Raw genomic sequence first — 115,647 nt, forward strand, 5'->3', positions numbered from 1 at the left:
CAAAGAAATTTCAGAAATAGACTGGAAAGAGAAGTGGCTGAATTGCAACTAATCACCAAACTTAAAACCATGGAGAAACCTGGTTTGAACAAAGACATTGGATTCTTATCTCATTATACATAACAAAGCCATCTTTAGCCATCTCACCCCTTCCCTGCAAGACTAATTGCAGCCGTTTAGAGTCGTCAACAGGTTTTCCACACTTATCAGCCTATCACCCATTCCCACCACCCTTCTGAGTAATACCCCTCCCCACTCCCCCACTATATTTAAGGATCTGGTGACTTCTGTTTCAGTGTATCTGAAGAAGTGTGCATGCACACGAAAGCTCATACCAGGAACAAACTCAGTTGGTCTCTAAGGTGCTACTAGAAAGAATTTTCGATTTTGTTGTGAGATTCACAGATCTTTCCACATAATTTAGCAAGAAAAATACCAGATGGAGAGGAATTTCATACCGTCATTAGTATTTATTTGGCTTTTGAGTTTCCTCAAGCGTTGGTCAAATTAGAATCCCACCACATGTGAAAGAAGTCTCCACTTTGTTTTTGACACTTGCATCATACAGATGGATCATTCTTATTAATTTTATGTATCATGACTGGGGGGGCGTACTGTGTATTCATAATTTTGAACTTGAATCTCTGATTGCCAGGTATATTTGTGATTGGTTTATTACTCTCTGTTGTACAACAATAATGTAAATAACATGTTAAAATTTTAATCAGCTCAGTTTTATTGTAAAATGTTTGATTGCATATCACTGAGAGTTTTTGCATTACTGTATACTGTTGTTCCTGACTCTTACATTGTTTCATAGTTTTGTTTGGTCAGGGATTATTCCCCTTTGTTGTCTTGGTTACTGCTGCAGCAAAAACAAGAGTTCTGCATGTGATGTTTCTATGCAAAGCTCAAATGTATACAAGATGAACCCAGTGACCTGATCATTCACAGCAACCATTAACTGGTGATCACAACAGCTTTTTTCTAGATTTGTCATCTATTGGTTCTAATAATTCGTATTACCTGTAAGTACACCCTTTCTCCAATGAGCCCCAAACATTGCATACATTTTATCCTCACAACCCTGTGAGATAAGTGAGGCTGAGAAACAGTGACTGGCCCAAGGCCACTCAGCAAGTTTCATGGTTGAGCGTGGATTTGAACCCTGTCCTCTGAGCTCCTAGGCCAACAACTCTTAATCATTAAACTATACTAGCCCTATTGGTCCATACAACTTCCTTCTCTGCTTGGCTATTGGGACAGGTATATCAGTTTTTTGTTTTTGCATTGTCATAGACATATGCAATTACCCCTGCAGAGTTAGCCATCTACCAACCAAGGAGAAGCCAGTACCACTCCCTGAAGAATGCTTCTAGAGCAAGGATAGTGAATATGGTGCCATCCAGGTTCTGTTGGACTTCAACTGCCATCAGCCTCAGCTAGCATAGCCTATGGTCAAGGATGGTGAGAGTTGTATAGTCCAGCAACATCTGGAGGGCACCACATTGACCAACCCTGTTCTGGAGTGTCTTGTATCAAGGTGTGTCGTACTGTGGTATATATTTTGTAATGTTAGCATCAAGGATCATTGCACCAGCACTTCCCAAACGTGTTTCTATTTTAAATTAAAATTAGAGGCACACTTCACACTTTCGCCTCCAACAGTTTGCTTCCTCTGAGTAAAAGTGTAACAATCCTCAGAGGAGCCTCCCCTCTACCTCCCAACACCATTTCTGTATGAATTTCAGAGGAGTAGCTACTGTATGTTACTATGCTGCAGTGGGGAGAAGTATGGGAGTGAGGTCAGAGAAATACTGTGCAATAAGAACAAGGCAGTGACGATTACTTACAAGCAAAATAATCACAGTGAGCGATTAACAAGGCACTATTGTAAGCATATTTATAGGTCCCTATAGGTTTAGAGCAGGCTTCCTCAACCTCGGCCCTCCAGATGTTTTGAGACTACAATTCCCATCATCCCTGACCACTTGTCCTGCTAGCTAAGGATCGTGGGAGTTGTAGGCCAAAAACATCTGGAGGGCCAAGGTTGAGGAAGCCTAGTTTAGAGCTTCCCTATAGGTGCTACTTTAAAGCATTTGTGGCCGCCATGGGATAAAGTGGTGTGCTTTTTCAGTGGGTGGCAGGATTCTGTGTTCAGGTAGGTAAAAAGCAAATAAATGTACAGGACTAGAACTGTGTAAGAGACTCAGTGCATGCATGTTTCTGGGCTTGTTTGAAAAAGAGATGGGCAGAACAAAGGCTGGAAGTAGGAAGTGTGATAGCACTTAGCAGATCTAAGTCTGTGTACCTAAGTATATGCATGCACATTTGATTACATTTACCCTTTATTGCCCTTTTCTTCTTCCCTTCCATTTGCTGTCTTTCCCGACCACAGTTAAAATGCAGGTTGTAAATTACTGAGTCAGTAGAAACCTGTTCATTATTTGCTTTCATTCCAATCATGTGCATAGGCCTGCATAAATAAATAAATGCAGCAGGAGAATGATTAGGCCTACTCACTCAGTGAAGAAGGGAGAGAGTAATTGAGCCAAATGCACAGCATAATAGAAAGGCAATATTTTTATTTCAAGAACATGACTTCTAATTTACAAATGTGTGGATCTGATTCTACTCTCAGGTAGATAACTCATTAGTGCTGGGGTCCCCAAGGTGGCAATGGTGGGACCATGGCAAACCATTCAGCTTTTGGAGACCCAAAACTGGAACGCATGTCTTCCAGGATGCGTTCCCAGGTGAGTCACATGATCTGCCCCTCACTCTCCCCTCCCTCCCTCCCAAAAAAGCACTTTTTCAGGCTGAGTGCACAGTGCAAGATCGCAACACCCAAATGGCTGCCATGATCTTGCACGAAAAAACAGGGTGTCCTGTTTTTTCTGGGGCACTTGGCAGGTATGCCATGGCACTCCCAGACACCCTCCTAGGTGCCCATCAATGAGGGTTTATTGTTCACTTGGTTGTTTGGGGATGGTGACTGTGGCGGTTCGCTCAACCTGCACAGGTCCCCCAGACGTTTAACGGTCCGTTGATACCTGCACTCACCACTTTATTAATTAACCGCTGCCACCAACCAGTTTGTCTGGTATTTACTTCACTCAGTTCAGTCAAGGAGAATATTGGAACAAAACTGTTTTATTTGAAGTTTAGTACATAAGCATGTGGTTTCTGAATAAACAGTACTTTCTTGGTTGTGTTCTTGTTAACAACGGTGCCCAACGATTTCTCCCACCCTTGTTCCTACTCCTTCCCTTGCCACCCTTCTTCCCACCGCTCAATATCCACAACAAGCCCCAAAAGACTCAAGACTAAAGAACCAAAAGACTAACGAGCCCCAGACCAAAGAACCCAAGACCTAAAGAACCCCTTTCCTTCCCCGGGAGGGGTTTATATAGCCCACATAACTCCGCCCCCTCAAGGTTCTTACTGGTTTTTCCCTTTTAACACCTTCTATGCCAATCCGAAGTTTGGTGAACGCCACAGTGACCTGCTTTTTTCTTATCTGTATTTTGTTTTAGGGTCTGCATAGGTGTGTTCCCTGTTGTTGTTGTTGTTGTTGTTGTTGGTTGGGGATGGTGACCTACTTTTTTCTTTTCTGTATTTTGTTTTAGGGTCTGCATAGGTGTGTTCCCTGTTGTTGTTGTGTGAAGATGGGTACTGAGCATTGCCACCTTTTCTTCAGTGAGATGGCTATTTTGTGGTACACATTACAATTTCTTAATGTGCTCCCAGGTCCAAAATGATTGGGGATCCCTGCCCCATTACTACAATCCAACGTGTACCTATTCAGAAGTATCTTCCATTGTGTTCAATGGGGCTTTGTTCCCTGGAAAGTGTGTATAGAATTGCAGGCTAATCATCATTTATACTCCACTGAAAAAGACAGCAAGGTTGAGAAGCATCTAGCAACTAGAACCACTACTCACTATTTGGCAAAAAGAACCAAATAGGCAAAATGAACAACGCAGATGTAGTGTTTCTTATTGTGGGGGGTAGAATAATAAAGGAGGTACAAAATAGTGTGGTTTGTTGGCAGTTTGTAATACTATGCACAGCATGCTGAAGCAGTGCAGCTGAAGCAGCATGGGAAAAAACCACCAGAGCAACTCTTTAAGTTAATCATGTCAAAAATTCTAGGGACTTCCTTGTCGACCTTTCAGTGCTCACTTGTGGTTTCCCCCAAAAGACAAACTGAAACCACATCTGTTCACCAGCTTTGCCGGAACCTGCCTGTCCCTGCCTGTCCTATGCACCATCATCAGTCATCTGTGAACAGTAAACAGGTTTCACAAGAGTTTATTTTAAGCATTCACAAGAATTAGGTACAAGCACCTCATACAGTGAGGTTAAAAACTTAGATGACAAAAGCTACAAAGCAGCCATGAACATGTTTAGTCCTAGGGCACACTCCAGAATGGCTGCACCTTTCATTTGACAAATTGGGCCCCGCAAAGGCTCAAGCCACAGTGGATGTGTAGATCTTCATGGTCCTGAAGGTAGGGCTGTCACTTATGCACCCCCATCCTCAAAAAAGGGGTGGGGGGAATGGAGAAGGGAAAAGCAAGCACAAACTTGCATAAAAACTGCACACTATTGTTGCTAGAATTTAAAAGGAAACACATCTCGCCATAGTGTGGAAGATCTTCGTGCCTCCTTAGTCTGCTGTCCAGGTATAAACTGCTGACAGATAACTTCAAGGTCCCTTCTGTTCTCTCTTCTGATGTTTCTTTAATCTTTAAATTGGACATGGACTACTAGGCATCCCTTCAAACAGAGAATGCCTTCAGATAAAGGGCTGTTATCTGACAGTTCCTCAAACTGAGGCATGTCATCTGTAAAACAGGGGTGACGCCCACCCTAATACAGGACTTATACGCCCTGCAACAGACTAATAAGGCTTCCCTTCTAGATCCCCCCCTACAGCAATTGTGACATCAACAAAAACAAAAATGCCAGTGTGTTCAATACAAAATTGGATAAATGTGTGTATTTTTATAACTATTTTTGTTATTATTTATTATTAAAGCACTGACATCCTTTGTGAGCCTAAAACACCATCCAAAACCGTTAAAAAAGGAAATAATTGAAAAACAGACTAGACTAGATGACAAATGTGTAACCAAATTTCTTTAGTTTTTCAACTTCCTGTTAAAATGCTAATTTTTATTCATTCATTTATTTTTAATGCTTTTAGTCTGTCCCTCAAAGCAAGGCTAGATACACTAACTCAATTTAAAAATAACACCAGTCAGCATTATAATATAAAACAATAGCAGATAAATGCAAAATGAAAATAACATCTTAAAAGCTCTATTACAGTACTTCTTGCTACCCAATATCAACAGTTAAAATCCTGCCCAAGTCTACACTGAGCTCTGTGCGAGGCTGCCTTTGAAAGAACTGGAAAATTTATGCTGGTACAAAATGCAGCAGCAAAAGTGCCAGTTAGAATCTGGCAGAGCAATCACATAACACTAACGTTGCATCAGTTTAATTGACTGGTCCCCTATTTGCTTTTGGGCCCAATTCAAATGGTAATGATTTTTTAAAAGCCTAGGACCAAACCACCATCTTCAATTGGAGCCAGCCTCCTATCTCAGGTCTTTACAGTGGTAATCCTGTTATAAATCCCTAAGGTTAGAGATCTAGTGGGCAGGTATGCTTTTGACCCTTTCCCCCCGCTCTTCTATCTCCCTGCTTTTACCCTTTTTGTCCATGGCTTCCCCAAACAATTTTGTTTCCAAAGTACACACCTTCACTCAGTGGGGTCACTTTGAAAAGGGCTTTCAAATACGGCAGGTGTAGGTACAGTCAGTGGCGTAGCGGGGTGGAGGGGTGGGGATAAGGGCAGTTGCCCTGGGTGCAAAATTGTTAGGGGCGCAAAGTTTCAACACCCGGTGCTGCCTCAATACAGCTGTGCACTTCCACCACTGGGTACCGTTGAAAACCATTTCTCCATGTGAACCAGGAAATGACCTCTCCAGACAACGGAACAACTTTCCTTTTCTCATCTCTGCAGCTGTGATCTCCTAGGTGACACAATGCCGTTAGGCAGTTGAATGTGCATGCAGGCTCCAGGAATGGCCGTAGCTGCTGAGCAAGTCATAGTTGGTAAAAGACACTTCTAGCCGCTGAGGCCACTTGATCCTCCAGTGACAGAGCTAGATTCAGAAGCATCCCCAAACTGCAAACCTGCTCCTTCACGGGGAGTACACCCCCATCCAATTACACGAAACTCATCCTTAGATCTAACTGCTGTTTGTAATTCTGGTTTGTAAAGCATGCTCAAACCAGTTCCATCGTTCAGAAACTGTAATTAAACTGTAGTTTAACAAACCTGAAAGTCTGAAGTTTATTTGAGTTTACAAGGGAAGTAAGAAAGCAAAGGAATCATAGGGAGTATACCGCAATGTGATTCATTCCTGATCATAATTTGCTGGACCGCAATGTGATTCATTCCTGATCATAATTTGCTGGACCAAGGATGCGAAGTATGAACATGGTTTTTGTATTATTTGTTTGTTTGATTTGTATTCCTGACATTTGTGGGGGGGGGGGGTCTCATCTTAATTCTTGAAAATGAAGAACAAATCTAGAAAATTGGATATTAACATTTAGCAGAGAAAAACTCAGAAAAAGCTTTTAATAATTTGAACTAATCTGAAGTTTAGTTTTATTCAAATGCCTTATGTTAAACATCAGAAACAAACTACTATGTGGGTAACAGAGCTGGAATTAATCAAGCTTGACATTTTTAGAGCTTACTTAAATTTTAACTACTACTTTTTGTGTTGTTGAATATGCAGCATAAAACCTAAGTCAAATACCTCATTGTACATTTGTGTACAGAGATTAGTTCAAACCTGTTCATCTAGTATCATGGCAGGTGATATTTACAGAATGTTGCCAGTGCCTTCAGTATCTTAGAGTCTTTTCTTCTATATGAACTCATGTAAAACTTGTTTTGGATCTAAGACAGCATTAACACAGTTATAGGAGTTCCATTTTAAGCTTCCCTACCTATTGCAGACAGGAATGCCACCTGTTTTTCAGACAGGGGTCATGTGCCTCATTTAAATTGGAACCAGTGGTGGTGATGAATGCCCTATGTAATTGTTTGGAGGTGATTGGAGGGTGGATGGCTGTTAATGGATTGAGGTTGAATCCTGACAAGACAGAAGTACTGTTTTGGGGAAAGAGGGCGGGCAGGTAGGGGGACTCCCTGGTCTTGAATGGGCTAACTGTGCCCCTAAAGGACCAGGTGCACAGCCTGAGGGTCATTTTGGACTCACAGCTGTCCATGGAGGTACAGGTCAAGTCTGTGTCCAGGATGGCTGTTTACCAGTTCCAGCTAGTACGCAGGCTGAGATCCTACCTGCCCACAGACTGTCTCACCAGAGTGGTGCATGCTCTAGTTATCTCCCATTTGCACTACTGCAATGCGCTCTACGTGGGGCTACTTTTGAAGGTGACTTGGAAATTACAATTAATCCAGAAAGTGGCTGCTAAACCGGTGACTGGGAGTGGCAGCTGGGACAGCATAATACCAGCCCTAAAAGACCTACATTGGCTCCTAGTACGTTTCCAAGCATGATTCAAAGTGCTGGTGCTGACCTTTAAAACCCTAAACGGCTTCACCCTGTATACATTGTGGAGGAGCATCTCCACACCACTGTTCAGCCTAGACACCGAGGCCATTCTTCTTGCGGTTCCCTCACTGCAAGACAATAAGTTAGTCAACCAGGCCTTATCGGTAGCAGTACTTCCCATCAGATGTCAGAGATAAACATCATCATCATCATCATCATTATTATTACTAGGAGTCTCTTGCTCTACCAGCTGAGCTATCCCAAATTTACAAGTTACAGTTGTAAATTTCTTAGGGATAGTTTTAGCTTTTTTGTAAACTGCTTTGGGGTCCCCCCCCCTGCAAACAAGCAGTATATGTATAACAATCTATCAACCAATCAGTCAGTCTGTTCCAGATGAGACTAGGAGAGACACACACACCCAGACCCTGGAGAGCTGCTGCTGCCAGTCAGTGCAGGCAATCATGAGCTATGGCCTTAAGGCAGGCTTGCTGTTCCTAACTGAACTCCGCACATGCTCAAGGGAGGCAGGAGCATCAACCTGATTTTGTGTGCCTCTCTGGCAGGTCCTGCCCACCCTTGCAAAGGCAAGGTGAGGAGACCACCTCAGGCGTCAGGACCCGCAGGGGCAGGAGATCCTGATGTAGACCTTTAGTCCCTTCCTGGTCACTGGTGTAGCTGTTCGTCACTCACCCTTTCTTGCCTGGTAGGATGGGGGCGCCATTTTGTGGCGCCAAAATGCCTTGGGCCGGCCCTGCTGTCTGTCTGGCATTCATAACCTGAACTGAACCCTAGAGGTGTTGTTGGTAAGGGCAGGTAGTGGGCGGGGGAAAAAAAAACTCTTTATGTGTGTCAGAGATGAGCCGCCTTCGCAGCCCTTGAATCCCTGGCCACGCCCGGCAGCGTCTGTTACTAGGATTGCTGTTTTTCGCCTCAGCCGCCCTCCTCGCTGCCTCGCACACCGGGCGGGCCGGTCCCAGAAGAGACCGCTGGGCGGAGCCAGCCCTGCAGGAGAGCAACAGGCTGGCCCGGCGGCCACTGAAGCCCGGACTGGCGGAGGAGCAGGAGGCAGGCAGCAGCATGGAGAACAGCCCGCCGGTTTTCGACAAGCCCAAGGTGAGAGAGCTGGGCGTCCCAAAGCTCGCAGTTAGCTCAGGAGGCTGAGGGGGCAACCGACCGCCGCCGGGCTCGCCCTCCCCAGGCACCTTCGCGGACCTGCCGGCTTCACCAGGGGCGCTTGCTCGGGAGGAAGCACCACACAATGCCTCAGCGCGACTTACTACTCCCAGGCAAGCGCGCCCGGCGGCAGGATCCCTCCGCGTGCTTCCCTCTCCTGCCCTTCTCGCTCTGCCCGTTCAACCCCTCCCCACCTTCATTTCCCCCTCAACGTTATGTATTTCTGCTTTCGTTGCCTCTTTAACGCCTCGGAGAAGCTGCCCGCTTCCCGTTCCCAGAAACGGGGTCCCTGAAGCAGATGACCCAACTCCCCCCCCCAAAAAAAACAGATGGTATTTTGTTGTTTCCTTACTATTTGCTGCTTTATAAAGGTAGGTGGGCTTCCCCGCCCTGCCTTATCTGGGGAAACCCCAGCCAGATGGGCGGGTATAAATAAAATAATAATTTTATTATCATCATCATCATCATCATCATCTGCCCCCTTCGATTACCTCTGTATAACCACCTTTTTATTTCGTCTTTCCCAACTTTATTTGCACCCCACTCCCAAGACCCCAGTTCCCTTTCAATTCCTGCCTCCTCACCACCCCATTACCTTTAATGTTACCTGCCTTACAGCTCCTGCCTGATATACCTAGGCTCCCCTGGGAAAACAGCAGAATAGAAATTTATATATAGGTAAAGGTAACCCTGACTGTTAGGCCCAGTCGCAGACAATTCGGGTTGCGCACTCATATCGCTGTATAGGCCGAGGGAGCTGTGTTTGTCCGCAGACAGCTTCCAGATCATGTGGCCGGCATGACTAAACCGCTTCTGGTGAACCAGAGCAGCGCACGGAAACACCGTTTACCTTCCCGCCGGAGCAGTACCTATTTATCTATTTGCACTTTGACGTGCTTTCAAACTGCTAGGTTGGCAGGAGCTGGGACCGAGCAAAGGGAGCTCACCCCATCACGGGGATTCGAACCGCCGACCTGATCAGCAAGCCCTAGGCTCTGTGGTTTAGATCACAGCACCACCTGTGTCCCATATATATATATACAGTGGTACCTCGGGTTACAGACGCTTCAGGTTACAGACTCCGTTAACCCAGAAATAGTACCTCAGGTTAAGAACTTTGCTTCAGGATGAGAACAGAAATTGGGGGTGGCGGCACGGCGGCAGCAGGAGGCCCCATTAGCTAAAGTGGTGCTTCAGGTTAAGAACAGTTTCAGGTTAAAAACGACCTCCAGAACGAATTAAGTTCTTAACCCGAGGTACCACTGTATGTATATATATATATATATATACACACACACACAGTATAGCAAATAACTGCCTATTCTCTCCCACTTGCTTCCTATCTCTTGCATTTTATCTACTGTAGCACATGTTCCTGCTGCACCTTGCCTGTTCCTGGCCTAAGTGTCCTCTTGCCTTATCCATCAAATGATAACATTAGCGTTGCTACTCCTATGACCTTTAACCCTGCTTTGGGCATCCTGTTTGTAGGTCTGCCCAGTTTCTATCGCCAAGCGTTACACAGAAAACAAGATTTTGCTTATTGATTATGGCATTTATTTTCTGCCAAGGAGCTCAAGGATGCATGGGGTTGTCTTCCCTCCTCATTTTAACATTCCAACAACCCTGTGGGGTAGGTTAGAATGAGAGATAGTGACTTGCCCAATAACACCCAGTGAAACTTGTGGCTGAGTTACTCAGCATTCAGAGCTTCCTGATACTGTACTTCTGTCTTGCTCATAGATAAGTGCTGTTTTGGCCACGTAAGGATAGGCACTCAGATTTCAGTACTGATACACAGAGTGAACAAACAGTATCTGTTTCATCAAAGTGTTTTTATAGTGCAGTTTCTGCTTTTGTCAGTAATTCAACGAATGCAGTGTGAATCTGATTGCAAGCCAGTCAAGTGTGACCTAACTTTTTTTTTTTTACTACCCTTTGGGTAGTAACATGATCTGAATAAAACAAAATAAAAAAATAAAAAATTCCTTCCAGTAGCACCTTAGAGACCAACTAAGTTTGTTCTTGGTATGAGCTTTCGTGTGCATGCACACTTCTTCAGATATTTCTTCAGATGATCTGAATGTATGTTAAGACATTCATGAGGACTGTCTCCATATGGATGCATACATCCACATTTGATAACGGGAAGTCAATGGGTGAAAACTTTGCTAAATTGCGGTAAGCTTTTTTTGGTGTATTTTAGCAGCTCCTGCAACCTGAACTGCACACACCAACTTCAAGCATATAACTTTGCATGAATTGTTCAGTAAAACAGCACTTTATTCTTTATTTATATCCCACCTTTTTCTTCAAGAAGTTCAAGGTGGCATACATGGCTCTCCCTCTCCTCATTTGATCACCACAACAACCCTCTGAGGTAGTTTAGACTGAGAGGCACTGACTGGCCCAAGATCACCCAGTGAGCCTCATGGCAGAGTGGGGATTTGAACCCTAGCCTCTGAGCTCCTAGTCCAACAGTCTTAACAACTAATATAGATCTAATCCATTCAGCACTGATGAACTTGCATCCATTGCTGATGTTCGCTACAACTTTTTGCTGGAACCAGCTTATTTATCTTCAACAAGGCTTAGCAGAAACAAGTAGGAGTGTTTAGCAAACAAAAAACCCCTTGAAACTACTTCAATCTAAGCAGTAATCATATGGGTTGCATCTCTGACACTCTCCTTGTTTAACATTCAGTGACAGCACATTCTGCTAGTCAGTAAAGTTCCAAACAGCAGGGAAGTTCCAAATGATGAGGAAGTTAAATATGCAATGCTGAATTGGGAGAATAAGACATGTAGTAAGCTTAAAAATAGCTGTTCTTTTATGATTCATTGTTGTTTTTGCAGAAAGATTTTACATATTTACGAAATAAGTGGTGCCATTAGTCATTACTCAGTGGGAGTAGTTAAACTTCGATCCAGATATTATGGTTAAAATGAGTTGAGGTAGTTCTGTGTTGTGCCAACTCATTTCATCCTTTCGTGGGTTTCTTCACTCCTCAAACTCAATTCAATTCATTAAATAATAAAGTTCACACAAATTCAGTGAAACACAACCAACCTCTATAAAAAACAATGGTAGCAGAGATATTACTGCATCCCTAAAAACAACATTTATTTTATTTTATTTATTAGATTTATATACGTACTGCCCTTCATCACAAGATCTCAGGGTGGTTCACAAGATAAAAACACAGGTTAAAAACACAAATAAATACAGGGTTAAAATAAAAGCAACAAAACAATAACCCCCTCCCACAAACACATTTCAAACAGGTGCCAGGTGAACCTCCCTAGGGAGAACATCCCAGAAACGGGGAGCCATTACAGAAAAGGCCCATTTTTGTGTTGCCACCCTCCAGACCTCCTGTGAAGGAAGCACATGAGCATCTGGTAATCTTTTGTAACACTTTTGAAATAAACATTGGCAACCCTTAGGAAACTGATTTTTACTGCTATGGAGCAATTGTCTGGACTGCCTTTCTCTGATGCCATAGGTTTGTCAGCCCTAGTTCTAAATCATAAGATAAACATTATTGTATGAGATCAAAGGTCCATGTAGTTCAGCATCTTGGTTTATGTTAGTGACCAGCCAGATGCTTTGGGGAAATCCAGAAGCAGGGACTACAGTATTCTCTAAGCAGTCTATTATAATAAAAATGTTGACCATAGTTTCTTAAAAGCACTTTGCCTTCCCTAAGTAGTCTCATTGACGTCACAAACTGAGGAGGAGACATCTGCTTTCTTCTGATAAGTGGCATCAGCTGGAAGACTTTTGGTGGTTAAGTTCAGTACGCATACTGAAGAATTTGCAGTATCAGACTTCAGTGCTCCTTGTTTTATTTATATATAACATCTAAGTGAGTTCTTGGTCTTTGGCTCTGAATTTGTTTATAAAAAGATAAACAACAGAGGCATAATAATCATATGGTGAGGCTTTCAGACTTGTACTGAAGATAGACAATTGTTTGGTTACAGCTAGGAGAATTTTAACAATATTGCTCTTGATCCTCTTCAGAATTGGATATGTTGAATGGAACGCAGCTTGTGAAATTTTATTTCGGGAATGCATCATCTAGAAACAAGCAAAAGTTTATTCTTGCTTCAGGAGTATTTTTTTTTACCCATAAATAAATTTAATTGGTGGATTTATTAACTACCCAGCTGCATTTCTAACCCCACTTACCGGGGAGTAGAATTCTGTATGACTTATTCTCAGTTGCCATGGTTAGCATTACACTGCAAGATTTTTTAATTGGATGACAGCCATCATGCTTACATTTTTATTGTTAGAAAATACTATGACAGCATGTCATAGATTTGCAGCGCAACAAGCTAAATTTTATTAATGAAATAATTTTAAAAGCAAAGCAATGTCATCTAGAATAATTCCACCATCAGCAGCATAGGAAAAAAATATGTTTAGTCTGAAAAAGTTATGAAACAACATTTTGGGATCAAACCTAAAATCATATGCATGTTCCCAAGTGCCTGATAAGAATAAGTTATTAAAATTTATTGTAGCAAATTAGATAGTAAATAATAAACATGTAATTAATAAATTAGATAAAATAATAAACTGAGATGTATTTCATTTTTCTCCCAATTTTTAACCATCCATTTATTCCAGAGAGATATGTGGTAGCTGGGACAGTGCCATTCATTTGCCATTTTCTTCCTGCTGAGATGTGTTGATAGTGGTTCCAGAAAGTAATGTCTGAACAGGCTCCATTTCATTGGGTGGAGGGCATTTTTTCAAGCTTTGCAGTGTTCCTTTATGTCATTGAGACACACAGTCATTATATCCATGTAAGTATGTGGTACTATGAGTCAGTGAGCCTGGTTGTTAACAGCTGTGAGCAGGATTCCTGCATTGCAGGGTGTTGGAATAGATGACCCTCAGGTTCCCTTCCAACTCTACAATTTTAAGGTTCTACCAGGTCATTTACAATGCGCTGCTCTTCCCAGTGCTAAAAGGTTTGAAAACAGCCTGTATGTATTTGTCAAGCTGTAATTAATGGAACTGGTTGAGTGGGAAGAAGTATTCTAGAGTAATGATAGTGTTGTGGACTTACTGTGAAATTGTTCATCTACTAAAACCCTTGAGGCATTTTAACAGCTTGTTGAACACTAGCATTGCTATGATTTCACTTGGTTGCATGAGTGTCTTGAGATCACTCTGATCCTTTCCCAGGGAGTGTAGTACAATTTTATCCATGCTGTACCGTACCTCAGCTTGCACCAGTTTCTTTTGTTAGGAAGGGAAATGAGGATAATGACTATGTTTATGTTTCATAAATTAGAGGTTTTCTCTGCAACTAATCTGAAAATACACTTATTAGTGAGAGGCAATTCAGTACAATAGATGTCAGGGAATCAGAGTAGTCCCCCATTGGGCAGAAACATATTAGAGAAGTCAATAATTGGTTTAACCTATTTTAACCTACTTTATATAATTAGGTTTTAACAATAAAGTTACTAGTAATAAAACAGTTTAATAACATGAAATTAAAACTCATCTAAAATTTGTACAAATTTTTACAAGGAACTATAAGAAAATAAATTTTTAATGTGACATAGAAATCTTATTCATGTACTGCGCAATCCTAATGATTCGTCAGAACTCTCACAATGTGCAGCTTGGTTTGTACTGTATGAGGTTTGAGCAGTTTTCTTTTTTGTGCATAGCAGTTGAAACATTGCATTGTGGACTTATCAGATCTAGACCAGATCAGGCAACCTGATAGATTATACCTTCCATCTCTAGCAGCTTTTGCTATGTCAAAAAAAGGCACTGGAATTTTTAATACAGTACTGTATACTGTATCTTAATATGAGCCTTCTGCAGACTCATTGACTTACAGACAGGGTTATTGTCATGTACATAAGGAGCCACTCTGGGTTCTTTCAGGAGGAAGGGTGGGATAGAAATTTCAGAAATAATATGCTGGAAACAAAGTCTGCCGCTTGTTGCTGAAGTATACCACTACAGTGGTACCTCGGGTTAAGAACTTAATGTGTTCTGGAGGTCCGTTCTTAACCTGAAACTGTTCTTAAACTGAAGCACCACTTTAGCTAATGGGGCCTCCCGCTGCCACTGCACCACCAGAGCACAATTTCTGTTCGTATCCTGAAGCAAAGTTCTTAACCTGAAGCGTTATTTCTGGGTTAGTGGAGTATGTAACCTGAAGCGTATGTAACCTGAGGTACCACTGTATTCTTAAACTAGCTGAATACATTCTATTTTCAGTTTACAACCCTGGGCTGCTTGGATTGGGCATGTTATAGTGAATAGTGTTCTGTTCTCTCCACTTCTCTGAGTTGTGAGAAGTTCCAGCATATGTTAGGTTTAGTTTTCTTTGGAAAGGGGTCACTGGAAGTGTATGGTGTTCTGTAATATTTGAATGTATTTACAAATATATAGGTTGGGTGTAGGGGAAGGCAGGGCTTAAACGTTCCAAGATCAACTGCTCTCACATCAGATTTCCAGAGGGAGAATGCCAGCAATCCAAAATGCTGTTAGCTTGCAAAACCCAAAACTCACAGACATCTCTTTACCACAAAAGGAAATTACTAGTGCACTCATGATGAGCTATGCTGCTTTTTTACAAACAGGTTCAAAAGAGCGTCCATAATAGGCATTTTCATTGGGAGCAGGCAAATGAAGCAAATCTTGGAATTTGATGTTTGTGGCTTCTTCATAAGAAGCTGCTACGCAACCATCAGCCAAATTACTATCCTCATTTTATTTGTTTAGATTGTGTTGTGTAAGCAGGCATTATGCAGAGTGAGACCAGAGAGTAAGAATTTTGACACTGAGAAGTTGTAATTGCAGAAGAAACCAGAGGCTTTGGCTAGTGAGTTTCTTTTACAATTAAGAAAGCTTATCCTTTCCCTTTGCTGCCCTAGAAGCTAGTTTTAAATGTTACCAACTTTCAGGTTGCTTGTATTTTGGAGGATGGGGAGAGAGAGCTGCTGTGCTAAACTAAAAACTCCGACTGCATGCACATATCTGTCAGAAAATGTAATTTTTCACTCTTAGGTCACAAGGGCTTTAATGCATATTACTATTTACATTCTTTCAACTGTTTTGCAGGTAGAACTTCATGTCCACCTAGATGGAGCCATTAAACCAGAAACCATTTTATACTTTGGCAAGTGAGTGAGTGGTTTTGGGTTTGGGTGGTATTTTTCCTTTTTATTTTTACAAAAGCTCATGCTTAGTATCAATTGTTTGCAAAATGTTCCTCGGTTGTTAATGTCTCCAGTAAAAAAGCAAATGAAATATCATAACCTTTGATCAGGCTTCATTACTTGCATTTTGTTAGTTTAATACAATTTTAGAGAGTAAGATTCCACCTAATTGTTATAGAACAACTAGTGTGCTTTGGTAAGGGAAATATACCAAAAGCACAGTTCTGTGCATGTGTATATCCCACTGTATTCAATGGAGCTTATCCCTCTGCCCTCTGCAACTATTTTGAAATCCATCCCCAGTCAGGAAGGTGGGGGAATCTGGGAGTCAGAGACAGAAAAGAGTGAAGCAAGCTAAGAAGTGTGAGAGAGCCTGGTCCTCTGCAGAGAACTAAAAAAATCTATTCAGAATCAAGGCTATCACTGACTGGTATTGTTGTTTTAAAACTTTTTCCAAATGTGAAAATCTATTTATAAGTTCAAAGATTTTCATAAACAATAACCAATTATAAATACTGTATACTTCAAACCTAACTATTACAGCAAAATGGGAAGGTCATATAAGGTTACTGCGTTAGGAATTCAGATTTCCAAAGTGGACTGCTTAAGGCCAAAGGCAGATGCTTTTGTTTACAGAGATACCAGTTTCTATGAAAAAAGGAAATTTGACAGAAGAACCAGAAGTAAGGGCCATGAAACATCTGGAATACAAGAATTAGCTTACCAGCAATTGTACTCCAAAAAGGGAATTTGCTACTTCATTAGCCAGCACTCAGTTTAGTTTGGCTTTTAGCTGAGGATGGAGATTCTATACAAACATTTCCTGATTTATTTAATCAGAAAGCCAAAATTCTACATATGTGTGCTTCATTTACATTATTTGTTCAATTGGTTTAAAAGAATTGTCCAGAGGCTGTCAACTTTGCCTCCTTCAAGATAAGAACAAGACATTCTATAATATAAAAATAAATACATAATTCCATTAATCACATAGAGTCACTTTATATGTTGTTACATATGTTACAATGTATATTTTTATAGTCTTCCAGAGCATAAGAGAGGAATTATAGACACAGAAAGCGCCATCAGATTAATCAGTGACTACATGAAAAATATCTAGGGCTTTCTGACCATCAGTTTTCTTCATTGACGTACTAAAAGGGTTTAGTTCAGAACTTACACAAGCCTACAGCAGTTGATACATGTATTTTGTTTAACATCTAGGAAAAGGAGAAAACAGCTTCCTGCAGATACAGTAGAAGGCCTTCTACAATATGTTAGCTACAGCGAACCTATCAGTCTCACAGAGTTCCTAGAAAAATTTACTGTCTACATGCCAGCAATTGCGTGAGTAAAGTAACTTGCTCCATCTTTACTGTTGTCCAACGTCCCTTCTATCCCTTAGAGTTGCTTTTGATGTATGTTGCATAGTATATGACCACCAAGCAAAACTTGCTTTGTTTTTGCCCTGAATATGTTTTCTAAAGCATTAGATCAAAATAGTACAAACCTTTAATTTGTGAGATTGCTTAGAGATCAGTGCCGTTATTCCCGCTGAGAAAGAAGCAGCCTGGTATATGTGACTTGCTGGTGCATGGTGACCCTGTGCCCTATCAGTAGTTAATGAGTGGAACAGGTTCATAATCTGTCTTATTCCTTGAAGCCCTGTGTGGGCAGTTCTAGAACTGCTGTCAGCAGGATTGGATTCATTGGGACCAGCACAATATGCTTTCATCATAGCAAAATGATCACCAGACTACTGAACTGGTTGCAGAGCTTACTGATTTTGACACATTGGAGAAATCACTTCCAGTACATAGAATTTTTGCATTCTGATTGTTGGAATAAATTCTGGTCCACATTGACCTTCTAAATCTTAACCGAACACAGGGTTAATTGCATTGCTGACAGGCCACACTTAGGAAAAGCACAACTACTGCTAACTTGAGAAATAGGGCTTTTGGGGGATTTTGATTTGCTCAGTACTCTAATAGCAAAAAGGGGAGCTTTTACTTCCCTTCCAACTAGGATCCTAATTTGCAGGGTCGGGGGGGAGGGAAATATAGGATCAAGTTCACAGGACAACAAACTTGACATTCCTTTTCCTTGAACCCTTTAAACTTTTAGTGGGTCACTTAGGGATGATTCAAAATAGAGAGCATACTACTTCCTGAAATCCAAATTAACATCCATTCAGTTGTGAAAGTAGCAACACTCTTAAATCCTTAAATAATCCTTGCTTAGTATGGCATTGGCAGATTTAGGGAAGCGCAACCCATTCGCCCACACTGGGTGCTGAGCAATGACAAACAGTGGAAGGCCAGAAATGGGGAGGCACTGAATTTTCATGTTGCACAGGCTGCTGTTGAAATTTTAAAGTCTGCCAGTGATATGTGCCATCAGGTACACATTTTGGATGAAAAGGCAAACTGGGTTGCTAATAGTGGCGATTAAGAAATCAAGAGGAGACAGAGAGATAGTGTGTGAGTTTGAATCTCATGCAACCTCAAACAGTAGTTTGTATTACATCTGAACTAGCATAGTGTGTGAATGCTAGTAACTGACCAGGCAAGCCAGAGTGTCTAAAAACTGAGAAGAACTGGGATGTTTCTTTTGGAACCTACAGGCTTCTTTGGCATCCTTGAAATCTGGCTGCTTAAGAAATGACAGTGTTGGCTCATATTGTTGTTTTTTCAGATCGTGAGTTAGAACTGACTCATAACTTATGGACACTACCTTAAAATTTAGGCAGATATGTCAAATTTTGATGGCTGGTAGGAGGACCTTGGCAAGTAGAGAAAGTGCTGGTTCCAAAACAGAATAAGTAGACAGCCCATATCCATTGAATCCAAAGAAGACTTTGCTTTTTATCTGTTTGGCACACCTAGAACTACAACCACTTACTTCAGTTCCTTATCTGCAACTCTGTGTGAGAGTTAAACTGAGTGCCTTGCCACTTGGAATGCAAAAAGGATCGAAGAGATTCTTTGCTGCAGCTAATTGGCTACTTAAGTATCCTGAATTTTCCAATTAGCCAATGCTCAAATAGGAAAAATGTTTTTCCTGCATTAATGTGACAAACATAGCTTAGCTGCTTCATAATATTTTGGGTTTTAGAATTGGATGAGACCATATTGGCTCCTTTTATATGATTTTAATTATTGTGAGCCATTTTAAATTTCTTTGGCGAAACAGGATATAAATGTACCAAATAAAATTTTATTGAACTGTGATCAGATCAGGCTTGCAAATTCACAAGGGTTTGAACAGTGTGTTGCTGAGGCATATAATTTGGGTCTGCTGAGAAGCATTAACTCCCACAGAAACTGCATATCCATGTTTTGTAGAAGAAGTTCTTCTACATGTTTATCTGAAGAAGTGTGCATGCACACGAAAGCTCATACCAAGAACAAACTTAGTTGGTCTCTAATGTGATACTGGAAGGATTTTTTAAAATCATGTTTTGTAGAGTTTAGATTGTTGATTGACTACAGCAGTTATAGAAATAAAAAATTTTTACATTCACAGAGGGGACCGTGAGGCTGTGGAAAGAATTGCTTATGAATTTGTAGAAATGAAAGCAAAGGAAGGTGTAATCTATGTTGAAGCCCGGTACAGCCCTCACCTCCTAGCCAACTGCAAAGTGCATCCTATCCCTTGGAACCAAGAAGAGTGAGTACCTTCTTAAAGGTGTAAGATGACACAATATAAAGTAACCTTCTTAAGATAGGTAAATAGCTGGTGGCATACTACTAACTGGCATCATGCAGTTAAAGAAAATATGTTAAAAATAAGTACATCTTCAAGGGCAATGTGAAATTCCCTCACATGCCTCTTTGCACTCCACCCTACACCAGGGATCAGTGCAATACAGTGGAACCCCAGGTTGCGCACACCCTGGGTTGCGGACGTTCAAGTTAAGAACGCCCGTAACCCGGAAGCGTTTCTGGAGCACACGCGACCCCCGGATGTGCAGAACGCTTCTGCGCACTTCGCGCATGCGCAGATGCGCTCAAATCGCGCTACTTCCGGGTTTGGGGGGGCGTTCACGTTACGCACGCCCATGTTACGTAGTGCGATCCAGAACGGATCGAGTGCGTAACACGGGGTGCCACTGTATACCCAACCAGCATACTAGAGTCTAAATAATAAAACTTACCAGTCTCTTAAAGTATGCTTCCCATGCATTTCTGATACTTCTGGTTCAACAATGGATATCTAATTGACTTTCTTTGCGTATACTATTGTTGTATTTTTCTCAGAGAATGAGAGAAAAGTATGAAAGTGCAGTGTTGCTAAAGTTAGCATTTTAGGCTACGTTCACTTTCCTGGGAGTAAAACCTGTTGAACTCAGTGTGGATTAGTTCCAAGTAAGCATGCATAAGCTTGCAGCATTAAAGTCCAATTGGTGTAATGGACAGGGATTAGGAACTGTTTAACTTTCCATTTGAAATCAGTGATACTCCGAAATATCATTCCCTAGTTAAAATTCATTCCCTTCCATGTTTTTGGATCATCCTCACAAGCATTCACTCTCTTAATGGAGCAGCATGGGATGGGGAAAGAGTATTTAGATTTTTCAAATCACATAAAACTCTTTACTGAGCACAACAGAAAAATAATGAAACTTTCAATTATAAAACAGAAAAGGGATATTTAGAAAATTAGCCGTTGTTTGAGGTAGACATTGAACAGATAGTAAAATTCTGTACCTCAAATATGACATAACATAGTTGAATATTAGGTTGAATGTCAGGAGACAAAGATCTCTAGCCACCCTTATGTAGTTGTCACGACTTGCGTGCCCACACACACCCAGATTTAAAATAGGTTACAATGGGTTGCAAATAAAAGGCAGCACGTGTAGGATGAATAAAATAAGTATTTGTGATGCGCCCACAATTAACAGAATTGTTGAGGCTTGCTTTGTGTTTCTACTTTTTTGACAAGAAAATAACCTTAGTTTTAGAATATGAAATCCACAGCTTTTATATTTACAGAGCACATGAAGTCCATCTACCTTTAGCTTTCTGTTTTAGAAAGCAGAGCTGGTGATTTATCAAGCCTGTCGTATTTTTTCCTCCATCCCTCCTTTTCTCTGAGAATGCTGCCACGTTAGTGAGACCTCCTGCCCTGAGTACTTCATCCATCTTGCCTATGTGAAGCAGCTGTAAGAGTTCTTGGCAGAAGTTACTCTTAGCTGAAGAAAAGAACCAGAGCTCAAACACAAGCATTTTTCTTCCACAGCTCTTATTTAAAAATTAAAAATAAAATCCTCACAGTTTTGACTGTTACAGCTACTGGTTTGAAACCCTGCAGGTGATCTTTCTAGCTCTTAATTTGTTTAGAAGAAACCAGAGCTTTGTTTGACAATACATTGCTAATTTGTATAAGGGAGTTTCGGGAGCGAGAATAGAGAAGGGAGGAAAGTTTGCTGCTATTGCCTGCAATTCCTGCCAGGGGAGACTGAAGCTGTGCATGTTAATAAAGAACAGAGAGGATGCTATTCCAGCTGGAAAAACCCATTTCCTTACAGAAATACTCAATGATCTACCATAGTCATTACCAATATGGACGTAAAATTCATTTGCTTTAATACCAAGAATAGCATCTAGACTTTTCTGGTATGTTCATAGTGCTTAAAAATTGTTTTGGGAACTGATGAATCTGAACAGAGGAGACATCCCTAGCCTGTTTTGGACTCCTGATCCCTTGAGGACCAATATTGTCTACTGTTGCCAAATCTGCTATCTGAGGGCTCATCCACACTTCTGCTTGCCCTGTCACTTTCTCCCCGGGAAAACCCATTCTTTACCACTGAATTGGAGCTGATGTCAGTCAGGTTTTCTGTGAACTGATGTTTGTTCCAATTCAGCGCTAAAGAGCGGGTTTTCTCGGGGAAAGTGGCAGGGCAAACGGAAAACTGCTCAGATCCAAACAGAAAACCTCTCATACTTTGCAAGTGTGGATAAGCCCTAAGATCCTTTCAAATGGAAGGCCTCTGGTTTCTTACTAAAAGTAATTTTCATTACTTTTTTGAGTTCATTGTAAATCTCCTCCCAGAAAGCCTTAACCCTTGGGCATGTCCACCACATATAAAAGGTACCTTCCACATTTTTACATTTCCAACACATATTACTTGTAGCAGTGTTTTTCAACCACTGTTCCGCGGCACACTAGTGTGCCGCGAGATGTTGCCTGGTGTGCCGTGGGAAAAATTGAAAAATTACTTTATATATAGTCAATATAGGCACAGAGTTAAATTTTTTAACATTTTTTAACATTTTCTACTGGTGGTGTGCCTCGTGATTTTTTTCATGAAACAAGTGTGCCTTTGCCCAAAAAAGGTTGAAAAACACTGACTTGTAGCATGATATATCTTAGCTAACTTCACTGGTGTCAGATACCATCTATATATCATTTTCATAATATTCTCTCTCAGTGCATTACAGGCTGTAAATTTTATACCTTCCTTCCACAACCTTTCCCAGTCATCCATCATAATATTATGTCCAACATCTTTTGCCCAATTAGGTTTTATCTGGCAGATTTGTTTGCTATTTGTACCGAGATGTTGGTTGTACTGAGTCCTTTGTAATTCAGCCTGAGATGCAAGCAGCTTGGTGATATGATTATGAGCACTTCCTTGAGCACTGACAATAGGAAACAACAATGCCCTAACTGATCTCTTCATATTTTTCTTTGTACAGGGGAGATCTAACTCCAGATGAAGTGGTTAGCCTTGTTAATCGGGGGTTAAAGGCTGGAGAGAAGGCTTTCAACATCAAAGCCAGGTCTATTCTATGCTGCATGCGTCACATGCCAAGTAATGTATTATAGGTCATCTGTGGCTCTGATTCTTACTTTACCAAATCTGTCTTGCTTACCTCTCTGCCACCCCACCCCTTCCCACACACTGAGGTCAAATCCTTTTGCAATATATCAATAAGTAATTCATTGTGTTTAGATGCTCGATCACAACATAACCTCGTTAACTATTCTCACTTAAGTGTAGGTTCAGGGATAGAAACAGAGGAACAAATAGAGACAGGAGGAAGATATATTCATATAACAATAGCTAAGAAAACGTGAACAGGTTGCTAACCATTCAGGCATGAGAGATTAGGCTAATTTTGTAGTAATTATTTGGGAACTTTTGACAAGTATGAATTAACAGTGCAATTGTTGTGGCTGGTATTGGTAATCTTAGACTTCTTCCACAGTTGTTCTTTTCTATCTATTTGCCATCCTTCATTCATTTACTTTCTGCACATGATTCTAATGACACAATTAACAAATTATTACATCCTAGTATTTTCTACGTTGGCCTTCTATTCCCCGCCCCCCCAGATATTAATTTCACATATATGCTATTTATATAGCTCCCTCTCTGCAATCTGTTGACTCAGACCTACTGCTTATGTACATATGTTAACTTAACCTAGCCTACCTCACAGCACTGTTGCAAAATTAAAAGGGGAGAGGGGAGGAAATCCTACACAATCTTGAGTTCCTGGGTAGAAAAGAAAGATACAAATGTGTGCCACACAGTGTATAATTCAGCTATGGAATGCACTCCCATGGGAAGCAGTGATGACCTCCAACTTGGATGGCTTTAAAAAGAGGATTAGACAAATTCATGAAGGGTAAGGCTATCAGTGACTACTAGTGACAATGACTATGCTCTGCCTCCATGGTTAGAGGCAGTCTGTTTCTGAATACTAGCTGCTTGGAATATAGGAAGGGAGAGTGCTATTGCCCTCGGGTCCTGCCTGCTGGCAACTTCTCAGCCACTGAGAACAATATGCTGATCTAATTCTTAACAATATCCTTAAGCCAAATGAGATGCAATCCCACCCCCACCCCTTTTAACATTTATTTTATCCATGCAAGAAGTCTCAGTCATACTTAATGCTTGTGCGTTCATTTGAGTAGACAGTCATTTTAATGTTTGCTTTGTATTGCTTTTAGAAGTTGTCACCACCCTGATGTTTTGCAAGACAGAATGTAAACATTTTTATGTATTTATGCAAATGCAGTATGTAAATAAATACCGTATTTTTTGCTCCATAAGATGCACTTTTTTCCTCCTAAAAATTAAGGGGAAATATCTGTGCGTTTTATGGAACGAATGGTGGTCCCTGGAGCCGAATTGCCCAGGGGCCAAAAGCAGATAGTGCTTTTTATTTTACAAAGAGAAAAAGGGGTGTTGAAAGGACCCTGCTCGGCAGCTGATCAGCAAGAGATCGGGAGAGAGATAAGAGTCCTGGCTCCCTTTCAGCCCCGCCCTCCATTGTTGAATGTGCTGCAGAGGTTGTTTGTTTCCCCAGCAACATGTGACTAGCTGATTAGATTATCTGTCTGGAAACTGTAGAAATGGCTCCCTTTCCTTCAGAAGCTGCAGAAATGTGAGTTGAACCCCATAAAAATTCCTCTTTGCTTTTCCCCCTTTGCAAAAGGAGCTTTGCTTTTCTCCCTTTGCAAAAAAGCTGCAAAACTTTTAGCTGATCCTCAAAAAAACCAGGGCTTTTCCCTTTGCAAAAAAGCTGCAAAACTTTTAGCTGATCCTCAAAAAAACCGGGGCTTTTCCCTTTGCAAAAAAGCTGCAAAACTTTTAGCTGATCCTCAAAAAACAGGGCTTTTAGAGGAGGAAAACCAGGAAAAAAAATTCTTGTTTTCTCCTCTAAAAACGAGGTGCGCCCTATGGTCCAGTGCACCCTATGGAGCGAAAAATACGGTACATTTCTTAATAAACATCTAAAACTTCATCTCCTGGGGCTATTAAATTGTGGGCATGTGGGTATATAATACAGAAATGCTTCTACACTATTTTAGGCAGATGTGGTTCTTTGAGTTTGTAATGCTTAATTTCAAATAGAGTTTATAGTTCACAAGCTAGCAGCAGTGGAACATGTGGCATGTAGAGTGGCAACTGTGCCCTCCCAGTGATGGCAGAGCTGTATTCACCAGGATGGGCACGGTGAGGCAGTGCTGGATCATAGAGTTGTAGAGTTGGAAGAGACCTCAGTGTCATCTGGTGCAACCCCCTGCAGTGCAGGAATCCTGCCCACAACTGTCCTTGGGTGGACTCGGCTCATGTTCTGCTTTCTGGACTAAAAATATTTTGATCTTAGAAAATGTTTGTTGCCAGAATTTTTGGAGAAAATGGCAGGTTGGATATTAACATCTGCTAACTGTAGCTGAAGCGTCTGAAATGATTACAATGAGGTTTGATCTTTATTAAATGATGAAACAAATTGCCTTAGTGTGTCAGAACACTACCCAGTAGGTAGTTAATTGTTAACAACGTGCTATCTTATCTCTGAAGTATGGTTATGTAATAAATTAAGAGTCTGCATACCATCTTAATCACAGATTGCCAATCTAATGAGAATTTTCTGTCTTGAGTTTTGTGAAAGCAGCAGTCAATTAAAGTTAGTGTCAGTGAAGCTTTGCCTATGCCTTGAAACTTTGGCAGGTATTAAAGATCTTGCTAGGCTGATTTCAAAATATTGCCTGGAACTTAGAACAGCCTCTTTACAGCCCAGTCCTATATATGTAGGTGCACCTAAATCCTTTCATTTGAGTGGACTATGGCATACCAAACTTTGCATAGAATTGGACTGCAAGTTGAAAGGAAGCTGCAAACAGGCAGAAGTTCAGATCAGTCAAGCCTCTTGGTATAAGCTGCTGCTGTCTATACTATCATCTTTAGCAAACATCTGTTTTTTAAAATAATATTGTAATCGGAATACGCAAAAACAGGTGCTTTGCTGTGTGGAGTACAAACAGCTGTTCTTAATAAGGAGCCATCATTATATCTATTTAGGCACCAGGCAAAAACATTCCTCTATAACCAAGCCAACTATCTGTGGCTTTTTAGAAGTGGGTGGGATGTTTTTAATGTCTTTCTCTTTCCTATTGGTTTCAATGTATCTATGTGGAGTCATTGTCAGTTTGGTTGTAAGTTGCTTTGGGCAAGATAAAGTGACTGGCAACTTTAATAAATTAATAAAAAATGTAAATTGCCATATTTTCCCTGTATAAGACGCCCCTGTGTATAAGACGACCCCTATTTTTTGAGCCAAAATTAAGAAAAAAAGTTATTTATATATTTAATTGCAGCATTCCATGTATAAGAAGACCCCCAATTTTAAACTTAAAAAAATTAGGGGGAAATGTAGTCTTATACACGGAAAAATACAGTAAGTGGAGTGCACCATAGTACCTACTCTATTTCTGTTTTCCCCAACCTGGTCCCCTCCTAATGTTACATTACATCTCCCATTATCCTTGAAACATTGGCCCTGTTGGCTGAGGCTGATGGGAGTTGTAGTCCAACAACATCAGGAGGGCACCAGAATGGGTAGGACTGCCCTGTTTCTCCTTTTCATTTGAACCAGGTGCAACCTCCGTAATGGGTGATGGATGGCTATGGATGAATAAATTTGAATCTCAGTTTAGACAAAGCAAATATGATGATGGAAGGTTCCGTTGATGAGATATTTGTGGAATTGACTGTTCCTGATAGCAGGATTGTTTTAGATGGCAGAGCCAGCCAGAAACCCAGGCAACCTCCTCAGGATCACTGGCAGGGCTGGATCTGCTGGAGGGTGATCTTCCCTCTGCTCTTCCATGTCCAAACCTCGAGTATGGGCAGGATTGAACCCTGAAGTGTTTTGGCTGTTTCACCAGATGCTGCTTCTTCTTCTTTGGTGATCACTTGCAGCTGAGTAGGATTGTCTTCCATGAATATGGTCTTAACAGTGTGTCCATAAGTGACTGTTGAGACCAATTCTGTATCCGCACATCCTTCCATAGTGGGGACATAGGTTTCTGGGTGGGAGTTGATCACAGTGAGGATTTGCCAAAGGTACCTTCCTGTTAGCTTCCGGCTGCACCACAGCTGGAAGACACAGAATTGGCTGCTATGGTTATTGTTTAAGTGATTTCCATATTAAGCTTCTGAAAATGTATTGGAATTTATACTGAGACTTGTCAGGACAGAGTTAATCCACTGCTTTATAAAGAAAGGGTCATACTTTCCTGTTAGTGTGTGGAAAACTGACAGCTCTGATATTAAGATTGGCATTGTGGTTGGAATGACTCAAGTTCAGGGCCAAGATAAGTTCAGTACAGATATAGTCACTTGCATAACTAACTCCATTGTGACTTCTGTGCTAACCCTGTGCTTACTCAGAAACTGTAGTTGAGCAATGAGCAATAATACAGCTTTCAAGCCAGCTATGGAATTATGTGGTAACAAGCATGTCTAGAGGAAATTGACTAACAAATGTAAATAATAAATAATAGGAAGCAGTTGTGAGTATCATCTTCTAGAGGAGGTCTTCTCCAATAAAGTCTAACCTAGGCACATCCAAAGTCCATTTCAGGGGCCTAATCCGGCCCGCTGGTTGGTTAAATCTGGCCCCATGGCAGTCAAATCCTAAAAAAACCTCAACAACTTAAATCCTAAAAAAAAAAAAGCTCAACAATTTTGGTCGGCCCTCACAGCCCTTCACTTCATCAAATCTGGCCCTCTTTGAAAAAAGTTTGGACACCAAGTCTCAATCGTAAGTTAACTATTGCCTGAAGAAAATATTTGAACTCACTGCTCCTTTATTTTCCTTGCGGTTCGCCCAGGGCAATAATGAAAAGAACCTTTGCAATTACAGATTAGATAATGAGATATCCTTCCCCTTGTTCTTTCAAACACTCTGATATACATGACCTTAATGCAGGTTAGCTCTTCAGCGTAAGAAAGCATGGAAGCTGTTTACATTAGGCAACTGCAGACATATTTCGCTGTATGGACACGAAAGCTCATACCAAGAACAAACTTAGTTGGTCTCTAAGGTGCTACTGGAAGGATTTTTTTTATTTTTTTATTTTGTTTTGTAGTTGATGTTTAAGATGGAAGACCATCTTGTTAACTGTCCTCTATGGCTAAGTTTAAATAGCATGCAAAGAGGTGTTCTTGTTGGATTAAAAGGCTATAAACCTCCCGTTGCCTTAAAGTCTGTCTAAACTTGAGCGATGCAATACCTACCTGTTTCAGCTGGTATCCAATAACCAAATAACGAAGGCCAAAAGGATCTAGAGTGACTGTCACCTATACAGTGGTACCTCGGTTTAAGAACAGTTCGGTTTAAGAACGATTTGGTTTACAAACTCCGCAAAACTGGAAATAGTGTCTTGGTTTGAGAACTTTACCTTGGTCTAAGAATGGAATCCGAACGGTGGAAGGGCACTGGTGGTGGGAGGCCTCATTAAGGAAAGCGCGCCTCGGTTTAAGAACAATTTTGGTTTAAGAACAAACTTCCCGAACGGATTAAGTTCATAGACCAAGGTACCACTGTGCTGTTTTTTTTATTAGCTGATTGGTTTTAATGGTTTGCTATCCTTGAACAGTTGCCTATCCAGACCACTTAGGAAGTGGTAAAATAAAAAGCAAAATATTTAAATAAAACTACGTTTGATTCACTAATATAGCAATTACTTGGACCTCTTCAGTTGTAAAAAAAGAAAGTAAGTTTGTTGGTGTTGCTTTTTGAAGTTTTTGCTCATTCATGACAAAGGGGAAGCTTGTTGGTTTGCCCCCAACGTAATAAAGGCCATTTAAGATTAAACTCCCTAATGTGTAGCATTTTGACCTGCAAGGAGCCAAAGATCTGGAAGCAAAGTGCCAGATTTCTCTGAGATAAGCCATAATCCTTTTCTTTCAAACATTAACTTGGTCTGCTTTGAGAAGGAATGGTTTTCCCCCCTGGCTGTATTCTGAATTTTTAGAGCTCTGCATTCAGTGACTGCACTACGGTTGGACTGTGCTAACTCAGCTGGGATGTATAAGGCAGGACCAGTAAGAAAGTGAAATGCAGTAGTTCCACTGAGAAAAGAATTGCACTGTCCAACTCTCCTAGTCATGGCCAAGTGGTCAAGACATATTTTCATAATTATTCAAGTCTGTGACAGCTGCAGGTTGTTGTTGGCTTGGTCTTATGAAAGACACTGTTGCCATGTGCTCAGAAGGCTTCTGTTGAATAGGCTATGTGTTAATGACAATATATTAAGGCAATAGAACAGAAGAAGCAAGGGCAGACTCTTACCTTTCCAGTAAGCCAAATGCAAAAAATAAGGAGAAAATGGTGATCTGACAAAGTTCCTGGACTAAATATAATTCATTTTTATTAAAAATTAGGAATCTGCATTTGACTTTTGAAGGGTGTACAGATGTTGTGTAAGAAAGAACTCCCTAAGAAGGTACAGATAGCTGCTCAAATTATAAGCCTGCATGTCTCCCTACCACCTCCCAAGGAGTTTCTTGATTGACTTAAGAAGCAGAATGCATAAGTATTTATACAGATCAGTAGAATGTCCTCTTCTCATCAGTTTTGCAATAATTGTTCATTTGTGATTTATATACCACTGGAGGCTTTTAAAGCTGACCGCCAGTCCTTCTGCTTTCGTTTGCATGACCTTGGCTGAGGCCAAGAATGTCCAAAGCCGTTTGAAACACCTGCCTTACACTTTGGGAGGCTTCTGCAATATTTGCTTTGTTTTTTCAGTGGATTTGACATAGTTTGAGAAGTTCTGCATTAGATGATACCTAGAAAATACGGGATACTGTCATAGTATCTGATTTCTGACCTTCCTCTAACAAATCTTTTAGGAGCTAGTAAACTCCCTATACCGAGGGACCCAGCTGGCGCTGTGGGTTAAACCACAGAGCCTAGGGCTTGCTGATCAGAAGGTCGGCGGTTCAGATCCCCACGACGGGGTGAGCTCCCGTTGCTCGGTCCCTGCTCCTGCCAACCTAGCAGTTCAAAAGCACGTCAAAGTGCATGTAGATAAATAGGTACCGCTCTGGCAGGAAGGTAAACGACATTTCCGTGTGCTGCTCTGGTTCGCCAGAAGCGGCTTGTCATGCTGGCCACATGACCCAGAAACTGTACACCAGCTCCCTCGGCCATTAACGCAAGATGAGCGCCGCAACCCCAGATTCGGACATGACTGGACCTAATGGTCAGGGGTCCCTTTACCTTTAAACTCCCCATAATCTTACATTGCTTATAAAATAAAAAGATTCTCTGAATTGGTTCTAGCAGACATTACCCAGTGCAATAAAGTCCAGGACAGAGGGCTCACAATTGAAAGATATTTGGTATGAAGGTTAGGCAAAAGTTGGTGGTTCAAGCCAGAAGAGCGCCACACCCTAGTGCCAACTTTTAATGAAAATGCTGTGTTTGTTACAAATGCAGGTTAGTAGCACTCATTTCAAGTGACTGTAGTTTATATTAGTGATTCCTAAACTTTGTTCCTCACAGACAACTTGAAAATTGTGGAGGTACTTCGTGAACCACTGGCCAAAGCAGTGAGTAGAGTAATGCAATAATTGATGAGATTCTAGATTATTTTTTAAAAAAATCATGGTGCATCCAGAGTGGTTTAGTCATGCTGGTCACATGACCCGGAAAGCTGTCTGTGGGCAAATGCCGGCTCCCTCAGCCTGAAAGTGAGATGAGCGCTGCAACCCCATAGTCGCCTTTGACTGGACTTAACCGTCCAGGGGTCCTTTACCTTACCAACAATTGCCTGATCTTCTCAGAAGGCCTTGTCAAAGGAGGGAAACTCTAGAAAATAAAGTGATGTTTCTATGTGACAAATATTTTCCTATACATGTGTGTGTGTGTGTGTGTGTGTGTGTGTGTGTATTCGTGTGTGTCTGTATGTGTGTCATCGGCAGCTGCAGAAACTCAGCTGCATCCTTACAAGATTCTTCTGCTTTTCTTTCCAGGTTGGTCACTGGAAGTGGTGGAACTGTGTAAGAAGTATCAGAATGATACAGTGGTTGCTATAGACTTAGCTGGTGATGAGTTGTTAAATGCTGAGACCTACCCAGATCATCGGAAGGCTTATGAGGTTTGTTCAGATGATATGAGTAAGGAGCCAAAAGAACAGGATTGGATTGGGGGGAGCTGGGTAGTTCAAAACCTTCAGTGCTTGCCTTACATGTAATCTGAGAAGAACAACATGTAAGACTCCCATTCCAGTGTTTTATTATCATGCACTCATGTAAAACTTGCTGCATCTTTTTATTAAAATGGGACTGGTCTACGGGTTGTTGTTGTTGTTCAGTCGTTCAGTCGTGTCCGACTCTTCGTGACCCCATGGACCAGAGCACACCAGGCATGCCTATCTTTCACTGCCTCCCGCAGTTTGGCCAAACTCATGCTAGTCGCTTCGAGAAGACTGTCCAAGCATCTCGTCCTCTGTCGCCCCATTCTCCTTGTGCCCTCCATCTTTCCCAACATCAGGGTCTTTTCTAGGGAGTCTTCTCTTCTCATGAGGTAGCCAAAGTACTGGAGCCTCAGCTTCAGGATCTGTCCTGCTAGCAAACCTTCAGTCACAGACTGAGACTAGAGATAAGAAATGTCTGGCTAAAGCTTTCCAAATAGAAGATTGGTGTAGTTATTCCTCTCTGTAGATTCACTCATGTATAAATCAATATACTTTTGCTGGATTTTTTTTATCAACCATGTGACAGTTACACATGGGGTAGAGTTTTGCAGGTGCTCCACCAGTTTTAGCCAATGACTCTTGGGTGCTACCGACTGATGCTAGGCTCTTCTGTGAAAGATTGAAGACTCTTGAGGGTGAGGGAAATACATTTTCCTACAGACTAAAAGCTTGTCCACGCTTACCTTTTGCCCCAATCTTTCTAGGCACAGATCCATGCTTATAACCTCTTTGTTGGAGCATTTCCTACTGCCCCCCAACTCGCATTTGAAGACATGCCCGTGAACTCTCAACCGGTCTCCTGTTTTAATCTCCAAGGGGATTTATTGCATAGTTTAATTCCACATGTTTTTGTTTTAATGGAATTGTTTTATTGTGTATTTTAACAATGCTGTGTAATTGTGTTTTTTATATTTTGTAAACAACTTTGAAGCCTATTTTGGCATTAAGTGGTATTTTACTACACATTTTATCATGATTGTTGTGAAGCAAAAAATGACAATTTTTAGTTTTGCATGTATTTTAATAAAGTAACAAATTTTCCTCTTCGGGAGAAATACCAATTTTAAGCAGCTTTTGTGCATATTCCAGTTTTTAGCAGCTCTGCTTGGACTACAGCCAAAGAATGATAAGGTAGCAAATGCTACCTTAAGAAATTCTATGGATTTCTAGCATTTGCCAGTCAGTTTTTGTTCTCTTCCTTGTGTTCCCTTTCATTCAGGAAGCTGAAAGATGTGGCATTCATCGAACTGTTCATGCTGGTGAGGTTGGGCCACCCCAGGTTGTCAAGGAGGTAAGAGGTTGTACTGCAAAACAACAAAAAAGGATGTTGTGTCATTGGAAAAGCTGACAATTGGCGCTGAATATACAGCAAACTGTAGAATGTACGATCTGAACGATGGGGGAGAGGGAGGGAGGAGAGCTCTGTTGTGACTGATAGGTCAAGTTTGTAATCAGAGGGAACAATTTTACCTAGATTCTCCATTTCCAGCGTCTTTAGGGTGGAAAGTGAATCTTATTTAGTTCTTTCTCCCTTCCATTCAACTTTAAAGGCGCCCAGTTCAAAAATTGCTAGACCAATTTCTGTGCAATTTTGATACTTTTACCTAGGGCCACCTCTCATATCTGCAATTTTCAGACCACAGGATGCTAAGGGAGATTCCTCTCTTTTTATTTTTACACACACCCCAAACTGTAAGGGCTGCCTTTGCAAGAAGGCTGCTGCACTGCTGCAGCTACCCTTCTGAAATTTGGTGGGATTCGTCTCCTCACAAGGGGCAAACGTGCATGTATGTTTCATTTAATTCTTACAAAAATCAAAACAGTTATAAACTGTTCCTTTAAAAAAAAGCCACCATAGTGTGTAATTTCACAGGAGTAATCCCCTTAGGAGAGGCAAACAGAGCTGCATCCAGTTCTGTAAAAAGGTGGGGGGGGGAGTTATACCAGTTGTTTTATTTCTGTCTTCTACTCATCTCTCTAATTTGATTGTGATTTGACTGCAAGCTTAGTTTTTCAGGTAAGAAAACTATTGCTACTTGCAAAAGACAGTGCATCGGAGATCATAAAGAGAGGAAGGAACGTGTGAGCCCAATGCCTGTTCATTTAATGACAAACTAAACCATACAGCACTCTCCTACTTTTTTTTTGTATTACAATTCAAGGGTTTTGGGGGTCTCCAGGTCTGTGCCATTCATAGTATGGCTGTGTTTCTAAATAAGCTTCTAGCAGAATGTGATAAGTATATCTTATATAACAGGAGTAATAGTTCAAAACAATTTATAGAGCTGCTCTCACTTTAATGCTGTGTGCTGTAGTTATCGTGGACTGTGTAATAGAGAGTAACCTAATTAGCAAAAAGCTGATTCTACGTTCCCACCCTCACACCCTGTCTTTCATTACAGGCAGTCAACATCCTAAAGGCAGAGCGAATTGGCCATGGCTACCATGTCTTGGAAGATGAAAGTCTATATAAACAGCTGTTGAAAGAAAATATGCATTTTGAGGTAATAGAATGTCTTTCAAGTCTCTATCTCTGTTACTGTATATTCTGGCATATAAGACTACTTTTTAATCCAGGAAAATCTTCTTATACGCCGGGTGGAGAATCTGTGGTCGAGTATATCTCAAACTCTATATTTTAACTGGAAAAGTTGGGGGTCGTCTTATACACCCAGTCATCTTATACGCCGGAAAATACGGTACTTGAACCAGATAATAGCTGCAGTTGATAATAACAGAGGAAGCTGCCTTGTATCAAGGCAGTCCATTAGTCCATCTAGTTCAGTATTGTCTCCCTTCACTGACAGCCACTGCCCAGCATTTCTAAATTATGAACATAAGCATTTTAAAGGGGATGTGTACTGATTCTGTTTTGTTTTGTTTTGTTTTATATAAATATACAGATCTGCCCTTGGTCTAGTCACCTCACTAGTGCATGGCAAACCAGTTTCTGTAATCATCCATTAGTAAGGTAAGGATTTGGGTTGGGGTTTTTTTTAACTTCTGAGTAATCATGCTACATTTCATTTAATTATTCTGACATTACTTCTCACTTACTAGATCAAAATCACTACCCAGTTATCAGCGCAAATCCTAATATAGAGGCGAGCCATGAGGTTTAATCCTCCCAGTTTGCATTATTATTATTATTATTATTATTATTATTATTATTATTATTATTTTATTTTATTTATACCCCACCCATCTGGCTGGGTTTTCCCAGCTGCTCTGGGTGGCTTATAGCATATATAGCAACATAATACCATGCTTTGATGGTGTTTCCTGCTTGGCAGGGGGTTGGACTAGATGGCCCTTGTGGTCTCTTCCAACTCTATGATTCTAATAAAACATCAAGCATTTAAAACTTCCTGATACAGGGCTACTTTCAAAAGTCTTCTAAAAGTTGTGCAGTTCTTTATCTCCTTGACATCTGAAGGAAGGGTGTTCCACAGGGAGGGCGCCACAACTGAGAAGGCCTCCTGCCTTCAGGAGCATTCAATTAGCACTTTTATCTAGTTTGTCTTTTCTATAACAAAGAAAAGTAATGTGACAAGAAAATATTCAACAATATACATTGGATCTTATATTATTCTTAAGATCTGAGAAAACTTAATATGATTTGGTGTATAATAAAGCATTTATTAGTGATTTCACCCCCTGTGATATTTTATGCTGATTACTTGAAATGTGTTGTATCATGTCACATTATTGTACAGTGAAAAATAAATACCATAAAAAGTATATTTGGTGTTCGGACTGTAGTTTAATGGAAATTTTCTATGAGGTTCAATACAACTGGGAGAGAAAACAGGCTTCACTATATTTTTTCCCATGAGGAAAATGCAAATTATACGCTTTAAAAAAACAACCTGGTGTTCTTTCAATTCTGTTTTTTTCAGGTTTATGAAAGATGAAGCAAATTATTCCTTGAACACGGATGATCCACTCATTTTCAACTCCACAATTCACACGGACTACAAAATAGCTCACAATTGCATGGGCTTCACTGAGGAAGAATTCAAGAGGCTGGTAAATTGGTTTCGGTTTTTCGCATTGGTTGTGCTTGATCCTAAACCTCTTTGCTTTGAAAGAATAGCTTACTTCCAAGTAAGCTGTGCTTCAATCTGCAGCCAAAGTAAATCTTCTCAGAGTTACTTCTCCAAAACAGAGATGGCCTTATGGGAACTCACCATGGTGGGCACATCTACAGCCTGTCCATTTCTGTGAATTGTACCCCACATCTGCACCAAATCACAACTCTAGATTGTAGAGGTATGGTGAGATCCTTCTGCCATATAGACAGGCACAGTAGATAGTCAGCTCGCCACATAATTATAAGACCATTGCAGAAAGGTTACTGCTTTGTAAATGGACATATTAATTCACAATCCGTATCTGCATATGCTCACAAACTTTGTCATTGTGTAAGGCACTGATGCACTTCAACCCATGCTCTGACTGATAGATTTATGTCCTTACCTCAGATAATAAAATAACCAGGAAGTGGAGTACTTAACTCATTAAGGAGTTGTTGAGAAGAGTAATATATAAACTCATTCGAGTGCTTATTACAGGACACAGTGTCCTTTATTGCAGCCACTGTCGTCCTCCCCACTACATAGCCGAAGTGTTTCCTCACCCATTTTTAAAACCATTTTAAGCTGAATTTCTACTTACCCACCCATTCAGCCCTTTCGTCCTTCTTCTCCAGAACTGTTGGTTCTTTGCTTAGTCATTTTTTAAAAAAATGGGTACATAACTGCCGATTCACCCCAAAAACCTTGTTGATTTAGTATGTGGGAGCATGGATATAATTGTTTATTTAAAACACTGTGCCCATAAAAAGAAAAGAAAAAAACCATGTAGGAAGAAAGCATGTGGATATGCAGAAAATATATTAGGGCTTGACCTAAATGAAAACAAAGGCACAAGACATACTAATGGAGACAAGTGCTCAGTTTCACTACAAGCCAGGAAAAACAATCTCCATTTACAATCTCTGGAGAAATGTTGACTCATCCTGGCAGGCACATTACATGTCAGGAAGAAAGAGAGTGCCGAGTCACCAGATCTTTTAGCCAACAAGCCAGCATCTGACATGTTATTTATGTAGCAGCACTACCAACATATATGGCACTTTACAAAAAATGAGGTGATAGGTTCTTGCTTCCAGAGATCAGCAGTTAAACTGCTTCTGGAAGTCAAAACACAGAACCATGTATTGCTTGCATTGCTGCGCTCTCAGAGCAGTATTTTAGTTTCGAACAATAGGCCCACAAGGCTCCTACTTTTGTGCATCACCATGGTTTGCTGCCAGTGGTTCACACCAGCCTGAAAGGTAAGGAGTTTGGGGGGAAGAAGGCCACTAACATAGGGCAGCTCATAGTGTAGTCTGCTTCTCTCACCTATGGAGACTAACCAGGAGATGTGGCAGGTATCACCCAGCCCTTTAAAGAGGTTGAAACATGAGCCCTTAACACTAAGGGTCCCCCCATGAGGACAGGTTGGGAGTCCACTTGTTCCTGTCTGATCAGAAGTCATTTTGACACAAACAGTAAGAGAAGTATAAACAAAAGGGAAGTATAAACCTTTGTAGCTGTAATGAGGAGGGTAAAAAACCCGGAACTAGGAACTGAGACATAGCCCATAGCAAAGGAATGACCAGCAAAGGCATAAAATTGGTCAGGCAAGGAAAACATTTGTTTGATTTTTAATGGGTCTTTAATTTATAAGCCAATGCATTTTGCCCATCCCATCAGGGAGCAGGGCTGTACTGCTTTGTCGCACAGCTTTCCCCTGCCGCAGCCCCGACATCCGTATATTAGGCATGGACAACTGAAGGGAGAGAACCATGTGGATCTCTGCACACTTAGGTTTCCCTGGGAACTGGAGCCCTCTTTTGGTGGCAGTGATGGTGGGCCACTGGAATGAGAAGTGAGCCAAGTGATTAAAATTTTGATTTCCCCACCAAGAACCTCTCTGATTTCTAATACTCCATGCCTTGAGTGTGATTGTGATTAAGGAAGCATTGTAGTAGCGGTAGAAAAATCTGGTAATAATAATTTGCATGCTGGAGGTCCCAGCTTTAATCCCTGGAATCTCTACTTAAAAGTTCTGTGGTAGGAGCAACACTGGGGAAATGCTGCCTTTGATTCCATAGAGCCTGTGTGTGCATCTTAAAGTGCTCCACTTTGCATGTCTAATCAGGAGTAGGGACTTAATCCCAGCTAAGTGATCAAAGCCTAAAGACTGTTTTTAAAAGGCTGTCATTTTCCCACTTAACGAAAAGCTGAAAACGTAGGGTTGGAAACTACACCCATAACTTTCACTTAGACTGGGCTGGTAATGCATACTAAGACACTAGCAGAATATTATACTTGCTGAGCTTCACTTCTGTGTTTGTTCCATTTTTTGCAGAACATAAATGCTGCCAAGTCTAGCTTCTTGCCAGAGAAAGAAAAAAAGGAGCTTCTCTACAAGCTGTATGAAGCCTATGGGATGGTACAAAGCACAGAGTTCTGATCCATATGATGCCCTCTTTTCCTGACAACTCATTTTCCTGACAACTCATGACCTCTTTTCCTGACAACTTCATGGTAGTCGGAGACCTCCATTTTGTTTCTTTGAAGACAACGCACAAACTTAGTACTGTGTTACTATCTTGTTTACTATTACCATCCACAGAGTGGGGCATGCAGTATATATAAAGAACAGTATTCCTACAATGTTTGTGTTATATCTGCCTAGAGCACCCAGATCCCATAAATAAGATTGGTGCTATTAGTTTACATGTTTGTTTTTTTAGGCTGGAGATAATAATCTTTTCAGAGACTGGAAAGTTTGGAGGAGGTGTTGCTTCTTGTAATGGCTGAATTTACCTCTGTTTACCAAAGTGGAAGCAGGTTTTAGTGACTGGATTATTTCAAGAACCTAGTTGACCAGAAGCAACAGAGAGACAAAATAATGTTATATACAATGGGAAGCAAAGCATCTCTCAAACCATTTCCCTCTCTCTCTTGAAAGCTATAACTCATCTCTGGCCTTACTGAGATTTCTCTGTAATTTGTGTTCTGTATGCCCACACACTTGAAACAGAGAGAATCACAACTGAGTTTTTTCAGATGTTTAACATCTTTTAGTGGGGAATCTCTGATAGAAATGAGTATTTCACTTTATCCCTGGTTGTCTGATTGTTTGACACAGTCATAGGCTGGGTTTATTCCTTCCTTGATTCTGCTTGGCCTTAATACCAACTTAATACTTATTTAAATGTCATCAAATGCTTTGGAGTTAATACTTAAAGAATAGTGGTTCTGATCCAAGGATTGTTGAGTGCACCTGGAAGATAACAGTTCCTACCTATATTTCAAGGATGCTAGGAGCGTGCATCACTATCCAGAAGTCAATGGTGATCACCTTGAATGACTTCTGAGTCATATGCATCTGATCTGTGCAATATAGCAAGGGATTGCTGCCAAATTGGGGCAAATTACTGTAGTCCAGATTCAGCATCTTGCCTTTTCCCAAATCAGACTTGTCCAAGATGTCTTAAGCTGTGTATGTTCAAAGAACAACACAGCACTTTAAAAAAGATTGATTTGCAAAAGACGCAAACTCCTTTATTCCAGTACACTTGCTGAGACAGCTGCTTTGTCTGCTACCTGCACTATTGGAACTGCTGCCCTTTTTAATTGGCAGTTTTGACTAAGCTGTGTTTTATATAGCATAATGGTTTTTTTTTTCTTGTCTGTTACCAACAGTAAGGAAAATTTAGCTAATGGTGCTAAGTTATCTGGTAGGTTCTCAACTGCCTGGTACACAAACCAGTTAGGCTGAACTTCTGGTCTTTTGATTCATGCCCCCCCCTACCAATCCATGGGACTGATTTGACTTATGCAAATACTTTGGTTTAACCAAGTTATGATCAGTCTGTAAGCAAATACCTTAAAAACCACATGTCAGTGGTCTTTTGCAGAAATAAAAAATCTAGTATCCAAATCAAAGTAATACTGCATCAGCACCATGCCTGGAGGCCTCATCTCACATACATTTGTGGGATTTCTTCTAGTGATTATAATGTTCTATTTTGCATCTTTTAGAAATACTCATCATTTGTTGGAGAATCTTTTAAAAATATCCACAAAGTTTGCATGTATCTGAGCAGATCCTTTTGTCCTTGTATTTCATTATAAGGAACCTGGAAGTCTTGTACTACAAAATTTGTCTCCTACACTCACAGAAATCTTCCATTCTGGAACTTGAAACTTCCCAATACATGCGCTTTGATCTGAACTTCTATTCTTTCCATGAATAGAACAGAGTTCAAAGAACACTTATTTCCCTTTGCATATCTGCTCCTAGGGACTGGGGAGCCTTGGATGTGTTGTGAGATACGTTGTGGGGCTGCAGATGGAGGAAGGAGTTGGCAAGATTTGCTCCCCTCTTATATGAACAGAGCAGCATTTTAAGTGGATCATTTAAATTATGTAATTTTATCAGATTACTAGGAAAGTGACCAGCATTTGTGAACCTATACAGATGCCTCAAGGTGCTTTCAGTAGTAGAGCATGAATAGTTTGTGCAGTGGCTCAACATATGTTAAAACACCCAGGTTTTATTTATTTTACCTTTGTGCTTCATTCATAAGGAATAGTTGTTGAAGCCACAAACAGATACTCTAGCAAAAGTGCATCTGCTTCAACCACATGTTTAGCTCCCCTTCCATAATGTTTAACAGAACTTATTGATTTCATCACGACACACCATGTTTCTGCCTCCTTCCAAGTGGCAGCCAACAATATGAAGTGGCGTTGTGGCATCAGAATGCAGGTGAGTTCTTCTAGATGTCATGGACAGGAGAGTGGTGCCTAAAACCTCAGTTACCATTTTCAGTAACAGCTGTGCACTTGATATAAATCTGGCTTGGTCCAGAGACACACATCTTCAACCACACAAAAGTGAATTCACACAATCGTTTTTTTCTACCAGCAGAGCAGGATTTCTTATCTTAGTTTAACATTTCTAGACTGAAGTACTTGTGAACATGGCTGGCACACAATCTGAATGTGTATTAAACTGTTCACAACAAATGGAGGTTTATTGTAGGCTTCTACCCTGAGCTGAAAATGAGACAGGCCCTTTATTTTTTTATGCTTTTTTTCAGTGAAAAGAATCTATATTGAGGAGCTGGGCTTTCTTTAAACACTGTTTCTTTGTGAACAGAAAGCTCTTCACAGAGCCCTTTGTCTGTTCGAGCTTATCACCAAGTAGCTCTTGACATTGCTGGGACTAGTGGTCCTTTTTGTCTTAAGTGTGGTTGTGAAGTGTTAGTTTTGTAGGACATAGAAATGACACACATCTTTGCTTTCATCACAATGCAAGCAGGGCTTATTTCTATCAGGTGTATCTAGCACCAGAGATAACAAGTGGTACAGGCGAACCTGAGTCTGCATGACCCAAAGCCTGTATCACTGTATTTCTGATGCTGTACTACTAATTCTTCTATATAAGAGTGATATTAGCTTAGGTTTACAATGTTTCTAAAAGTTCATAAACACAGCTGAGGAAATCATACAATGCCATATTTCAGTGGTTATATAGGCTGGTATTACAAAGCTTCAGACACCAAACATATGCCTCTGATGAATGGCTTTGACATCGCTGGGTCACATGTGAAAAAGAGACTGAGACTTGAATAGCGCTTGTCTCCAAAAATAAGTTCTGAATGTAAACTGTAATGTCTTATGTATAACCAGGAATATATATATAGGAATTATATTGTTATTTTTATAATGTCAATGAAAAGTTATCCTTATAATTTTTTCTTATGTTGTTCACATCCTGAAGAACAAAGGAGAATTTTTATTTTGGTTTAATGAAATAAATTGCATTTTAACTATATGCATATGTCACTGTTGTTGCGTCGGAAAAGATTTGAAGCCCAAGTCTGCAAGATGTGATTCAATTTTTTAAAAAAACAAAACTAGAAATGTGGTTTTATCTCAAAGGCAGGTAGTGTCACTTGGTGGAACAAGGGGATGGAGGGTGTCCAGTTGGGTTCTACGTGGACTGCAGTAGCTATGGAACCTGTTAGGGCAGCTGGATGGGTAAAATTAACTGTAATGAAGGAGCTGTGGGCTAGACATCCACTTAGAGTGCCAACACGTGGCTAAATAACACAGAAGAAACCAAAACTTGTGCTACTATTCTTCATGCTTCTCAAGGCCAAATTAGATGTGACACCCAATTGCATGCCTCTTCCCCAGCATCTGGCTGTTGCAGCTGCTTCTTTTTTTAAAAAGAAATTAAAAGCTGCCTCAAGTGGCTGTGAGTTTGAGTATAGGAAAGCAACTGGGGGAGGGAAGAAAGAAAAGGGTTAAGCAGCACTGCACACGCTGTTTCCATGTCACTGCTCCACAACTACAGACTCTTGGGCATTCTTTTTACTTAGAAAGAAGCCATGGGTGGATAGCCCTGGCATTTCCAGTGAAAAGGGGGGTAATGGGGAAGATCCTTCATTGCCAGAGGTCCTAATGAGAGCCGCCATTTCTCTCCCCACACCCCAAAAGAATGATCCTGGGAAGATGCTACATCATGATGTGGTATCATTTTTCCTGGGGCATAAACCCCAAATGGAAATGCCAGGCTGTTGGCTGCCAAGCCACTGCTTGAAGCAACGTTGAAGCTTTGCTTTTTGTTTCTTAAAAAAAATAACAATGGGCCATCTCATCTTTAAAGTAAGCTCAGTCCTGCCTTAAAGTGTGTGTGTGTGTGTTTTGCCTACCCCACTCCCCAATCACTGATACCATCTAACTTTCACCAGATAGCGAAGGGTCCTATGAAAGATGTGCAGGATATTTGGTCCAGCCTTTGTATAAGGCAACTTCCTTTGTTCCTATCCAGATTGGCCTGAAATAATCCAATCAGTTTTGGAATTTGCTTTGAATCTTTTGTCCAAAAAGGACATCAGTCAAAGGGAAACATCTTGCAAGGGGGACCAAGTGGTTGCCAGTAGATAGAGCAGATAAAACTTGTAAGAGTTTGAATGGTCACTGCATCACCAAATATTCCAGCAGGTAACACAGTGCTTTGGAAAGCCAATGTAATGCAGGCCAACTGACAAGCACAGGACTGCCTTGGAAGGTGGTGGAGTCTCCATTGGAGGCTTTTAAGCAGAGGCTGGATGGTCATCCTTCATGTATGTATTGCAGGGAATTGGACTAGATAACCCTCAAGGTCCTTTCCCGCTCTACATAGAATCTCTGATTCTATGAAGTCTGAAACTGAATATTCACATCTTTCTGTACAGCTACATATGCAAGATCCACCAGCTTTTGGTTGCCAGGCTATATAGTAAGGAACTAGGAAATACTATATAACCCGGATATAATAAATGGCTGCATGTCATTCAGTGGGAAATGCCTTTGGAAAACAGGATGTTACATGATTTAAAGGAGCATGATATTTCAGTACCATTGGCAAATGATATTCGTATGTTAACTCCCCACTAAAACTTCATGCTGAAGTAGCTTGGAACCAGCTCACAGGGGATTTGGCTAAATATAATACTTAACCCAGGCATACTTAACAGGCTAGAAGCACTATGTTTAGCATATCTCCTGTGATATCACAGTTACTAGTGAATAACCTACTGTCCCTCTTGTTCCCCATTTTGGGTTTGCATAGGAGACTGAAACAGGAAAACTCATTTTGCTGAACAGGGTAATTGCTGTTGGTTATGATCCAGAAAGCTCTTCTTTATTGACACCACCCTCTTAACTCTTCACCCCAATTAAAGGGCAAGGAGAAAGGGCAGAGACTGTTTTCTTACTGAAAGAGGCAACACAAAGCCTCTTGGCTTTCTGGAAGGGGAAGGAGTGACTGGCATGTTACCGAGAGAGATTGGATTGAATAGACAGTTGTATTAGATGATCTAATAGTCCCACTCCAACGCTTGAGTCTGATTTACCATGGAAGAATTGAGGTAGATCAGGCATAGGCAAACTTGGCCCTCCAGATGTTTTGGGACTACAGCTCCCATCATCCCTAGCTAACAGGACCAGTGGTCAGGGATGATGGGGATTGTTGTCCCAAAACATCTGGAGGGCCGAGTTTGCCTATGCCTGAGGTAGTAGATAGCCTGAACTGACTTCTGCAGGAAGTAGTAGGTCTGAAGAGCTGACGCAAATAGTGTTGGCAATAGATGAAGTTAAATGAATTACTGGTCAATTAAAAATTAACACATCGCTGGTATCCACCCAAGTGTTTTTAAAGCATATGTGGATTGCTGATCTTATAACAGAAATGTGTCATTTGGCCTAATGTACTAGAGGACTGGACAGCTGCCAATGTTAACACCAATTTTACAGTGGATCTGGAGGTTGGTGGAGTGTGTGTCTGTGTGTAAGATTACATACCCAGTAGCTTAATGTCTATTCTGGGTAAATTACTGGAAGATATGAAAGACAAAAATGATATCAAGCATTTAGAAGAACATGCCTTGCTGAAGAAGAATCAGCAAGGCTTCCGCAATGGTAAGTCCAGTCTCAGTAAACCTTTAGAATTATTTGAGTAGGTCCTTCATATGGATAGGAGTAAGCCAGTAGACAGTGTGTATTTGACACTGTGTACAGTTTTCTCAAAATAATATAGAAATAATTTCTTAAATTCATAACTGTAAACATCTCCTTTTATCCCATCACATCCCTTAACAACAGTCATATTTGTCAGTTTTTCTGCGTTTTCTTATATAGTGTTAATGAATGTTGTCTTGTTGACCCCCCTTTCCCATTTTTTCTCTTCTACTCCCTTTATCCCCACCCCAACCCTGTTCCTGTGTTACATAGGGCAATGGTGCTTTCTTTGAGAACTGTAAATTTGAAAACTTAATATATATTTCTAGAAAGAAAGAATGTAGAACTGGAACAGAGCAGTCAAAATGATCAGCAACTCTCTTAGGAGGAAATATTACAATGTTCAGAGCTGCTTAGTTTAGAAGTGTATGGACAGACACGACAGACAGTTGTATAAAATTAATGCATGGTGTGGAGAAAATATAGAAATAATTTTTGTGCTCTCCCTGATAATAACTAGAATCCAGGGTTATCCAGTGAAGCTGAATGGGGATAGATTCAGGACACACAACAGGAAGAACTTCCTACAGCACAGAGTTAATCTGTGGTATTCACTTCTACAGACTGTAGTGGAGATGGCCGACAATTTAAGATGGCTTTAAAATGAGATTAGACAAATTGATGGAGAACAAGATATTCAATGGCTAGTACTAGTATATAATCAAGGCAGTATGTCTCTGAATACCAGCAACAGGAGAGGGCTATGGCTATCATGTCGTGCTCATTGCTGGGCAAAACAATGCTGGGCTATAGCCTTGGATTTGATCCAACAAAGTTCTTTTGTTCTTAGATTGCCACACTCAATGCAGCTAAAATCGTGTTGCTGTGAGGGGGCAGCCAGCTACCATTTCCACCCCACCCTGCTTGAGGTGTGCGCACATAGACCAGTGTTTTAATGCCCCCAGAGGCCAGTTTGAGAATCCTGCCATATTCCATGGATAGACATGGCTGTCTGTACTCCGATCGTAAATATCTGTCCCTGCAGCACTGCAGCAGTAACTTATATTGTCATAGGAATTGGGGTGCTCCAATTAACACAAACGTTTCCTGGCACACTCATAGTTCAGATTGGGTTATAAGTGGTGCTTTTTTCTGGGGGTACGCAGGGGTACGGGTATGCAGGGGTACGCATACCCCTAAACATTTTGTGAATCTAAGTTTGGCCTCATTGAGGGGCAGTATTTCCATATGAGTAGGAAAATGAGAGTACCCCTAAACATTTCTTTTAAGAAAAAAAAGCACTGGTTATAAGACCAGATGAAATCCCTGCGGGATTTGGCATCTTTCCGCAGGGCCTGCAAGATGGAGCTGTTCCACCTGGCCTTTGGGTTGGTTCCTGTTTGATACTTATGCTTCATTTTTTTATTGGTGGGCTATTTGAAAATGAGACTGCAGTTTTAATTTTGAATTTTTAAATTTGTATTTTAATCTGTATTTTAAATTGATTGTTTTTATGTTTTTGCTGTGATTTTAATTAGTGTTAGCCGCCCTGAGCCCGGTTTTTGGCTAGGAAGGGCGGGGTATAAATAAAAATTGATTATTATTATTATTATTAGTCTGGGACATAAAGTGCTAGAAAAGAGCAAAACACATGAATGAAGAACTCATTTAGTTTTAATTGCTGGGGGGGCAACAGGTTTATGGATCTGCATACAAGTTTCACCACAAGATACAACTCTTTAACAGGATGCAACAATTTAACAGGAGGCATTGGAACTTGGTAATGAGTTAGCTCAAAGTAGCGCTGCCTTCTCTTTTTAGCACACACAAACCAGTTTTTGAATCCACTGGTTTGTGCCTCTGAAATCCTTTTCTGCATACCAGAAAGAAGAAGTGATGTAAGCAGAAGTGGTATGTCATTGGTGCCTCTTTCATGGAGAACACTTCCTGTGGAATTGTCATTGAACTGAATTAGTGTTGTGCAAGGCTGCACCTGCCCTTATGCAACAAAAGAACCAAACTTCATTGGTTTCAGTGGTGTTCATGTTGGAGAAGTGGCTGGCAGATTATTTCCTATACTTCTCTTCACCAATGTTCACAGCCCAAAAAATAACAGCACTTCTGAGATGCGGCATGTGCACAAGTGAGATATATACCATGTCACCTAACAATCTACAGGGAGATAGAAATAAATAATAGTTTGTCGTGTGAGCAAAATGTACCTTGTACGATAAAATCTGAAGTCTATATATTATTACTGAAATTGTGTTGTCCTATACAGGAAAATAGTTGCCAAAAGGCTCTCTGAGTGGCTCAAGTCACTAAACATATCTTGGTGTGTAGTGTTGCAGAGTGAGAGAGAGACAGTTCTCTGAAGGTACCAGCTGCCACAGAAAGTGACTGTGAAAGCCAGATGGCCATGGCAGAAACCTTTAAGTGGGGACTCCTTATTGCAATTTTGTTTCTTAACAGATGGAAGAGCTGTAGTTGTTGTCGTCCACCCTTCCGCAGCCTAAATCAGAGCTCTCACAAGGTTGGGCTGCCGTCTTGGCTCTCAGGAGTCAGCTCAGATTCCTTCTCGGTAGCATCGGCCGAATCTTGGTTTTCTGTAAAAATAAAGGATCAAACGGAGAGTTGTGTGAATTGAATCCGAGGGAAATTGATTTATTTAGCAAATAAAGCTAGTGTGGCTATTGCCAATGGTTCAGTGGCACTAGCAGAATACTGGCTCTTCATCAATGTGTTAAGAAGTGTGGGAAGTTGGATGTTAGTAGCATATACCTATGTCCCATCTGCATTACATGATGCAGCTGGTATACACTGTGGGTGATTTAGATAAGCCCTGCCTGTGTGTTTTGCAGAGAACATGTTCATCTGAGCTTCCTGATTAGATCAGCTGCCTGAGAAGCAGCTCAGGTTGGACTAGCAAAGAGGGACTCACCATCCCCTGCAATAGCGATATCCTCCATGGTGCTTGCCAGTTTCTCCAGTTTGAGAGCAGCTGCATCTCCTTGAAGGTCGGGTATTGCGTTTCTCCGGCCGCTCCGGTCACAGCTGATGAAGTCAGAATAAGCAGGCTCGGTCTCCATCATCTCATTCACATTGTATGAGGCAGGATCCCTGTGTAAGGGAGATGTGCACGGTTGGGTAAACGTCAAGGGGCACGAGGTCCATTTTCATTGAACAATTCATAAGTATGTGAAGCCACTGTAACTAGCCAATGTAATTAAGGAGCCATTTTGAAATTATGCCTTTCCACTTCCTCCATATAGTTCAGGAGCTGCAAGCCAGACCCACTGCTTTTAAGAGGAGATTCCTACTGGCAGACCACGTGTCCATCTAGCTCGGTAGGAAGTGCCAGATACAATTTGGAAAACAGAAAGCCTCTTAGGATGCCAGTACAGTAAACCCAGTCCTGTATATTGGGGCCAGGGCTTGGGCACTCCATTGCTATGATTCTTCCTCCTTCCTTTTTTGGGGGGGGGTATGAAAAGTACCCACAAAAGGCTAAAAGCAGGAGTGGAGGGCTGGCAGGGGAAGAGGCTACTTTCACTTCCATTGCCTTCCATTTTCACGAAAATGGGAAGTAGGAATGGGTGGCTCTGTCAATGTTGGTTTCTCTTTTTTCTATTCTTAAGCTGAGTTCTCCACATATCCACAACAGGTGGCAATTCTTAAAAGTCCTCATGAAACTTCTTCAGTTTAGTACAAATCTCTCCTAATATGCACATTTCTTTAAAATATACAACTTTGCCTAATAAACACATATTTGCAAAGCAATGTTCCCTAATACAGTGCCTTTTTGTTTGCTGTTTTCACCAACAGACATGCATATTCTTGGCTGGAGAATTGTACTGCAAAATTCAGAAAAGTGCAGCTTTCAAAAGATGGCAATGCTTTGCTTCATGTATTGTTTCAGAAGGCATAAATTAGGTCGATTCACCTTTAAAGGTGAACTGAACCAAATTTCTCTCCTAGTCCTGCACATCACCTGCTTTTGGGGAAGGAAGGGAACAGCCCATCTCTGCACTCCAGCCAGGCTGCCACTCCTGATTTCAGTCTCTCATGGCTGCTGTGAATTTTTAAGAGCAGATTGAGGGAGAATCGTGAAAGTGCCTGGCTCTCTCAATGTTCTTTGGTGTCCTGCTTCCTGCAGCCCCAAAGATTAGGGCACAGGGCTGGGCTGGCACAGTGGCATCACCATCGTACCTCACACCTATGAGAACATGCAACACAGAAACCAAAAAAGCTGGCCACCATTGGGATTAATGTTCAATATACAGGTTATCCTAATATGTATCCTAATATCTGTTGGAAGCCGCCCAGTGTGGCTGGGGAAACCCAGCCAGATGGGTGGGGTACAAATAAGTTGTTATTATTATTATTATTATTATTATTATTATTATTATTATTATTATTGGCCCTGCCACCCTACTAAGCTCAGCAGATTTAGTACAAAAATACTGCCAGGCATAAACATCATTTCTCCCCTGTCCTCCACCCAAAGCGCAGCTGTAAAGTCCATGATTGATGAGGAGCTAAAGGAACACAGAGCTAAAAACTGATTACCCTTGAGAAATGTATTCACCTTCAGCATTATAAAGATACCCTTTCTCCAACCGGGGCATTCTGCCACCTCAAGAAATATTATCTGTCTGCAGTCCAAAATGGAAAGACCTGAACTGAACTCCTGAAGTCCGTAGTATTCACACTGTCTTTCCTCTTGTCCAGATCTGGATTTATCTTTTTTCAGGATCTGAGAATACACGCCTACATTCTGAGTTGTGGTGTTGTCCTTTTGGAGCTACTCCCTGAAAGAAGCATGCTATAATCTCTGACAAACCCAACTGATCAGGTTGCTACATTGGTATGAGAAGGTGACACAGAGTTGACCTAACAGCTGTATTCAAGAACAGCAATCAGGGACCAGTGAGATGGAAGCTTTCAGAAAAGGGCAGGGCACATGTACCTAGCATTAAAAGACACCCTCAGGACCCAAATTAAAAACAAATAACTGTCAAAGCTGCAACAATCCCACCATAAAGCCTGCAATGAATTGCAAAAATGAGGGAAGTTGTCAGGAGAGGACTAAAGAGAACATGTGTTTTCTCATCTCATTGCAAGCTTTCACAGCAGCTACTACAGATACTAGTCATTTGCTGGTAGTATTTCTGGCAACATATATTGAGAATGTTGCGTTGGTGCCAATAACTTAGAAATGCACCATGAAGCAGCTTTCCCCCATCGCTACATAACAAGCTGCACTTGTTCTCTTCTTGTAGACGTTTAAAGATGTCCTTTCTTTGCATCTAGACACCCTATTGCCTCAGTTCTCAAAATATTCATTAGGGCACTTGAAAAATGCTGGAGGTCTCAACAAACCACTTACTAAACTTTTGTTTTGTTTTGTTTTGCACATCAACCACACTCTCTTCATCTGACACTCTGGGTGCCTCCATACCACAGCAGCTCACTGTGGTCTTGGTGCTGCTCATGCAAGCATGTTTTGCACCGTGTTTTCCACATGGCAATGTCCTCATCAAAGTGATGTCCCATATTATTTTCCTGTTTAATCTGGATTCATCATATCTGTGGAAAATACATGTGGAAGTGGTAAGTCTGGGTTGCGGGGTGTGTGTGTGTGTGGCATTTTGATGACAACATTGTGTGCACAGTGTGAAAGTCTTGCAGCACTGTGTCCACAATAAACTGTGAAAAGCTTCTCTGACTCCTTCCATTTTTAACTAGATTGTCCTCTACCCACCATGGCTTTCGCAATGAAGTACCATAGCTAATGAAGTCATCCATAGGAGGGGCTGGGACCATCTCACCCCCTCCCAGAATTCATGCACTATTTTCTATCACTGGTTTTTGTTTAGTATTTGATATGTGTTAAATAACCTTGATTTTGATAAGAAAAAAGGCATGGTAAATAACTTATAAATATATTTGTTGGAAAACATAAAAGTCCTCTCGGGAGATTACTATTTTAAGTAGTTCCAGAGGAACAGAGTCCAATGGCACCTTATAGAATGATAAATTTCTTGTAAGATACACTTTTGTGGGCTGCGTCCTATTTTGCTAGATAGATTTTGACAGGACTCATTGCTCATGGAATATCTTTGGAGATGAAATATTAGCATTCTAGTTAGGAAATACTGGGGCTCCAGTTAAGAAAGAGAAGAGGCAAGTCTGGTGTGCTGGACTGAGTACATTGTATGGCCAGCAGATGGAGTCTTTGGGTTATGTTTAACTCCCATTACAGTAAAACATGGGATCTTGACAAGGTTCACATGTTCTGCAGCAGGTTGTGGTCGCTCTCAACAAGCGGCATGTCGATTGGCTCAACTATATGGGAAGCTGCTTTAAACAAACAGGTTCTCACATGAAATGGTGCTTATTTGTTTTTGGTTTTCAAGCAGCAAGACTGAGGTCCAAAGATACATGATGCATCCATCTTGCTGGAGCTAAGCCTGAGAGTAAGGCCATCAGAATCTGATGGAAGAAATGTAGGACACCAACTAGAAAGAAAATGTTTTTTTGTACTGTGAGGAGGGAAAGTGGCAATGTATCTCACTCTAATTCATCTGATGTTTCAGTTGATGATCTCCAAAAGCTCTGGAGCGATAGCTATAACTGAGTTTTGCTTTGTTTTCCCCTGGAGCCAGAGGTGGTGGTACAATGGAGATCAAGGTGTGGGGTTTTTTCCACGGAGGATTCACATGCTGGCAAATGAAAGCTGATTTGGAGCTCTTGGGCAACAAACCTACTTCCTCAAGAGATCTAATGTTTTGTGATATGGAATGTTAGGAGCAAATGCAATGGAAAGGGTAAGATATCACTTGCTTCGATGCAACATTGTCTAGCCTCCCTGTGAGCAAATCAGGATCAATGCACAATAAACAGATCATCTGGAAGCACCCATAATGGTAAGTTGGTACTAGAGAATAAAAGGTGTGAAGCAAGCACAAGGAGGTCTTTCATTGGCTTCACTTCTGAAATTTCAAAATTTGTCAATAGAAGCAGATGCATATAAGAAGAAAATTGGCCACGGAGGTGTACTAGATCTGATCTGATCAGTTTTGCAATCTCATTTCACCTACTTGGCACTATCTTGGTAACACAAGCCCAGAACTTTATCTGCAGGATATAAAGGTGTGATCAGTTCTTTCGTGAATATTTAACTGAGTGAAAAGTCACAGCCACAGTCATTTGAAACTGAGGTGGCATTGAATATTTAAATTTTGAGGACTGGTGTCAGTATCTGCATATAGAGATGTAGGGACACGGGTGGCACTGTAGTCTAAACCACTGAGCCTCTTGGCCTTGCTGATAGGAAGGTCTGAAGTTTGAATCCGTGTGACAGAGTGAGCTCCCATTGCTCTGTCCCAGCTCCTGCCAACCTAGCAGTTTGAAAGCACACCAGTGCAAGTAGTTAAATAGGTACCACTGCAGCGGGAAGGTAAATGGTGTTTCCATGTGCTCTGGCACTCATCACAGTGTCCCATTGCACCAGAAGTGGTTTAGTCATGCTAGCCACATGACCCGGAAAGCTGTTTGCGGACAAATGCCGGCTCCCTCAACCTGAAAAGCGAGATGAGCACCGCATACCATAATCGCCTTTGACTGGACTTAACTGTCCTGGGGGCCTTTACCTTTTAACTTATATAGAGATGTGGTGCGTATTTGATCATAAATAGAAAATGATGTAAAACAATGCTACTGCTGCATTTTTTAAAATGAAAGTTAGAAATAAAATTCCAACCAAGTTTGATTTTTTTTTGTTTAAAAGTGAATTTTGCCAGCAGACTACAGTAGTGATCTTGGGATTTGGGTAAAGAAGCTAAGAGACTACAGCTTAGAATATGGAAAGGGTTCAGGAAAGGGAAGCATTTACAAGTTTGTTAGTTCAGACAAAAGACAAGAAAGGGAGGCCATGATAGAGGTGTGTGGTGTGGAGTTAGATGGGAGTTTTTCTCCTTCTCTCATAATATCCAGTGTCATCCAGTGAATCTGAATATTCAAAGATTCTGGACAGACAGAACAAAGTACTTCCTCACATAGCAACTAACTTGGGATGGCTTTAAGAACGTCTTGGGGGATGAGGGTATCGATGGCTACAAGCCATGATGGCTGAGTATTACTCTCAGGCATTGAGTAATACTCTAGTTGCTGTGAAGCACAAGTGGGGAGAGGGCTGTTGTGCTCATGCCCTGCTTGTGGACTTCCCATTGGCATCTGGCTGGCCATTGGGAGAAGAGGGTGCTAGATGAAATGGACCTTTGATCTCATGCAGAAGTGCTCTGCTGATGCTCATGCTACCCAGCTAAGTCACAGGGTCTTTGAATGAATGCTCTAGCTTCCTCTTTTCTCTCTTAAACCCAACCCCAGCCAGACTTAACAAGAACTAAATCAGACCAAAGATCCATCCAGTCCAGCATTCTCTTCCCCATATCGGCCAACCAAGTTGTTATAGGAAGTATATAAGCAGGGCCTGTTTTTCCCCTCCCCATTTCCCCCTCCCCATGCCCCTGAGCGTGGAAGCTTTGTCTAGTTAACATAGGTAAAGGTACCCCTGATGATTAGGTCCAGTCGCGGACGACTCTAGGGTTGCACGCTCATCTCGCTCTATAGGCCGAGGGAGCTGGCGTTTGTCCGCAGACAGCTTCCAGGTCATGTGGCCAGCATGACTAAGCCACTTCTGGCAAACCAGAGCAGCGCATGAAAACGCCGTTTACCTTCCCACCGGAGTGGTACCTATTTATCTACTTGCACTTTGACGTGCTTTCAAACTGCTAGGTTGGCAGGAGCTGGGACCGAGCAAAGGGAGCTCACCCCGTCACGTGGATTCGAACCGCCGACCTTCTGATCAGCAAGCCCCAGGCTCTGTGGTTTAGATCACAGCACCACCTGTGTCCCATATACAGTGGTACCTCGGGTTACAGACGCTTCAAGTTACAGATTCCGCTAACCCAGAAATAGTACCTCTTTCAAACTGCTAGGTGGGCAGGAGCTGGTACCAAACAACAGGAGCTCGCCCCGTCGCAGGGATTCGAACCGCTGGCCTTCTGATCAGTAAGCCCTAGGCTCTGTGGTTTAGACCACAGTGCCATCCGTGTCCCATAGTTAACATAGTTAACATTAGTTAACATAGCTAATAGCTATTCATAGATCCATTAGATCCATTCTCCAACGGCGTGCCTAATTAGTTTTTTTTAAGCCATCTAGTTGGTGAGTTCTATAAATTAATCCAAACCTTGCTGTTCTACCCTGCCTTACCTCTTGCCTTTCTGATTCTTTTGCTGCTCCTCAGCTTTGCAGCGAAGACATGTGCCCTGTGCATCTAACATGTCTCCATTCATGTCGATGAGGCATTTCTGACATTGTTTGAGTAAGGTTACCTTTTTATTCTCGGCCATTCCAAATGTTAAACTGGCAGGCTCAGCAGTCCTGGACTTACTGCAGCGAAGGGGAATTGGGAAAAGCATTAACAACGTAACAGTAGGTTTGCAGCAACCCTGTAATTCAGCCTAACCACCTATTCTCCTTTTTAGAATCAGGAGCTACTGCCTAGCACATGCCCACTGAAATCCCATTGCTAGGGGCAACTGGAGTGTATGGAGATATACTTAAGGGAGCTTCTGTTTTCTTGATAAGCACTCCTGCTCTCTTCAGCTGTTCGGTGACTCCGACCACCTGGACTGTCTACTCCTTGCTTGCTTTCTCCCTTCACTTCAGGTTCTGGCACGCTCAGTGGATGTGAGTCAGACGCTCTACATCTTGTGCCACGACAGCCATTGGCCAGTGGCCATTTTTAGTTCAGAGAAGGGTGGCAGCTTAAACTAGGCTTTAAACTTGGCCTATAAATGGCCTAATGGGGAATGAATGTGTGAAGCTGCTCCCCTTCGTTCCCATGCGTACCCCTCCCCTGTTCTCTTAATTCCAGAGACTTCCTTCCCCCAATACTCATGCCACATACCCGCTTTTTAAATGACCTGACAGTTAAGATCCAACAGCCTCAACTGTGAAACAGACATGTGCAATTCTTTCTGCCCTGCAAGTTCTGAATGGAATCCTTCGCCCCATTCAGCCTTGTCAGAGCAGAGGACATGGCGGGATGGATTAAGAATGGGATTACATTGCCACCCCCCAAAGCAAGAGAAGGGCTGTGGTGGTACGAGCTGTAAAAAGCTATTCTCAACTCTCTCTTTTTCGACCTCTTTCCCCAAGGGAGGCACATGTGGACTGGCATGCATGCACACCAACCATTTAAAGCAGTGGTTCCCAGTTAGCTAAGTACTGCGTACCCCCTGTTTTTCAAAAGCTAAGCCATGGACCCCCTACTTTTGAAAATGTTATCTCTCTGGTAGTCTTGTGAATGGTGCCACCATACCCTCCAACACAGCCTCGGCACAAAACCGGGATGCACATCTTCCAGGCCACGCTCCCTCCCGCATGAGTCATGTGACTTGCATGAGAGCACGGCCCCCCAAAATGAGATGTCCCAGACAGTTGATGGGTATCTACCACAGACCCCGTTGGTCGGTGACCACCAATTGGGAGCCACTGATTTAAAGCATCGAAAGGTTGGAAGGCTCACAAGAGAAAGGCTTAAGCACCCCCTTCTCTTCCAACATTTCCAGTCCTACCTGCCTTTTCAGGTTTAAAAAGGATGCTGAAGGGGTGGAAGGTTTGCAGGCTATCAAGGACATGCTCACAAATTTATTGACTACACCAATTATGGTAGCTAGGTGTCAGGTTTAGCGCTTCTCCCACACAAGACACGGAACGCTGGCAGTTTAAGTAGCTGAGGTTTATTTCTCAATAACAGGCTTACAGCATTCCAAGCTTCCACAACTCATCCTTTGCCGTCAGAGTCAGTTGACTCAACTGACTTCTGACCCATCCCAAAGCCAGATATATGCCACGTCCTCCCCCGCCTCTGCTTTAATCACTTGCTCCGCCTCCTACTTCTTGGTGACTCAGGTGCAGCCAATTCCTCCTCCTCTGGAGATTCCTCTCTTCTGGGCATGTCCCTGACACTAGGAATTGGAAGGGGCAAGCAGAATATAAAATGGAAGAATGGTATAAAGAGGTGTGGGATATAGCTATTCAGAATAAATTAACATGTGCCATTAAGGTAAGACGGGGAATACGCAGGAGAAATGATTTCGAGGAGATATGGACAATGTTTGTAGAATTTGTACTGTTAAAACGGAAAGGGGCAGGGCAATACGTCTGGCAACAGCTTGGCTTCAGGAGTTGCTGGAAGGAGATGCCCAAGGCGCAATCCAACCGTCTTGGGGACTCCACTCCAGATCCGTGTAGGTGTTACATCCCACATGGTCACGGAGGTTGAGGATCAGAGTTTTCCTTCTCCTAGATGGACTACCTCTCACTTCCTTCTACAGCACATGCACATGCAGAAACTTCCTTTTTGACCATTGGACCCACTGTTGGTCTTGTCCACTCAATCCGCTGCAGGGGAAATCCCTAACTCACCAAGGGTTTGAGATCTATTAGCTATCCTCAGCTGGTTTAGCCAGCCAGTTGACCCAGGGTGTGGCTGCTCTTCATGCGGACAGCTTCTAGGAGCTTTAGGTGAGATCCTAGTGCAGGGTGGCAACCAAAGGTGGACAAGCATTCTGGAGAATTGAGTGCTGGTCGAGTCATCAGTGCTGCTCCTTCAACATAATGCATTAGGCAACTCGGCCATCTTTTTAATTTTTAAAAGTGCCGCGTGAATATTCTTGTGTTGCTGTTGGTTTGTGGCCTTATCCGCTTTTCTTCAAAAGGAAACTTTTTAAAGTTCATAAACATTCTGGGGATTGTGGAGAAGCTTAGGATAGCATCCTTCTCCCTGTGTGATCTTCCAGAATTCTGCAGAATTTGCAACTTTCCAACAGCACATTTATTTTGCATAGGAGATGAGTTTTAAAGCATTGGTAAGAAAAGAATTTTTTTAAAAAAAGTTTTCAGCTTTTATAAATATTTTAACAAGAAAAACGAAATCTTTACAAATCTAATTTACCTTCCCCCTTGACTTCCCTCCCCTCCCTTCTGTGGATATTTATTTCATATCTTTTTATTACTGTATATGCAATTCAAATATATTTATAATTTTCCCTTTATATTCCCCTTAATTGTCTCTTACTGCATGTGTTTTTATTAGTCCCGCTAATATTTTTAATTTGTTTCCAATGTGTCTTCAAGTAGTCAATAGATTTCCTCCATTCTACTTTTAAAAGTCTCTCTTCTTGATTTCTTATTCTTCCATTAATTTTAATTGCCAATCTTCCATTGTCAGAACTGTTTCTTGCTTCCATCTTTGGGCATAAATCATTCAAGAAGCTGAGGTAGCATACATAAACTCCACACCCCACCCCACCCCGGTTTGGTAGGTACTTCTCCATCAATTATTCCTAAAAGAAAAACTTCTGGTTTCCCCCACAAAAGAAATATGAATCATCTGTAGAAAGCAGAAAACTTCGTTCTCTCTGCAGCTCTCAGGAAGCAGAAATAAAGTAGGACCCAAGAGGGTGTCGCTATGGAATGAAGTTATGCTGAGTTGCAGCAGGGAGCTTTCTCCTCTCCCGAGATGCTGTTGTTTGTTTTCCTTCATCTTGGTTTTTTGTTTTTGTTTTAAAACAATGCTTTCATTTTGTCTGAGCTCCTTTGAAGGAGCTGGAAAATTCCTGATTTTATCAGGGATGTACAATAAATGCTGCATGTCCAAAAAAAAGAGTGTAGTGTTCCTCAATGAAGCAAGGATGGGTTAGTGTAAATTCCAGCAGTCTTGCCGTACTACACACAGTGAACTATTCATAAGGCAGAGAATTCAGGACTATATTTAGATCCCTTGCTTCAGTCCTAGTGCAGTGCTGCAAATGAGTGGGACAGATGATTTGACTTGGCAAGAACTGTCTGATGCAGCATACAGAATGAATAAGATAGGCATGCTTTGTAGCACTCACCACATCGCTAGTGCTGGGTTTTTACTCCCGTGTTCACATGATATTATTCAAAATGCATATTCCTTTGTGGTTGGTTGTGGTGATCTTTGGTTTTCTGTGTGAGTGGGGTGGGTGGGTGTTTTGGATCAAGTTAGCCATATTGATTTGTATGCTGTTGCGCCAAAGAAACACAAGCGAACAGAGAACCAACACAAACGATGCTGACACCTAACCCTACATATACCAAGGAAAATAGAAACATCGCCTCCCTACCCCACCCTCCCCCCCCATCCCACCCACCTCCTCCCCCCCTTTCTGCCTAATGTCTCAACAACCAAAATTGATCTGTAAAAATGTTACATGGAAAAATGCGAGAGACATTGTACACACTTTTGTAAACCAAGAAAATCTTTAATAAAAAAAGTAAAAAAAAAAAGTGCATAATGTCTCTTGTACTTTGCTATAAAATACTACTGTTCAATGCAGTTTCTCAAACCAACTTCACACCAAGTGGAGTCCTTAAACCAGAGGTTTTCAACCTTTTTGAGTCCACGGCTCCCTTGACCAGCTACATTCTTTCTGCGGCACCCCTGTGGGGCTCAGGAGCCCAGTTATGCCACCCCTTGCCTGCAGAGCTGGCAGCCTCTCACCCTTTTTCGAACACCCTCCCTCAGTCTCCTCTCCCCTCTCCTTGGGAATCCTCCAGGCAGCAGCTGTCGTTGCCTCTGAGCTGCTGAGAGGTGCCTCCCCACACTGACTCCTCTCAGGGGCACAGAGGATGCCCCCGGCCTTTGTGACCCAACGGAGAATGGCCAAAGGGATTTGGCTGTCCGAAACAGTGTCCGGGCTTCATATTTTTTTCTGTTTTCGCACAAAAAAAGCTCAACAGTTTTTGTGTCTGGATGTCACACAGCAAGCACAAGAAAGGCTAGCGCAGCACCTGGCTGGCTGCCCGCCCGCCTGGCCCCCCACTTCTTTGAGCATTTGCAATAGCAAGGGCTGGTGAAATGGCTGGCTGAAATCCGCTTGCTTGCTCCAAGGCCACCATCATATGGTGCTTTTGTTTTGTTTTAAAGACAGTTCTTATGGGCCTTGACAATGTTTCATTTCCTAAAAGGAGTCAGTTTTTACACATCCAGTTGCTTCAAACTGCGAAATATGAATATCTGCAATAGTACAGCGCTTGCACATGCATACAGCCAACAACTTGTGTGTGTGTGTGTGTGTGTGTGTGTGTGTGTGTGTGTGTTGGGAACATACCTTACTTAATTCATTTTCCTTCTGCTGAGGACAGACATCTAGCTCCATGCACCAGAAGGCACCAAGTAGTTCTGGAGAGGAAGTAGAAAGGAAAGGAGGATAAATGTGGTCCTTAATCATTAGCAAACACTTATTCTGGACCCTTTTGAGGACTCTGTGACCACAAGTGCGAAGGGAAAGCAAGACTTGAAGGGGAACTGGAAGGGAAATGAAAACTTAAAATCATCTACATCATGGTTGTATCCAGCACTGCATGAGTTGACTTCCACCTGCACAACAGAATCTCCCCTTCCTCTCCTCATGCTTCAGCTCCCTAAAATCTGCTCTGGTTAGGATATTGTAGTATTGTTGCTGGGTCAGGGTGGATAAGATACTGTGCAATTGCTGCTACTAGGGCCATATCTGCTTTAGAAAGTTATACTAATTTTATATCATCTTAGCATCCCCTAAGAAATCCCAGGAATAATAGTTTGGCAAGATACTGAGAACACTCATGACAATATATACCCATCTTCCAATTCCAAAGAATGATGGTTATATCAGCTAAAGTCCATAATGTAGAGATTCTGTATATCTAATCATGTGGCAAGATGGTGTAGGAAAACTTTCCCACTAATGTCTTCTCCTTATTTTTACTTCTGGCTTGGAAAAAATGGGCTATATATTCACTGATTCGTTTTATATTATTGCCCCCTGGGTTCCTTGCGAAGTATGCAAATAAGCCTGTATCCAGCTGAGTTTTCATTCTGGAATTTCCCTAGTAGATGGACCGAGAACCGGAAATGTCTTTGGTAAGTTAGCTGAAAATCCACACAGTGAAGTTAATAGAAAAATCCCCCCCTCCACGGTTTTAATGATTTTGGCTTGTATCCAGCACTTTAAAACTTCTCTGGGTTTCCTTGTTTGCAGCTGCTTGTTCCTAATGTTCAGTCAATATATTTTCTTTGGTTTCTGACAAGTACTAGTGTATTGCAGTCTTCCGAGCTGAAAAACGTCACCAATAAGAAAACATGAGCTGGTCTGCCTTCCAGAGCAAGGATGTAATCGTCGCCACTTTGTTTGTTTGTTTTAATCAAACTTTCATCTCCAGAATCAAAAGAAAGCAATTGATGCAGGTACTAAAAAGCTGGATATAATCCTTCACATTTCAAAATTTAACAAAGTTGCCCTAGAAAGGACAAATTGGTTTTAGGTGAGCAGGTATCAGAAGTACAACTATATCTGGTTACAAAACAGTGCCAGTTCCATAGGTATAGAATAGATGGAGGATGTAACTGTTGTTATCTGAATTTCTACGATGGAACAAATGACCTCAGTACAGATGCTCCAGAAGTACAGCTGTCCAACAAATGCTACGTAGACTAGTTTTTGTTCCAAAGAGGAAATCCTTTAAAGATATAAGTCATGGTGATGGCAAGATCTGAAGGTCATCATGACGTCTCCTGTTTCACGGAATAAACATTGGAGGAGGTGCAGGCCAGGTCATTAATCTGTTTTGCTATTTCTTTCTCTGTTGTTGTTGTTCAGTCATTCAGTCGTGTCTGACTCTTCGTGACCCCATGGACCAGAGCACGCCAGGCACGCCTATCCTTCACTGCCTCCCGCAGTTTGGCCAAACTCATGTTAGTAGCTTCGAGAACACTGTCCAACCATCTCATCCTCTGTCGTCCCCTTCTCCTTGTGCCCTCCATCGTTCCCAACATCAGGGTCTTTTCTAGGGAGTCTTCTCTTCTCATGAGGTGGCCAAAGTACTGGAGTCTCAACTTCAGGATCTGTCCTTCTAGTGAGCACTCAGGGCTGATTTCTTTGAGAATGGATAGGTTTGATCTTCTTGCAGTCCATGGGACTCTCAAGAGTCTCCTCCAGCACCATAATTCGAAAGCATCAATTCTTCGGCGATCAGCCTTCTTTATGGTCCAGCTCTCACTTCCGTACATTACTACTGGGAAAACCATAGCTTTAACTATACGGACCTTTGTTGGCAAGGTGATGTCTTTGCTTTTTAAGATGCTGTCTAGGTTTGTCATTGCTTTTCTCCCAAGAAGCAGGCGTCTTCTAATTTCGTGACTGCTGTCACCATCTGCAGTGATCATGGAACCCAAGAAAGTGAAATCTCTCACTGCCTCTAGTGGGAGGCATCAATACTTGACGCTTCAGAGAAAAGGTGTATCTATCTATACCACCACATACTTTAACAGTCAGGCCTATTCCCTAGGAAAGCATTGGAAACTGGGAATTGGGAGCTCTAAAAAAGAATCCTCAGGTGCTTCATGGAACTACAATTCCCAGCATTCTTTGAGGGAAACTGCAACGGTTAAAAGTGGGAGGAGATATGGAAGGTGTTTGTAGAATTTGTACTGTTAAAACGGAAAGGGATCAAACCATCGCAAGAGGTGTTGAAATTTTGGGAGGTTGGATAGTTACAATGGAATGGGCTCAGGGTTGGGGTGCACATTTTTATTCTTATTTATTCTTATTGCTTGGTCAAAAAAATAGTGGGACAGAAGCAATATAAGTGTGGGTATTCCTAAAGAGAATATAAAAATCCTTCAGAGGCTCATGAAAGAATATTGATTTTATATATTTATATCCCACCTGTCCTCCAGCTCAAGGTGGCATATATCATTCTCCTCCTCATCCTATCCTCACAACAGCCCTGTGAGGCGGGTTAAGCTGAAAAATGGAGACTGGCCCAAAGTCATCTCGTGAGCTCCATGGCTGAGTGGAGGCTTGAATCTAGATCTGCCCACTTCTAGGGCTCCTCACTATTTCCGTCCGTCACATGATCTCTAGGCACGGAGTCCAAGAGGTCCCACCATTTCCCCGGGAAACCCCACAGTTTACTACTGAATAGGAACAAACATCAATTGGGTTTTCTGCAGATTGATTCAGCAGTAAATAGTGGCTTCCCCCAGGGAAATGGCAGAACAAAATAAAAACCTTTCAGACCCATGCCTGGAAACCAGGGCCGGATTTAGGTTTGATGAGGCCCTAAGCTACTGAAGGTAATGGATCCCTTTATATGTCCAGCTGTCCTTTGTCAACAACAAATTGTCACTGTTTTTTTGTGTTGAATATATGCTATAAGGTAATTTTGGACATTTGCCATGCAACCAGTCCATGTGGGCACCCTATATATAGAAATGAGCAAACCAGTGATATTTTAGGGAGCATGCTAGCAGGCAGGGCCCATTACTTACATCATAGGAGCCTACACAACACAAAACATTGTTGCACTATGTAGGTTTTATTTTATTTGTTTTTTATCTTATATTTTGGAAATGTACATCCAGTGGCGAACGAAGCCGCTTGGCTGCCCGGAGCAGCAAACCGGGGGGCACCCCCCCCGGGGCGGGGTGTCGCTCCGAAGTCCGCTTGTGTTGTATGAAGTGGCGCATGCACACGCGTGCTCTGTGGTGGTGCATGCACGCTCCGCAGCGGCAACCCCCTGAGAAAGCTGCGGAGCGAGGCAGCCTCGCTCGCTCCACAACTTGCTCGCAAACCTGCTCGGCGCCGAGCAGGTTTACGAGCAAGCTGTGAAGCGAGGCTGCCTCGCTCCGCAACTTGCTCGTTGGGTTTGCTGAGCCGCCACTCCGTAGCGCACATGCGCGCTGCGGAGCAGGCGGGGGCAAGGGGTAGGCCAGGGCTCCCTGGCCTGCCCCTCGCCTCCGCCCCAGCCAGAAAAAGGAAAGCGTGCGCCGAGCAGGTTTGTGAGGAAGCCATTGGCGTGCGTTTTTTCCGAGCGGTGAGGCTCGTCTTGGGCGTTGCAGGGGGGGCACGTGCCAAGTGTCACCCCCACTCCAGGGTGGCAACCGGGGCGGCCCACACCCAACGCACCCACCTTGCTCCACCCCTGTGTACATCTAGGTTGTTTTTTTCCTTTTCTTTTTGATTGTCACGTGCTTGCAATACCATCCACAGGGATTCAGCATAAAGGGTACTAAGGTGCTTTTCTAATCACAGGAATTATTGAGGGGGCCTAAACTTCAAGGCCAAAGGACCCATTACTTTTTCCTACAGACATTAAGATGGATATAGAGAAGAGATAAAACTGTTGAAGAGACTCAAGTAGGTGAAACACTGGACTGGTCAGACCTGGGTCTAATTTGCACAGTCAACAGATCTCTGTAGGGAAGAGCCATGGTTCAGTGACTGAGCCCATGATCTGGTGGTCTGTATGAGGAGGGTTCCAAGTTCAGTATCTGGAAAGTCAGTTAAGAGCATCTCAGATAGCAGAGTTGGGGAAGGAGGACTTCTGCATGAAATTTTGGAGAGCTACTGCAAGTCAGAGTTGGCACCACTAGGTTTGACAAATCAAATATCTAAGTAAGCAGCAATTTATATTCATACATAAGAACTGTATGTAAGAACTTATAAGACCTGTAACTTGTTGAATTAATGCTTGAGCTTGCTTTTTCCTCCTCCCTCCCATTCCTGTTTCCTTGTGTGCCATGTCTTTTTAGATTGTGAATTTTGAAGGCAGGGACTGCCTCAGTATGAACTTTTGTAAGCTACTACTCTGAGAGTCTTTTTGGCAAAGGGGCAGGAATTGAATGTTATAAATAATAAATTATGATATATAAGACATATTTGCGAGCTTGCTAGCTACCAGGAAGAATAGAGTTTTTCAGTTTGGACCTGCCTTTTAGGCCCAACTTTTTGCCTTCATTCCATTGTGAACACCACAATGTTCTTTCTCTTCTCAATCACTCGTTAATTGGTGGTGACAGTTGTTAACATTCACAACAGGTGAAGCAGTTTGACAATCAATAGTGTCAATATTCTTAACCATAAAATTGAAAAATTCCTCATTGTCCAACTCTTTCATTGGCAGAATATGATGGTCATTCTGTACCATGTAAAATACAATTATTTCCAGAGTCAAAAAAAAACCAACAACTCTCATGCACACACACAAATACAATACATGCACAAAACTAGTAGATTTAATAATAGTTAAATTTCAGTTTTGTAAAAACTTCGCTTTATTTTCTCACCCTTCATTTCACCGTTGCTCCCTTCATTTAATCTTTGATAAATCACTAGAACATTGCTTTCCCCCCACAGCTGTTATACATTTCATGGTGAACACAATTCTGCCACACACTGAAAAGTTCATGCGGAAAAAGAGATATTTTAAACAAATGTGTTCTAGGGAGAACCCCAGCCAACCACTCAACTCAGACACTGGACAAAGTGATTATTGCTCAGGGTCCTCCCACAAAGAGATTTTACTTGTCCTTCACTACATAACACCATACGTTTTGTGGCATAAAAGCGACGGTCTCCACGCGGTGGCTGCCTACCATTGTTCAGAATGCAAAGTTATACTTACAGAAGATGGCTCCAAGCTCCAACAGCTCTCAGTGTGGCGGGTTAGGAACCCCAAATGTTAAAACTCAAGGCTCTAGTGCGGCTCGGTCACCCACACATTCCCCCAAGCGTGAGTGTGCTTGGAATGTCAAAGGGCCAGAGCAGACAGCTTAGTCACAGTTTCAGACTTACAGTTTCCTTGCACTAATAGCTGCTAAACTGCAGTCGCACTTCTAGGGCTCAGGAGGCGTTTCCTCACTCCCTTCCCTTGCCAAGTAAGTCCCTGTTTGTTGTAATCCAATGCTCAGCCTCGGTGATGTCAACCAAGCAGCTACTTGCTTGGCTCCGATCTCCCTGCACACAGGAGGGATCTGTTTCCTTTGCTTTTGTTCAACTTCGCATTGTAACCTCATCTCCCAGCAGCTGTGCGCTGAAACATCCTTCCTCCTGTTTTCTGTTTGTCAAAAGAGGCTTCCTACTTTAATACACCCACTGGCTTTTGTTTAGGTGTAGACAAACATTTATTCGCAAGGACGGGCGAAAATCCAATGCATATTGTGGGTGGAATGCATCTCAGACATTTGCCAACTAAATAATTGCTCAGAGTCCTAACACTGGGAAATTGGGTCCCAGTTCCCATATTACCTACCCATTTTGCATTAAGGCCCTTCAACTCATTTATACTTTGAGCCTCGAAGGATAAATACCCCCCATCTATTATGCAGTGGTCTGAGGACCTCACTGCCCTGGCTATATTTTAACATACTTATAAACATCAATTTCATGCAAATACCTGTTTGGACATCTGGAGAGCTTGCATTAACTTATATGTTTACTTTAAGATGCATGTACTGGCGGTTACTGCATCCATAATGTGAAATGGTGGGTTTTTGTTGCTGTTGTTTAGCTACTATTAATATTATGTCTTGCTGGTCTTTGACTGTATTAAAGATTTATTTATTATTAATATTATGCACATATCATTTCCCTTTTCGTTACTAGTTACCCCTTTACATTCCTTTGTTGCAACTCAAAAATTATTATTTTTTAAATCAATGCAACAAATGTGGTGATGTCACCTGATGACATCTGATCACCTGAATTAGTGGAAATTCCATCAAGGATCTGCCTAATTTACACTTCCTGAAACAATATGTGAACTGAAGCACAGCCCTCCTTCAAAATTTTCACTTCTCTGAATTTTGCAGTGCTATTCTCCAAGCAAAACAGGTGTCCAATAATGCCTATTTTAGGGGTAAATGTTAAAAAGGCATAAAAATAGTATGCATATTAGGGGAAATATCTTGCAAAAAGTGTATATATTAGGGGAAATAAGTATCCATTTTTGTGAGGACTTTTTCAATGCACTATTTTACAAAAATGCAAACTGATGCAGAAATGTGATCAACTGAACTTAATATTAAAATGAGAAACTGAAATGGCCTGATTTGTACATCCCTAGTTCTCAAACTAGCCTATTGCCCCCCTGGACAGAAAGCTCCCTGCTCTCCAGAGTCATCTGCTTTTCTTTCCAGAGAAGTGGCAGCTTTTCCAGAGAAGTGGCTGCTTGAAACCTGTCATGAAATGGAAACTAAACCCTGGATTGCTTTCCAAGCCTAGCAAACATGCTGTGTTAAGTGTTGGCTGCACTCCAACTGTATAATTGGCTTCATACACAGCTAGGATCCAGAGGTAGTGAGATATCGTTTTACACTTAATTGCTCTCAGCTTTTGTGGAGTTAGCTGGTATATTGTAGTGATTATGCGTTACAAAGATGTCTGCAAGTGTAGCATGAAGGCTGGCAACATCAACCCTGCCATGTGGGAATCCCATGCAGACGACTGCAGCGCCTGGCAACAGACAGTCAGGTCATGCATCCACAGCAGTGACCAGAGGAGAAATGACCGCTGGGAGGAGCGCAGAGAGAAGAAAGGCAATGTTGCACCTGCATCAGCAAAACCAGACGCTTTCATCTGCCCCAGCTGCAGCAAAACATGTCTCTCCCTTATTGGTCTCTACAGCCACAGCAGGTGCTGTAACTCTCCAACTGTTTCACCCCTGAAAAGTGCACTTCTCCATTGTCTCCCAAAACAGACAGATGCCAACTCAACTCAATGTGAACTGGGCGGCTGCTGTTTAAACCTTCCCCTGAGCAATAGGTGGCTCTTGAGATAGGTTATCTATCATCTCTGCTGTGTGGGATGATATTAATACTGGCTGCTTTGCGGAGCTGTTGTGTGAAGGTCATTACATTATTATATTGTTACACACACCCCAATTCCATGAGTGGTGAGCAGGGCTTAATTGGAATCCATTTCCTTTGGAATGAGGGAACAGGAAGCTATTGCATTTGGTAATAGCTGTATTTATTTATAAATACAGGCAGCCCCACCCACCCTGTTAATGCAGGGATTATGTTCCAAGGCACCACGCACATTGGTGAAATCACATATAACTGAAACTCACTGAAAAAGTCTGCAAACACCCCCTTCTGCCCCCACCCAGCTCCCATTCTGCCCTTTTAGTGACTTTTCACTTGAGGAGTCATGTTGTTGTTGTTGTTTAGTCGTTCAGTCGTGTCCGACTCTTCGTGGCCCCATGGACCAGAGCACGCCAGGCACTCCTGTCTTCAGTTCACCATAATAAATTGATTCAGGGGGTGCAGTTTACAGGTTACTATAGGGATAATTATTGTGACGGAGATAAATATTAGTAAATATGAAGTCATTAATAGTGCAATGCTCCATTCTACACCATTGCTCTGACGGTCCCTGATGCCCTACCCCCCCCCAAAAAAAACCTCCTGTCACCAACTGGAGTGTCACAGATCTGTCTTCTTCTGGCAGAGAGTGGGGGCAGAGAAAACATTTGTTTCAGCTCAGTCTGTTCTGTTCTTCTGCTCTGCAGAAAGGAATGGACTGTGATAATCTAATACAGACCTCCGTTTAGCCATAGAAATTCTCAGCCAATGCAAGCAGGAAAAGATAACGTTAATCAGATTAATAAGTAAAAACGTTGCCAGGAAAACTCCCAACGGAGAAACAGAATTTCCCCACAAGTGTGGTATTTCCACCCAAACGCGGGATAATGATATTTTAAAATTAACAATACAGGAGACGACTCAAGTCATTTTTTGTGCTTGGGTCAAACAAATCTCAGTGTCACACACACACACACCGGTGGCAACTAACAACAGGTTACCTCTTAATGGTATCCCACAATCTGCCCTACCCTGTGCTAAGCCTGGCCCTACACAGTACAATTATGGAACAATATCCTTTAAGATGTATTCATTTAAAACACTTATGAGCCACTCTTCAGGGAAAGAGTGCAGGAACTGAGCTCCTGCAAGTACCATGTGATGTTCACTCCACATCTGGTCAGAGTCAAAGGTTTGAGTGTGGCAGCACCTGTGCTCTGGGACTATTTCAAACTCCTGCTACCCAGACACGTAAGCAAGTTGTGTACAGTGGTTTTAATTTTTTGCTTATTTGTATCTTGGTAATTGTTTTGCAAGAATTTCTGTACCCCACTTTGATTAAGCAATGTGACATAGAGGTTCCCAGGTGTCTTAAGAAGGAAAGAAACTAATGGTACAAAAGTGCCTTAAGAAACACATCCTATCCATCTTGGGTTTGTTAATTTTTGTCACCAGGGAAGTGTGGACGTGCAAAGAGAAAAGATGGTCACTTTTGAAGCTGCACTAAGGAAGACTCCAAAGAGCTCCCTGCTCCCGCCCCAATGTTTACTCTGTCAAATAGCTATTTATAGCTCTAATAATCTGTGTGGAGATAAAACATTTGTGGGCCCAAATGCTTTCCATCTCTGGGGAATTTCATTCCACAACTATATCCCAGCTACTTCCCAAAGAAAACTCCCTCCCACACTGCTTAACCAGATTTGTTTTAAAATGTGTGTCTCAGACCATTATTATTATTATTATTATTATTATTATTATTATTATTATTATTATTATTATTATTATGTCACCTAATACAAGCAGTCTCTAGGCAACTTATTATTACCAATAGTATTATTAATTTGATTTTGAAGACTATAAAGGAGAGAACTTTTAAAATTTATCTGCCACAAAACATATTTCTCAAATTTCAGTGTTCATCATTCATATCTGGAAGATAGGACACTGAATTGTGTTCTGAAAAATTGTTCTACAGTACTTGCTTTCACTTCACACTTTAAAATCAAAGACCCCACAAAACACATTGGTATAACATTTGCTGTAATAGCAAGACTGTAAGGCGGTATATGTTTTATGTGCTATTTTTGTGTTTTGTCTTAATACCTCATCCAATGGTGTTGAGCACTGGGTGCTTTTAAAATAAAATATGAAATAATAATTCTGAAATAGACACCCTTCTGTATTGATAGAGTCACAGAATTGTGGAGTTAGAAGGGATCCAACCCTCTGCAATGCAGGCTCACTGTACATTTTACTATTCAATGCTACTAGTTCACTTGTACGATGGTCTTCTGCTTGTGCAATGGAAATGCCCTCTCCTCTTCACCCACCTCCAGTCTCCGACCCGTGCACGATCAAAATCAGCTTCAGAACGTGAGGAAAAGAGAGGAGAGGAAGGGAACAACCTGTTGTACAAACGGAACTCCATTTGCACAGCATTGAATACAACCCCAAGGTTCTAAGGTTAGCAGGAAGCCTTCAGTACAGAAGGCTCCAAGCTTCGGATGGTCACCTTCCAAAGTTGGAAGACTGCCTAATCAGTGCAGGGGCAGAGCTAGGATACAGTGGTGCCCTCCCCGTGGAACGCCCTCCCATCAGATGTCAAAGAAATAAACTATCTGACTTTTAGAAGACATCTGAAGGCAGCCCTGTTTAGGGAAGTCTTGTATTTTAATCTTTTGTTGGAAGCCGCCCACAGTGGCTGGGGAAACCCAGCTAGATGGGCGGGTTATAAATAATAATAATAATAATAATAATAATAATAAGTAGTAGTAGTAGTAGTAGTAGTACCGTGTTTCCCCGAAAATAAGACATACCCATAAAATAAGCCGTAGCAGGATTTCTATGCATTTGGGCAATATGCCATACCCCGAAAATAAGCCATAGTGATGCGGCGCCTCACTTAAGACGGCCTGGATAGGCGTGGCTATGCAGCGTACCAACGCGGAGCGGTTAAAATAAGACATCCCCCGAAAATAAGCCATAGTATGTTTTCTTGAGGGGAAAAAAATAAGGCAGTGTCTTATTTTCGGATAGTAGTTGTTGTTGTTGTTGTCGTTTCTCTTCCCAGTCTTCCCTTTCTGTGTGACGTAAACATGTGGCTGGGGAGACCCAGCCAGATGGGCGGGGTACAAATAATAAATTATTATTAAATTATTATTATTAACATGCTTTCAAAAGCCTGATCAGGGCTTAAAGTAATATGACTTATTGGATGTCCCCCCCCCCATTTACTATGACGTTGAGTCTATGAAAATTTGATCAACATTAACCAGTCGGATACTGCGATTAAGCAGTTGGTTCACATTCCTTGCAAGATTTCCTCCAAGGAAAGAAGCACACATTTTATCTCCGTATCAGCCTTTTCAGGTAGGTGAAGCTGAATGACTGGCCCAAGTGAGAACACAATGACATATAAGTCCTGCAGGACCAGATCAAATACCTACCGTATCTGGTTCAGTGTCCTGTTCTTGCAGTGGCCAAACAGGTGTCTATGGGAAGCCCAGAAGAAGGACCAGCAGCACTCTCCCACTGTTGTTCCCAGAGTGCCTCGCAATCGTTTTTTCTTTTCACTACCCTGAACAGTTTGGTGTTATCAGCAAACTTGGGACTCAGCTATACAGCTGCAAATAAAATGTTTTATGTGTGTTTTAAGTGCAATATACAATGTGACCCTAGATGGCGATGGTGAGCCTTATGGAAAATTCAATGTATTTAAAAAAAAACACTTTAAAAAAAAGCATTTGCAGAACGGTTATTATATATGTGTGTAGATTCCACCTATGTCATCTCATTATTCATTTCTAACTCCATTCAACATGAACAAGTTAAAAAAAACACATGCCCAAATACAGAGCTTTGAGTCTGAGTGGGGATTTGAATCCTTTCACTGACCACCACGTGGAATTGGCAAGTAGTGACAATGACAAGATACATAAAACAGATCTACAAGCTGAAATGCAGACATGAGACAGTCGTCTGAATTTTTCTGCGGTCCACTTAGAAGCATTTCTGGAACTTTTGCCTTGGAACCAAGCCAGTTTTGAGTAAACAAGCCCAACTGCAAGAGAAATAATTCATGTTGATATTGTGGTCAGGAGTGTTTGACTGCTAAATTGTCCTGGATTTAGGTTTTGATTTTAATTACTAAGAGGGATGAGAGATTAGAGGGCGAGGAATGAAAGAGTAACCCAGTTCAGTTACCGGTAAATGATTCCCCCTCATCTTAACAAAATTAACAAATTTAGCAAAAGACATAGGAAGAGATGGTTACAGGTGGGTAGCCGTGTTGGTCTGCCATAGTCAAAACAAAATCGAAAATTCTTTCTAGTAGCACCTTAGAGACCAACTGAGTTGGGAAGAGATGTGACTCCCAAGCAGATCATGTGAAACTATTTCATAAGGGGAGGAGCATCCTTTTTGCAAAAATGTAAACAACTCAAAGAAGTGCAACATATTAAGTGCTTCCAAATATTCCTTCAAAATTCTGGAATCTAAAATGTCAGCTGTGATGCCAAGGACAACATACATGATTAAATTACTTACAGGGGCAATGTGACTATTAACTGTTTAATTGGTTCTGTTTGGAAAGATTAGAGTGATCTGAAAAGCAAATTAAAGACCAGCATTGTAAAAGATAAAATGGACATTGTAGTTATTTAAAACCCAATGCTAGATCTCTGGTAGTTCTATGTTTGTTGTAAACTGGCATATGTGCAGCCCATGTCATGTATTGCCTCTACACAGAAAACTCTACACATACATGTTACGTAAGTGGAGAATTGCATTGCAAAATTTGGAGAATTTTGAAAGATGGCTTTGTTTTAGTTTTTCTATTGGTTCTTCCCTTCATTCTACAATTGACTGTGGATTGGAGCTCATTTCATTCTGTCAAATAGGAATTCCTGTCTGACAAGCTATTTATCACAGGCTTCGTAGATTGGGATAACCTTCTGGCATATTCTGGTTCTTTTCCCACAACAGTCAGAAAGCTGATTTCATCCTTATCTCTTTTTAAACACGTGCAGCTGGAGATGATGCAGAACAGAAGCAGGATGCCTGGTGTTGTTGGGAAAGAGCCACTAGAAGGTTCTCTGATGATGTTATCTTTGGAGGCTTTTCCCTATAGCCATTTCCTCCAAGCATTTGACAGAACAGCTCTTTCACCTTTCCAAGCATGCTGTTCATCACGACTAAGGTGGAAATCTTATGCACACTTCTCTGGAAGTAAGCTCCATTGAACACATTAATATTTACTTCTGCTCTGTAATTTGATAACCATAGTATCTACCATTTAGCTAGGGCATGAGTGAACTTCATATCAAATCATATCTGATTGCATTTATTAAACCATTTGGAATTTTTCTTTTTCTTTTTGAATCCATGTCACTTTGTTGTGGAAATGCCAGCCCATACTTCTTCTTTTTTACATTTAATTTGGATTTTTCCCTTACTACAGAAAATGCAGCAAGTAAAAATAACCCATTTTATATCAGTAGTCACTGCTGGGTGGGAGCTCTTTAGTGCTTTGTGAATGTCCATACTTTTTAACATGTCAGTGTGTGGCCTCTTAACACCATTCGTCTACTTCCTACTTTTTAAAAGAATAGGACTTTTTGTAGTTTGCAAAGTGATGGGGAAATGCACCGGAAAGCGAGGGATGAACAAATGGCTAATGGTAAGTGAATAATTGTTATATAGCTGCCTCACAAATGAATCAGAACAAATGTTCAATAGAGACTGGATATAATCTAACCTGCATAGGCTTTGTGCAAGCCAATCAGGATGAATGCTCAATAACCAGGTCATCTGGAGGGACCCTAAATACCAGTTGCTGGGGAGCACACATGGGAACAGTGCTTTCGCACCCAGGTCCTGCTTCTGGGCTTCCTCGAGGCATGTGGTTAGTTACTGTGGTAACAGGATGCTGGACTAGCTGGGCCTTAATATTCAAGGTGCTTCTTAAGACTACCAATAGTTTAACGAAAGCAATAATGAACACCACCACCCCTTTTCTAAAGCAGGTTGCATGATACGAAGGGTGTTTAAGGGAGAAAATAAGAGTAGATTTTTGTCTTAAACTCTCTTCTGGTGCTGAAAACTATTTTCGCGGCTTGAACATGTTTTTTAGAGGCACATTGTTCTTTAACTGGGTATCCCTCATACACGATGAGCCACTATTTAGCACCTGCCAGGGATAGTTGGATCTCAGGACTCTCAACGTAATATGTACAAGCAATAACAGAAAGGAGATTGTAACTAAGGATTGTAACCACACACACAAAATTGTTGACTTCTTTTTGGTCTAAGATCTTCAACAGTACTGGAGATATTCTTCAGATTTACTGAGCTGCACGTATTTCTGAATTACATTCCAGTCATATGGAAGTTATCTGGTGCACAGCACAAATGGCAACTGCAAGCTTATGAGGGCATAAAGGGTTGTTGTTGTTTAGCCATTTAGTCGTGTCTGACTCTTCGTGGCCCCATGGACCAGAGCACGCCAGGCACTCCTGTCTTCCACTGTCTCCTGCAGTTTGGTCAGACTCATGTGGGTAGCTTCGAGAACACTATCCAACCATCTTGTCCTCTGTCATCCCCTTCTCCTTGTGCCCTCAATCTTTCCCAATATCAGGGTCTTTTCCAGGGAGTCTTCTCTTCTCATGAGGTGGCCAAAGTATTGGAGCCTCAGCTTCAGGATCTCTTCTTCCAGTGATCACTCGGGGCTGATTTCTTTAAGAATGGATATGTTTGATCTTCTTGCAGTCCATGGGACTCTGAAGAGTCTCCTCCAGCACCATAATTCAAAAGCATCAATTCTTTGGCGATCAGGCTTCTTTATGGTCCAGCTCTCACTTCCATATATCACTACTGGGTAAACCATAGCTTTAACTATACAGACCTTTGTTGGCAAGGTGATGTCTCTGCTTTTTAAGATGCTGTCTAAGTTTTCTTGCAAGAAGTAGGCGTCTTTTAATTTCATGACTGCTGTCACCATCTGCAGTGATCATGGAGCCCAAGAAAGGAAAATCTCTCACTGCCTCCATTTCTTCCCCTTCTATTTGCCAGGAGGTGATGGGACCAGTGGTGATGGGTACTTACTGGCAAATGAATGCTTATTATGGAATCATAGAATCATAGAGTTGGAAGAGACCACAAGGGGCATCCAGTCCAACCCCCTGCCAAGCAGGAAACACCATCAAAGCATTCCTGACAGATGGCTGTCAAGCCTCCGCTTAAAGACCTCCAAAGAAGGAGACTCCACCATACTCCTTGGCAGCAAATTCCACTGTCGAACAGCTCTTACTGTCAGGTAGTTCTTCCTAATGTTTAGGTGGAATCTTCTTTCTTGTAGTTTGAATCCATTGTCCCGTGTCCGCTTCTCTGGAGCAGCAGAAAACAACCTTTCTCCCTCCTCTATATGACATCCTTTGATATATTTGAACTTGGCTATCATATCACCCCTTAGCCTTCTCTTCTCCAGGCTAAACATACCCAGCTCCCTAAGCCGTTCCTCATAAGGCATCGTTTCCAGGCCTTTGACCATTTTGGTTGCCCTCCTCTGTACACGTTCCAGCTTGTCAGTATCCTTGTTGAACTGTGGTGCCCAGAACTGGACACAGTATTCCAGGTGAGGTCTGACCAGAGTGGAATACAGTGGTACTATTACTTCCCTTGATCTAGATGCAGCCCAGAATTGCATTGGCTTTTTTAGCTGCTGCATCACGCTGTTGACTCATGTCAAGTTTATGGTCTACCAAGACTCCTAGATCTTTTTCACGTGTACTGCTCTCAAGCCAGGTGTCACCCATCCTGTATTTGTGCCTTTCATTTTTTTTGCCCAAGTGTAGTACTTTACATTTCTCCCTGTTAAAATTCATCTGGTTTGCTTTGGCCCAGTTCTCTAATCTGTTAAGGTCATTTTGAAGTGTGATCCTGTCCTCTGGGGTATTAGCCACCCCTCCCAATTTGGTGTCATCTGCAAACTTGATCAGGATGCCCTCAAGCCCATCATCATCTAAGTCATTGATAAAGATGTTGAATAAGACTGGGCCCAAGACAGAACCCTGTGGCACCCCACCAGTCACTTCTCTCCAGGATCAAGAGGAACCGTTAATGAGTACCCTTTGGGTTCGGTCAGTCAGCCAGTTACAAATCCACTGAATGGTAGCATTGTCTAGTCCGCATTTTACCAGCTTCTTTACAAGAATATCATGGGGCACCTTGTCAAAGGCCTTGCTGAAATCAAGATAGGCTACATCCACAGCAAATCAAGATAGGCTACATCAGTACTGTTCCTGCATGCAAAGGTGTTTTGTTTGTTTGTTTGTTTGTTTGTTTGTTTTGCAGCACCCACACATTTTGCCAGCCCATACTCCTCCATCCACATTTAATCTGGATTTACCATTTCTGGGGGAAATCCAAAAAGGAAAACTGTTGCCCAAGTCCAGCATGAAATATTTTAACAAACTGCTCGCAAATTGAGGCCATCATTTTAGTGGTTTGACAATTTAGCAACACAAACACACTTTTATATAAATAAAAAGTTAACTAATTTTGGACGCACTTTGGGTGGAGATCAGTTCAATGTTTCTGCACCCCCGTGGGGAACAAGCCACCGGGCGTCACATTCCAAGTGAGCAGAAATGTGAAAGCAAATTTTATTTATTTATTTATTTTAAATTTTATTTATTTGGTTTTTCAGATTAAATTTTTACTTTGCTTTTGAGCAACACTGGCTGAAGCTAAGGAGCAACTGCGGAAACGACATTAAGGCTGCAGAGCAAGGCAGGTGACGAAATAAGCGCCTGGTCCCAGGTAACGCCATCCTGCAGGCGCAGCCCATCCACCAAGCAAGCTCTGAAGAGGCTGTTGCCATGGGAACCGTTCGCACCAACGACGGCTAATTCCATTGAAGATAGGCGACGGGGGGGGGAAGGACCCTTCTCCTCCGTCCCACCCCCTCGAAGAGACTAATAACAATAATAGGCCAATCGCTGACAATAAACGCTTGTCCCTTAAAAACCTTATAGCCAATCAGCGTCGCTCATGGTCATTGCGTCACCGCCAACCCAGCCGCACACCCCTCCTTCTTGTTTTTTTTGTTTTGTTTTTTCCCCCCTTTTCCGGCCTCGCGACAGGCTGGGCCTCGCCTCTCCATTGGTCGGCTGCTCAGACCCCACCCCCGATGATCGGGACTGCGGCACCCGGCCAATCAGCGCGGCCCGGAAGGGTGGCGGCGTCGACCACAGAGCCAACAACAACAACGACTGCCGCAGAATCGGCTGCGGCGGCGCCAGGCCCGGAGAGGAAGGGGACGAAGTGAAGCGGAAGTGCCCGCGCGGGGGAAGGCAGAGAGCGAAGGGGCTGCGTTGCCGCCATGGGGGCCGTTCTAGGGGTTTGTTCCGTGGCCAGCTGGGTAAGTACCTGTGGGGAGAAGGTCGGGTAGGCCCCGCCGGGAGGCTGCTTCCGGATGGAGGGAAGTAGGCCTCGTCGTTCCCCATCCCGTTTCCGACCTCCAGTGGGTGTCAGGGTTGCCGCCGTTTCCCACGGAGGCTGAGGGGGGTGGGCTCGACAGACGTTCCCAGGTGCCTTTTGCGGCTCTGGGGTTCAAAGCGAAACCTCCGTGTCTAGGAGCACTATACCTCTTATTATAAATACCTCGACAAATAATTCATTGTCCAGGTTTGGCTGCTGGTCTAAACGGACCTTGAGGCCGCATTCCGATGCCCGTTTTTACCCGCGAGTAAGCCCCACTCAAGTTCACTGAGGCTTGCTTCTGTGTAGATATGCTTTCATTTCGCCCTGTTAGGCCGATCCAGTTTCGTTTGTATAATTGTGTCTTTATTTATTTATTTATTTATTTATTTATTTGAATTTGTATATCACTCTTCCTCCAAAGATCACAAGGTGGTTTGTAACATAAAGATACAAAATTCAGCACACAAAATACACAATAAGAATAAGAACAAACCAATAACACTCCCCCTCCACACACACATTTATAAGGCCACATAGAATGTTGGTCAGCCTAAAGATGTCATGAAGGCGCCAGACAAGCCTCCCTGCAGAGAGTATTCCGTAAAGGGGGTGGGGAGCCATCCCATTCTTAAGTTCCCACACTCCAGAACTCTTGTGGTGAAGGAGGTACACAAAAAAAGGCCTCAGATGATGGTCACAGGATCCAGGGCGTTTTGCAATACTGGGCTTCCCTGGTATTACAAAAATGGAACGAAAACTAGTAATGGCAGGTTAACATCAAATCGGAAACAGGATAGGGTGTTTGGATTTTCACTCTTGTAATACGGCAGCGGTTCTCAAACTTATTTTTTTGTGGGATACTTTAGAATTGCTCAGATTTCAGTGGATGGTTTAATAAAACTTATTTTTGATCTGCATTGTAGAGCAAACACACACCTTGCTTTTGGATTAAGTTTGAAGATACATAATTGAATTCCCCTACCCCCCCCCCTCAGTGCAAGCTTCATTGTCAGAAGCAGTGCTATCACTATCCTTGGACTAGGTTGCTGAAAGGGGCCTGGTATTTTGTTTAGTGAGAAACTGCTAGTCTGCACCAGTGTTGTATCAAGAAAATCACAGGCTACCGTTTGAAAACCTCTTGATATGCTACATTCCTGTACTGCATACAAAGAAGTATTACACCCTTTTTGGCATATGTTTAATATTTCTTATCTATAGCTTAAAAAAATAATTCTGGAAGTGGTTGTAGTCCTAAGCATTGGATTGGGGGGGGGTGTATTTTTTTTAAATTATTTTTGCCTACTGTTTGTCTTTATGGCAAGGAAGGAGAGTTCATTTGGACTGTGGTTCTCTTTCCTTGCCTTGCCAGGACCTGTGGTTTCATCTCTAGGAATAATGTTAGTTCCTCAGCCAGGAAATGGTGGCTTAGTCATAGCCTTCTCAGCACGTTGACACCTAACATTTATCCATGAGCTTATTCCTGTGTAAGCAGGTATTACAAATCCAGTATTAGGTGACTGTCCTTTTTATTAACTTTCTTGGTCTGGCTGCATTTGGCTGTTTTGGATGGGTTTAGTAGATGACCCTAAATTTATATATAATTTTTTTAAAAAACTAGGATCTCTACAAGCACAATCGTGGTATGTTCAGAATACAGAATGTGTGTTCATCAGCAGTAGGAGTGAGGCATTTTAGAATAAGCAAGCTTAATTCAGATTAAGTGATGGTAAATAGGCAACATCTCTTTAAATAAGGGAGAGCTATTATAGCCAGTTGAACAAAGGATGATTTCACATTTCTTGTCATCAGCAAGGGCATGAGGCTTAACATTAGCAGCTATAACTTGGAGTTATAGCAGCTCTAACTCCCTCCAAAGTGAATCCAAATATTAAGACTTTTTATTACATGAAAGTAAGCTTTTTCGTGCTGCCAAGTTATCAAATGTTTTGTAATTCACTGAAATGATGGCATCCATTTGCAAAGCAGTTCCATGCGCTTGAAATAACAGAAAGTTGTACGGAGATATTCCTCAGCGTTTCCATGACCTCTCAGAGTAGTGTAGAAATGAGTTACCTCGTCACCGCCAGTTTGAGTTGCCTATTTTTCTTTTTCCAGTAGTAGTTTGGAGTTAGTCCCTATCAAGAGAGAGTTATGTGCATATGTGCAAGGTATTGTGTTCCTTTGTTTTCAGGCATGAGTAAATGGAGTGTGCAGTGTGTGTGTGCATGAACCTGAGGCATGAGTCGTGGGCATGTGCAACTAACAATAAACATGCACTACAATAGTTTTACAGCTTCCACTTCATTGATTCTTAAAGTGGCTGCTAGGGTATTCCAATGTACCTGTGAGAACTCTTAATATGCCACTAGAAAGAAGTTTACTCAAAAGCTGCTGTAAGACAAAGGCACTCATCTGTTCAGGTAGCAACCCATAGTGTGGCAATAAAATATACATTAAACAGCACATTCCAGAATAAAACAAGATGGATAAAGTATAACCAACAATTTAAATTGGAACTAGCAGTTGCTTTTTTTCCTCTTAAATCAACCAAAAAGGCTGCCAGACATTGACTGCTCTTTTTATGAAACACGAGGCTTAAAGCGCTTGTTTGTGGATGAACCAGTTTGAGTTTTCTTTTTGTTCTTGTGACTGCCCAGATATATGACTTGTTATAGAATATTTTAATATATTTCAATCTTATTTTTGTATGGCTCTAAGAATTTTCTACAAATCATCTAGTTAGGGGTGCTCCTTGATCCAGTGTGCAGATGGGGTCAGTAGCAAAGGGCACAATTTTCTAGCTCTGGCTGATTCTCCCAACTACAACGCTATCTGACAAAGCTACAGTTTGAAAAGCCATTTTAAATTTAGAGAATGGTTTATCAGTAGAGAAATGGCACAAACCATTGTGAAAATCCGTCAGCCATTAAGGAACATGTTGTGGTTTATGATTCTTTTACGTACACAATTTGGACATAGTGCTAAACCATACACTCTTTCTCTTTCTAAAAACCAACCAAACCTCTTGTACTTGCTGATCGGAAAGTCGGCAGTTCGAATCCCCATAACAGGGTGAGCTACCTTTGCTCTGTCCTAGCTCCTGCCAACCTGGCAGTTTGAAAGCACCCCAGTGCAAGTAGATAAATAGGTACCATTGTGGTGGGAAGGTAGGCAGTGTTTCCGTTGCGCCAGAAGTGGTTTAGTCATGCTAGTCACATGACCTGGAGAGCTATCTGTGGTCAAACGCCGGCTCCCTGGGCCTGAAAGCGAGATGAGCGCCACAACCCCATAGTCGCCTTTAACTGGGCTTAACTGTCCAGGGGTGCCTTAACTTTTTTAAAACCTTTTAGATTCAATTGACTGTACACAGTATGTACTTTGTATGTAAGAGTTAACGCTTAAGATAATATTTTAATTTCCATTCTACAGATACCATGCCTGTGCAGCGGTGCATCATGTTTGCTGTGTCGCTGTTGTCCCAACAGCAAGAATTCTACGGTGACTCGGCTTATTTATGCCTTCTTGCTTCTACTAAGTACTCTTGTTGCTTGTATCATGCTGGCACCAGGAATGGAAATGCAGCTGAAAAAGGTACTGAGACTTTTTGTGACTGTGTCTGTAACACAAGTCACAATGCACAGATTCACCTACATATCATATGGCATGCAACAGAGACTGAAATACAAGATGATAGTATTTTTATTAGACTCTTGCTGTAAGAAGGGAAGGGCAAGTGGATTGTTTGACTGGGCTCGTATTCCAGTGTCCTATCTCAGCTAATATTGGAAGAATGTTCCATGTATAAGCTGAAGATCTTTAGATTTTTTTTGTTAAGCTTCAGTCAGCTGCCTTATGCAATCTCTCTTCAAATGCTATTTCACTAGGATTCTCTGGTTTGCTGCAATAGTAGTCTTTCCCTGCTTAGGTGTGTACCTCTTTTGCATGTTGGTGGTTGGGGGCCCTGGGTCTTTCAACTGATACTTTATTGTGTTCAGTTAAATATGAGTTTGTGTTATGTCACTGCATTAAAATCATATGAATTGGGTCACCTAATCCAACCCCTTGAAATGCAGGAATCCCAACTAAAGCATCCATGACTGATGGACATCCAACCTCTGCTTTAAAACCCTTCAATGAAGGAGAGTCCACAACCTCCTGAAGGGTTATGAAACTTCTAGTCTGTCTACCATAACACAGGGTGATTTATGTGTAGTTTGTGGGCTTTATGAAGCCCCAAAATACTATAAAACGGGCCACCCACTTGGTAGTGCAAAGAGAACACCAGCTTTCATTTTTCATTAGCATTTCAAATCTTGTTGAGCAATGGAAGCAAATCTTGTTGAGCAATGGAAAGTTCAGTAAAATTGTGTGTTATTATTTTGTACGGTGCCTTCAAAGTCTGCTTCAGCTGAGAAAAATCTTGGGATTTGTTGCTCTCTTCTTTCAGGTGCCTGGATTTTGTGATAAGTTGGTTCACTGTGAAGAATTGGTTGGATACAGAGCAGTCTACCGAGTCAGTTTTGCCATGGCGGTGTTTTTCTTTCTCTTCTCACTAATCATGATACAAGTGAAATCAAGTAAAGATCCAAGGGCTTCTGTACATAATGGGTAGGTTGGGAATGTGGACTGGTCTCTTCTTTCCTCTGCCCAGAGCATTAAACTCATAAGCGTAGAAAATGGCCAAGTGAATATGTTCATGTTTTACTGAGTGGGAGCTAGTGCCCCCGTGAGGCGAAAGAGAGGTATAATCACTAGCATCTACTTTAAAAAGATACTCATAGACTTAACAGCAAAGTCCAGTTAAATATATTCTAGCATTTGTGGGGCAGGGTGGTGGGGTTTATGTTCACTGGATACAAGGCATTAAGTGGGCAATTTTGATGGGGCTTTCCTTTGAGGTGTTAACCTAACACTTCCATTTGGGGCTCATCAGTCCTTGGCTCCTGAGTGCTTCCCCATTCTCCTGTGAGATGGAGCAGGCAGGCAGGCAGGCAGGCCTTGGTGGAGATCTGGGACCATGTTCTCACCCCTGGGTTAGGGTCTCTAGGAAGGGATCACCAGGGGGTTATTTACCAGGAGCAGGGAAACGTACAGTATCTAAAAAGACAATACACCATGAATCTCTTGAAGTAGACATGGGGCTTCCTTTTAGCTAGTGAGATTAAAATTGCAACCCTAGTAATTATGCAGGCATATACGTGACCACCTATCTTTATAATACTTTGGCACACCCCTTAAAGGTGCTTGGCTTTGTTAGCTTAATAGAAATTATTCTAATCAGTGTTCTGTTTTTTCAAAAACAGGTTTTGGTTCTTCAAAATAGCTGCCATTGTTGGCATCATGGTTGGAGCATTTTACATTCCAGAAGGACCTTTCACAACAGGCAAGCATTGATGGATGAGGAAATAGAATTTCCCTTAGCTGTTGCTATTAAGTGATGCATTTGGTATTCAATAAAGTGTCTTATTAAGAGTTGATTCAGTTGTGCTCATGCCTCGGGGGGTGACTTATGAGTTCATAGAGTAGTCACAACTATGGTGACAGCTCGTATTTTGCTGAACTGTTCTTTTTAAAAGAATTGGGTTCATGAAGAGCTGGGGGTTATTAAATGCAAAAGTTTTTAGGAGCATATACACTTTCCCACCCACTTAGCAGATAAAGGGCTGGATTCACCTAATGAGCTCTGTAAGCCAAAGCGTACACAACAGGACTTTTCTCCTTTTGCCCTGTGTGCCCCTGTTACTTAAAATTGACTTGGAGTGGGTCAGGAGAACACCAAGAATAGTGTACAGAGGACAGAAAGGGGGGATGGTTCTGTCTGGCAAGTTGAAATGCTTGGGAGGAAACATTCATCATAGCAAGATGCTGAATTCAACCCAAAGGCTCTATAACTTCCTTTAAATATATTCAGCCAGAGGTTGTTAAGAGGTTGATTATAACATTCTCCTATTCTTTCTAGCGTTGTTTGCCATTGGCACTTGTGGGGCCTTCTGCTTCATTTTAATCCAGCTGGTACTGCTTGTTGATTTTGCGCACTCCTGGAATGAATCCTGGGTTGAACGAATGGAAGAGGGAAACTCCAAATGCTGGTATGCAGGTAAGTGCCGTTTAACTAGTGAGTAGCAAAAATCAGCAAGAGGCAAGAAGTTTAGTATTAAACTCCATGTTTATTAGCCAACGTTTCAGCATTGTTGATAAAACAAGTTCGTGCCTAGTGAAATAAATGGGATCCACACAACCTCTGCTAAACATTGTTGCTTAAATGCTATCACTGTAGCAAGGTATGTATTGGGTGTTGCATAAGAAGTTGTGACATTCGGAATGAAGGATATGTCATTTAAATCTTAACTTTGCCAACATCTTGCCTGCCTCTGAGCAAACCAGGTAGCTGCTCTTCTTACATTATGGAGAAAATATGTGAGATGTTGGTGTGATTGTATAGCACTTTTAAATATTAAATGTGTTTATTAGTAAAAAGTTGTGAAGGCAGTCATATACCGGTAAGCTAAGAAAATGCTTTATAACTAATTTGTGGTATTATATTATGCAAGCCCTGCGGAATGTCAGTATTTCCCATGGAGAGGGATAGTATTTTCCTATTTGAAACAAAGTCTTAATAGGTGTTCTGATAATCTTTTGAAAAACTGCATTGTAATTTAACAATTGAATGTTGAAATGTTCTTTTTCTTTAGCTCTGTTGACATGTACTGGCCTTTTCTACACCCTGTCCTTTATTGCCGTTGTGCTCTTCTATGTCTTCTACACAAAACCTGATGCCTGTACGGAGAACAAGTTTTTCATCAGTTTTAATATGCTTGTCTGCATTGCTGTGTCAATCACATCAGTCCTTCCAAAAGTCCAGGTATGATGAATTCTGCATTGAATTATTGTGTGGGATATAGGTTAGGCTGACTTATTCGAGCTTTTATAAATATCCTTAGTTAGATGTGGTTTTTTATCTTGCAAACACTCAGGAGGAGTAGGTGAGTGAGTGGGGCAAAACAGACTATATACCCTTTGGTAAAGCTGTATAACATTTGTTGATATTGCTGGAGGGAATGATGGTCATGTAATGTACTGTTTTGGTGCCACTGAACTACAACTAGTTGAGGATCAGTATACAGTGGTACCTCTGGTTAAGTACTTAATTTGTTCTGGAGGTCCGGTCTTAACCTGAAACTGTTCTTAACCTGAAGCACCACTTTAGCTAATGGGACTTCCCGCTGCTGCTGCACCACCAGAGTACGATTTCTGTTCTTATCCTGAAGCAAAGTTATTAACCTGAAGCGTTATTTTTGGGTTAACGGAGTCTGTAACCTGAAGCGTATGTAACCCGAGGTACCACTGTAATGTTTAGTTGACTGCATTGAGACGCAACATGACAGCAGACATTTTATGCCAGGGCTGGGGAACACAACTAGCAAGATTGCATAGTCATTCATAGAAGAGTTGCTTGCAAGAAACAGATTTGGATATTGAAAGAAGAGTCTGGAGGCTGTACTAAAATACATGAAATATATGGGTAGGGGTGGCATGAGAAAAGTAACTCTTGCCCATGGAAACTGAAATATTTCTCATCAGTTCTCCAGGTAGTTCTTGTGCCTCTACTCATGCTTCATATTCCCCTTTGTACAGAAGCCTTAAGTTGTAGTGAAAGTTTCCAGTCAAGGCTAACTAACATGGAGTTAAACAAAAAAGTAATCTACATGGTTCAGGTACAATTCAGTTATATAAAATTTGCTTGTCTCAAACAGGAACACCAGCCTCGTTCTGGCCTTCTCCAGTCTTCTATCATTACTCTCTACACAATGTACCTCACTTGGTCAGCCATGTCCAATGAGCCTGGTAAGCTTTCATAAATAAGTGCAGACAATTGTGCCTTCAAAACAACAATGGTAGTGGAGACAGTTGCGAAGAAATAAAAATATACTGAATCTTTGAGTGTATTAGGAATTGGAACCCTGCAGGCTTCTAAAAGATGCTGTTTGGTTAAGTATGAAGGCAACAAATAATCTCTTGTCCGGCTACTTCACATCTGCAAATCATATATCCTTTGTGAGTTCATGATGGGGGAAGAATTAGAACAAATTCCTTAGAAGGAAGTTTTTATAGAGCATTTTCAGTATGGCAGGCAAAGAGATCCTGGGTGTATTACTAGGCTATAAACTCTCAGAGTGAACACTATTTTATAAATCTATGGAATTTATTTTCCAGAACGCATCTGTAACCCAAGTCTTCTGAACATCATCAGCCAGATAGCTGCTCCTACTTCCATCCCAGCAAATGTAACTGCTATTGTACCTCCTGTTGTTCCTACACCTGGACCACAAAAGCTGCAGTGGTGGGATGCACAGAGCATTGTTGGACTTACAGTCTTTGTACTTTGTCTCTTGTATTCCAGGTAAGATTTGATCTCTGTAGCTTCAAAACCTCAGGCAGATTCTTGAGAATCACATCTTAGGTTTAGGTGTAATGAACAGGTAGCTGCTGTGTTTTGAATCAAGGGAAACATTAACTGAACATGAAGTTAGGCACATTTCATCATATTGTTGGAGCAGTAGGGCATCTTATGCCATAAATAAAGTATTTGAGCTAGACCTCAACTGTAACTGAATTCCATGAATTTTTATCTCTTCCCAGCATGGCCGGTGGTCAAGAAAGTTGGGAGTTGTAGTCCATCCATTTCTAAAGGGCCATAGTTTTCCCACCCGTTCTAAGGATTTTTAATGTATTTTTTACTCTTGTAATTCATTCCTCCTCCCAGAGCTGAAAGCAGATTATACGTTTTCCAGCAGTCTCGTTTCCAAGCAGCTTACATAGCCAGGTCTACTTAGCATCCGTGTAGAATTGCATTACGTACTTACAGATTCAGGTGTTCTTGGGCACTTTGAAAAAGGCTAAACAATTTTCTGGTAGATTTCAACTTTCTTATTCAATCTGAAACATTTAACACCCTCTTCCTTGAACTGTTTTGCAGTATCCGATCTTCCAACAACAGTCAAGTGAGCAAACTGACTCTGTCGACAAGTGACAGCGTCATTTTGGACGATACTACCGGAACTGGTAGCGATGTAGAAGATGGAGAAATTCGCCGGGTCCCGGATAATGAAAAAGATGGTGTCCAGTATAGTTATGCCTTCTTCCACTTCATGCTGTTTCTTGCCTCCCTGTATATCATGATGACTCTTACTAATTGGTACAGGTAAGAATAGCCTAGTGGAGATTTAATCAGATATTGTTGCTGACAAGTGCAGTGAGGATATCATAATCATCTCAAATATTAACTACTATTTTAAAATTTACTTTCTTAAAAAATAGGAACCTAGGAATCTGCCTTATACCAAGTTGGACATTAGTCCATGTTGCTCAGTATTGTGCACACTGACTGGCAGCATCTTGCCAGGTTTTCAGATTGTCTTTCCCAGCCTTGCCTAGAGATGCAAGGGAAACTATCTGATCTTCCACAATTACTGAATAATAGTATTCTTTGACTGCTTTAATGCCGAGAGCTTTACATGCATTCCCTGTAATCTTGCAACAGCTTTGTAATGAAAGTCGGTTATTCCCATGTGTGTGTGGCTTACCTAAAGTCACCCTGTGAGTTAAGCAGGAAGCTTCCAGCTCATAACATGTGCTTTAATATGCTGCTTCTAGTTGTGTATCAGAATTGTAGGACTTGTATCTCTATAAAGTAGGATAGGTACTTGGTGTATCCGAGCTCTTTTTATTGTTCATAGTTAAAGATGGTTATCTGACTGTAATGAATTCATAAGTATCTAATGAAGTATATTAGTAGTCTCATTTCCCAGCCTTGCTGATGGTTGGAATTAAGAGAATTATCACTGAGTGCACAATAGATATGTGCATAGCCAAATTAAGTTTGAAATAAAGGTAGTGGCATAGTACCTGCTTCAGTCTGTATGACTGCTGCACATATATCTTGTCATACAGCTGAATCTCTTTTTGTTTTTCCCGTTAAGCCACTGTAATATTCCAGCTCTGACTATTAACTCATTAAGCCAGATAGTGCTCTTATGCTTCAAACTGCACGACATCTCAACTGCTATCCCGCTCAGGCACTGACAGGAAGAAACAGTTGCTTTCATGGGACTTACTTCTGAGTAGACATGGTTACAATGGTCCTTTTAGTCACCCTAACTCCTAGTTTCTTGCATGAATAAATTAGGCTTTAAGTTAAGGCTTAATTCATTTTTACCATTTATTCATTCCACAGCCCTGATGCCGAATTCAAAACTCTGACAAGCAAGTGGCCAGCTGTCTGGGTGAAGATCTCCTCCAGCTGGGTTTGTCTCCTCCTCTATCTCTGGACCTTAATGGCACCTCTTGTCCTTCCTAATCGGGACTTCAATTAAACGATAATTTCTCTGAAAGCATAGAAACATGAAGTTCCTCTCTGCTGAAAGCCAAATGGTCTGTATCGCTTCTTGGAGCCAAGGCTCCAGCCATCTCTCCTGCAACATATACAGATGAATAGAAAGCTGCTAACTTGTATAATGCTTGATGCAAAAATCTAAGCTCTGTACATTTTGATATGTTTAAATGAAAGCTAGCTTTACCATTAGTCTACAGCTGTGCTGTTTGATACCGTAAAAAAGCCAGTAGTGTAAACAACAAGAGTTGAAAGAAAAATTGCTTGAGCTTAAAGTAATATATTTTAAAGTTATTCCAATGCTTCAGTATATGGAAGTGAAAGCCATACTGCAGGTGTACATTCCATTTCAAGAAAACATGTTTAATTGTGTATTAACATACAGAATGTTTTTCTCAATGGAGCAGCATGTTATATAGTATGGGAAGTTCAAATTAGCAATTTTTGGATCACTGTAGAAGACCAATTTTATAGATAAATTCTACTGAACTTTAGTATTTGTCAGTTAATTCCAAATGAAGTATCTACTATGCTTTAATTAAATTATATTAAAATAATTTGAAGTGCTTTTTTGTCCAATATTTGCGATGTGAGTAAAAGCCAGTGCATCCTTTTGTCAACCTTGGTATTTGCACTATAAACATATTTGATTAAAATTACCTGTTCAGTGTCTTTTTATTTTGGGTAGAGGTATGAAAAATCCTATCTTTTCAAACCACAGTTCAGAGAAATCCATTCATGTCTGGAAATGGGGGTAATGAGCACCACAGAATGGAAGATCAGTTGTTCTCTCCCTGAGCTGCTATTAAAAAAATTAATACAATCCCCTCATTTCACATACCTTGTTGAATCCTTTGTGACTTCAGAAGGCAGTCAAATCCCATTGTGTTAACTGTATTTACTGATACACTTGGAATTTAAAATTGATTCAGTGAGGAAGCAAATATTGTCTTGAAATAACGAGGCCGTTTTAAGGTAGATGGTTTAATGTCCACTCATGCATAAACTATTCCTTTTATAAAATGCAATATAAAAATAAATTCTCACAGGTGTATACTGTAACCAAACACCTGACTTCTACATACAGCAAAAGGCAAAACAAATACTGAAACAATTTACTGTACTTAGCAAAATGCCAAGACTGACTGACGGAACAGTAGAAATAAAGCACCTCAACTACTATTCTGGAAAAAAACCTCAAAAAAATTAATAGTGCCTGTCAAGCCCACAGTATAAATTCAAGTATCTTTCATTTTCTGTTAGACTTAAAGGCAATTTGACAATTGTGGTAGGTTACCAATGTCTCTTTCTTAAGGCCTGGTACTGTTTCAATATGACCAAATAATTTCTTAAAGGTTGAGCATACATTAGATATATTAGCTGCTAGTATCTCCACTTCAAAAATTAGTGCATTAATATAGACATAATACCTGAACTTTAACTTCTGTAACAGTACGCTAGTGGTTTAATTTGCCCCAAACTTAGAGGAACTGTTTAAATTAAAAGATGAGTTTAGATCTTTTTCTGCACAATGAACTTTGTCATTCAGTATCACGGGTTTTCACACTTCTTACATGCACAGGAGCTACCTGTGGCTGCCAGAAGAAATATTTACACCTAGTATATCCATTTCAGAATACTTGTAAAAAGCTTTGAATAATAATAAAACCAGTTTCAAATGCCTATCATGGCCTATTTTGATAACATACCACATAGTATAGTCAATGGGGCCCCTAGTTCAAGCACACAAAATTGCTTCACCTTTTGGCAATACAGAGGCAGATGGTTATGCCTTTTTTAATGTGGGGAAATACAAGTTTGGCACTGACAATACAAAAAGTCCACCAGCTGAAGACCTTATCTCATATTTACAATAAGCACCAGTTTCTGGTCTGTAGTTGGCACTAAGTAAAAGCCCCCACAAATAGCTCCAACCATCTAGTTGAAAGTGCTAAAAGATGAGATGGTAGTAAGTGTTGACCTGCCGCCCTCTAAACCTGAAACAGCAGTCAGTTCAATCTCCACGAAGGTTTCAGGCTGAAGTGCTGGATGTCACAAATATCTAAGTTAATCTACAACTATGAAAGAAGAGGAAGTTGCGTACATAGCTCCAAGACCAAACACACATGAGATAAGCCACGAATAAAAGGAAGACGTAAAGTACTAATGCACATTAACAAGGACAACCATGAAGGACAGACGGAAAGTGACCTTTGTAAAAGGAAGCCAATTTAGCACTGAGGTCCAACTGATAACACCCCCCCCACACACACACACTGAACGGAAAATAGTTACATTTACAAAACAGAAATTGTGCTTGTAAAATACCCTGTCCATTTGGTTTACATAGACTCTCAGAAATAAACACGTCTAAACAAGCATCCTTGCTTTACTGGACAGACATCTACAACTATGACAGTTTCTGTATTATACCCGCAATACCTATGGTAATAGAATTCTATAACTAAGGCAGGGTATTAACTGGCAGCTAAGCTAATAAGCAGAATTACCTGTCCCTTTCAGTTGGTCCTGGTACAAATTCAAGTATGGGCATAAAAACGGTGTACAGATTCTTTAATGCTTTCTATTAGGCAGAGTGAACATGTGCTTTCATTGATTTCAGTGGTTTTAATGATACCCACTGCATTTGCAAACCCTGTCTGCAAGATTCAAGTCTAAGGTTTGCATCTCAGTGGCAACACACTCCCTACAAGAGAAGAGAATATGCTTATATGTGGAAGTAACTGAATAATAATAGCGATAATCAGAGCATGTCAAACCAAAGTGTATCAGAATGGCAGCCCAACATTTACTCCTAGAAACTAGCCTGCCGTAATACAGCTACCATTCTATCACACAACCAATATTATTTCTTACTTCTCTAGGGAAAGTCAGTATAACGCATTATGATACTTCTGCTTTGTCAAAACTGTTGGCCATTTTAGCTCTTTTCAGCCTGAGAAAGTCTAGCACTTCAACCCTAAACTTGCTCATTTGGAAGCAGGTCTCATTAATTTCAGAGCAACTTACTTCCAAATAATTGTGCTTAAAACGTTGGCGTTAGCAACCTCCTTAAGTCACATGACACATTTAATCTTAGGAGATGCTGCTGTTTGCAAAGGGTCAAAAACCGCAACGTTTACGGTGCCTCAAAACTGCACCCTTCTGGATTGCGGTAGAACTTCACCTTGCTCCATGGCTTCCACTTTTTAATTTGCTTTGGTTCCAATGTAAAGTGCCTCCCTCAGCCATCTCTACCCCTAGGCTGCAGTCTACCTAAGAACAAGGCAGAGCTCATAATCCCTTTGTAAACAGGAAGGTGACCTTTTGGAAGCTTTTAACTGCTATGTTAATAGCAGGAATAGAGTTGCGTTTTCAAGCTTCGCAAAGAGTCATCGCATTGCTTCTCATCAATCTCCCCACTCAATAATGGGTCAAGAGGAGAAGAGTCATTGGAGGGAGCCAGTAGAGAAGCATCATACAGGAAGTCATCCTCTGAGGCCAGCAGCAGCTCATTCCAGGCAGAGATATCCAGTTTCCCTGCAGTGCCCCCATATTCTTCAGGTAGGATCCATGGTGGAAGGTTGTGATGAAGAGAGCTCAAGTCTGACCCATGAAGAAAAAACTGAAAAAGAAAAACCCAGAAGTTTCAACAACACTCTGTTACATATTCTTCAAATAATCATGTGATACCTCAATTTCAAGAAATTCAGAATATATTTCACATTGTGTATCCAAATAACAGTGGCAACAAGAGACCAGGCTGATCCTAATACAGCGGTACCTCGGGTTACATATGCTTCAGGTTAAGAACTTTGCTTCGGGATAAGAACAGAAATCATGCTCTGGCGGCGCAGCGGCAGCGGGAGGCCCCATTAGGTAAAGTGATTAAGAACAGTTTCAGGTTAAGAACGGACCTCCGGAACGAATTAAGTACGTAACCAGAGGTACCACTGTATTAAATTGTGACCCACCCTGGGGCCTGCTGGTGAATGGCAGGAAACTAATTAAATAACAAATCACATAAATTTCTACACCTGTAATCCCTGTTGCACATTTAAATGGCTGGTTCCTTCAAACCACTATAAGCCTTTTACTAGCTATATATCCAATTTCTGTACATGTCAGTGAGCTTTATGCATAAGCTGATGCGTTACTTCTACTAGATGAAAGGGGACCATTCGGAATTTGAAAAATCTAAAAACAGTACGACCACTGCACACGAAGGCAGAGGGATCCAGAACTAAGATTTGCCAGAACTGTATCAATAGCACTGGGCTCCAGCAGTATACTGTTTTCTCCCCAGCCCTGCCTACAGCACCATATTCTGGGATGGGCAAAAAGCTGTGTGCTGCAGGTGAAAATAAGGGCACAGAAGCAAGGCGGCCTGAAATTCATGTGTACGTAGTTCCATACAGAATTCACATCCCCTGGTGGCCAACTTCATTAGGGGGAAGCTCCCAAAATTAAGCAAAGTTGTGCTCAGGAAGAACATGTTTGTGTTCAGGGGATGGAATGGAGTGAGGAGACATGAATGTGGCTGAGTTCACAATGAACCTGGAGGGTGAGTGTTCGTGACTTATTTTAAAAAATCTCAACATTAGAAGAGATTCTCACTGAAGATCAAGGAGTTCTCAAACAATGTTAGCTACTACACATGGCAATCCTAAACAAAAACTTACTTTTAAGCTAGCCCTCCTTATTTCCAAAAGACAGGAGTTAAAAAGGTCCATGCTACATCAGATGTCCCATGTACCCCAGCTTTCTGTTTTAACAGTGGCTAACCAGATGCCCAAGGGAAGCCCAGAACAAAGACACGAGCACAGTAGCCCTGTCTTGCTCTGCCCATGATGCTCAACCACTGGTGTCCAGAGGCACACTTCCATCTATGCTTTCTCTACCCACCTGGTTGCAACAGCCACTACTCCTCTGCCATTGTAAGCTGTGCAAGGTAGGAAAAGATAGAGGAGACCCCTTCCAGCTATGCCAAGTAGAATTCCATTGGTCACAATTACACTACAGATACATGCAACTTGCTTAGTCTGACCTCTATGAATGAGCAATAGCCTGTCTGCAATATTAGCCACTTTTGTTGTGTCTTTTGGACTGTTAAGTCTTTGGGGCAAGGGTTGTCTTGTGTTTACTGATGTTATGTAAGCTGCTCTGGCAGCATTTTCAGCTGACAAGCAAGATTAAAATGCTTTAAACGAATGAATAAATAAATAAATATAGCCACTTACCCGATTTGCTATTTTCTCTTTCAGAAAGGGTTTGATGATGGCAAAAATGCCCTTGAATATTCGAGGTTCGTTTATAATATTGACAGCTTTTATTCTAATAGGAAAGCCATCCTAAAAAATAACAACACCACAATATCAGTCAGGTTTATAAATACTGGTTACTTTATGAATAGCTTTTACCAGTTTTCAAAAACACACATTTAATTTACTGATGTATGAACTCACAATGGAGCAAAAATAGCTCCTTACAAAAGATCTGTAGGCAGCATGCACATTGGTGAATATTCAATTTTTTTATATATTTGTGAAGATTTTAGCACAAATGTGTGCAGTTCATTCTTCCTTGAGAGGACACCACAAGGTAACATTTTAAAGTACACACACGTCTTAGCCAAGGTGAAATATAATATTTTAAGCGAAGATACCGATTACATGAACCTTGAAAAGGATCTCTTTATAATTAAAGTCCAGGTTTCTTTCAATTGAAAATAAAGACTGTTTCAAAGATAAACTATGCTCACAAAGATATTCCACTCCTCTGTTGAAACCCACCCAATTCCATAAGCAGCTGTGTCAAGTGAAATGGCTTTTAATATTTGTTGGTTATATAATTATTTTTTCCCTTTACAGATTCAGATCTTACCTGAAGAATTCCAATCACCTTTTTGCCTATAAATGGACCAAAATGAGATGCCTTAGATAAGCTGACTCCTTTGTAGTCTGCAAGGATAACAATTCCATTCACCTGGGTCTCTTCAGACTGAATGAGCTTTTCTAACGTTAAGTATATGGCACGAATATTTTCAGTAATTGGGTAGTTACTTGGGATCCATCTGTCTACGGTTATAAGGTAGAGGTGATAAGTTGCAAAGCTGAATAAACCAACAGTACATTTCAAAATTGAATTTTCTACTTGTCTTAAAATGGTTAGTCATCCTTTAACAGTCTCTGTTCTACTTCACATTAGTTCTTCATTAAATAAAACCCCCGGATGCTTCAAGAAGCTGGTCTTTTCATATGCTTTGTGCTTGGGCTTCTGGAGCAAAACAGGGCGTATCTTTAAGGACAGGTGATGTTCATTTTCTTTGGGGGGGGGATGATGTATTATTCAGTATGGGAAAGGGTAGAACAGTATGGGTAGAACAAAATCTCATGGATGTATAACAATAAAGATTTTAATGCTCCAACCTATTTCAAAATACAGTTCTTGATTATTCAGTTGGTTATACAGCAGCCTCAAGAACAAAATTGTGTGCTTTTTTAAAGTGCCTCTCTTAAAGAAACGTGCTTCAAAACACCATGTGATGATAAATCTTTATGTTTGTGTATCCTCATGATTTCATCTCTCTCCCACCCACCTCATTACCATTAACAGTATTTTTTGATTTCTCAAATTCCATGCAAACTATTTTAAAATAAAAATGTAATACTGAGTGAATATAGATACTGGAGCAAGTAGTAAGACAAACTTAATATCTACATACCCACTGCTGACTTTTGTGGATATCTACTTATATCTCTCTCAATATTAAAGGAGAAAGGTGAGTTTGAGCCATGGGGCAAGGGGGTAGGACATTTTATTATGTATAGCATTTATTTATTTCATAAAATTCATACACGGCTTGTGTGTAAAAAACAAACAAACCCCAAAAAACTCAAAACAGTTTACAAAAAGATAAAACAATAAAATCAAGAACAATTCACAACCATAATTGAAAACATACAAAAGGTAAAATACTTTAATAGATAAAAATTATTTCAACTGGCTAGGTTTATCAAAACAAGAACGTTTTTTTGCAGGCACCCAAAAGAGCACAGTGAATGCGCCTGCTTGATCTCAACAGGCAGGGAGTTCCAAAATTGCTTGCCTGGTTTTCTCTCTGGGCTGTCACCATGCATGGTGTTGGCCAAAGGTCAGGACAAGTTTACTGGAGGTTTAAACTTCTAAGAGGCCAAATTGTCAGCCTCAATCCATAAAACAGTCGTCACCACATCTTTTCTCCTAAGTCAATGAATTGGACCCAAAACATAACAGCAGTATCTTAACCAATCAGGGACAAATAGATCCCAATTACTTTCTTCAGTAGTACACTGTCCAAACTATTCCATTAGAGATCAAAAATATCATACTCCTTTATGGTCTATTTATGGCAGGCATACTCAAAATCAAGTTTCTTTCAAAGATATGTCTGCACCAGTGTGTTTTATCTCACAACTGTAATTTGAAATATTTTTGGCGATTTCCTCAATGATAATATATGACTGAAAATACTGTATGTATGTACTGAGGATGTTGTTTTTGTTAACTCATATATTATGTTAAAACACACCATATTAGCATTGAAAACATATTCTGTCTCCTATGTACAATTCAGATTTAAAAAGGAATTTAAAGTGTTACTTTGAAAGACCGGTGAAGTAAATATTTATGGAAAGCCAGGAAGAAACACTAAGTAGCACCACCACCACCACAACAACAACATCCCATCTCCTCATACAGAAATTACAGATTAAAAAAAAATGTGTTCTGGAAACTGAACTCCCTGAAGTACGTGAATTAATGATACAGTTCTCAAGTCATTAACAGCATTTCACTGGGTTATGCAGTACTATTAGTAATAGGGGAAATAAAGCATCAGCATCAAATGAAATATTTATCTTTTTTAAAAATAGATTTTGGTAGCAAGACACAAGAAGCAATCCTAAACAGTTAACCAAAGGGGGGGGTATTAAAAAAAATACCTGGACGAATGCAAACAACATGGCGTCCTTCAGTATCTAAGTGAGAAAGCACAGTGACAAAACCAGACTCTAAGGCAGGCTTTATAGCAGACGGTTTCAGGTTAGTAAAAACTTCAGGCCAACTCCTCCTACAGCAGTGATAGTTCACAAGAAGCTGAAGTGCCCGATCATAATCAAACTTCCGGGCTCTAAGGAACCTGAGCAAGAAAGCGTCGTCTAAACATGTTCCCAGGTTAGGATAGTCTTTGCACACCATGTCTCTGAGGGCTTGAACATCTCGAAGCCGCCACTCAGGTTTTTCCTGCAGCTCTTCACGTGCCTTGGCAACAAGCTCAGCGGACAATGAGCACACATACTTTGGCTGATCTGCCAGGACCTCAATCTCTGACAGAGATCCCACAGAGGGACTTGTAATGGTGCCATCACCATTTCCTGACATTGGTTAGTGGGAAAATCTGCAAGGAAGATAAAAAAGAAACAATACTATGAACAAACTTAGCATCTAGGACTGAAAAGTGGTCAGAAGCGTCTACCTAGTCTTCCATATTAAGTCTTAAGAATTCCAAAATAAAACACCTATTTATTGGTTCTATTTGGGCTTAAGAATCACTCTGAAAGATTCTTTAGTCAGCTCTGATTCAGAGCAATGTTTGTACAGGAATAGCTCCACCTACCCCAACATAACTGCACATTGCTTATGACAATATACTGTTAGATATCACCTACCACTTAAATTTGCATATAATATTTCATTTCAACTTGAAGGGGAAGGGTGCTTTTCCACTAAGAGCTGCAATATTCTGAAAGCAATGCAGAACTCACAATTTGCACGAATGGTAAGGCAAACTATCGCTTAATGCAAACACATGAGCGTGTGAGCTCTTGGAGAGGAGATTGTGGCCTCAAGTCTTTTACTGCTGAGGGTTAAGGGTGTTATAAGAACCTAAGCTCATAGTTTGTCTCATTCAGAGAAAGGATGAGCTGTAATCTTGTTCTTGGTTTACAATTCATAAGAACACAAGAAGAGCCTGCTGGATGAGGCCATCTTGTCCTATTTTCATAGGAGCCAACCAGATGCCTATGGAAGCCCACAAGAAGGACCTGAGCACAACAGCATTCTTCTCATGGTTCATCTGGAGCGAGACAAAATATGAGCCTGGGTTCAGACAAAACATTAAACCAAAAATCCCTGTTGCAGGAAAGAAAGGGAAAGCATGTGCTATTTAAGAGCAGTGAGTATCATGCCAAAATGTTTATAGACAAATCTATTGTTATTGTGCTGGGGACCAAAGCTGTAACTATTCCTTGATAATGTGAAGTGTTAAAACTTGTCAAACCTAAGGTTATGAGTGGACAAGGAGGAAAGACAGGTGAGGACAAAGGCAGAATTACAACTGCATGTTACAACACTCCCTCATAAAAACACAAGACAAGCCCCTGCCAGAACAAACCAAAGGTCCAGCAAGTTCATTATCCTGTTTTTCATAGTAGCCAACCAGACATTTCTTGGAAGCCCACAAAAGAGCATGCAGGCAGCAACCCTCCCACACTGAATCCCAGAATCCAGGAGTCAAACAGAGCTATGCTTCCGCTGAGCATTTAGGTGCCATATACCCACCATAACTCACAGCCAATGACAGGTGTTTTCCCCCCATTAATCTGACCAGCTGTGTATATCTAAAGCACTTGCACCTTAAAGAATCTGGGAACTGTAGCTCTCTGAGGGGTAAAAAAACTACAGCCCCCAATGTTCTTTTTCTTGGGGTGGGTAGGTGTTGCTTCTTTAGATGCATGGCGTGTCCGCCACCTTCTTTGAAAGCACATCGCTCCTCCCAATTTTGTACACACACCAGGCTGAATCCAGACCAGGGCGATTTAGGTTTGATGAGGCTCTAAACTACTGAAGGTAATGGGGCCCTTTATATGTTCAGCTGTCCTTTGTCAACAACAAACTGTCACTGTTTTTTGTGTTGAATGTATGCTATATGGTAATTTATGGACCTAACAGGAGCCTACACAAAACAAAACGCTGTTGCTGTATGTAGGTTTTATTCTGTTTTTTATCTTATATTTTTGGAAATGTACATCCAGGTTTTTTTTCCTTGGGGGGGGGGGCCCTGGGGCCCTAAGCTATAGCTTGTTTAGCTTATACTTAATTCCGGCACTTAATTCCGGCACTGTTTAGATGCCCACCACCTTCTCTGAAAGCACATCGCTCCTCCTAATTTCGTACACATCAGGCTGGATCCAGGCCACGCCAGCCGCACTTCCGATCCCACCGAAAGCAAAATGAAGCGAAGAACGACTCCCAAGCCCCATATGTTTCAATGGAACTAAGGAACGTGACCCAGGTAATTGGCTGGATCCGGGCTAGTTACCCGTCTTGAATCGTCTGCCAGTTTCGCAGGGCGGCCCTTCCTCCGCCCCCGCCCGAGGGAAGAAAAGCTCTCCCTCCTCACGAGTAACCTTTGGAAGGCTCCAGTTCCCTGGGAAACCACGCGCGGCTTTTGCCGAAGCGACGTCCAGGAGGCAGCCCAAGTCCTCGGCTGGAGCCCGGCCACCGCCCGCCAGGCCTTCCCGGGCTCCCACCTCAGGAGGGGCAGCCGGAAAACAGACGCCGACACCTCCCGCCCTCCGGTCTCCCCGTCAGCTCACCGCAGCTCCAGCTCCACTGGAAACTGAAGGGACCCTTCCACCAGGAAGAAAACCCGCTCGCGACCCGGAAGCGCTCGAGTGACATCACAAACCTCGACCCGCCCTGAGTTGAACCTAGGAACGCGCGGGTGGGCGGAGGGTAAACCAGGTGCGACTGGGCATGCGCGGAATTCCTTGAAGGCTGAGCAGTTGCGGAGCAAAGGGCCGCAGTCTATTGGTTCGGAGCCGTAAATTCCGGTTCCCGATGTCAGGGCTTAGAATCCACCTTGCGCAGGGTCAGGGAGGGTAGAGGAAAGGACGGGAATCCAAGCTCAAATAAGGTAGAGTTAAACAAGAGGCAGGGTTTTGTCTTTTTTAAAAAAAGGATCGCAGTGCTTTGAAATGACCCTGCTTTCTTTCTTTCTATTTATAAAAAAGCAGAAAAGAAACTGGCCAAAGGGCAATTCAGGAAAGACTCCTCCAGGGCACTTTTAGTGTGTTTGCTCATCTTTGTACTTCGCACCTTTAAAAAGTTAATTTAAGGGCAGGGTTAGATATGTTGTCCGGATTCTGCGGCAGGGCTCTGAAATCCCCTCACCTGCTCTGCACTAAACATGACCTAAGGCTTTGAATGTAATCATGCAGGTGTTATGCATAAGGAAGCTTCTCTTTACAAATAACTGCTTATGACTACTCTGCTGCAACTGAAATTTTGTGTGTGTGTGTGTGAATATGTGTGCGTGTGTAGATATAACAAAATAGAAAATTCTTTCCAGTAGCACCTCTATTTTGTTTCGACTATGGCAGACCAACACGGCTACCCACCTGTAACTGTGTAGATATACCCTGTTTCTCCTAAAATAAGACATAGCCATAAAATAAGCCATAGCAGGATTTCTATGCATTTGCGAAATATAAGCCGTTCCCCAAAAATAAGCCATAGTGACGTGGTACCTCCCATTAAAACAGCCTGGAGAGGCGTGGCTATGCAGCGTACCGATGCAACGCGGTTAAAATAAGACATCCCCTGAAAATAAGCCATACTGTGTTTTGTTGGGCGAAAAAAAATATAAGATGGTGTCTTATTTTAGGAGAAACACGGTAGATATAGATAGATATATGAGGTGCTCTGGTCCATGGGGTCACAAAGAGTCGGACACGACTGAACGACTGAACAACAAGATATATGAGAGAGATTGTTTGCAGGGCTTTAAAAAGAAGGATTAGGTAGCTGAACTAGCCAACTGTTACATTAAGGCTCAGTGCTTGTTTTCATTACCCCTTAAAGCATTATTCTCCAACCCAGTTGTTTTGGACCACAACTCCAGAACATCTGGTCCATCAGGTTGTGTTGTGAAACATCTGGAGTCAGTGGCAGACCTACAATTTTGGGGCCCTAAAGCATGGGCATAGCCAGGACTTATGTTGGGGGGGCAGAGCCTCAATTAAGTATATTTTTTTATTTACTTGACCCCCCCCCTTGGCAACGCCCATGCCTTGAAGCTTGAACTGTTATGGGGGGGGGGGCCCTTCACAACCAGCAAAAAGGTCCGAGTAGCCACTGTTACCATCTTCATTGGGGCTGTCCCATGTCAGGTCACCACAATTAATTAATTTATTTTTGATATATATTTTTTTAAAAAATATTTTTTTAATTCACATTTCCTTTTCTATCATTACATACATCTCATATCAATAACATATATACGGTATTACATCACCTCTTCCCTCCCCTCCCGGGCTTCCCCCAGCTTCCACTTTTGGTTTGTTCCTCCCTTATTACATACTGCTATTTCTTAAAAATCCACTATCATTTCTTTGTCGTTTTAAATGTTCTTTGTTATTAAAGGCGTGAGTGTTTATTTGAATCCTGCCATCAAGTCAATATTCTTCCTTTGTTTCCGCAAGTATATTATAAATGGTTCCCACTCTTTTTCAAAGTGCCTGTTCTCTTTTTCTCAATGTCTGTCCGTCAACTTTGCCAGTTCTGCATAATTCATCAATTTCCCATGTCAGGTCACCACAATTTATTTATTTTTCAAATTAACTGCTACGTTTCAGATTGTGAAATAGTTGTATTGGTTTATCTCATATTACATAAAGCACAATTTACAAAATACACTTTTTTCTGTTTTTTCTAGCAACATTAATGTGCAGTTTCATCATATGAGAGCTTTCGTGCAATGTCATTTTCTAGAGACAATATGCATAAAGAATTTAAGTGCTCTTTCGCAGAACAGCCAACTTACCATGACATTCCACCTTTGCAACATCTGTTCTACTGACTCTCAAACATCGGGATTGTTGAATTATATACAACCAAAAAAAAAAATATCAATTTGATTTTGTTAAGCGATGTGGACTGTGGATTAGGGGCCCTGAAGCTTAAGCTTCCTTAGATAGGGCTGCCATATGTCTGGAATTTCCTGGACATAGACGGGATTCGGCTGCTGGAAACAGTGTCCAGGCGGAAATTGCAGAAAATGTCTGGGAAAATCCAGACGTGTCGTAAGTGTAGATTCCCCCACCCCCCAAAAAAGAAGCAGCAGCTCAACAATTTGCCCCCCCTCCAAAAGGGGGGGAGAGCTCAACAGCTTTTGTGTCCAGTTTTTCACTTGTTGAAATATGGCAACCCTACCTTAGTCCATAGTACATTAGATTCAGCCCTATCTGGAGAGCATCATGGGTGGCAACGGCAGCTGTAATCTGTTCCAGTTAGTGCACTTAAATCATTTGGCCAGCAGAGGGTGCCAAATGCACTTCACAAATTGAAGCAGGGCGGCACATGCGTACAATTCTCATACAGCATATTCTTTTTCCTGTAGGGTGGATTTAAATTCACTTTCAGGCTCATCCCAAAATACTGAATGAATGACGCCTAGAAGTAATCCAGAGGCCTGAAGAGAATAATGTAAAAAGGGTGTTTGGTAGAGCTGGGCGATCCTCCGATTCATTGTCTGTAAACCGGTATGGCGTTCACATCACGATACCAGTTTCAGACTTTTTGAGCTGCCGATAACATTGCGGTTCCCCGGCTGCTGCCAGCTCAGCGCACTTCCTTCTCCCTGCCTACTTGCGCTGTGATGGCGCCAGCCAGGGAGCTACAATATATCGGCAGCTCAATTCGCCTTTGCCCAAGCAGGCGGGCTGCATCTTTCCTCTTGGGGCGGTCAGTCACTCCAGGAGGAAAGAAGCAGGCCACCCAAACAGATGCATGGAGAACATGCTTCTCAGGCTCTGTGCGCTTGGTTGCCGCCTGCTTTCCTTCATCCAGGAGGAAAGATTTCATTTTCCTCTTGAGCGCCAGACGGCCCCACGAGGAAAGTTGAAGCCCGCTTGCTTAGGCAAAGGCAGACACCTTTGAGCAGGGGCGTTCCTAGCCCCTTGGCTGCCCGGGGCAGGGGCATCGCGGTGTGTGCGTGCGTCATGACGTCATGATGCACGAACACGCTACGACGCCCCGCCCCCGGGGGATGCCAGGCGGGGGCTTCGGGACTATCTGCAGCTCGCAGAGGCTCCCGAAGCGGCGGCCCGGCATCCCCGGGGGCGGGGCATCGCGGCATGTGCGTCATGGCGCACGCACACACGACGGCGCCCCGCCCCCGGGGGATGCCGGGCGGGGGTTTTGGGAGCCTCTGTGGGCTGCAGAGAGTCCCGAAGCCGCTGCTGTAGCACAAAGGGGTGCCAGGCTGCGGCTTCGGGACTCTGTAGCCCGCAGAGACTCCCAAAGCCGCCGCCCGGGCCCCCTCTGGGGAGCGCAAGTGGGGCAGGGAGAGGGGCGGGTCAGCGAAGAGGGGTGTCACCCCTCTTCGCTGGCCCGCCCCTCTCCTTGCCCTGGCTCCGCAAGCCAGCCAGCGGCGCGAAAAGCCGCTAGAGGGCGGGGGCTATTTTTGGCACTGCCGGGGCAGAGCCACAGGGGCGGCCAGCAAGGGGGGTGACACCCCGACTTGCTGGTGGCCCCTGCGGCTCCACCCTGGCAGTGCCGAAAATAGCCTAAAAAGAATTTTTTAAAAAAGTTTTAAAAGCCCAGTGGGCGGGGGCGCCCCCGATGTGTCACCCCCAGCAGGGGCGCTGCCCGGGCCCCCCTGCCCCCTGCGACGCCCCTGCCTTTGAGGGAGGCCTGGTGCTTTTCCAGCTTGTGCATGAGCTGGAGGGGCGTCAAAGCATCCTTGAAAGGGAAGCCTCTCGCCCCCCAGCTGAGCGAGCCCCGATGCCTCTCCAGCAGGCCTGCGAAGTCCTGGTGTGGTGTAGTGGTTAAGAGCAGTAGACTCGTAATCTGGGGAACCGGGTTCATGTCTCCATTCCTTCACATGCAGCTGCTGGGTGACCTTGGGCTAGTTCACACTTCTTTGAAGTCTCTCAGCCCCACTCACCTCACAGAGTGTTTGTTGTGGGGGAGGAAGGGAAAGGAGAATGTTAGCCGCTTTGAGACTCCTTCAGGTAGTGATAAAGTGGGATATCAAATCCAAACTCTTCTCTTCTTCCTGGTGCTGTGCTCCCCTGCATTCGCTGTGGCAGGGAACCATAGAATGGCAGAGTTAGAAAGGACCATGAGGGCAATCTAGTCTATCCCCCGACAATGCAGGAATCTTTTTTTTGCTCAATGTGAGGCTTGAACCCAGAACCATGGGAATAAGAGCCCTGTGCTCTACCAGCTGAGCTATGGAAAATCTTTGATGGGAGGGGGGAAACTGGCGAGATCCGGATTGATTGTTGTGGGGGTACTTTGCGATTTTTTTAAAAAAAGAGGACTCTCAGATAACACACAAACGCGCGCGCACACTTTGCAAGGCATGCTTACAGGAGAGGAATATAGAGGGCAGAAATTGTGTGTATGTGATGGCAAACTTTTTTTGTGGCAGCAGGTCTGCAGCACTGAGCATTGGGGGAGAGAGTCGTTTTTGGGAGTCCTCCTGATGCCCCCCAAAGGAGCAATGTGCATGATGGTTTTTGCTAATCACATATTGACTTGTGAACCTTCTGAGTCAGCAGCCAGCGGCTCTGCTTAGTGTGGTGTGGCATATGGTGTCCTTGGGGGTCTTCTGACGCTGCCCTGGAAACCAGGCAGGATCCCAAACGTTTCCAAAACATGGCAGCAGCACTCTGCAGTTTCAGATTCCTTTACTGACCGCAAAAAAGTAATCATAAACACCAGGACACAACTGAGGCCTGACTCCGCAGAAGCGCCACCGCCTCCTCTTAAATAAACAGGAGCATTAATGGGGTTTGGCTGAGTTGCTTTGATTAATTTTTGAACTCGGGCAGACGATGTGGACTTTTTCCTTGGGTGAAATTTTATTACCAAGGTCAGCTTTCTTATAAAAAAAACCCCAAAATATACTTGTAAATACATTCAAATGATCTTCTGTCTGGTCCCAAAGCAATCACATTTCATTCCATCAGTAAAGACATCCTGTTAAAACACCCATAAAATGTTCAATTACTTTAAACAGATTTGTTTTCTTTTTCCCTGCCACCAAGGTAAATTCAAGCATCTGAACACAATCCAGAAGAAGTTAAGGAGGTTTGGTTCCCATTTAAATCCATGGGGCTTGAAAACCTGGGTGTACACATTTTAGGAAGGGCAAGCCAGTTGTCAATGTGTTCAGCATCACAATTTGCAAACCTGATACCTACAAATCACATACAGAATGTGCCAATCCCCTTGCCAGTTCCCATTTATTGATTATTAACATTAAATTTGCTGTCAGTCCTTTCACCTACAGCTCTCAGGGCAGCTTACAACAATTTAAAATTTCAGAATCAAAAAGCATTTAAAACAGATTTGTCACTGAAATGGGGTGGGCCTTTTTATTTATCAGGGTTGTTTATTTCATTTATAGATTGCCTGCAATGAGGCATCCTAAAGTGATTTACAATACAATAAAAAGTGTGCAGGGCACAATTGCATGTACAAAACCACTGGGCAATCTCCAGTGCACTTGTGCTGTTAGCACGAGGATTTATACTTGTGCAACAGAACTTCCCCTCACCAATCTCCTCCCTTTGCGCCTGCCCCAAATCTGCTCTGGAGGAGCAGGGGATGCCCAGAACAGATTTATGGGGTGTTTTTGTATGTGGAGAGCAGGGAAAGCTGCTTTGAGCAAGCATGACTTCTTCCACTAACAGAAAGAATACAGTCGTACCTCAGGTTACGTACACTTCGGGTTGCGTACTTTTTGGGTTACGAACTCCGCTAACCCGGAAGCGCAACCCGAAGTACGTATGATTCGTGCATGCACAGAAGTGTTTTCGCGGTATGCGCATGCGCAGAAGTGGGTTTTTTCGGTTTGCGCATGTGCAAACTGAATTTTTCGGGTTATGTACTTTTTGGGTTACGTACAGCGACCTGGAACCAATTAAACCCGAGGTAATAGATTAAGAGTCTCGTGCTCTACCAATTGACCTATTCCAACCAAGCAAGGGTTACCTAGTGCTCCATTGTTTACAACCCAATTAGAATATTTGTATAAATAAGTGTTTGTGTGTATGTGTAGCCCATTTACAACAACAACAACACATATAACATCAATTTAGTTCCAGTACAGATGGCAACTAGAACAACTCCTAGTTTCTTTTATTGGACTAAGAATTGGCTGTTTTTCTCTCTCATTCTATCTGACAAAGAGTTTCATGAATTCAAAAGGTCGTGTGCCACTTCATTTACGTGAGCCATGAGATCACCACCAGGCAGTACCACCCTATGGATGCTGTGATGGTCTTAGATACAGACGCACACACCACATGTTTAAAGTGCATTCTTCCACCCAAAGTATCGTGGGAAATGTAATTTGTTAAGGGTGTTTGGAATTGTAGTTCTGTGGGTAAACTACAGTTCCCAGGATTCGTGGAGGTGCCTCAAAAGTATGGTATATTCAATACGAAATATTATAACAAGAATTATCTTAGTTACAGAAAACCCTGGGAGGGTGCCACCAAACTCAAGCCAATTCTGAGCCTCGACCTGCCCACCCTAGGAAACAATAATTCCAGATTGGCCCCTTCTCTCTCTGCAATGCATGCTGATTATCTTTATTGCTGGACTTGTTATGTTTGTTCAGTTTAGAGATTAAATATCTTCCCCAGGCTTTCTCTGTTTGAAGATATGCCCCGTTTTCAAATCAACCACCTCCCTTTGATCGTAAAAGGTTTTATTGCTAATGGTGGAGAAGCTTTTGTTTTGTTTTTTAATGAAGAAATGAAAACCGAAGATAATTTTCCCAGGCTGAGAAGCTGACATGAGTAAAGAAGTGAAGACCATTACATGGAGCCCATTAAATTATAAACCAGCCCAACTCTCGCTGCCATTCATTTACAGTGCCATTTATCCATATGTCCCAGGGCTGATGTACAGCTCAGAAAGGTGAGCTATATTTTATAAAGACCTGGCAACAGAACATGAACGGGAAAGATTTAGAATGGGAAGCTCCCAGAGTCACATCCATCACGACAGGTCATAAACAATGCTTTCAGCCCTAGCAAATGAATTTGGTGCAACTGAAAAGATGGTTGTAGCTCAGTGGTAGAGCACATGCTCTGCATCCAAAAGGTCTTGGGGTTCAGTCCCTGGTCTTTCTGGGGAAAATGGATGCCTGAAATGTAGGTAAACCATTGCAAGTGAGCGTCAACAATGCTCTGACTTCCTTTGCACACCAAGTGATCCTTGCGGGGTGCAAGTGCCGGGAGCTATAATGGGCCATAGACAAGAGCATGGATTAAATAAGGCCACAACTTCATTGGTAACAGCAGATCCCAGGTTAGGTGCAAGGATCCATCAATTGGGCGATTCGCCTGCTGGGGTAACTGGAGGAGTTGGCAGCAGCTTCTGGGGCTGAAAACAAAGTGTCCATCAACGGTAGCACTTCAATTGGACGTGCACGAAACGTTGCTATTAAGTAGTGGGTGGACATAGCAGACGACACAGTGATTCTCCAAGCAGCTCTCTTTATTCTCAGGCTGGAACAGAAGTGGACTGAAGGGTCAGCCAGCCTGCTTATATAGTACTCAGTAACATGCAACAGTAACAACTCTCTCTAGCTACCCAATCCGTGAGTGAGAACTGCAGTCATGGTGGGCAGAGTGAAACTATATACACAACACCCCTAGTGGCCAAGGGTGAGAACTTCAATACATAACAGTTGCCTATGTTGCCTGCAGTCTGAGGCAGTGTTAGAAACTGAGATATGAAAGCTAGGAGCTAAATGACACCTTAAACCTGAGTTACGGGCGCAGCAATGGAATGTCTAGGCGCGCTTTTTTATAGCAAGAATTCAAAGCTGAAAAGGAACTGCAGCTAAAATATTGTGTCCATTTTTCACATGGTCTAGTCCAGGGCCGGATTTAGGTTTGATGAGGCCCTAAGCTACTGAAGGTAATGGGGCCCTTTATATGTCCAGCTGTCTTTTGTCAACAAAAAATTGTTGCTGTTTTTTTTGTGTTGAATATATGCTACAGTCATACCTCGTGTTGCGTACGCTCCGTGTTGCGTATGTTCGAGTTACGGACCTCCATGACCCGGAAGTCCTCCACAGAGCGCGCGCAACGCGCAGGTGCGCAAAACCACAAAAACTCGCGAACTCCCGCGTTTTTTCTCCATTTTTTTGTTTGTTTGTTCGCGTTACGTACGCCCGGGTTACGTGGCGCAACCCGGAACGGATCGCGTACGTAACACGGGGTACCACTGTATATGGCAATTTATGGACCTAATAGGTATATAAAGCCATTTGCACGTAACAAAATAATGTATTTTATCAAAATAATTGTTGAACTGAAATACAATTAAGAAGTATATTAATAGTGAAAAAAATTTGGGGCCCCCAAGAGAGTGGGGCCCTAAGCTATAGCTTGTTTAGCTTATACGTAAATCCGGCATTGGTCCTACCCCTGCCCACCTTCCTAATATTTTTAAGAGGGTCTCTCCTCCAGTCTCCAGAGAATAGCTGGAAGTGGGGAGGCAGAAAAAAAGGTTCCCCTTTCCTTCCACTCTGCAGTTTTAATCTGAAATCTTTGGCACAGTATTGTGCCCAGAGCTCAGAAATTGCTCACGCTAATGAAATTCCCTGTCGCAAAATGCGCCTAGAACAATGGGAGTTTCAAACACTGGTCTGAAGTGATATAATTTCTTCCACCTCATTCTGTTCCATTCTGTTCCACAGCCACAGTAAGGCTGGTAGACACAATACATTTAAAACACATTCAAAGCACACACACACACACACACACACACACACACACACACACAATTCCTGGGAACCATAGTTTACCTCTCAGAGCTACAATCCCCAGCACCCTTAACAATCTGTGCTTCCTAGGATTCTTTGTGTTTATGGGGCGGGGAGGGGAATGTCCTCTGAATGTGCTTTAAAGGTATGGCACAGGGGTCAGCAAACTTTTTCAGCAGGGGGCCAGTCCACTGTCCCTCAGACCTTGTGGGGGGCCAGAATATATTTTGGAGGGGGAAAATGAACGAATTCCTATGCCCCACAAATAACCCAGAGATGCATTTTAAATAAAAGGACACATTCTACTCATGTAAAAACACGCTGATTCCCGGACCGTCTGTGGGCCGGATTTAGAAGGCGATTGGGGCGCATCTGGCCCCCAGGCCTTAGTTTGGGGATCCCGGGTATGGCATGCCCACAGTGCTATTTTTCTAGAAAAAGTGGTGGCGGAACTCACCACAAATGCTTCCTCTGTTCTCTTATAATGGCAATGGTGCCCACCTGAGAAGTGCCGGAACTGAGTTCTGGTGAGTTCCATCTGAAAAAAAAAAGTCCTCCCTATAAACGGGTTTCAGATATGGAAGTACACTGAAGCTGGATTCATGGGTGCAGAGGTGGCCCATCCCTTGCAAATGATAGTTTTGGCCAGCAACTTTAAACAAATCTAATCCACAAGCTGCTTGGCATGAAGGGCCCGTTTTAGATACCCAATATTTTATGGCCTACTGCTGTAGCATCGGAGACCAAAACGCAGAGTGTAGGAAAACGTCTAATGAAAGACGCCACAAACACAGCACTGACAGTTCTGCAGCCCAAAGGCCTCCACAGGCAAACCTAAACACTGCCAGCCTCTATTTTTACAGTGTTGTCTTGCAATCACATTAATGTTTGGCTTCTTCTCCAAAAGGCAGCACATTTTTTTTTGCACTCTGCAAAAACTGGACCTAACAAAACACATCTGGTGAGGGAATGTGCTGTTGAGCTAATGACTTTCCTTCTGCAGTAATTTGCAGAGTGTCAGTTGACTTGTTTCCAAAGTTTCCTGGAAGGATTATTAGTTAAAATGATTTTTTTGGTGGGGGTGGGGTAAATTGAACCAAAATGAACGTGTCTTTGGAGCATATTGTCAGCAAAAACATGTTCCGGTTCTCTTTTCTTTCCTTGGTGTCATTTCCAAGAAGCAATTTGCTTGCATTTAAACAGTTGTATTTCAGAAAATGTTTCCTAGCTTCAAATATTTAGTGCCACTTAAATAAAGTTGCTTAGGACAAAGGGACCCTTCTTCACAAAATACAGTACATCATCCTGAAACTAGGTATCGGAACCATCATCTTGTACATATGGACACTCACAGATCTTACAGATGGAATTGAAATGTATCAAAAGACCTTTGTTGACATGGAACTCTTAGGACTTGTCACGTTAAGGGTATCAGATAATTCTGACAGAAATGGGATGGAAATTGCTTCTGTTTGCTTATTTGTCTCATGCCCAGAATGGAAATCAATCCAGTGACTATGACTGGCATTTGCTGCTGTTTGTTCTTAATCCAGAATTGAGGACACAACCCAATTTGCGCGGCATTTCCTTTGCACTGAAATGAATGGTAAGAGATAACATAATAATGCAACCAATTAACTAATTCATTCACGGAAATTCTTCCCACAGCAGACAGCAAGGCAAATAATGTTGTTTTGTTGGAAGCCAAACTGCAGCAGAACGGAAACAGCACTGCATGCCACAAACATGAGCTGGAATGAAAATCATTCCATACCCTCCTTTCTTCTTATTATTGGCCAATCTCCATTTCTTTAAGACAACAATGAGGAAAGGTAGGTCAGGATCTTCTGGTAGTTATCTGGGTAATCTAAAGTAGATTGGCAAGGAATTCGGACTCCAATTATTTTCAAGCGGCAACAGCAAAATGACTCCCCTGCCCTAAATCTATTACACTGTTGAAATTAAAAGAGTTTGGGAGGTAGGATTGGATTTTTACGTGGAAGGTTAGTTTGGTTCTGATGGTCAAAACAAATTCCCGGGCCCAGAATCCTTTAGTTTTAAGTGCATGTCTTTGTACCTTGCTCTGACTGGTGGATCTTAAAGGTTCTGTTAAAAAAAAGAAAGTAGATCTTGCAAACAAGTCTGCCCACATCTGGTATAAAGCACTGGGGGTCTCCAGCTGGGGATACTGGCAGCCTGACACAACCACCTCGCTTTTGACACCACTTAACATAAAAGGAAGCTAATGGGGGCTACTTGAGCACATCCACAGTACCTAATAAAAGCCCTTCTACCTCAGACCAAATGGTTCTGATACCTAGTGGTCCAGTATCCTGTTCTTACAGTGGCCAACCAGATGTCTGTGGGAAGTCTGCAAGAAGGACCACAGCGCTCTGTTCTACCTGTGAGTCTCAGCAACTGGTACTTCGAGGCTAGCTGTCTCTTGACAGCGGAGGTAGAACATAGCTATTGTGGTTAGAAGTCACGAATAGCCTTATGCACATTTCATCATAGCTGTAAGCTTTAAGTGAATTGTGCGATGTTCTATGTGAACTCACCCTTAGGTTCAGAAAGTAGCCATGCCCTATCACTGTTGTACAACTCTAGCGGGTCCTTTGCATCTCCCAAGGAATCCGGGGAACTGCAGTTTGGTGAGCCAACGTGAAAGATCTATTAACCCCAGGGTACCGATTTGTCAGTGTCGATATGCCCTATAAATAAGGTTTGTGGTTTAACAGAAGTCAGCATTATTATATATGGCGGTGGTGTTGCTGCTGCTGCTGCTGCTGCTGCTGCTGCTTACAGCGTACACACCCACAACAAAACTGGGAATCTTGTGCCGTGATTTTATGGGCCTGAGTTTTGTTTTGCAGTTCTAGCCTCAGTGTTTACTCTTGAAGGTGAGCCTTTCCATAAAATATGAGTTAGACAGGAGCTCCAAAACTCATGCACAGAACTCCCTCCTTAGTGTGGTTCCTCGGAAAGGATGGGACACCCCCTCCCGTTTCTTTTCTTTTTACAGAAGGCAGCCCATTGTCACCAAATGAACTGTACAAAAATTGAACTGCATTCAACCTTGAAGGAACTGAGCAAGCTGGCACACGTAAATGCCTGTCTCAGCGCTGCCACGTCTCTGGGCTGTCCCCAAAGCCTCTCAGTTTTATGGCCATCAGGCCTTGGAATAGGTGTGAGGTTTTATAGCAGTAATAGCTGGTGGATTTTTTTTTTTAAGCATAATATATGGGGCTATAAAATGCTCTGAGCGGCACCATATTCCACTATGAAGTTTTAAACGATCATAGAGGTTGTGGAGAAAGTTCTGAAGCCTTTTAGAGGAGCTCACTCAGGAATACTTAATGGAGAAAAAGAAGAAACGCTGTTCACTTTCCAGTAGTGTATAATCCTAAACAGCATGAGTGCAATCTAGTTGAAATATTGCACTTTTAAACTCATAAATCTCAATGCAGGGCTCCCCGATTTCCCACTGGAACCAGAGAGACTTAAGTGCTTAACTTGACCTGTGTTGTGCCTCATTTTCTCCAATAGGGAAAATTTTGGATTGCTGGTTATATATGATTGCTATTAAAAGAACCTAAAGGACCAACGATATCAAATGGCAGTGGCCCTTTTGGAGAAGGAAATGTTATCCATGGTAAATGGAAGTGGAGATGTGACAGGTGAGGATGGGGGTGCTTAAAACATAATTGAAAGCTTCAGGTGTGTGTGTGTGTGTGTGGAGTCACTGAGGAGGACAACTTGGAGCCAGGAATTATGGGAAGGGCTAAGGTCTCCCTGGGAGTTTGTTAAGTGCACTGAGAGTTGTTAGGAGGCTCCTACTCCCCTCAAAGAGCTACAGGTTTCCTATGAAGAGGGATGGAGTGTTAAAACACTCTGTAGTCCTGGGGGGGGGGGGATAGGGAGTCTCCTAACTCCTGTCAGCACCGCTAAGGAACTACAGTTCCCCGAAGAAGTACTTTTAAATATCTGTCCTGAATCTTCCAACATTAATCTTCATCGGATGGATGGCCACCAATTCTAGTGAGAGGGAGGGAAACTCTTCCTCTGTCCACTTTCTCCGTGCCAAGCATAGTTTCATCAACTTCGCCTCTTACCTTTCTCTTAACTTAGAATTCCCAAACAAATGCTGCAGCCTTTCCCCCAGACGGGAGTTGCTCCACCTGCTTGATCATTTTGGACCTACATTGAAAACGGACCACCCCCACCCCCATTTGCATGCCCCTGTTCCTTAATGCTTTAGCCCCCATCCTAAGGCTAAGGGGTCATTCCGTTTCTTGAAGGGGTCATCCTTCCAACCATTCATGCCCAGAAAGATGTCCAAATCCATATGTAGCCCCTCTGTTCCTTTTCAGACATCTCCAGGGAGATTGTAGCCAATCACTGCTGGATCCTAACGTATCACCAACGGCTGCTAGTCTCTCATGGGCAAACTCCCAGTAGCAGTAGGACCATGCCGGTCTGTGATGCTTTGCCCTTGTGAGCCTGCTCCCTTAACCACCCCGTCTGCATCTCTCTTCTGTGGTTCAGTGCACATGTTTTGCCATGTCCGACTGATGGCACACAGAGGTCTTGTGATTGGCAGGGAGGGGGTGAAAACTGTTTACAACCTTTCCTAATCTTCCGTGCGTTTCTTCACTTTTACAGCCAGTAACAAATTAACTTTCACTTTATCTTCCTTTTGTGCTTTCTTGGCTCTATCCTGCCTTGGCGTCACCCACTTAACCCAGCGAGCTATCCGAAGGATTAAGGCAGGCACAAAACCTACTTGGCTCGGGTTAGTGGTTCTACAGGACGGGTGCTTCTGTCTCGGCCGTGCAAGTACGGACGTCCTTGGAAAGGGACACTATCTCATCACATTTATATCCCACTTCTCTTCAAGCAAGCTGAAGGTGGCATGCTAGGAGGATATCCAGGCAATCTGATCCAGGCCCAGGCCAGCTGCCAAGCTCAGTCAATGCTTTTAGACCATTCCCTGGAGCCTCAAAGGTAGCACCCACCAATGTGTTCCAGGATCTCAGCTTTAAGTGAAGAATAAGAATACAGTGGTACCTCTGGTTACGAACTTAATTTGTTCCGGAGGTCCGTTCTTAACCTGAAACCGTTCTTAACCTGAGGTACCACTTTAGCTAATGGGGCTTCCTGCCGCACGATTTCTGTTCTCATCCTGAGGTAAAGTTCTTAACCCGAGGTACTACTTCCAGGTTAGCAGAGTGTGTAACCCGAAGTGTTTGTAACCCAAGGTACAACTGTATCTTGTCACACCAAGAACCCTCCTAGGTTGCCCAGTTCTAAGAAACAACAGAGGCGAGGCTGGCCCTACCGTTAAACAGAGCGAGGGGGCTGCCTCAGGCGGCAGACACTGGGGCATGGCCGCAAAGTGTTGGGAGGACGCAGCTGTGTGTGCCATGCATGGCCCTTGCCTGCTGCCCTTGGGTGCAGTGGAAGATGCTATCCTGATGCCACATACAGAAGAGCTGCCATCTAGTGTGGTGTAGTGATTAAGAGCCGTATACTCGTAGTCTGGTGAACCGGGTTCGTGTCTCCGCTCCTCCACATGCAGCTGCTGGGTGACCTTGGGCTACTCACACTTCTTTGAAGTCTCTCAGCCCCACTCACCTCACAGAGTGTTTGTTGTGGGGGAGGAAGGGAAAGGAGATTGTTAGCCGCTTTGAGACTCCTTCGGGTAGTGATAAAGCGGGATATCAAATCCAAACACCTCTTCTTCTTCTTCTTCTTCTTCTTCTTCTTCTTCTTCTTCTTCTTCTTCTTCTTCTTCTTCTTTGTCTCAAGCAGGAAAATGCCTGAGCAAATGCATTATCGATCCATGTCTGGGTTGCTCTGTAGCCCCCAGAACTGAATGCACTTCCATGCAAAACCGGGGGTTGGGGGGAGAGGTGTATCTTTCCTGGCCTTCTCCCCGATATAAACAGTTGGGGGACAGTCAGTCATATGGGGCCTACCACCCAAAGTGGTGCAGTCCAGATCCAAGTTGACTGCCTCTGCTTCTGATTTTGAGAGCCAGGCCACAGAAAAAGCATTCCCATTTCCATGAAAGGGAGAGAAAAGGGAAATGTCCCTTCTAAGATGACATCTACTGGCTATGGTTTATGCAGGTGTATTCAAGAGGGTTTTTTTGGGGGGGGGACGACTGTTCCCTGATTTAATAGTGGGAGCACTGCTTTCCTCGAAACCAATAATTCTGCCTATAATTTTTGTGCACTTATCCTGAAAACCTCTGAGCTCACAGGCTGCACCTCTGGTATTTTGTTGCCTTTTGGCAACACTGCACGCTTACACATACAGATTGACCTGGGAACAAGGCCTGTTGAACAAAATGGAACTTGCTTCTGAGTAGACAGGTATAGGATTGTGTGTTAAAGATCTGCTTGTCTGTCTCTCAATAGCTACATGTCTCTTGTCTTCCTGGTGTAAATACACTGATTTACTCACACCTTCCAAGTGTCTCTATTTTCCACGGACACTCCCGGATTTACAGAAGCCGTCTCGGTTTCTGATTTGATCCTGGAATGGCTCACTTTTCCTTAGGACGTCCCTGTTTTCCTCACAGAAATGTCGGAGGGTATGGTGTTATGCAACCCTCTAGCCAAGGAGATAAGTAACTACAAATTTAGAAGACATATGAAGGCAGCCCTGTATAGGGGAGTTTTTTATGTTTAATGTTTTATAATGTTTCTATATATGTTGGAAGCAGCTCAGAGTGGCCAGGGAAACCCAGTCAGATGGGTGGGGTATAAATAAAAAATATTATAAATATTATTATTATTATTATTATTATTATTATTATTATTAAATAGGATGTCCCTATTTTCATCGGAGAAATGTTGGAGGATATGTTTACTTACTGCACTCCATTGACTCACAATTTTGGGGAGGGGCATGGGAGAGGCAGGGAATCAGTGTACAAAGTTTCATGTTACGACACCTATCTGTGAAAGGTTAGAAAACATTTTGTATTTATTTTTCTTTAAAACACTAATAAAAGAAATACAGCTCTCTCTTTTCTGTTGGAAGGCAGTAGTCAACAAACATTAATGTACCATACTAAAAGATTTCTGGCATGTAGTAAATCTACACCCCAAATACCTTCTTCCAACTATCCCTACGTACAGGAAATGTTGTTGCAGCTGGAAAAACAAACCTGTAATTTACACTATTCACATTCAATTTTGCAATTACACATAATCAATATGATTTACACAATAATTTAGGGGGGTTGATTTGACCCATCATTACAATAAATTACATAGCATAACACAGTCGTGTCTGGCAAACATGAGAATACTTTGACACCCACAGTCTGCTGGCAGGGTGTTTATTTTTGCATATGAAGTAAAGGGACGAATCCCTAAGCAGGTGTAAGTGAGATGACTTCAGTTAATATCCATTGGTCCGCTTATGCCAGTCAATGATCCTGCTTGAGGTCTTTTTTTTGGCAGTTAGAACTATTCTTACAAGGAGACAACTCCACAGAATTTGCAAAACAGCTAATATTTCCCCTGAACTATAATTCCAGTTCTTGAATTCAAAGGGATGGCACTCGCTTATTATCTACCTTCTACAGCAGTGTCTTTGGAAGTTATGAATGTGCTCTCCCACTGAGCTACAGACCTTCAGCCCCAACATTTGAAGATTATTATGGTCTGTCTGCATTCTGGACAAATTAAATTGGATGTTTCTCCTGTAAAATTAAGGGACATATCAGCATCTATTAGGGTTTCAGCAAGAGAAAGCAGACGAGGGCAGGACATCATTGGATAATGAATATTGAATTTGGACTCTGGGAAAGATTCTGGTTTACAACTTTTTTCCCAAATCCACACTCAGGCCTTTTTCTCAGCTGGAACTTACAGGAACTCGGTTCCGGCACCTCTCAGGTGGGCGCCAACTCATGGTGAGTTCCGGCACCTCTTTTTCTAGAAAAATAGCTCTGTGTACACGTTTGGAGATGGTTATCCCAAGATAAACTTTACTCTGATCTGCATGTACTCCAAAGTTTCAGACACCCTTCCTTGCTAGCTGCCTTGGCTCCTAACCATGAGAGGCATCATATCTGGTGTTGCAGAACGAGACTTTAATTATTCTATTTCCATTAACTTTCTCTGGCTGGAACAGCTTCCAGCTGAGGACTCAGGACAGACAAGGACACGGAGTGCAGTCTACTCCCTGGTGTACCATGAGAGATGGAGAGAAAATGGAGGCTCTGGCACTGATAAGTAGCCACACAGAACAGAAGTCAGAAAAACAGCTAAAGGAAGAAACTTAATCCTGGATGTTGAGAATAAGGCATTCAATACAAGGAGACTCTGTTATCTGCATGGCAGGCAGAAGTTCAACTGGTGAACTCCATACCACATACAATGGTAAGGAAAAGAGCCTTCTCTGTGGTGGCATCTTCCTCACCTTGGAGATTAGGCAGGTACCAAGTGTCAGATGCTTCCAGCATGCTTTTAAAAAGTCATTGATTTGCTCAGGCATTTCCAGACCATTATTGCCAGTTTTTAGATTTTAGCACCTTGTTCATAAAATACAGATGACACCAAACTGAGAGGGGTAGCTAATGCTGCAGAAGACAGAATCATAATTCAAAATGACCTTAACAGATTGGAGAACTGGGCCCAAGCTAACAAAAATGAATTTCAATAGCGACCGATGTAAGGTTCTGCACTTAGGCAGGAAGAACCAGATATAGGATGGGGGACACCTGGCTTACTAGCAGTACATGTGAAAAGGATCTAGGGTTCTTGGTGGACCACAAGGTTAACATGAATCAGCAGTGTGATACAGCAGCAAAAAAAGCTACTGCTATACAGAAGTATAGTGTCCAGATCAAGGGAAGTAACATTCTGCCTTGGTCAGACCACACCTAGAATACTATGTCCACTTCTGGGCACAATTTAAGAAGGATGTTGACAAGCTGGATCGTGTGCAGAAGAGGGCAATCAAGATGATCAAGGGTCTGGATACCAAGCCTTGTGAGGAGTGCTTGAAGGAGCTAGGTATGTTTAGGATAAGAGGAGACTGAGAGGAGATATGATAGCCAACTTCAAATATCTTAAGAGTTGTCACATGGAAGAGGGAACAAGCTTGTTTTCTCCTGCTCTGGGGGGTAGGACTCGAACCAATGGCTTCAAGTTACAATAAAAGGATATTCCAACTAAACATCAGGAAGAATTTTCTGACAGTAAGAGCTGTTTGACAGTGGAACGGTCTCTTTTGGGAAGTTGTGGACTCTCCATTATTGGAGGTTTTCAAGCAGAGGTTGGATGGCCATGTGTCATGGATGCTTTAGGTGAGATTCCTGCATTGCAGGGGGTTGGACTGGATGACCCTTGGGGCCACTTCCAACTCTATGATTCTATGATAATATTTGACTGATATATTTTATTATTTATTGCCATTTCATTTTTTTGTGGTTGTTAATTGCTTTGGTACTCTCTGGAGTGAAATACAGTAAAGAAATAGTTTTATAAAATAAATGAGTATTTTCAGCAGCCACCCTGGGCCATTTCACATGAGTGTTTCTGAGATGGAACAACCACTACGAGCCACCAATGTGGTATTTGCATGCACTAGTGTGTCCACCAGAACTTCCTATGGTGTTTATGGAAGGCCTCAGTAAATATCCCCTCAAAAATCCAGGACACAAGACCGGTTTGCTCTTCCTGCCTCTCCTATTTTGGATGCCAAGACTAGTCACCCACCCTCCCATTTGTTTGAAATTTAAGAGACTGCAGAGGACTTCCCTCTGTGAGCGAGTGTGGCAATGGCAAATGGAGGTGCATTTTTCCATTGACTGGGGCAGGGGCAACAGCACATTACTTTGTGGCTCTGCCTCTTTGCTGCTCTTTTAGCTGTGGGTGCCACTTTGTGTTACATTTCACACCCTTGTGAATTTTGCAATTGGCACCCACAGCGCTTTCTCAAAATTCCCATTGTGCTCACTAGCACCAAAAGGCTGGCAACTCTTAAGTTTCCTTTAAAGAATTTGTAATCTCACCCTATAGTTTACCATATAAACACTGGGCACGGCAAGTCACTTTATAGGGATTCTTGCATCTCTGAAACTGTCTTATGGATGAGGCTTCACTACTCCAAGAAACAGGTAATTTTACTAATCAGAGAAGAATTCAACTATTGTTATGCTTATCCTGAGATAAAAGGGAGGTAAATCACAAGCCCCTGATCTTTTCAGTAGCCTTTGATTCTCTTTCAACTTCAGTTTCTTACTTGCTCATTGAATGTGCTAAATAAATCAGTTTGAGGAAAAATCAGGACTTCTTAACTGAGAGGAACTGATGGTGTAAACATGCCCCGGGGTGTGTTTCAGTGTGCAGATAATGGCATTTCTCAGCTGTGTTTTAAATGCCAATGGAATTCCACCGTAGTCAACATATATCACATGTGATGTCGGTGTGACTTTGGCCTAACTGCTTAAATTGAATTTAAAAACTATCCTCACACAGAACGAGTCCGAGCCCTCATGCTTGCTGAGATAAAATTTTAAAATGGGAAGGTAAGTTAATTTCATTTTGAAATCTCATCGTATCTAGGGCATTTTTAAAAGATTGTCAGCTGTATATTCATTGGAATGAGATCCC

The 115,647-nt window shown here is 42.1% G+C and overlaps 4 protein-coding genes across 6 annotated transcripts; 2 read left to right on the top strand and 2 right to left on the bottom strand.

The window, feature by feature from the left end:
- Window positions 1–8,537: 8,537 nt before the first annotated feature.
- ADA (adenosine deaminase) lies at window positions 8,538–37,543 on the top strand. Its single transcript, XM_033153446.1, has 11 exons — window positions 8,538–8,723; window positions 15,889–15,950; window positions 17,211–17,333; window positions 19,515–19,658; window positions 22,697–22,812; window positions 30,781–30,905; window positions 32,224–32,295; window positions 33,407–33,508; window positions 33,908–33,975; window positions 34,904–35,033; window positions 37,422–37,543. The coding sequence occupies exons 1-11, from the start codon at window positions 8,688–8,690 to the stop codon at window positions 37,524–37,526; spliced, it is 1,083 nt and encodes a 360-aa protein (XP_033009337.1). The 5' UTR covers window positions 8,538–8,687; the 3' UTR covers window positions 37,527–37,543.
- Window positions 37,544–45,264: 7,721 nt separating this feature from the next.
- On the bottom strand, window positions 45,265–63,466 carry PKIG (cAMP-dependent protein kinase inhibitor gamma). Of its 2 annotated transcripts, XM_033153447.1 has the most exons (5): window positions 63,125–63,466; window positions 57,790–57,860; window positions 52,856–53,035; window positions 46,518–46,696; window positions 45,265–46,182 (listed from the first exon to the last, which is right to left on the bottom strand). In XM_033153447.1, exons 3-5 carry the CDS (start codon window positions 52,993–52,995, stop codon window positions 46,103–46,105), a joined length of 399 nt encoding a protein of 132 aa, XP_033009338.1. In that variant the 5' UTR covers window positions 52,996–53,035; window positions 57,790–57,860; window positions 63,125–63,466; the 3' UTR covers window positions 45,265–46,102. The 2 variants fall into 2 exon arrangements, with proteins under 2 accessions (XP_033009338.1, XP_033009339.1); XM_033153448.1 differs by lacking the exons at window positions 57,790–57,860; window positions 63,125–63,466 and adding an exon at window positions 53,556–53,657.
- An 11,146-nt stretch (window positions 63,467–74,612) lies between these two features.
- On the top strand, window positions 74,613–85,740 carry SERINC3 (serine incorporator 3). Of its 2 annotated transcripts, XM_033153450.1 has the most exons (11): window positions 74,657–74,721; window positions 76,899–76,951; window positions 78,213–78,374; window positions 79,231–79,391; window positions 80,087–80,166; window positions 80,743–80,880; window positions 81,476–81,645; window positions 82,538–82,628; window positions 82,998–83,184; window positions 83,761–83,985; window positions 85,018–85,740. In XM_033153450.1, exons 2-11 carry the CDS (start codon window positions 76,943–76,945, stop codon window positions 85,154–85,156), a joined length of 1,362 nt encoding a protein of 453 aa, XP_033009341.1. In that variant the 5' UTR covers window positions 74,657–74,721; window positions 76,899–76,942; the 3' UTR covers window positions 85,157–85,740. The 2 variants fall into 2 exon arrangements, with proteins under 2 accessions (XP_033009340.1, XP_033009341.1); XM_033153449.1 differs by lacking the exon at window positions 76,899–76,951 and having other exon boundaries at window positions 74,613–74,721.
- Window positions 85,741–86,966: 1,226 nt separating this feature from the next.
- Window positions 86,967–95,882, bottom strand: TTPAL (alpha tocopherol transfer protein like). Its single transcript, XM_033153451.1, has 5 exons — window positions 95,811–95,882; window positions 93,156–93,610; window positions 91,057–91,250; window positions 90,414–90,524; window positions 86,967–88,798 (listed from the first exon to the last, which is right to left on the bottom strand). Exons 2-5 carry the CDS (start codon window positions 93,592–93,594, stop codon window positions 88,523–88,525), a joined length of 1,020 nt encoding a protein of 339 aa, XP_033009342.1. The 5' UTR covers window positions 93,595–93,610; window positions 95,811–95,882; the 3' UTR covers window positions 86,967–88,522.
- Between the last annotated feature and the right edge of the window lie 19,765 nt (window positions 95,883–115,647).

This window comes from Lacerta agilis, chromosome 6 (genome assembly GCF_009819535.1).
Source record: "Lacerta agilis isolate rLacAgi1 chromosome 6, rLacAgi1.pri, whole genome shotgun sequence".
Lineage (NCBI taxonomy): Eukaryota > Metazoa > Chordata > Lepidosauria > Squamata > Lacertidae > Lacerta > Lacerta agilis.

What these genes read in the sequence shown, in the direction of transcription:
- ADA (XM_033153446.1), top strand. Translation starts at nt 8,688, where the DNA reads ATGGAGAACAGCCCGCCGGTTTTCGACAAGCCCAAG. An exon ending in GTCTACATGCCAGCAATTGC is followed by an intron (nt 17,334 to 19,514) that starts GTGAGTAAAGTA and finishes TTACATTCACAG; the next exon opens with AGGGGACCGTGAGGCTGTGG. An exon ending in CACCCCAGGTTGTCAAGGAG is followed by an intron (nt 32,296 to 33,406) that starts GTAAGAGGTTGT and finishes CTTTCATTACAG; the next exon opens with GCAGTCAACATCCTAAAGGC.
- PKIG (XM_033153447.1), bottom strand. Translation starts at nt 52,995, where the DNA reads ATGGCCGAGAATAAAAAGGTAACCTTACTCAAACAATGTCAGAAATGC. An exon ending in AAGAATCAGAAAGGCAAGAG is followed by an intron (nt 46,697 to 52,855) that starts GTAAGGCAGGGT and finishes TCCCTTACACAG; the next exon opens with GGATCCTGCCTCATACAATG. An exon ending in TATCGCTATTGCAGGGGATG is followed by an intron (nt 46,183 to 46,517) that starts GTGAGTCCCTCT and finishes TTATTTTTACAG; the next exon opens with AAAACCAAGATTCGGCCGAT.
- SERINC3 (XM_033153449.1), top strand. Translation starts at nt 74,683, where the DNA reads ATGGGGGCCGTTCTAGGGGTTTGTTCCGTGGCCAGCTGG. An exon ending in TTTGTTCCGTGGCCAGCTGG is followed by an intron (nt 74,722 to 78,212) that starts GTAAGTACCTGT and finishes TCCATTCTACAG; the next exon opens with ATACCATGCCTGTGCAGCGG. An exon ending in AGAAGGACCTTTCACAACAG is followed by an intron (nt 80,167 to 80,742) that starts GCAAGCATTGAT and finishes TATTCTTTCTAG; the next exon opens with CGTTGTTTGCCATTGGCACT.
- TTPAL (XM_033153451.1), bottom strand. Translation starts at nt 93,594, where the DNA reads ATGTCAGGAAATGGTGATGGCACCATTACAAGTCCCTCTGTGGGATCT. An exon ending in TGTTGTTTGCATTCGTCCAG is followed by an intron (nt 91,251 to 93,155) that starts GTATTTTTTTTA and finishes TTATAACCGTAG; the next exon opens with ACAGATGGATCCCAAGTAAC. An exon ending in AGGTGATTGGAATTCTTCAG is followed by an intron (nt 90,525 to 91,056) that starts GTAAGATCTGAA and finishes GTTATTTTTTAG; the next exon opens with GATGGCTTTCCTATTAGAAT.